General features: G+C 42.5%; 3 protein-coding genes across 7 annotated transcripts; 2 read left to right on the plus strand and 1 right to left on the minus strand.

Annotated features, from left to right (window-relative positions):
• The first annotated feature begins 3,421 nt into the window (after window positions 1-3,421).
• LOC139391809 (protein tyrosine phosphatase type IVA 3-like) lies at window positions 3,422-73,762 on the plus strand. 4 transcript variants are annotated; one of them, XM_071139373.1, is made up of 7 exons: window positions 36,121-36,324; window positions 36,976-37,038; window positions 42,901-43,495; window positions 44,511-44,603; window positions 60,238-60,368; window positions 66,636-66,710; window positions 71,353-73,762. In XM_071139373.1, the coding sequence occupies exons 3-7, from the start codon at window positions 43,391-43,393 to the stop codon at window positions 71,468-71,470; spliced, it is 522 nt and encodes a 173-aa protein (XP_070995474.1). In that variant the 5' UTR covers window positions 36,121-36,324; window positions 36,976-37,038; window positions 42,901-43,390; the 3' UTR covers window positions 71,471-73,762. The 4 variants fall into 4 exon arrangements, with proteins under 4 accessions (XP_070995473.1, XP_070995472.1, XP_070995474.1 ...); XM_071139372.1 differs by lacking the exons at window positions 36,121-36,324; window positions 36,976-37,038 and adding an exon at window positions 3,422-3,704; XM_071139371.1 differs by lacking the exon at window positions 36,976-37,038 and having other exon boundaries at window positions 36,106-36,324.
• A 4,800-nt stretch (window positions 73,763-78,562) lies between these two features.
• On the minus strand, window positions 78,563-98,418 carry LOC139392146 (casein kinase II subunit alpha). Of its 2 annotated transcripts, none has more exons than XM_071139878.1 (13): window positions 98,313-98,418; window positions 89,006-89,137; window positions 88,390-88,501; window positions 86,263-86,364; window positions 86,022-86,072; window positions 85,867-85,926; window positions 82,079-82,162; window positions 81,371-81,481; window positions 81,178-81,279; window positions 80,824-80,924; window positions 80,408-80,556; window positions 79,970-80,059; window positions 78,563-79,779 (listed from the first exon to the last, which is right to left on the minus strand). In XM_071139878.1, the coding sequence occupies exons 2-13, from the start codon at window positions 89,104-89,106 to the stop codon at window positions 79,664-79,666; spliced, it is 1,179 nt and encodes a 392-aa protein (XP_070995979.1). In that variant the 5' UTR covers window positions 89,107-89,137; window positions 98,313-98,418; the 3' UTR covers window positions 78,563-79,663. The 2 variants fall into 2 exon arrangements, with proteins under 2 accessions (XP_070995979.1, XP_070995980.1); XM_071139879.1 differs by having other exon boundaries at window positions 79,056-79,779; window positions 98,119-98,371.
• A 27,994-nt stretch (window positions 98,419-126,412) lies between these two features.
• Window positions 126,413-137,777, plus strand: LOC139392012 (otolith matrix protein OMM-64). Its single transcript, XM_071139652.1, has 23 exons — window positions 126,413-126,467; window positions 127,234-127,295; window positions 127,857-127,880; window positions 128,041-128,073; window positions 128,327-128,377; window positions 128,486-128,527; window positions 128,764-128,802; window positions 129,590-129,625; window positions 129,717-129,770; window positions 130,288-130,332; window positions 130,880-130,927; window positions 131,288-131,347; window positions 131,575-131,736; window positions 131,899-131,934; window positions 132,059-132,136; window positions 134,053-134,760; window positions 134,938-135,213; window positions 135,303-135,359; window positions 135,784-135,831; window positions 136,020-136,067; window positions 136,478-136,540; window positions 136,798-136,891; window positions 136,996-137,777. Exons 1-22 carry the CDS (start codon window positions 126,457-126,459, stop codon window positions 136,836-136,838), a joined length of 2,022 nt encoding a protein of 673 aa, XP_070995753.1. The 5' UTR covers window positions 126,413-126,456; the 3' UTR covers window positions 136,839-136,891; window positions 136,996-137,777.
• Window positions 137,778-144,179: the final 6,402 nt, after the last annotated feature.

Here is a 144,179-nt window from a genome sequence, read left to right on the forward strand (position 1 = left end):
TGTAGAAAGTAGTAGTCTAGCCACATTAGATAATCCCTTGGATAAATATTTAGTAGACTGGATACTTAGGTACGTTTACAATTTATTCAGTATAGGCTTACAAAACCAAAATTACATATTAAATTAACTTCAAATGTATATTATTTTCAAACGAGTTAGACTACTGGCTATATGTAGAAGGAAGGTTTTAAAAAACAGCGTTGTTTATCTCATGTAAGGCTTATCTATTACAGTCTAATACAGTTATTTGAGTAGAATGAAAGAAATAAATAGTCTATTTGAGCCAACAATATTGAAAGCCTACTCGATGATTACAAAACAACGTGGACTGCACTGACTGTTTTATCAAATGACATGTGAATTATAAGACGTGCTTACGAAGATGTCCTGAACTTCAGGGATAGATCTTGCATTGATCATTTCAACCATTATTGTTTTAAAATAACCATATAATGAATCAATGAAACCAAGTTAAGTCTGAGGGACATTTCCTCAGGGCCCCGCCCCGCTGTTTACCACCTTATCCTGGTATGAAAAGGTCCTATAGGTCTAGTTAACCTGGAATGCACACCTGTACGTGTAGTAGTACCCTGTGCCTACATATGCTTATGATGATCACCATTTTACATGGAGAAAAAAACGTTTTTCACTTCACATTATGCACTTTTAAGTCGTTTTTGCCTCATTAAAGTTTATAACAACTTAATAAGCTACTTTTACGCATTCATATGCTCCCATCCCTGATTAAATTGGTAACATTTCTGTATACATTGTTAATCTATAACCTAGACAATGTCAATGTATGCGTTTATAAATGTCTGTGTATACAGTTGGAACCTCTCATTTAAAGAAAACATTTAAGAAAAACTTGGACTTTTGTAGCCAGCTGGTGTTTTTTTTATTACAGGTTGATGCTATATTTCGTAGACATAGAAATCAGATTCGTACTTTGTTCAAATCTAATTCGCAATAAAAGTAGGATGGTCCTAATCTAATTATATGATAATTTGGGTATCTATACAAAAACGAAGTTCAATGTAAGACCTAAGTTTCAATGGCTGCAATATCAAGGAAAGGGCAGATTTAAAAACGTTTGATTCATCACCTCATGTCTTGTTGTAGTCATTATGTTTTGTATTCTTTAAGAATGTATTTTTATAAATTATATTATAACATGTGTTTTCTTTCTTCCATTCTACCTAAATAACTGGAAATGTTTATCAAATGGATGATTTAAATTGGTTGGTCAGCTATTTTCCACAACCTTTTTTGGGGTATTTAAATTTCGTTATATACAAAGGGCCTGACCTCTTTGAAATTATGTTCACCTCACTCATCTCTTCCATTGTCCCAGCTAATGTGTTCTGTATAACAAGGGATTCTGTGGCATTTGCATCCACTAAATATGTATTAGACATTCACAGGACTATAACATTCGGAATGCTGTGAAGTGCTGCCTTGCCACTCACAGTTTTAGCCTATAATTGAAAAGCAGATAAACAGGGGACTGTTTTCTAAATGCTTTTTTTCTAGCCTGTGTATAGTTTAGGCAATCCTGCTTTGTATAGCGTTCTCCATCCTAACATTCGATTGAATGTGATTCAACAATTCTTCACTAGATGGAAATGTTGGACAGGAAATGAACTACTGTTCAGCGAAAAGTAACCTCAATTCTAGGACTACACTGAGATATTTTGTAGGCTGATTGATAGGCCAGGCCTGCCAATGCAGTTTCAATACAGCATGCTACTTTAGGTTAACCCTGCAGTGATGTCCAGTCTATAAATAATTAAGGGTGCGTTCTGAGCCCTCTCCTGTACTCCCTGTTCACCCACGACTGTGTGGCCACGCACGCCTCCAACTCAATCATCAAGTTTGCGGACGACACAACAGTGGTAGGCTTGATTACCAACAACGACGAGACGGCCTACAGGGAGGAGGTGAGGGCCCTCGGATTGTGGTGTCAGGAAAATAACCTCACACTCAACGTCAACAAAACTAAGGAGATGATTGTGGACTTCAGGAAACAGCAGAGGGAACACCCCCCTATCCACATCGATGGAACAGTAGTGGAGAGGGTAGTAAGTTTTAAGTTCCTCGGCGTACAAACCACAGACAAACTGAATTGGTCCACCCACACAGACAGCATCGTGAAGAAGGCGCAGCAGCGCCTCTTCAACCTCAGGAGGCTGAAGAAATTCGGCTTGTCACCAAAAGCACTCACAAACTTCTACAGATGCACAATCGAGAGAATCCTGTCGGGCTGTATCACCGCCTGGTACGGCAACTGCTCCGCCCACAACCGTAAGGCTCTCCAGAGGGTAGTGAGGTCTGCACAACGCATCACCGGGGGCAAACTACCTGCCCTCCAGGACACCTACACCACCCGATGTCACAGGAAGGCCATAAAGATCATCAAGGACAACAACCACCCGAGCCACTGCCTGTTCACCCCGCTATCATCCAGAAGGCGAGGTCAGTACAGGTGCATCAAAGCTGGGACCGAGAGACTGAAAAACAGCTTCTATCTCAAGGCCATCAGACTGTTAAACAGCCACCACTAACATTGAGTGGCTGCTGCCAACACACTGACTCAACTCCAGCCACTTTAATAATGGGAATTGATGGGAAATGATGTAAAATATATCACTAGCCACTTTAAACAATGCTACCTAATATAATGTTTACATACCCTACATTATTCATCTCATATGTATACGTATATACTGTACTCTATATCATCTACTGCATCTTTATGTAATACATGTATCACTAGCCACTTTAACTATGCCACTTTGTTTACATACTCATCTCATATGTATATACTGCACTCAATACCATCTACTGTATCTTGCCTATGCCGCTCTGTACCATCACTCATTCATATATCTTTATGTACATATTCTTTATCCCCTTACATTTGTGTCTATAAGGTAGTAGTTTTGGAATTGTTAGCTAGATTACTTTTTGGTTATTACTGCATTGTCGGAACTAGAAGCACAAGCATTTCGCTACACTCGCATTAACATCTGCTAACCATGTGTTTGTGACAAATAAAATTTGATTTGATTTAAATAATTAACATAATTTTTTTATTCGTTTTTTCACGACTATGAAGATTGTGTTTTTGGAAAGCTCTAGGTAATATTAAATGGACTAGGCCTACATGGGCTTGAACCGGCTTGAACTCATCACATTAGTAGGCTATAATAGGGCAGCAGAGAAATATCCATTGTCATCTCCAAGTCCTGTGCATTTTACATTTTTTAAATATTTATTTAAGTAAGCAAGTCAGTTAAGAACTAATTCTTATTTACCTACCCCATCCAAACCTTAGCTATGCTGGGCCAATTGTGCGCCACCCTATGGGACTCCCAATCACGCCGGTTGTGATACAGCCTGGAATCTAACCAGGGTCTGTAGTGACGCCTCTAGCGCTGAGATTCAGTGCCTTAGACCGATGCGCCACTCGGGAGCCCATCTGGTGGTCCACAGCATAGAGTTTGTGTAGCCCAGTCGAGCCGGCGATTCGAATTCCCGCTATACCGACTTCATGGTTTTCCCATTTGTCCCGAAATCATGCATTCAGAATCTTGACTGACGCACGTAGCTAGTGGGATGAACGTCAGTGCACATGAACCCAATACTCCACCTTGGACCTACCGGTAGTTTCAGCCCAGATTTTATCAGCAAGAAAACGACTGGTGAGTAAACTACTAATCACAAACCTACACCAGTAGGCTAATAATTTGTTTAGACACTACTCTATCTATTGACGGCCAGACTGCTGCACATAGCTCGAAATATAACGTTATGACAATTTACAACAGCCATGCACTGAGATCGCTATGCAATGCATGCGTTCTGCCTGCGACAGTGCTGGGTGTCTTCCTGCTTCTTGGTCAGGGTAGCTTGGCAACATTAGCTATAGCCAACTAAGTTCGTGGCAAGCAAGTTTGAAATGATAACGATTGATTAGATGGCGACTGAATTTGAGATTGTATAGAGTTCTCAATCTCGACTAATCGAATGCGGCCGATGCAGACAGTCTAAACATGATTCCACGTCTCTTGTTCTGTTATCTCTTTTTTGTCGAAGTAGCAACAATGCGATACAATGTAACATTTGAGTGGAAGGATCGTGTAATGTCTTGCTACTTTGTAACCACCATGTAGACTACATTATGTCACAATGTATAGTGGGCTATGGACATTTGCAGCATTGTTGCATCATTGAAGGCAGAAGTAGGGCAGGTTATTATTTTCTTCAACCATGAAACTAACGTCGATAGTAAGTAAGGTCATTCCATTTGATTTCAATCACTTTCTGACTGCATCCCTTTTGACTTGAACGAAACCTTCCCTAGGCCTACATGTTTGCCCCGTAGTAGAAGTGGTCACAAATGTACTTTTTGGACCTGAATGCCAAAACATTCCTGAGATAGAGGTGCTCAAATTGACCCATTTTCAATATGTCTTCATCACTGAAAAATATAAACGGTTGATATCATTTGAACGCTGACAAACAGGCTTGTTAAACTGTTTTATGATTTATATATATTTTTTAAATTGTCATTTTAATTATTTTTTTAACAGCAATTATCAAAAATAAGTATACATAACATTTTTAAAAGCCTGCTCTTTCCATCACATAAATTGACCAGGTGAAAGGTATGACCCCTTATTGATTCCACTGATTAAATCCACTTCAAACAGTGTAGATGAAGGGGAGGAGACGGGTTAAAAATATATATAGTTTTATGTCTTGAGACAATTGAGACATGGATTGTGTGCGTGCGCCATTCAAAGGGTGAATGGGCAAGACAAAATATTTGAGTTTGTGTCAAGACCTGCGACGCTGCTGGGTTTTTCATGCTAAACAGTTTTCCGTGTGTATCAAGAATGGTCCACCACCCAAGGGACATCCTGCCAACTTGACACAACTGTGGGAAGCCTTGGAGTGAACATGGGCCAGCATCCCTGTGGAATGCTTTCGACACCTTGGACTATTCCCTGATTTATTGAGGCTATTCTGAGGGTAAAGGGGGGGGGGGGGTGTATGTTGTAACTTGGACCCTATTTTACATAAATTGAGGTGTTTGTTGTGCCTGCCATCAGTTGAGACATGGCATACTCTTGAATACAGGGTGGGTGTCATGTTTGGCAAATAAATGTACTAACATTTTAAATGGTACCACAAAGATGTTTTTAGGTCCACACATCAGAGAATGTTGACTTGAGTGGGGATATCCATTGTTATAAATTCAACTGTCAATCTTCCATAGGAAACTGATTGAAATAATAGCATTATAGACAATAGAATAAACATTCCCATGCAAATTGACACCAGCCGCCATCTTTCTGGTAGTAATTGGAAGTTAGTTTCAATTCAATTTAAATGTCAATGGTTTACCAGCTAAATTTCAGGGTTCTCAAACGATAGGCCAATTCTATGAATTGGATGTATATGATTTAACTGACAACCACCTTGTATTCAGCAGTATACTGTGTCTCAACCGATGATGGATGGGCACCACACAAACATTTCAGATGATGTCAAATAGGGTATAAGCTACAATATTTGTGAAAATGAGAGGTGACCATAACACTTCTAACCATTTCCCCTGTTATGATCCAATATGACTTATCATCTTGAGTATAGGTTATACAGCTGGAGACTACAATTGACCATTTGGTTGACTTGGGTGTTGAGAGTTCGTACCACTGCGTAAGAGGAGTTTGTGGTGCAATTTGTCCTCCAATACAAATTCCGGTGAATCAAGAGTTGGGCTGTTTCTATGTGCTCTTAAATGGTTTACACTTTTATATTGAAATGTGATCTCTACATATACACATTGCTGCATTTCTTTGGGATTCCAGTGAGAATTGCTTGGCCACAAAGCTCTTCTACACATCCACCACGAGAGGGACCTCACAAGGAAGCTATACCCAGTGCTTTGGTCCTACCTGTACAGCCACTGAGAATTCCCTCTCTTTCGAAAGGGTCCACATGACCCCCTGTCCCCATGCCAGAGAAAGGAGCGGTGGTTTTCTCCACTCAGTCTAAATGACATTCGAGATGCTTCCAGACGTCTAGTTGTGGTTGTTTTTGAGGTCTGGTCTTGGCCAGATGCCTGCTGCTCCGTTTAGGACTGGGTCGTATTCAGTAGACACATAATGGTATAAAATAATGTGAAACAGGGAGATACTACCTGAAACTTTACAATGAGAAACACTTGTTTTTGTTTTCTCTTGTGCCCTAATGGAGGGTTTCCCAAACTCGGTCCTCGAACTTGATGATGAGTTGGCTATTTGAATCAGCTGTGTAGTGCTAGGGCAAAAAACAAACTGTGCGGGAGGCCCCAGGACCGAGTTTGGGAAACCCTGCCCTAATGAACACAACCCTGTTATTTTAGCCTGTTTCTGCATTTGTACTCTACATTCAGCTCTGTACCTTTCCAATGAGAAACACTTGTTTTCTTTCTCTTAGTCCCTAATGAACACAACCCTGTATTTAGCCCAGTTGTGAAGTTGCTGCTCTACATCTGGTCTTTCAGAAAATAAACAGCGACTTCCACAAAATCAGTGGGTCGTTCCACCTCAAAAAGCACCGGAGGATTTCGACTGTCAGATTGTGTTGGAATTGATTTGTTAGTCAGAAACAAATAAGATTAGTGTTCCTGAAACATTATTTTGTAGAAATATAATTTGATCGGGGAGATTAAGCTAGTGATTGCACCCAAATTAGTTATTTTAACTTATAGGATTCATATAGTATTAATTAAATATAGTACCCAATATCTAAATCGGACCAAACTTCTTCCTATCATTAAGTACGACATGGGGAATTCAATAAACTGATCAAAAGCCACCCACAGACCTCCATGCTAACCCAACCCAAACAACTAGTATATCGGATCAGTTCTCTATGTCTGACAAGTAGTATGTAGCTGTGGCTTGGAGTATTGCTTCTTCATACTATGTCATGTATTCCCTGTGAATCTGGTCGTTCACCCCCCCCCCCCCCCCCCCCCTGTTTACCCCCCCCCCCCCTCCCCGTTCAGAGATTTTAGCCATTAAAGCCACTTGCATTATTTACCATAGTAAATGAGTTTGAAATTAACAGAATGTGCCCACTAGATGCTGCTGTACCTGCCACACCCTTTTATCGATGTTGTCTTTTGTGTTTATTATATAGATCACAACATTTTCTTTGCAACTTTGGGTAGAAAACCAATAGGTTTTTCTCATGATGACAATAAATTGTGTGGTCAACCTCACAATTTAAGCCAGTCCTCCATGAAAGCAACGCGTGGAAATCTAATTAGCATTTAAAAAAAATACCCATCAAAATCCATCTGTTTAATTAATTGTAAATGCCAGTGATGTTCTAATAATTTGCCTGCCTGCGTCTCTGTCTCTGAGTCTCTCACCAGTTTACCCGTTGCAGCATATCTTTTCCCATTGAATGTCATTTATTGACTTAGGCATGTACATCAATTTGCGAACTGAATTCCTTTCATGGAGGACTGGCTTGACCTGTGTGGTTGACCCCAACATTTATTTTTAAGATGAGCAAAAGCTATTTGTTTTCTACCCAAAGTTTCAAAGAAAATGTTGTAATCCATTAAATAAACACAAGAAACCAGCAAAACAGATGAAATGGCATCTAGTGGGCAAAACATGGTACTTTCTCCAACCCCAGCCTAGCGCCACTGATTCTAATAAAAACAGTTTGTCCCCAGCGGTGTTAGTGGTACTCTCTGTGCGTATAACCAGGCATAACAGGACACTAGGGAGGACCTCCTTTAGGGCTGTGTGGTGTTGGGTGTGTATAAAGCAGGCTGGTATGGTGGTGACGATGATGATGATGAAGCAATGTCTTAACTAGGCTCTCGTTAGGTGAAGCCAGTTTTTGGGCCCCATTTATAAAATGTTCTTAATTTTTATAGGACATTTCAGTGCATTCATTTTGTAAAATATGAGAACATTTTGTTTATATAATGTTACATGCAGAGGATGGGTGGCTGGGTTAACCCCTTGTGCACCACCATTGGGTTGTTTGTGAGACTGTTTTACACTACTGAGTCCATGTCTCTCCTTCCTCCCAAAGTGCACGCTTATTCACTTCCCTTCACTGATTTGAAATGACTGATATAAGAAAAATAGTAGAAACTCCCACCAGCCCATGCCTCCACCAATCTAATGCTTTTAGGTTTGTGGGAATTAGTGAACGAGTGCACACTTCAGGAGAAAGGACATATTATTGGGACAACTCTTTGCTTGCTGGAAAGGATGTGGAAGTTGAAAAGATTGGATGAAGATGACAAGAAGTTGCCATAGTGAAAAGTTCCACGGTGGGGTCAGACCTCCCTGCTGTCATCTCACCAGGATTCATTCAAATTGGCCAGATTGCTGTTATCCAATGTATCAGATTCAGACCTTGGTTCAAAATCAAATACTATTTGAAATCTTTCAAATATGTTGAGCGTTTGATCTAGTAAGTCTGGAATGGAAGATGAGCAGGGTTTTGGGACTATTCTATTGGTCCATTAAGTGAGGCAAGCTCAACCAAGTCACATTGAGTAATATGAAAAACAGCGCAGGCTTTTCTAGATAGGTAGGTGGTAACAGGATGGGGTGGTGGAATGGACTTGGTTCTGTAAGTTTTTTGACAACGCTATGGTTTCAGCATGTACACAGCACATGTACACAACACATGTTGCTTCCTGCAACACTAACTCAAAAAAGTTCTGGGACACTGTAAAGTCCATCGAGAATAAGAACACCTCCTCCCAGCTGCACACTGCACTGAAGATAGGAAACACTGTCACCACTGATAAATCCACCATAATTGAGAATTTCAATAAGCATTTTTCTACGGCTGGCCATGCTTTCCACCTGGCTACTCCTACCCCGGTCAACAGCACTGCACCCCCCAAAGCAACTCGCCCAAGCCTTCCCCATTTCTCCTTCTCCCAAATCCGTTCAGCTGATGTTCTGAAAGAGCTGAAAAATCTGGACCCCTACAAATCAGCCGGGCTAGACAATCTGGAACCTTTCTTTCTAAAATGATCTGCCGAAATTGTTGCCACCCCTATTACTAGCCTGTTCAACCTCTCTTTCGTGTCGTCTGAGATTCCCAAACATTGGAAAGCATCTGCGGTCATCCCCCTCTTCAAAGGGGTGGACATTCTTGACCCAAACTGCTACAGACCTATATCTATCCTACCATGCCTTTCTAAGGTCTTCGAAAGCTAAGTCAAGAAACAGATTACCGACCATTTCGAATCTCACCATACCTTCTCTGCTATGCAATCTGGTTTCAGAGCTGGTCATGGGTGCACCTCAGCCACGCTCAAGGTCCTAAACGATATCTTAACCGCCATCGATAAGAAACATTACTGTGCAGCCGTATTCATTGATCTGGCCAAGGCTTTCGACTCTGTCAATCACCACATCCTCATCGGCAGACTCGACAGCCTTGGTTTCTCAAATGATTGCCTCGCCTGTTCACCAACTACTTCTCTGATAGAGTTCAGTGTGTCAAATCGGAGGGTCTGCTGTCCGGACCTCTGGCAGTCTCTATCGGGGTGCCACAGGGTTCAATTCTTGGACCGACTCTCTTCTCTGTATACATCAATGCAGCTCTTGCTGCTGGTGAGTCTCTGATCCACCTCTACGCAGACGACACCATTATGTATACTTCTGGCCCTTCTTTGGACACTGTGTTAACAATCCTCCAGGCAAGCTTCAATGCCATACAACTCTCCTTCCGTGGCCTCCAATTGCTCTTAAATACAAGTAAAACTAAATGCATGCTCTTCAACCGATCGCTACCTGCACCTGCCCGCCTGTCCAACATCACTACTCTGGACGGCTCTGACTTAGAATACGTGGACAACTACAAATACTTAGGTGTCTGGTTAGACTGTAAATTCTCCTTCCAGACCCATATCAAACATCTCCAATCCAAAGTTAAATCTAGAATTGGCTTCCTATTTCGCAACAAAGCATCCTTCACTCATGCTGCCAAACATACCCTTGTAAAACTGACCATCCTACCAATCCTCGACTTTGGCGATGTCATTTACAAAATAGCCTCCAATACCCTACTCAACAAATTGGATGCAGTCTATCACAGTGCAATCCGTTTTGTCACCAAAGCCCCATATACTACCCACCATTGCGACCTGTACGCTCTCGTTGGCTGGCCCTCGCTTCATACTCGTCGCCAAACCCACTGGCTCCATGTCATCTACAAGACCCTGCTAGGTAAAGTCCCCCCTTATCTCAGCTCGCTGGTCACCATAGCATCTCCCACCTGTAGCACACGCTCCAGCAAGTATATCTCTTTAGTCACCCCCAAAACCAATTCTTTCTTTGGCCGCCTCTCCTTCCAGTTCTCTGCTGCCAATGACTGGAACGAACTACAAAAATCTCAAACTGGAAACACTTATCTCCCTCACTAGCTTTAAGCACCAACTGTCAGAGCAGCTCACAGATTACTGCACCTGTACATAGCCCACCTATAATTTAGCCCAAACAGCTACCTCTTTCCCTACTGTATTTAATTAATTAATTAATTTTGCTCCTTTGCACCCCATTATTTTTATTTCTACTTTGCACATTCTTCCATTGCAAATCTACCATTCCAGTGTTTCACTTGCTATATTGTATTTACTTTGCCTCCATGGCCTTTTTTTGCCTTTACCTCCCTTATCTCACCTCATTTGCTCACATCGTATATAGACTTGTTTATACTGTATTATTGACTGTATGTTTGTGTTACTCCATGTGTAACTCTGTGTCATTGTATGTGTCGAACTGCTTTGCTTTATCTTGGCCAGGTCGCAATTGTAAATGAGAACTTGTTCTCAACTTGCCTACCTGGTTAAATAAAGGTGAAATTAATTAATTAATAAAAAAAAATATGTACACAACACATGCTCCAGGGCATTTTGGCTGTTCATGTTTTCTCTGCTTTTCACCACAGTCTAATGTCTGACGTCATGCTGTGCAAAGGGTCATTTCCATGTAAAAGCCCCATGAGCACTAATGTGAAGTTCAAATGAAAGCAGACTATTTTTTAAATATATTAATTACATATAATTATTTAAACCATTTCCCATCATATAAAGGAATAAGCGTAGGCTTTGATTTCTGGTTTAACAGATGGAAAAGGGGTCTTTATAAAACATCTAGCAGAAAAAGTCTTAAAAGGTATTAGAAATTCATCAAAACACAAAAATGTGACGCAATGACCCCTGCCAGTGCCAAGTAATTACAATATTTAGATTTAGTTTTGCAGAAACTTTTTGATTCTGTAAGTTTAAGTTCATGAGGAGGGAGGATAATGAAAGGTCACAGAAGTAACAAGTACATTTAAACCTACCAATTACTTAGTTTTTACTGTTAATAATTTGGTTTGGGATTTATTAAGTGATTAACCTTTTACTACAGTGGGCTAAATCAGGGTCACACAGAGAATTTCTTGGTAGTCTTAAACAAATCTACTTTAAAACAAAATTATACACCTCTCACACATGGTTATGAGCTTAATTTGAGAAGACACATGTACCATGTCAGATATAGAGTTGAAATGTATTACATTTTGAGTTTGCATCCCAATATTTCACTTTTTATACATCACAGAAGATCAATATATATAACAAAACCATTTGACATATAAACACCAGATTTTGGCGTGTTTTTATATATAGAAATATGTAACATTCCACCCATGCAACTAGGAATACATAGTAGTCACACACCACAGTTGGGTCACCTGCCACTTTACTCCCTTCCACTGGCATACTGTTATGTTAACCTCAATGTTTTCTTTCTCTTTCTGTCGCATGGTGGTCAATGCAAGAGTGTGAAAACAGTCTGGACAACCCACTCACCTCTCTTTCCTTTGTCTCCCTCTCCTCTCTCCCCTGTCTCTTCTCTCTCTCTCTCTCTCTCTCTCTCCCCCTGTCTCTTCCCTCTCTCTCTTCCCTCTCTCTCTCTCTCTCTCTCTCTCTCCCCCTGTCTCTTCGCTCTCTCTCTCTCTCTCCCCCCTGTCTCTTCGCTCTCTCTCTCTCTCTCCCCCCTGTCTCTTCGCTCTCTCTCTCTCTCTCCCCCCTGTCTCTTCGCTCTCTCTCTCTCTCTCCCCCCCTGTCTCTTCGCTCTCTCTCTCTCTCCCCCTGTCTCTTCGCTCTCTCTCTCTCCCCCCCTGTCTCTTCGCTCTCTCTCTCTCTCCCCCTGTCTCTTCGCTCTCTCTCTCTCCCCCCTGTCTCTTCGCTCTCTCTCTCTCCCCCCTGTCTCTTCGCTCTCTCTCTCTCTCTCCCCCGTCTCTTCGCTCTCTCTCTCTCTCTCTCCCCCCTGTCTCTTCGCTCTCTCTCTCTCTCTCGCTCCCCCCTGTCTCTTCGCTCTCTCTCTCTCTCTCTCCCCCGTCTCTTCGCTCTCTCTCCCCCTCTCCCCCCTGTCTCTTCGCTCTCTCTCCCCCCTGTCTCTTCGCTCTCTCTCCCCCCTGTCTCTTCGCTCTCTCTCTTTCCCCGTCTCTTCTCTCTCTCTCTTTCCCCGTCTCTTCTCTCTCTCTTTCCCCGTCTCTTCTGTCGCTCTGTCCCCCCTCTCTCTCTCTCTCTCTCTCTCTCTCTCTCTCTCTCTCTCTCTCTCTCTCTCTCTCTCTCTCTCTCTCTCTCTCTCTCCCCCTGTCTCTTCTCTCTCTCGCCCCCTGTCTAGCTCTCTCCATTTTCTGAAACCAGTCCTCTTACCCACTGAGCACTGACTGACAACGGATGTCCATGGGTGTTGAAAAGTAGTTCAAATTTGGTCAGTACAAATCTAAACTTATCATAGAAGTTTGGATAGTACAGTAGAGCACAGTAAAGTAGAGTATAAGTCAGTACAATACAGTACTGTAGAGTTTAGTACAGTAATGAACACTAGAGTTGAGTACAGTATAATTTGCTGTGTTGTACTTTACCTTACTGTACCTAACTGTACTTTAATGTACTGCACTGAACTCCAACTTTAAGGAAGCAGAATACATACATATTTGTATGGCAGAGAAGTGGGGTGAGGACGGGGGTAGGTTTACTCTGCCTGGTCTTTCCTCTCTCTCATGTTGCACATCCCATATGCCACCCTATTCCCTATATAGTGCACTACATTTAACCAGTGCCCTATGAGCCCTCGTATGGAATAGTGTTACATTTGTAATGCAGATTGGGGCACCGGCTGTGACTCTCTGAGACAGGAAGCTCCGTGACATTAGCCTAGCTTTGTGTGTGTCATTTGAAATCATCCAGCTGCAGGGAATGGGAATATCCCTTTGAACACACAGCCAGAATGTGAGCCGCTTCCTTTGGTTTCTGAATCAAAGCTGTGGTGTTGCCCAAAGCCGGAGCAAGTGAGTGGAGTAGGACAATTTTGGTGTGTGACGAGGCGATCCCTCTGCGATGGTGTGTGACGAGGCGATCCCTCTGCGATGGTGTGTGACGAGGCGATCCCTCTGCGATGATGTGTGACGAGGCGATCCCTCTGCGATGGTGTGTGACGAGGCGATCCCTCTGCGATGATGTGTGACGAGGCGATCCCTCTGCGATGGTGTGTGACGAGGCGATCCCAGAGAAGCCTGAGCAGCTCTTAGTGTAGCTTGACCACTTGAGCCAAGTAGTTCAACTACCAGGACTTTCCTTAGCGCACAGTTGACCCATTACTGACAACATAGGGGGGGACTCACCAAAACCACGATGGGATAGTCCTGACCTACTGATAGCTGTGGGAATTCTGACTCCCAGAGCAACTAGGGGAAAAAGAGATTTTATAATGTCAAATAAAAATACATACAGAGAGAGAGAAATCTCTTGTTGCCAAATCCCCAGCCCTTTCATTCTAGCCTACATTTAGCTCATCTCTTTCACTGTCTTTCCTCTCTCTCTTGCTCCCTCTCAATTTCTTTCATATTCTGGAATGATCTCACTCCCAATCCATCTCTTTCTCCCTCTTCCTATAATCTATTTTCCATCCTCCTTGCTTTCAGTTCACCCATTATCTATCAATCTATCAATCAATCTTATCTAAAGCTAGGGGAAGTGGTGCTCTGCTGTTGTTGAGTATAGTGTGTGTGTCTGCCTGTAACTCTGGACCTGTTCTTCTGCATCAATAGCCTTGGCTTTGATACAGTTCACAGTCAAGTGAACACAAGGTTAAAAACAATCTTGATTCAAAACAATGACTGGAATCGGGTCAGAGTTATCTGTGGAGAACAACAAAGGTAGTGACTGTGATGGACGTTCACCATGTACACTACATGTAAATCTGCTCATTTAAAGGCCTATAGCCAGTGTTTACTTAACCAAAAGGCACGGCCAGGCTGGTAGGCACCTCTGTTCAAGTGTCGGCACTAATTTGCAAACCGATTCTATATGTAGAAACGGGCAAAAATGATGTCTGTTTCCCCCTGGCGGTCACTATAACACACCGCGCAGACAGCAAGCGAACAGACGGAAAACGGACTGACTTTTAATGTGGTGTGTTTTCTCCATAACATAGCACCTGCATTCAGTATGTTGTTGTGATGAATGAGTGGTCTTTAAACACCCATCCTCTAATTTTTAGTTTGATTTGAATTCCCTCTTCTCAGAGCCCTCAAGCAAAGTGATATGACTAGTGAGGAAGTGGCCCGTAGACGCTGATCTGGAGTCCGTTTAGCATTTTCTCCTCTAATGGTTTAGGTTACAATTGGAGGAGGGGAAGCTGATCCTAGATCTGTACATAGGGGAAACTTCAACAGAGTTGGTTCAGGCTTGTGGCTGTGATTGGACCCAGAGGAGCTGCTGTGAGTGTTGTCGTGAGCACTGTCAGAGAAATCTGTTTGCCGCTCTGCTTGCACACTGAGAGACAATTCTGTAATAGCTGACTAAATTACAATTCAGGGAAACAAGAGCGAGATTGGTAGAGGGAGGGAACGGGAGGGACTCCTGGTGTCTGTGTTTAGTCACGACTCAGCCTGACTGACCTGTTTTCCTCAGACTCTACGTAACGCAGGGATTACACACAGACACACACACACACACACAGAATGACTCACTGTGCCACCTAGACACCCAAAGCCCCCCTGCTTAACAGTAACACACACCTAGTCATTGTGGGGTGTTCTGTCTGAAAACGCCCGGCCGGCATTGGTGACAAGTGCCAAGTAGAGGTTTTAATATGTGGTCCTATGGCGTCTGAGGCACTTGGAAAAAACAGAAATCAGCCACTAGGCTATAGCTGCTAAGAAGATGGCGCTGACAGACATGGCAGCTCTGCTTCTAGCTCCTAAGCAACTTTGCCGTATTACATTATTAGCTCAGAATGTGTTTTATGTTATTACATAGACTACTGTTCAAAAGTTTTAGAACACCTACTCATTTAAGAGCTATCCCTCCCCCACCTCACTTTTTTTGGTTACTACATGATTCCATATGTGTGATTTCATAGTTTTGATGTCTAGTAAAAATAAAGAAAAACCCTTGAATGAGTAGGTGTTCTAAAACCTTTGACAAGTAGTGTACAGCCAAAAAGAACTTTTGGATATCACCAGCAGTAAGACCAGAAATACGACTTTCCCGAATTGGATCCTTTGTTCGTACCCCTCCAGGGCAATCAAACTTATCCCAGAGGCTGCTCCAAGATATGGAGAAGAGGTATTCGGAATGGATGTCACGTGTGCTCCCTCCCCGGCCTCTAGGTCACCAGGCTGCAGGTGTTATTGTTTCTGTTTCATGTCTGTGCGTTGTTCGTGTTTCTTGTTTTGTATTATGTTGCGTTTATTTATTAAAACACTCACTCTCTGAACTTGCTTCCCGACTCTCAGCGTACATCGTCACAGAATAACGCCTCTTGAATGTCGTCTTCCATGGCCTGGGTCTCAACCACAGACAGAGGGTAGATGCGTCTGCTCGGAGGTGTAGCACTGGAAAACAGGTCGATGGCACAGTCCCAGGGGCGATGAGGAGGGAGACCGGTAGCGCGGGTCTTGGAGAATACCTCCCTTAGATATTCCTCCGGGATGTTGGGCTGGAGGGCAACCACAGGACTCTCAACCAACGTGGAACCACAGAGGACAGGAAAGCAGGTCTTCCGGCATTCAGGTGACCAGTCAGTGATTCTCATCCTCGACCATGAGATGGTAGGGTCATGCCGCTGAAACCAAGGTAGGCTGAGGATGATCTTGTGAACGGGTGTACTGGAGATGAAGAAGGGGATATTTTCCTGGTGATTTGGCTCCACGGTGAGGGTCAGTGGTTGGGTGATGTGTGATGGTTCTGGATCCTAGAGGCCAACAGTCGAGACCTTGAACTGGAAAAGGAGAGGAGAGCGGGTAGGTAGTAATATTGAGAGAGGAGGCAAGGGTCTGTTCCCCACAACGTCGTAATCCACTAAATCTGTGGACACAGGGCATGAGGGACAGTCAGTCAGAGTGATTGGCACTAAAGAGTCTAACTGGAAGAGTAGTAGAGGGAATACTCACTCCTGGTCCAGGTCATATAACATCACGTGACCGTCCCTCTGCTCTAGTGGACCCCTGATTCTGAAGTAACGGACACGGCTGGCGCTTGTGCCCTCCCTGGCCACAGTACAGATAACGCCCCAGCTGTATCCGTCTGCGTCGTTCCGCTGCGGGAAGGCGCGTAACCCCTACACCCATGGGTTCAGGCTCTGATCCCGAACACCCGCCGAAGGAGGGAGAAGTTATGTAGATGCCGACGCTCCCGGAGGAGGTTATCCAGACGGAGGGCCACCCCAATGAGTGCGTCCAGGGTGAGGTTGTCATCCCAATGAGTGCGTCCAGGGTGAGGTTGTCATCCCAACGAGTGCGTCCAGGGTGAGGTTGTCATCCCAACGAGTGCGTCCAGGGTTCATCTCGGCAGGCCAGTTCCATCTGGACCTCCTCGCGCAGACCTCTTCTAAATAACGTACTGAATGCCGGCTCATTCCATCCAATGGAAGCTGATACTGTCCAGAAGGTAAGCACATACTCAGCAGCCGTCTGATTCCGCTGCTAGAGCTGAAGCAGACGCTCACCTCCAACTCTGCCCTCCGAAGGATGATCAAAAATCCATTTAAACAGAGCCACGAACCCCTCATAAGACTCGAGCTCCTCCTCTCCTCTCTTCCAGACGGCCGTAGCCCATTCCAATGCCTGCCCAGTCAGCAGAGAAAAAGCCACGGCAACCTTAGACCTCTCGGTGGTGGGAGCTCCCATCTGATGTGCGAAATAGAGGGAGCACTGATGGAGGAAGCCACGGCATTTGGATGGTGCCCCGTCATATTTCTCCGGGAGGGATAAACCGGCATCGCCGACCTGAGCAGGTTGCTTAATGGGCCGGTGTGCTGACTCGTTGGGTAGACTGGCTCTAGAATATCCTCCGCTGTTGAGACGTTGTAGACTGTGGAGAACCTCTTTCATGGCCGTCCCCAGTTGAGCCAGCTGATCATGGTGTTGACGAAGAAGGTCACCTTGTTCATTGATCGTCTGGGAGATGTCCGGTTGTCCTCCCCATGCAGACCTCTTCTAAATAACGTGCTGAGCGCCAGCTCATTCCATCCACTGGAAGGTAAGCGCATACTCAGCAGCCGCCTGGTTCCCAGGGATCGTCCCTTAGGTTGGCGTCCTGCGGCTGGAGCCGAATGCGCCGGGGAGGGGGTAACGTCAGGTATGCTCTGTCTCCGGCACTCTAGGTCGCCATGCTCCTGCGTCTCAGCCAGATTGACAGGTTTCCCGCGCCTCTGCAGAGGTGTCTGCTCCTGATCCCCGGGATCGTCATTTTGGTCCGAGTCCTGCGGCTGGAGCTGCGTGTCGGGGAGGGGGTACTGTCACTTGTGCTCCCTCTCTGGCCTTTTGGTCACCAGGCTGCTCATTATGGCACACACTTGTCATCATCGTTACGCGCACCTGCGCGTCATCAGACTCACCTGGACTCCATCCCTTCCCTGATTACCTTCCTTATATATGTCACTCCTTTTGGTTCCTTCCCCAGGCGTTACTGTTGCTGTTTCATGTCTGTTCGTGTTTCTTGTTTTGTATTATGTTGCGTTTTATTTATTAAAACACTTACTCCCTGAACTTGCTTCCCGACTCTCAGCGCACATCGTCACAGTGGACTTCTAGTCCAACTCGAGGCGTGCACACCATCCACTGCTTCAGAGTATCTTACTCGCTAATGTTCCATTTTTAAACATTTATTTTTAACCTACATTTAACTAGGCAAGTCAGTTAAGAACAAAATCTTATTTACAATGACAGCCTACCGAGGAACAGTAGTTTAACTGCCTTGTTCAGGGGCATAACGACAGATTTTTACCTTGTCGGCTCGGGGATTCGATCCAGCAACCTTTCGGTTACTGGCCCAACGCTCTAACCACTAGGCCAGTGGTCACCAACCTTTTCTGAGGCAAGATCACTTTCTGAGTCAAAATGCATGCCGAGATCTACTGCTCAGATGTTTTATTAATATGACTTAAAAAATGTAAGCCTATGCAACATTAACCAATGAATACATATACATGGTATTTACCAGAAAAAGTTCAATATTTTATTTTCCCTTGCCAACCACCAGAATGATGAACAACTCAGGGATACCACAGTAGGCAACCAAGTTGAGCCAGCCCAGACACACTGGTCCTAGGGCCTGTCTCCTGTCCTTTCTCCCTTCCTCATGTGTGTGTGTCACAGTAGACCCAGGGTCTGGTTCATTGATTGTGAGAATGGGGGAGGATGGAAATCATGATGAATCCATTTCCTCCCAATAATACAGAGCTGATCAGAGAGCGAAGCAGAGCATTGAACCCCAGACACTAGCAGTCTATCATTAGGTTGGGGTAGAGATTATCTTATTTATGCACAGAGTTTACCCCTCATATCAACCAGCAACAGGTTCCTTAACACAGAAGGACAATAAAATGGCCTACCAACTAATATTGTCTGTGTCTTGTGAAGTATGTCCTGTACACTGAGTATACCAGACATTAGGAATACCTTCCTAATATTGAGTTGCACACCCACTTTTGCCCTCAGAACTGCTTCAATTTGGACTCTACAAGGTGTCGAAACTGTTCAACAGGGATGCTGGCCCATGTTGACTCCAATGCTTTCCACAGTTGTCAAGTTGGCTGGATGTCCTTTGGGTGGTGGCACATTCTTGAATAAAAAGAAAATGTGTCTTGCCCATTCACCCTCTGAATGGCACACACACAATTTGTGTCTCAGGGCTTAAAAATCCTTCTTTAACCTGTCTCCTCCCCTTTATCTACACTGATTGAAGTGGATTTAACAAGTGACATCAATAAAGGATCATAGCTTCACCTGGATTCACCTGGTCAGTCTATGTTATGGAAAGAGCAGGTGTTCCTAATGTTTTGTACATTTGGTGTATGTTGTGTATAGGCTAAGTGAAGTGTCTTGTGATTCATTTTATTTTGATTTATTGGGATCAGGTGCCAATAACGCCAATGGCGACAGCTAGTCTTACTGGGGTCCGATGTGATATGTATGTCTGGAACAAATGCATGTAAGGTTGCTAAGCAAATTTACCTATGGGACGATAAAGGATTCATTCATTAAAATCCCATACTTTGTGAAATCACGATGTAATGCAGCAGATGACATTGGTATTGAGAATTCCAAAACCATATGGAATTAAATGACAAAAGCAGCTTCATTTTGATTGGATGTTGCATGCCATTGAAATAGTGCTTCAGTTCCTTCATGTATCAGCACAGTTGCTTGAGATGTCACTTGCAACCTGCAACTGCAACAAAAGTTGTGTGAAAGTTGCTTTGTTGCCTAACCATAACCATTAGGTGGGTGAATGCAAAACTGACTGAAGATCAGTGTTTGGAGCCATCATTACTTTGATCATGTATTCAGTCATGATGGCTAATGTTTTTCACCGTGGGTTGCTTGCTGACCTACTCAGTTTCGCATGGAGGAAAGGTTGTGTTCATGTGTTCAGGACATGGACATACCATGCCTGGAGTTTTGCTCCAGTTCTGTGTGCTGTTGATCGATGGCAGATGTCTCTTTTGTTGCCCTGGTGATGACAGTCAGTGGAGGCCCAGCCTCGGTCGGGAAAGGTTCCACTCAAAGGTCAGGGATCAAGTTATGTAAATGTCGCACGAGGGACTTCAGGAGCCATGTTGAGGCAATGAAAATCAAAGCTTCCGCACTCCCCCAACTGGTAAATACGACTCAAAATGCTAACCCCTAATATGTGACTGGCTGCATAAAGAGTTTTATGGTGTAGTTCACCTCAGTTCAGGGTCGTGTTCAGCAGGGCACACCGTAGCGGAACATTTTGCAACAGAAAGGGAAAATGTGTGTGTTCATAATGGATAAATTCAGGTAGTCTACCTCCAGTTTCAAAACGTTCTCTCCCCTCTGGACACGACCCAAACAAGTCACACACTGTACATGGAGCTCCCAGGTCGGTTGTAAACCTTCACACGTATGCTGACGTTTCAGGCCTATAGACGTGACGCTGGTTTGAAATGGTTTAGAGGCCACCTGCATTCCTCTAGGTGGATGTGTGAAATATTGCTGCTAATGACATCTGGGAGGTGGCATTGACACCTTCTGAAGCACTGACTTCTGGGTAAGGGCTCTCAGCTGCTGCTCTACTGCTTCTTCTGTTTGGGCACCTCCGGTTGCGACCTTTAACCCTTAGTGGAATGGTGCTGCTTTGAAGTTGGCGGCTACATCTTCATGAATGTATAGGATATTCTCACCCCATTGCTGTGTTGTGTGTTACCCTGCTACCATGACAACAGTGTTACAATGTGAAGCTTGTTGTAGCAGACCTATTTCATGCATTTGAAGTTTGATTGTTACTCTTATTGGAACGATTGATGTGCTGTGATTCTTGTTTTGGTAGTCTGTGTTGAAAGGTTACTGTAGGACATTAGTTAGGTATGTTGATAAATCGATTTGTTGCAACTAATTTAATTTCCCCCTCCCCCTGCCTTCTTAATTTTCAAATGGCAGTGGTCAGTGGATGGCCCAAAATTCATGAAGCACGTCTTTGATTTCAACACACACACACACACACACACACACACACACACACACACACACACACACACAGCCTCCCTCCCCAACTCTCCCATGTTATGTCATACTGTGCAGCCCTCGGTTCTCTGTACCCACTGGCCTAAATGCATCAGAAAGCAGCTGCCAGGTTTATTTTTAGTTCAGTTTCAGTCGAGAGAGCATCAGGTCCCCACTCAGGGAAATCGCTTCACTGAAGTGCCTGGTGTCAAAACAGCCCTGTTGGACATGGAGGTTACACACTGAGACACATACACGGACAAAACTCCCACATAAACACACACACAGGCCACATTCAGTCACAACCATCACCCCGCTGCATGATGCTACACTCACTTCACCTCTCAAATTGTGTCTCCACAACGATTAAACCATGGGAGCAGGATGTCTTGCTCCCAGGCAGACTAAATAACTAAATAACTTTTTTGCCCGCTTTGAGGACAATACAGTGCCACTGACACGGCCTGCAACGAAAACATGCGGTCTCTCCTTCACTGCAGCCGAGGTGAGTAAGACATTTAAACGTGTTAACCCTCGCAAGGCTGCAGGCCCAGACAGCATCCCCAGCCGCGCCCTCAGAGCATGCGCAGACCAGCTGGCCGGTGTGTTTACGGACATATTCAATCAATCCCTATACCAGTCTGCTGTTCCCACATGCTTCAAGAGGGCCACCATTGTTCCTGTTCCCAAGAAAGCTAAGGTAACTGAGCTAAACGACTACCGCCCCGTAGCACTCACATCCGTCATCATAAAGTGCTTTGAGAGACTAGTCAAGGACCATATCACCTCCACCCTACCTGACACCCTAGACCCACTCCAATTTGCTTACCGCCCAAATAGGTCCACAGACGATGCAATCTCAACCACACTGCACACTGCCCTAACCCATCTGGACAATAGGAATACCTATGTGAGAATGCTGTTCATCGACTACAGCTCGGCATTCAACACCATAGTACCCTCCAAGCTCGTCATCAAGCTCGAGACCCTGGGTCTCGACCCCGCCCTGTGCAACTGGGTACTGGACTTCCTGACGGGCCGCCCCCAGGTGGTGAGGGTAGGCAACAACATCTCCTCCCCGCTGATCCTCAACACTGGGGCCCCACAAGGGTGCGTTCTGAGCCCTCTCCTGTACTCCCTGTTCACCCACGACTGCGTGGCCACGCACGCCTCCAACTCAATCATCAAGTTTGCGGACGACACAACAGTGGTAGGCTTGATTACCAACAACGACGAGACGGCCTACAGGGAGGAGGTGAGGGCCCTCGGAGTGTGGTGTCAGGAAAATAACCTCACACTCAACGTCAACAAAACTAAGGAGATGATTGTGGACTTCAGGAAACAGCAGAGGGAACACCCCCCTATCCACATCGATGGAACAGTAGTGGAGAGGGTAGCAAGTTTTAAGTTCCTCGGCATACACATCACAGACAAACTGAATTGGTCCACTCACACAGACAGCATTGTGAAGAAGGCGCAGCAGCGCCTCTTCAACCTCAGGAGGCTGAAGAAATTTGGTTTGTCACCAAAAGCACTCACAAACTTCTACAGATGCACAATCGAGAGCATCCTGGCGGGCTGTATCACCGCCTGGTACGGCAACTGCTCCGCCCACAACCGTAAGGCTCTCCAGAGGGTAGTGAGGTCTGCACAACGCATCACCGGGGGCAAACTACCTGCCCTCCAGGACACCTACACCACCCGATGTTACAGGAAGGCCATAAAGATCATCAAGGACATCAACCACCCGAGCCACTGCCTGTTCACCCCGCTATCATCCAGAAGGCGAGGTCAGTACAGGTGCATCAAAGCTGGGACCGAGAGACTGAAAAACAGCTTCTATCTCAAGGCCATCAGACTGTTAAACAGCCACCACTAACACTGAGTGGCTGCTGCCAACACACTGACACTGACTCAACTCCAGCCACTTTAATAATGGGAATTGATGGGAAATGATGTAAATATATCACTAGCCACTTTAAACAATGCTACCTTATATAATGTTACTTACCCTACATTATTCATCTCATATGCATACGTATATACTGTACTCTATATCATCGACTGTATCCTTATGTAATACATATATCACTAGCCACTTTAAACTATGCCACTTTGTTTACATACTCATCTCATTTGTACATACTGTACTTGATACCATCTACTGTATCTTGCCTATGCTGCTCTGTACCATCACTCATTCATATATCCTTATGTACATATTCTTTATCCCCTTACACTGTGTACAAGACAGTAGTTTTGGAATTGTTAGTTAGATTACTTGTTATTACTGCATTGTCGGAACTAGAAGCACAAGCATTTCGCTACACTCGCATTAACATCTGCTAACCATGTGTATGTGACAAATAAAATTTGATTTGATTTGATTTGAATTCTTTGAAGAGGTCACCGCCATAATAATAAATGCCAGAATTTTAAGGAGGCCACCATCTTGGCACAGTGAAATGCCTTGGCATTTCCCCGAGTGGCTCAGCGGTCTAAGGCACTGCTAGCGGCATCACTACAGACCCTGGTTTGATCTGGGCTGTATCACAACAGACCATGATCGGGAGTCCCAAAGGGCGGCGCACAATTGGCCCAGCGCCGTCTGGGTTAGGGGAGGGTTTGGCCAGGGTAGGCCGTCATTGTAAATAAGAATTTGTTCTTAACTGTCATGCCTAGTTAAATAAAGGTTAAATATTTTTGTACATTTTTTTTCTTCTTCTTCAAAATAGCAACTCGACCTACTTGATCATCCATGCACCAAGTCTGAGTCTCCTCAAACATCTGAGAACCAGGCCTGAACCGAGGCCTCCAGGCAGGCCCCTCTATGACCGCCGCCAAGGTGCAGAAATAAATATCTCCAAATTCCAAGGGGACACGTTGCAACAACGTGACATGGGTGCTGAGTGCACGGCCACTAGGGATGTATCTGCACATGAAACCCCCAATGTTGATCCGGGTTGGACTGTTGGGCCCGGTGGGGGTGGCTGTGGCATCTTGAGGATGGATAGCAAATGGGCTCTCATCCCAAACCTTGTTGGTCCTGAAAGGTGTGCAGTCGACCCTCCACTCCCTGGTTTCCAGTTTATTTTTAAGTGCCATCATACCCAGGCCCCAGATGCCCACAGCTGCTCGAAAAATTGTCAGTGTAAAAAAGAGCTGGGTAATTGTTCTAAAGAGACAGCCACTCCATATTATAATGGCATAGAGACATCCACTGGGCACAGATGTTAATTCAACATCTATTCCATTGAATGATGTGGGAACAAAGTTGATTCAACCAGTGTGTGCCCAGTGGGAGCTCAATGGCATTTCCGTCAAAAAGTACCCATGAGAACCAACATGTACCAACAAAAACTAGTTCATAAGAGCATTTCAAATTGGGTGTCAAATTAAAGGCTATTTGAAAAACAAAAAAATTATGTTTTAAGTGAGAAGTAGGCATTGGTCTGAAGCTGAAAAAGAAAGGAAGAATTAACAAGTAATGATAGACCTGACAAGTAGTAAGTGATTTTACTGATATACATTTTGTGATTTAAAATTTGAATTGGTAGCGGAATTATCAAACTCAAACTGAATTACTGCAACTGAAAAGGCTATAATGGGAAATCATAATAGTCACAAGCCACAATTGGGTCACCTGCTACTGTCCTCCCTTCCACTCGCATACTGTTATGTTCAGCAATCTCTCTCTCTCTCTCGCAGTACAGTACATTGTAATGCACTGTACTGCACTCTACACTACTGCACTGTATGGAACTCTACTCTACTGCACTGTACTCTACATTACTGCACTGTACTGAACTATACCCTACTCTACTACACTGTACTGTACTCTACCCTACTTTACTGTACTGAACTATACTCTACTCTACTGTACTGTACTGAACTCTACCCTACTGTGCTGTACTGAACTCTACCCTACTGTGCTGTACTGAACTCTACCCTACTGTGCTGTACTGAACTCTACCCTACTGTGCTGTACTGAACTCTACCCTACTGTGCTGTACTGAACTCTACCCTACTGTGCTGTACTGAACTATACTCTACTGCACTGTACTGAACTCTACTGTACTGAACTCTACCCTACTGTGCTGTACTGAACTCTACCCTACTTTACTGTACTGAACTACACTCTACTGCACTGTACCGAACTCTACCCTACTGTGCTGTACTGAACTCTACCCTACTTTACTGTACTGAACTACACTCTACTGCACTGTACCGAACTCTACTCTACTGTGCTGTACTGAACTCTACTCTACTGTGCTGTGCTGAACTCTACCCTACTTTACTGTACTGAACTACACTCTACTGCACTGAACTCTACCCTACTGTGCTGTACTGAACTCTACCCTACTGTGCTGTACTGAACTCTACCCTACTTTACTGTACTGAACTACACTCTACTGCACTGTACCGAACTCTACTCTACTGTGCTGTACTGAACTCTACTCTACTGTGCTGTGCTGAACTCTACCCTACTTTACTGTACTGAACTACACTCTACTGCACTGAACTCTACCCTACTGTGCTGTACTGAACTCTACCCTACTGTGCTGTACTGAACTATACTCTACTGCACTGTACTGAACTCTACTGTACTGAACTCTACCCTACTGTGCTGTACTGAACTCTACCCTACTTTACTGTACTGAACTCTACTGTACTGAACTCTACCCTACATTACTGTACTGAACTCTACCCTACTTTACTGTACTGAACTACACTCTACTGCACTGTACTGAACTCTACTCTACTGCACTGTACCGAACTCTACTCTACTGTGCTGTACTGAACTCTACCCTACTTTACTGTACTGAACTACACTCTACTGCACTGTACTGAACTCTACTCTACTGCACTGTACCGAACTCTACTCTACTGCACTGTACTGAACTCTACCCTACTTTACTGTACTGAACTACACTCTACTGCACTGAACTCTACTCTACTGTGCTGTACTGAACTCTACTCTACTGCACTGTACCGAACTCTACTCTACTGTGCTGTACTGAACTCTACCCTACTTTACTGTACTGAACTACACTCTACTGCACTGAACTCTACTCTACTGTGCTGTACTGAACTCTACCCTACTTTACTGTACTAAACTATACTGTGCTGTACTGAACTCTACCTTACTTTACTGTACTAAACTATACTCTACTGTACTGAACTCTACCCTATTTTACTGTACTGAACTGTACCCTACTCTACTGCACTGTACTGAACTCGACTGCACTGAACTCTACCCTACTGTACTGAACTCTACCCTACTTTACTATACTGAACAATACTCTACTGCACTGTACTGAACTCTACCCTAATGTACTGAACTCTACCCTACTGCGCTGTACTGAACTCTACCCTACTGTGCTGTACTGTACTGTACCCTACTGTGCTGTACTGAACTCTACCCTACTGTGCTGTACTGAACTCTACCCTACTCTACTACACTGTACTGAACTCTACCCTACTCTACTGCACTATACTGAACTCTACCCTACTCAGTTGCACTGTACTAAACTCTACCCTACTCTACTGCACTATACTGAACTCTACCCTACTGTGCTGTACTGTACTGAACTCTACTCTACTGTACTGTACTGAACTCTACCCTACTCTACTGCACTCTGCTGAACTCTACTGCACTATACTGAACTCTACCCTACTGTGCTGTACTGTACTGAACTCTACCCTACTCTACTGCACTATACTGAACTCTACCCTACTCAGTTGCACTATACTGAACTCTACCCTACTCTACTGCACTATACTGAACTCTACTCTACTCTGCTGAACTCTACTGCACTGTACTGAACTCTACCCTACTGTGCTGTACTGTACTGAACTCTACTCTACTGCACTGTACTGAACTCTACCCTAATCTACTGTTCTGTGCTGTATTTTACTGCACTGTACTTTACTGTGTCTGCTGTGATGTCCAAACTTGTGAAATTTGGAATTGCCCTTGGTGTGTCAACCATAGTAATAGAATGAAAACAAACTCATTCTAGTTTAGCGGTGTCAAAAGTCCTTGATCCATTCGATCGGATCCTTACATTTTTCCAGTCAGTTCACGTGTTGTGTAGGTGTGCATCCATCAACCTTGTACCTCCTGAGATTTACTGATCTCAACATCCCTGCCTCTCACTTTCTCTCCTGTTGATTGCATGTGACCCTTGAGTCTAACCGGCACAAACACACAGTACAGCACCACACAATTACGCTCCACCATAGCTCCCACTTGTACTGACTTCTGGGAATTGGACCCTCAGGGACCTCAGCCTGTAATTGTGTGTTTCTGTTTAACTGCTGAGTCAATGCCCTGTGCTGCTCACCCACCTAGAATCTGTTTGTCACTTCACTTTAAGATTATGGGGTTGGACTTTACTGTTTTGATTGTCAGGGTGGTATAGAATAGGTTTGCAATTTACTTGCCATTTAGCTTGTTTTTTTTTTAGATAAAAAAAAAATCTGTATTTAACCAGGAAGGGCTCATTGAGATTAAAATCTCTTTTTCAAGAGCGCCCTGGCCAAGATAAGCAGCACCAAGTCATTACAAAAAAAAATATAGACAGACAACATGAAAAACTACAAGTAATCTAGTAAAAACCATTGAATTCAGAAGAGTATATAACAGCAAATTAAAAACATTGACAGGTCAGGGAATCAGCCACAAAATCCTTCATCAGTGATTTAAAAACACCAATCGGGACAAGTTCTTCCAGTTTAAAGTACATAAAATCCCTTTTACCAAATTCAGTTCGGACATTTGGAACAGTTAGCAGGATGAAGTCCAGCGAACGAAGAGAGTACCCACCACATTTCTGAACAATAAAAATGCACAAATAAAAAGGTAGTAAACCCAAAATGGCTTTGTAAATAAAAGTATACCAGTGATTGAGCTTACGAGTAACTATACCAGTAACTGATATACAAAGTGCAGTGGTGCGTAAGGGTTTTGCAGTTTAAAATAAATCTCAAAGTGCCATGGTAAAGAGTGTCAATTGATCTCAAACACTGAGCGGAAGCATTCATATATAAAATATCCCCATAGAGTCTAGGCATAAATGTAGCTGATACTAGCCTCCTTCTGGCTTCAAAAGAAAAACAGGCCTTATTCCTAAAATAAAATCCCAATTTCAGCTTCAATTTTTTTGCAAGTTGTTGAATATGCAATTTAAAAGAGAGGCCGTCATCAATTAAAATTCCAAGATATTTATATGAGGTTACAACCTCAATATCCTTGCCCTGACAGGTAGTAATAGGTGAAAGGTTCAGATTTCTTAGATTAGAAAACTTCATTAGTTTAGTTTTGTCAGTATTGAGGATAAGCTTCAATTGACACAAGGTATGTTGAACTGTATAAAAAGCAGTTTGCATGTTCTGGAAAGCTTTTGTAAGAGATGCGAGACAACAGTAAATAACAGTAGCATCAGCATAAAAATGAAGTTGTGCATTTTGGACATTTTTGTCTAAATCAATTATATAAATAGTGTGTAAGAGAGGACCAAGTACAGAGCCTTGGGGCACACCATTCAAGACAGATTATTTAACAGACATAAGCCCATCAAATTGAGTGCATTGAGTTCTATCAGACAGATAGTTAGCAAACCATGCAACTGCATGCTCCGAAAGACCTACACTCTACAATCTCTGCCTTAGTATAGCATGATCAACTGTATCAAAAGCCTTAGAGAGATCAATAAAAAGTGAGACACGGTGCTGTTTTTTTGTCAATGGCTTCAGTGATATCATTTAAAACCTTCATGGCTGCTGTAATTGTGCTATGATTCTTCCTGAAGCCCGATTTGGTACATTGATAAAATAGAGTTAGTAAATAAAAACACTCTTAGCTGTTCACTTACAAGGGTTTCAAGTATTTTCACCAGGGGTGACAGCTTTGAGATTGTCTTATAATTATTTAAAAGAGTTGGATCTCCCCCTTTTAAAAGTGGTAGGACAAATGCTGATTTCCAGATCTTTGGAATTTCATTACATTCCAGGGTTAGATTGAACAGAGATGTAAGTGGTTCAGCTATGAAATCAGCTGCCAGATTTAAAAAGCAGGGATCCAAAAGATCAGGACCTGCAGGCTTTCTCTGATCTAAGGATTTCAGGGTTTTGTGTACCACCTGCACTGAGAATGGCAAAAAGCTAAAAGTAGTTGCCTGGGCATGCAAGGCAGGGAAAGGCTAAACCTAAGAGCTGTATGGCTATTGTTTAGAAAGGGGGGCTCAGGGGAAAGGGAGACCTGCTGGACAGACAAGGTAATGAACGGCGGCAATGTTTTTCAATGTATTACATTATTAACTACAGCCGGAAATAACTTTTGGATATTAGATCGGCGGTCACTGAACAGCATTTCCACCAGAAATTCAACTTCCCTGAGTTGGATCCTTTGTTTGAACTCTAGGCCCATTACAATTTGCGTACAGCCCCAACAGATCCACGGAGGAATCGATCGCTATCACACTTCCCTCTCCCATCTGGACAAGATAAATCCCCAGTCCACCTGGCCGTGCTGCTGCTCCAGTTTCAACTGTTCTGTCTTATTATTATTGGACCATGCTGGTCATTTATGAACATTTGAACATCATGGCCATGTTCTGTTATAATCTCCACCCGGCACAGCCAGAAGAGGACTGGCCACCCCACATAGCCTAGTTCCTCTCTAGGTTTCTTCCTAGATTTTGGCCTTTCTAGGGAGTTTTTCCTAGCCACTGTGCTTCTACACCTGCATTGCTTGCTGTTTGGGGTTTTAGGCTGGGTTTCTGTACAGCACTTTGAGATATCAGCTGATGTACGAAGGGCTATATAAATATATTTGATTTAAATACATACAATGCCCTCTCCCATCTGGACAAGAGAAATACACACACTGCCCTCTCCCATCTGGACAAGAGAAATACACACACTGCCCTCTCCCATCTGGACAAGAGAAATACATACAGTGAGCTCCAATAGTATTGGGACAGTGAAATTTTGTTTGTCTCTTTACTCCAGCACTTTGGATTTGAAATTATACAATGACTATGAGGTTAATAAAATGCAGACTGTCAGCTTTAATTTGAAGGTATTATTTGAGGGTATTCGTCCATATTGGTTGAACCGTTTAGACATTATATAACTTTTTGTACATAGTCCCCCCATTTTAGGGGACCAAAAGTATTGGGACAAATTGACTTGTATGTGAATTAAAGTGGAACAGACAGTGTTTTAACTGCTTTGCAAATGTGAAACAAACAATCAAATTCCCAGTTTATGCTACAAAACCAACTTTATAAAAACGTTATAAAAATTGGTTCTATTTGACTCAACATTCCATGACGTACACTAAGGCATTTTGGCAGAATAGATGCAGTTCAATGCATGATTAATATAATTCACCAATACATTTCTTGGTAGTCTGCTAAATATTGATATCAGGTTGTAAATCACTGCTGGCATGGTACATTGTTTGCTACCGCCATTCAGGATGCACTGTTTGTTTCAATTATAGTTTTTGGGGGACAAAAACTGACAAATGTAACTAAGGCTGGGAATGTCAATACAATCAAACTAGTAAGGACAATGATCACAAGTCAGTCATAACGTGGTTAATATGCTACCGTATCTATTTATGTAGCAAGATAAAAACACAGCGCCTAACACTAGCTAGCTAGCTAACTAGATTGCTGCTAGGAGGACGTTATGTCATTGGAGGAGTGGGTGAGTGACTGACTTTTCCCCGTATCGTTTTTTGGCGGTTACACAGCTAGAGTTTGGGGTGTAATTTGTTTAGCTAGCAATAAATGTGAATCGCTTCGTTAGCTAGCTATCTAGGCAAAAAAGTAATTGTTGTTCACGAACGCTCTGTAAAACATGTAAACAGCCTAACCAGCTCTGCTAAGGCGAGTAAAATGGTCAGAATGAGATGTTCTCTCATGTGTTTCTGGAAGTAGCAAGCTAGCCAACTTTAGCCAGTTAGCTTGGGTGCTTGATTGGGACAACACATGCTGCAGAGGACGAGCAGGCTAGTCCACATCATTTATCAGTGCAATTTTTTGCTGTTGTTGATCCAATTGGTAGTTACAGTCTTGTCCCATCGCTGCAACTCCCATACGGACTCTGGAGAGGCAAAGGTCGAGAGCCATGAGTCCTCTGAAACACGACCCGCCAAGCTGCATTGCTTCTTGACACACTGCTTGCTTAACCCGGAAGCCAACCGCACCAATGTGTCTGAGGAAACACTGTACAGCTGTTGACCGTACAACTGGCGCCCAAGCGCCCAGCCAACACAAGGAGTCGCTAGAGCGCAATGGGAAAAGGACATCCCAGCCGGCCAAACTTTCCCCTAACCCTGACGATGCTGGGCCAATTGTGCGCCACCTCATGGGTCTCCTGGTCGCGGCCGGCTGCAACACAGCCGGGAACAATCCCAGATCTGTAGTGATGCCTCCAGCACTGCAATGCAGTGGCGTAGACCGCTGCGCCACCCTATCAGTGAAATTTTGACGGTCAACTAGCTGAGAAAGTTTGAGAGGGTTTATCTAATGTTCCTTCATTAGATTTGAGCTATTCTTGCTCTGGCTGGCATTAGTTGTTGATCTTGTTGTTGTTGATGTGCATATAGGGAAAGAGAGCTGGACTCCCATGGTATTTGGCTACAAATCTGCAGAAATCCATTCAAGTGTATTTTGTGGCTTTTGGCAAATGCGTTCTAATGATCTAAAGTCACGCTGTTGCAACTGCCTGTAAACACACAGTCCAGTTCAAAGTGATTGATGGCAGGCCTGTGTGGCAAATGGCTTGTTTGCATAAAGGCCTACTGTAGCTCTGATTGGCTATGGTGCAGCGGTCTGAGAAGACTCCAGTCCTGGACGAGACAGATGTTTTTATTCGGTTTTATTTACTGCAGTGTCTATTAATTGTCCAAATGCACGGCCGCTTTCCCACTCTGTATTGCTATAGAAGTTTTACAAATGCCTTAGTATACGCAATTCCAAAACATTCTAAGACTTTATGAAAATGTGAAAATGACCATATCTTAGTGCTCACTTGTCAGAAAATATAATGTAAAGTGTCGTTCTTCCTGGGGGTGTATATGAACAGATTTTAATAAGATAAAATGTTGCTAAAATGCTGGCAGTTCAATTTTAAAAGTAGTAATAAGTTAAGTAGCAAAAAGCAAATGCATCCAACAAATGTTTTGCCTTGCGTGCTATGAATATGGGACCGAAATGTAACTTTTTACTACTTTAATACACATATAAGTGAATTGGTCCCAATACTTTTGATCGGCAAAAATTGGGCGACTATGCACTTTCTAAACAGTTCATGAATAAAAAATGTCCCTTAAAACAAAGCTGACAGTCTCCACTTTAAACTTGTTTTCATTGTATCATTTCAAATCCAAAGTGATGGAGTACAGAGCCAAAAAAACAAAAAATGTGCCACTGTCCCAATACTTTTGGAGCTCACTGTATGTAAGAATGTTGTTCATCGACTACAGCTCAGCCTTCAACACCATAGAGCCCCCCAAGCTCATCACTAAGCTCTGGACCCTGGGTCTGAACCCCGCCTTGTGCAACTGGGTCCTGGACTTCTTGATGGGTCGACCCCAGGTGGTGAAGGTGGGCAGCATGCCAATTGGTAAACTTGATGATTGAGTTGGAGATGGGTGTGGCCACGCATGGGTGAACAGGGAGTACAGGAGGAGGCTGAGCACACACCCCTGTGAAGCCTCCAGGTTGAGGATCAGTGTAATACGTTACACTGATCTTCAACCTGGAGGCTTCACAGGGGTGTGTTCTCAGCCCTCCTCCTGTACTCCCTGTTCGCCCATGCGTGGCCACACCCATCTCCAACTCAATCATCAAGTTTGACAACAACACAACAGTGGTAGGTCTGATTACCAACAACAACGAGACCGCCTACAGGAAAGGAGGTGAGGGCCCTGGCGGAGTCATGCCAGGAAAATAACTTCTCCCTCAATGTTAACAAAACAAAGGAGCTGATCATGAACTTCAGGAGACAGCTGAGGGCGCATGCCCCCATCCACATTGACGGGGTCACAGTGGAGAGGGTGAAAAGCTTCAAGATCCTTGGCGTGCAAATCACTGACAACCTTAAATGGTCCATCAACACAGACGGTGTGGTGAAGATGGTGCAACAGTGCCTATTCAACCTCAGGAGACTGAAAACATTTGGCCACCCGAGCCACGGCCTGTTCACTCCACTACCATCTAGAAGGCGGAGACTGTACAGGTGCATCAACGCTGGGACTGCAAGACAGAAGCTGTTTCTCAATCTTCAGGCCTTCAGACTGATAAATAGCCACCGCCAGGTGGCGTCTGCCCAGTACCATCTGTTGGTCACAGATACCTTAAATATAAAATGAGCCTCACAATAGGCCCCAGGATCTCGTCACAGTATTTCTGTGTATTGAAATTGACATTGATAAAATGCAATTGTGTTCGTTGTCCATAGTTTATGCCTGCCCATACCATAACCCCACCACCACCATGGGGCACTTTGTCCACAATGACAATCGCAAACCGCTCACCCACACGACACCATACACGTCGTCTACGGTTGTGAGGCCAGTTGGACGTACTTCCACATTCTCTAAAACAACGTTGGAGGCGGCTTATGGTAGAGAAATTAACATCTAATTATCTGGCAACAGCTCTGGTGGACATTCCTGCAGTCAGCATGCCAATTGCACGGCTCCCTCAACTAGAATAATCTGTGGCATTGTTGTGTGACAAAACTGCACATTTTAGGGTGGCCTTTTATTGTTCCCAGCTCAAGGTGAACCTGTGTAATGATCATGCTGTTTAATCAGCTTCTTGATATGCCACCCCTGTCAGGTCGATGGGTTATCTTGGCAATGTTGAAATGCCCACTAACGGATGCAAACAAATTTGTGCACGACATTTGAGGTATACAGTGGGGCAAAAAAAGTATTTAGTCAGGCACCAATTGTGCAAGTTCTCCCACTTAAAAAGATGAGAGGCCTGTAATTTTCATCATAGGTACACTTCAACTATGACAGACAAAAAGAGAGAAAAAAAATCCAGAAAATCACATTGTAGGATTTTTAATGAATTTATTTGCAAATTATGGTGGAAAATAAGTATTTGGTCAATAACAAAAGCTTATCTCAATACTTTGTTATATACCCTTTGTTGGCAATGACAGAGGTCAAACGTTTTCTGTAAGTCTTCACAAGGTTTTCACACACTCTTGCTGGTATTTTGGCCCATTCCTCCATGCAGATCTCCTCTAGAGCAATGATGTTTTGGGGCTGTTGCTGGGCAACACTGTTGCTGGGCAACAGGCCTCTCTCATCTTTTTAACTGGGAGAACTTGCACAATTGGTGGCTGACTAAATCCTTTTTTGCCCCACTGTATAAGCTTTTTTATTTCAGCTCATGAAACATTGGATCAACACTTAACATGTGTTGTTTATATTTTTCTTCATTGTATATTTATATTCTAGACTGACATTGCTCGTTCTGACATTTCTTTCTTTTTTTTATTTTTTTTTGCCATCTATGTGTATTGTTTTGTATTGTTCTGTATTACTGCACTGTTGGAGCCAGAAACATAAGCATTTCGCTGCACCTGCGATAAATATCTGCAAAATGTGTGTACATGACCAATAAAATGTGATTTGATTTGAAAACAACAAATGGGAACATTAGATCACTTTACTCTCATTTGTTTATTTAGAGTGAAAATGACTGGCCAAACTTCATGGATTTACATGGTGCACTTTAAAAAGTAAAGGTTCCTTTAGGAGTTCTTCAAATTGAAGTGTGGGGAACCCCTATAAATTCTTCGAAGAAGAACCACTTTTAATGGATCCTCAAACCTCTTGAAGAACCTTTTGGGGTTAATTTTTATGATTATTATTAATAATAATACACATAACAATACCACTATTTTAGTTGTTAGTGTTTATTATGATTTATTGTGGCAAAGCAGAATACAAAAATCTAATTAGCAGAGCCCCAAGTCCAATGGGTATATCCTTGATGTAAATGTGTTGATGTTCTCCGTATCCATAGCCAGAATGATTTTTCAGTGCATGGTGATCGAACAGGTTTCCTGTTATACTCATCAGAGGTGTAGGAATGGTCAGTGAATCTAAAAATAAAATATGTACAGATGATTAAGAACATGCACATGAGAGTATTTATACCCTAGTCCTTGTGGTAAATGTGAATGAAAAAACAGTTGATAATGGTTTTCATACACATGCCTTGTCCATAATGTAGAGGTCTATGGGATTTTCATTGAAGAGGTGAGGGAGGAGGATAATACAAGTGGTCTGCATAACACACCAATACCAATTGGCATACCTTTGTATACCTCCTCGTCTGTATCTGCACCCAATACAGCTAGCCTTCCACATATTCTTATAGCATACATATTCTTACCTCTTTGTTGATTGATATCCAATGAATTGTGTACATTTCCTGTTTGAGAAAGATTTTCACAAATATTAAAAGATAGATGGTATCATCATAAAACAATATATATTTAGATCATACAAGGGACAAACCTTCTCTTAACTCTTCAACTGCATTGTTGTTTAAGGGCTTGTAAGTAAGCATTTCACGGTACTTATTGTATCCAGAGCATGTGACAAATACAATTTGATTTGAACCCCTAATTTTTAGACTGTGGGGGACCTGAGCCTTTATTCATTTTAATAAATTAATAAACTTTCAAAAATCTCTACACAAAATATAAAAAATGTATGGAACATTGGCACAAATATTTCCATTGCTTTGGAGTAAGGGGAGCAATTCTCCTCAATTTCACTCTCCTAATCTCAATTACATTGATTATCCTACATTGGGGATAAATGAAAGATTTAGTGGTTGACGGTTGTACACTTCCCTGACCATGTTTATTTCTTCCTGCAAGTGAGAGACACTTTTGGTGGGTTCAGCAGCATTTACTGAGATGAGAACTGAAGAATGAAGATGGGTGGGATAGACCGTTGTGGGCGGCTCTCTCTCCACTCTTATGAGCAGAGGCTCTGTCTGCTTTGCTATGATATGAGCGGCAGACCCGACCTAGTGTAGCCGAGTAGGCTACGTGCCATAAATAAATAAAGTCTGAACTGTCTCAACCGAGTCAGAGAAAATTGTATTTGGTGTCGGCTGTTAACCTCCAGTGATTCTCTTGGGAATAACAGAACAGGCTGAATTATTCCGAGCAGGGAGCTATCTGCGTAAGGTAGGCTAAAGCAGCACAGGGAGGGGCAAGAGAGCGGTAGAGACGGGCGCACAAACTAATTTGGCCACGTCTGTTCTCTCATAACCAGCGCTCTACAAGCTGAAAGCCGTTCTGCAAGAGATGTTTGGTCTGTCTTTGTCGTAGGGTTTACTCAAAATTCCGAGGAGCGGTAAGAGGATTCGATGTACGTGGACCAGTGCCATACATTTAGATAAATATATGGATCTGATGTGGATTGAATGTGTTTTTTACACCGGCAGTTTTAAATCGTCGGAGTGAACCGAGGTGCGTCTTTGCGCGGCTGGGGGGGGGGTCTACCGTCGGTCAGTGTCTGTCAAACAGCGGCTCACTGGGGGCAGTCTTATTGGCTTTTTTATGGCACTGATTGAATTGGATTTTGAGGTTATAAAGTTTACCTGTATTAGTGTGTGTGTCAGTGTAATGCTCCACAGTTATTCAATATTGTAGACTAGGCTAATAATGATATAATTGAATCTGGAGCAGAACTAATATGGGCAATTGTAAACAATTCCTGAAATCGTATTTTTTTATTGAACACATATAGTATGTAGGTTGTAAAGCAGATAAATTCTGTTCTCTGTGAAAATGTTCTCATAAATGTAATGTTTTTATTGTTGTTTTGACCCTTAGAGAATCTTTTCCAGCATATCTAATGTGGAAAATTGGTTGGGGAAATGAAAACAGCGAGTGAAGGTGAATTGAATGGCTTTTTGTTGCTCATTTAATAAACAAACCATTATTTTATGTTGCACACCATCTTGAATCATAATTTACATACAGGGCTGGCCCTAGCCTTTTGGAGGCCCTAAGCGAGATTTGGTTGCAGTCCCCACCCACCCACCTCACAGGCAAAACATTTTAGTGGCCCCCCTCTTGATGATGAGGAGAAAAATGTCAGTTTTAAAGTGAATTTCCTTTTTTACACATTTTGCCTAGGGGAGTCGAGAAAATGTTGTAGATTTAAAGCAAGCTTTCTGCAATTCTACACATTTTGCCATTGGATGGAGAGACATTTGCATTTTTTAAAGCTAATTTCCTGCAATTCTACAAATTTTGTCAAGACTTATGCCATCCCACTGGGCAAAACCTGGTTGAATCAACGCTGTTCCATGTCATTTCAACAACAACAAAGTCAATATGATGAATTTGAATCATCACGAAAAACTGATTGGATTTGCAAAAAGTCATCAATGTAAAGGAAGAGTTCCCCCCCCCCCCCCCCCCCCCCCCAACTTTTAACCTAAATTCAATTATGTGATTTTTGTTGTTGAATTCACATTAGTTGACAACTCAACCAAATGTAAATAAAGAATAGACGTTGAACTGACGTCTGTGCCCAGTGGGATGTTAATGATATCTGAGTGAGAGTGGTTGAAACAAAATTAATTGGCAAACAAAATTAATTGGTGCCCCTGGGGACATATCCTGCATGCCCGGTCGGTATTCACCCATGATTACTACAAGTGTAGATATCTGGCTAGAGTAATTTACCAATCTCAGAATTGTTAGCTGACATGGTTAATTGAGTGACTGTCAGTAGCTATGAAATATGTGCATTTTCCCACCAGTGGTGTGTTCCCACCAAACTGACTTGTTGCGGAACTCTACAGATAGTTGGTAACAAACTGTTGCATGAAATAGCGAATGTGGTCTTGGCACGTGTGTTCTAGCCAACAGCGAGGCTACATGATGAGATAATTATGGATAAGGACAAGAATATATTTTTTTGTCAAACGGCAGTCAAGCATTGCTCATCATGTCACCAGAATAAGATCACTCTACATTTATTGGAAAGGAGCGTCAAGCTCATCCCTGTGCACTTTCAGGACCCTGGGAAGTTCATCACAATTCATTTAATCTGTAGCTCAACAAACTGCATGGTTTTACAGTCACAAAAAGATCCCACCATGTCAAATGAACAAATTATCTGTTGGCATTTATAAAATGATGCCGAAACTTCCTGTGTCCCTCACAGCTGTCGTAATATATTTTTTTTTTACACGTTTAGACTTTACTTGCATTAAAACTGTGGATGGGAACTGACTGACATAAAAAGAGAAACTGCTGATAACACAACCACATTTTGAAATTGCACGTTGCGTAGTCTACTATTCTAACTCTCAACATTAAGTTGAGACCTCTACTGAGTCCGCCCCCACCACAAGAAAGTCTGTGTATATACAGTCGTGGCCAAAAGTTTTGAGAATGACACAAATATTCATTTCCACAAAGTTTGTTGCTTCAGTGTCTTTAGATATTTTTGTCAGATGTTACTATGGAATACTAAAGTATAATTACAAGCATTTCATAAGTGTCAAAGGCTTTTATTGACAATTACATGAAGTTGATGCAGAGAGTCAATATTTGCAGTGTTGACCCTTCTTTTTCAAGACCTCTGCAATCTGCCCTGGCATGCTGTCAATTAACTTCTGGGCCACATCCTGACTGATGGCAGCCCATTCTTGCATAATCAATGTTTGGAGTTTGTCAGAATTTGTGGGTTTTTGTTTGTCCACCTGCCTCTTGAGAATTGACCACAAGTTCTCAATGGGATTAAGGTCTGGGGAGTTTCCTGGCCATGGACCCAAAAATATCAATGTTTTGTTCCCCGAGCCACTTAGTTATCACTTTTGCCTAATGGCAAGGTGCTCCATCATGCTGGAAAAGGTATTGTTCGTCACCAAACTGTTCCTGTATGGTTGGGAGAAGTTGCTCTCGGAGGGTGTGTTGGTACCATTCTTTATTCATGGCTGTGTTCTTAGGTAAAATTGTGAGTGAGCCCACTCCCTTGGCTGAGAATCAACCCCACACATGAATGGTCTCAGGATGCTTTACTGTTGGCATGACACAGGACTGATGGTAGCGCTCACCTTGTCTTCTCTGGACAAGCTTTTTTCCGGAGGACCCCAGTCCTCAGCATTCTAATCCCTGTACCTTTTGCAGAATATCAGTCTGTCCCTAATGTTTTTCCTGGAGAGAAGTGGCTTCTTTGCTGCCCTTTTTGACACCAGGCCATCCTCCAAAAGTCTTCGCCTCACTGTGTGTGCAGATGCACTCACACCTGCCTGCTGCCATTCCTGAGCAAGCTCTGTACTGGTGGTTCCCCGATCCCGCAGCTGAATCAACTTTAGGAGACGGTTCTGGCGCTTGCTGGACTTTCTTGGGTGCCCTGAAGTCTTCTTCACAACAATTGAACCGCTCTCTTTGAAGTTCTCGATGATCCGATAAATGGTTGATTTAGGTGCAATCTTACTGGCAGCAATATCCTTGCCTGTGAAGCCCTTTTTGTGCAAAGCAATGAAGACGGCACGTGTTTCCTTCCAGGTAACCATGATTGACAGAGGAAGAACTGATTCCAAGCACAACCCTCCTTTTTGAGGCTTCCAGTCTGTTATTGGAACTCAATCAGCATGACAGAGTGATCTCCAGCCTTGTCCTCGTCAACACTCACACCTGTGTTAACGAGAGAATCACTGACATGTCAGCTGGTCCTTTTGTGGCAGGGCTAAGATGCAGTGGAAATATTTGGGGGGGATTCAGTTAATTTGCATGGCAAAGAGGGACTTTGCAATTAATTGCAATTCATCTGATCACTCTTCATAACATTCTGGAGTATATTCAAATTGCCATCATACAAACTGAGGCAGCAGACTTTGTGAAAATTAATATTTGTGTCATTTCTCAAAACTTTTGGCCACGGCTGTACAGTGCCTTGGGAAAATATTTTGACCCCTTTTTCCACATTTTGTTAGGTTACAGCCTTATTCTAAAATGTATTAAATTTACTTTTTTCTGTGTCAATCTACACACAATACCCCATAATGACAAAGCAATGTATTCAGACCCTTTACTCAGTACTTTGTAGGAGCACCTTACAGCAATTACAGCCTTGAGTCTTCTTGGGTATGACACTACAAGCTTGGCACACCTCTTTGGTGAGTTTCTCCCATTCTTCTCTGCAGATCCTTAAGCTCTGTCAGGTTGGATGGGGAGCGTTGCTGCACAACTATTTTCAGATCTCTCCAGAAATGTTCGATCAGGTTGAAGTCCAGGCTCTGGCTGTGCCACTCAAGGACATTCAGAGACTTGTCCTGAAGCCACTCCTGTGTTGTCTTGGCTGTGTGCTTAGGGTTGTTGTCCTTGTTGGAAGGGGAACCTTTGCCCCAGTCTGAGGTCCTAACCTGCTCCAGAGCGCTTTTCATAAAGGATCTCTCTGTACTATGGTGCCAGGTTTCCTCCAGACGTGATGCTTGGCATTTAGGCCAAAGAGTTCAATCTTGGTTTCATCAGACGAGGGAATCAATCGGGGGAGAAGGGCCTTGGTCAAAGAGGTGACCAAGAACCCGATGGTCACTCTGACAGAGCTCCAGAGTTCCTCTGTGGAGATGGGACAATCTTCCAGAAGGACAACCATCTCTGTAGCACCACCAATCAGGCCTTTATGGAAGAGTGGCCAGACAGAAGCCACTCTTCAGTAAAAGGCACATGCTAGCCTGCTTGGAGTTTGCCAAAAGGGACCTAAAGACTCTCAGACCACGAGAGACAAGATTCTCTGGTCTGATGAAACCAATGCCAAGCGTCACTTTTGGAAGAAACCTGGCACCATCCCTACGGTGAAGCATGGTCGAGGCAGCATCATGCTGTGGGGATGTTCTTCAGCGGCAGGGACTGGGAGACGAGTCAGGATTGAGAGAAGATGAACGGCGCAAAGTACAGAAAGATATTTGATGAAAACCTACTCCAGACCTCTCAGGACCTCAGACTGGGGCGAAGGTTTTCCTTCCAACAGGACAACGACCCTAAGCACACGGCCAAGACAACGCAGGAATGCCTAAGGGACAAGTCTCAATGTCCTTGAGTAACCCGGACTTGAACCCGATCGAACATCTCTGGAGAGACCTGAAAATGACTGTGCAGTGATGCTCCCCATTAACTTGACAGAGCTTGAGAGGATATTTCCATTTTTTTTTAAATGAAGGCCTGATTCACACAGTCTCCTCTGAACAGTTGATGTTGAGATGTGTCTGTTACTTTAGCATTTATTTGGGCTGCAATTTCTGAGGCAGGCAACTCGAAGGAACTTTTCCTTTTCTGTGGCGGTCCGATTGAGAGACAGTTTCATCATAGCACCTGAGTAAAGTGTCTGGATATTTACGTAAATGTGATATTTCCAATTATTTTTTTTTTTTTATAAATTTGACCAAAATTCTTAACCTGTTTTTGCTTTGTCATTATAGGGTATTGTGTGTAAATTGATGAGGCAATAAAAATAAAATAAAAAACATTTTAGAATAAGGATGTAACGTAACAAAATGTGGGAAAAGTCAAGAGGTCTGAATAATTACAGAATTGTGTGTGTGTGTGTGTGTGTGTGTGTGTGTGTGAACAAAAAGGTTATTTCAGCTCTTGAAACATGGGACCAACACTTTACATGTTGCATTTATATTTTTGTTCAGTGTGTGTGTATATATACCAATCAAAAGTTTGGACACAACTACTCATTCCATGGTTTTTCTTAAATTGTACTATTTTTACATTATAGAATAATAGTGAAGAACTTCAAGAACTTTGAAGTTTCTTCAAGTGCAGTCGCAAAAACTTTCAAGAGCTATGATGAAACTGCCTCTCATGAGGACCACCACAGGAAAGGAAGACCCAGAGTTGCAGAGGACAAGTTCATTAGAGTTACCAGCCTCAGAAATTGCAGCCCAAATAAAAGCTTCACAGAGTTCAAGTAGCAGACACATCTCAACATCAACTGTTCAGAGGAGACTGCGTGAATCAGGCCTTCATGGTCAAACTGCTGCAAAGAAACCACTACTAAAGGACACTAATAATAAGAAGAGACTTGTTTGGGCCAAGAAACACAAGTAATGGAAGCTAGACCAGCGGAAATCTCTCCTTTGTTCTGATGAATCCAAATGTTAGATTTTTAGTTCCAACCGCCGTGGCTTTGTGAGAAGCAGAGTAGGTGAACGGATGATCTCCACACATGTGGTTCCCACTGTGAAGCATGGAGGAGGTGTGATGGTGCTGTGCTGGTGACATTGTTGGTGATTTATTTAGAATTCAAGGCACACTTAGCCAGCATGGCTACGCAGCATTCTGCAGCGGTACGCCATCCCAACTGGTTTGCGCTTAGTGAGACTATCATTTGTTTTTCAACAGGACAATGACCCAACACACCTCCAGACTGTATATATCCAGCTATTCATCTATTTCTATCGCTCTCTCCTAACTATTTATCTATTAATGAATTATTATTATTAAAAAAAAATTCTCCATTATTTTTGGGTTCGGGGGCCCCCTAGCGGCCCCCTGATGTCACTTATGCTTGGAGCCGACCCTGTTTACATAGTGCCAGTCATGTGGGAGGGGAGAGACGAGAGGGGGAGAGTGAAAGAGAGGGAAATATCATTAATCTGTTCTCCAGTCAGCTCTTCCAGAGGATGCAGCCAGTGTTTCGTGTTTGTTTCTCAGATTTATCTTGCTTGTGGTTAACTCTCTTCTGTCTTTCTTTGCCTCCCCCCTTTCCTCCCTGTTGGCGCCGCACAGTTTTACACCCTTGGCGCTGTGCTTTTGATGGCGTTCTTGCAGAGGACTGGAGACTACTGCCACGCTCAACATCCCAGAGCATAGGCTGATCCAGGGGAGGATGCCCACTGCTCTGCCTTCTCCGCCTAATACCCTGCACTGATCCCTGGGTACCAACGCATCCCTGCCTCCCAGGACTCTCCACACCCTAGGTCTGTCACTCTAAGACCCTCTCTCAGGAACCCTAATGGGATGATTGGACTAACTATTCCACGACTCTTCAGTGAAAGCCCAAGACCTCATCTAAACCAACCACAGTGACCCTCCCAAGGATCGACCAACCCGAGGACAGACTTGTATTTTTTATGGTTTAAAGGAGGGACAGGACTGAGAACATCTGCAGGAGTTTAGCCCACCAGCGACCGTGGCCACCGTGGACGACCAGTTTGTGTTCCCCTTGCGTCCCTGTCCGTGTTGCGTTCGCCCCCCCAGCTGGGTAAGGGTTGTCAACATGGCCCGTATCAACCGTCCGGCGCCGGCCGAGGTGTGCTACAAGAACATGCGCCTGCTCATCACGCACAACCCCACCAACTCCACCCTCAACAGCTTCATCGAGGTGAGGACCGCTCTATCCCCGCTCGTTTAGACCTGCTAATATTTTTTTCTCATGATTCTCTCTCCATACATCCCTCTCTTTCTCTCTAGTTCTTTTCTCCCATTTCTCTTTCCCTCTCATCCTCCCTATTTTTTCCCTCTCTTCATGTCGTTATTCTCTCTCTCTCCTTCCTTGTCTTTCTGTCTTTCTCCTTGGCTTTGTTTCCACTGACACATCTTCTTGACACTGCTCCAAGGCCCTATCTTAAGAAAAGTGTTTCTATGACACAGAAAAAAGCACAGACTATAGAGAGGGTCTGATGATGACAACGGTGCGCTGGCTGCTTCCTCTTCAGCAATGCCTCAGTTTCCATGGCGATGTGTCCCACTGCCACGTCGGTCTCATGGCACAGGCAGTGAGAGGAGCGTGCCGCGCAGTCAGACAATAGCAGAACTAAGGCTGCCCTTCTCAGGGCACATAGCCCACATGTGGTTATATCTTAAAGAGTGCCACAATGCCACGGGCAGGCAGGCAGACAAACAAACAGTCAAACCGGCAGACAGACTGTCCCAGGCAGGCAGACAGACTGTCCCAGGCAGGCAGACAGACTGTCCCAGGCAGGCAGACAGACTGTCCCAGGCAGGCAGACAGACCGTCCCAGGCAGGCAGGCAGACAGACCGTCCCAGGCAGGCAGGCAGACAGACCGTCCCAGGCAGGCAGGCAGGCAGGCAGACCGTCCCAGGCAGGCAGGCAGACCGTCCCAGGCAGGCAGGCAGACCGTCCCAGGCAGGCAGGCAGACCGTCCCAGGCAGACAGGCAGACCGTCCCAGGCAGACCGTCCCAGGCAGACAGACAGAACACTTAAAGTAACTAAATCAGCCTGCTGTACTACTATGAGCATAGGTCCATGCACGTGTATAGGCTATATATTTGTACACGCATGTCCCCGCCCCCCAAAACACACACACACACACACACACACACAGTATTGAGTTATTTTTCAATGGAACTCCTTCCCTCCTTCCTCCACCGTAGGACCTTAAGAAGTACGGAGCCACGACAGTAGTGAGAGTTTGTGAGATCACCTATGATAAGGCTCCATTGGAGAAGGATGGCATCACCGTGGTGGTGAGTACAGACCAGTGTCACGTCCCTCACACTTCATTGTGAAGTGGACACACAAACACACACGCACTGTGAAGAGAAGAGCAGGGTAGAGCGGAGTGTTTCGGTCTTGGACAGGACTTCCAGTACTGATTCCAGGGGTTTCAGTTGGTTATGGTAGGGTATTGTCATTGGTTGCACTGATTGCGCTATTTGTCTACATACCCTGGTTAAAGCATTCATGACATTACCCTGAAGAAGACACAGTGAGGTGTTTTACCCAATAAATGACTGGGAGTTTACACACATGGAGTGTGTGACTCTCTTTGTTTCATGGTAGGGTAGTTGCCATACCCTAGCTCAAAACCCCACATTTTAAGTAGTCACATTTTTTTTGTTGGGGGGGGGGGGGGGGGGGGGGTGAATTTAAAATTCAACTGCTGTTTATAGTATTAAATTGCTCACTTTAAAACCATGCCAGCCTGCATACCTTTTTCTGTCACTTTTAGAAGGCAGGGAGCAGAGATGGGGCCATCTGCTTTGCTGGTCAGCTGTTTAGCTAGACCGCTCCGCCACTCGGGCTCCTGAGTGGTGCAGTGGTCTACAGCACTGCATCTCAGTGCACGAGGTGTCACTGCAGTGGCCCTGGTTTGAATCCAGGCTGCATCACATCCGGCTGTGATTGGGGGTCCCATAGGGCAGCACACAATTGGCCCAGCATCGTCTGGGTCTGGCCGGGGTAGGCCGTCATTGTAAATAAGAATAAGAATAAATGACTGGCCGAGTTAAATAAAGGCTACATTATGTAGTGCGCCGATTGCTTTGAATTTGATTTGGGCATTTAAACTCAACAATGCCTCAATATTCGCAGAATGTTTCCCTTCCCTGGCAAATAATGCAGACAGGCAAATGCAGAAATTAGCTGGTATTCATATCTGGATGCAACGCAATGAGACAGTGTTGGTGGGAAGCGCAGGAGAGCAGTTCCACAAGGATGGCTTCATATAGCCTATAGCAGGGGGTCAGCAACCTTTTTTCATGTGAAGTGCCAATTTACCATTTCTAAAGATCTGTGTGCCAGTTCTGATTTTCATATACACATTGTAGGCTACCTAACTGTGACCCAAAAAATGTGTAACCGCACACAAATGGAATAATGTTATAGCTGGCTACTATACGGAGGTGCTGTCCATTCAGTGCCATGCCACAGAGCTCCAGTATAGACGGGTTAGCTGAGAACGCCTTGAAAATGATTTGAACGCTTCAATGGGGCAGAAGGCAGTGTGTTGTTGTGACTCTGGATGGCCAGATAGCTAGCAACAATGACAATAAACTGCCATGTGAGGAATCGTAGGTGGCTCGTTTCAGTTAGTTTTATCTTGTTCTTGATACCATGTCTTGTTTTGAGGTGTTTTGACTGATGTCATCTCAATGCCAATATGGCAGAAACTAATGTATGGTAGTAGGGTTGCAAAGGGTCGGAAACGTTCCGGTAAATATCCAGAATTTTTCCGGAAATTTTTCATGGGAAGTTAAGCCCGGGAATTTGGGGAATTCTGCCGAAATTCATCAAAAAAGTTAGTTTATAACAGTGAACCTTTTTTGTGGGATACACATAATGTAATTTTAGGGCTTGTGGGATATTTTGGTGAAACTATCACCAATTCAATGGAATTGCAACCTTCTGCATGCACTGTGCATTCTTCCATCACATGTGCAGTTGCACTCTTCCATCAGAATCACAGCTGATTCTCAAGATCTTGCACACTAATGAGATGCTATCGAGCTCACTCTACTACACTGTCTTAGCCAAGGGCTACATGCTTTCTGGTAAGTTTTGATTACAATACTGAGTGGGGTGAATATATTTTATGACATACATGATTTTTTGTTAACTAGTAAATAGTAGCCTACAGCAAAGTGTGTTTGACCTCTCTGCTCACCGAACCCGTTAGCGGGATTAAATTCGACAACATACGGTGATCGCTACATAAATAGTCGTATTAAACATTCATGACAATACAAGTGTCTCACATGGTTCGAAAGCCTAGAATCTTGCTAATCCAACTGCGTTGTCAGATTTAAAAAATGATTTATTGCGAAAGAATACGCTGCGATTATCTGAGCACACACCCCCATATCAAACTACTTATTCAGCCAGCACTTGCGTAACGAAATCACAGATTGCATTGAAATAAATCGTTTACCTTTGAAGACCTTGCTCTGGTTGCAATCCCAAGGCTCATTGTTACACAATGAATGGTCTTTTGTTCGGTTAAATCCATTTTTTATAGCCTAACACGAAACATTTTGTGAACGCTTATCTCGTTGAATTTCGTGTCATTTAATTTTCGACGTAACAGCCAACGTAAAATAGACAGGCTTTCCCTGACTTTATCCAGTCATGTTCGGTTTCCTTGCAATCAACAGTTTGTTTGTAACACAACCAAACATGATGGGCCATTTTGACCCGGAAAAAACTATTAGAAGACAACAAGTGACGAGCCCATTGTGCACCAATTATATGACCACTGTCTCGTTGATTGACTGTCTTTTAACCCAATGACCACTGATCGTCTTGAAATCTAGCTGGGTAGATAGCCAATGACCATAGGTAAACGGCAATATCCCATGATTCTTTGTTGTAAAAAAAAACTTTCCATTGACCGCTGGCGTAAGGACCGTTCTTTCGCCATTGCCAATTCTACCGCGAAGGAGCAAAGCTTATTACGCACGCAGTATTTCAGTGACTTGAACCTTCAGCTGTTTATTTATCCAACATCATGGCGAATAAGTCAAGGAAAGCTAATTCTAAGAGTAGATATACGAATGTAGAAACAATTTTAGAGGAAAATCATCGTGAAAGTGAGACAGATCTGCTTTTTTGAAGACTCCATTTTGAAGACTGAAACTGAGGCATATTTTTTGAAAGGAGAGGACGTTGTTTTGGACTGGTAAGTTGCTCTCATGCCAATGCCGTTGTTTGAAATGAACATTAAAATATTATTTGTGATTGTTTTTACATTTTATTTGCAATATATAAAGATGTAATGAAATGGGTAAAGTACACGTTAGCTAATCATTGTGAGTGAGGGTCTGTTTGTTTGTATGAGAACGACCATAGCCTATGTCTGTGTGTGTGTATACAGTGGGGCAAAAAAGTATTTAGTCAGCAACCAATTGTGCAAGTTCTCCCACTTAAAAAGATGAGAGGCCTGTAATTTTCATCATAGGTACACTTCAACTATGATAGACAAAATGAGAGAAAAAAATCCAGAAAATCTCATTGTAGGATTTTTAAAGAATTTATTTGCATATTATGGTGGAAAATAAGTATTTGGTCACCTACAAACAAGCAAGATTTCTGTCTCTCACAGACCTGTAACTTCTTCTTTAAGAGGCTCCTCTCTCCTCCACTCGTTACCTGTATTAATGGCACCTATTTGAACTTGTTATCAGTATAAAAGATACCTGTTCACAACCTCAAACAGTCACACTCCAAACTCCACTATGGCCAAGACCAAAGAGCTGTCAAAGGACACCAGAAACAAAATTGTAGACCTGCACCAGGCTGGGAAGACTGAATCTGCAATAGGTAAGCAGCTTGGTTTGAATAAATCAACTGTGGGAGCAATTATTAGGAAATGGAAGACATTCAAGACCACTGATAATCTCCCTCGACCTGGGGCTCCACGCAAGATCTCACCCCGTGGGGTCAAAATGATCACAAGAACGGTGAGCAAAAATCCCAGAACCACACGGGGGGACCTAGTGAATGACCTGCAGAGAGCTGGGACCAAAGTAACAAAGCCTACCATCAGTAACACACTACGCCGCCCGGGACTCAAATCCTGCAGTGCCAGACGTGTCCCTCTGCTTAAGCCAGTACATGTCCAGACCCGTCTGATGTTTGCTAGAGAGTATTTGGATGATCCAGAAGAAGATTGGGAGAATGTCATATGGTCAGATGAAACCAAAATATCACTTTTTTGGTAAAAACTCAACTCGTCGTGTTTGGAGGACAAAGAATGCTGAGTTGCATCCAAAGAACACCATACCTACTGTCAAGCATGGGGGTGGAAACATCATGCTTGGGGCTATTTTTCTGCAAAGGGACCAGGACGGCTGATCCATTTTAAAGGAAAGAATGAATGGGGCCATGTATCGTGAGATTTTGAGTGAAAACCTCCTTCCATCATTGAAGATGAAACGTGGCTTTGTCTTTCAGCATGACAATGCTGAAAGACAACACACCGCCCGGGCAACGAAGGAGTGGCTTCATAAGAAGCATTTCAAGGTCCTGGAGTGGCCTAGCCAGTCTCCAGAGCTCAACCCCATAGAAAATCTTTGGAGGGAGTTGAAAGTCCGTGTTCCCCAGCAACAGCCCCAAAACATCACTGCTCTAGAGGAGATCTGCATGGAGGAATGGGCCAAAATACCAGCAACAGTGTGTGAAAACCTTGTGAAGACTTACAGAAATCGTTTGACGTCTGTCATTGCCAACAAAGTGTACATAACAACGTATTTAGATAAGCTTTTGTTATTGACCAAATACTTATTTTCCACCATAATTTGCAAATAAATTCATTAAAAGTCCTACAATGTGATTTTCTGGATTTATTTTCTCATTTTGTCTGTCATAGTTGAAGTGTACCTATGATAAAAATTACAGGCCTCTCTCATCTTTTTAAGTGGGAGAACTTGCACAATTGGTGGCTGACTATATACTTTTTTGCCCCACTGTGTGTGTGTATGTGTGTGTATGTGTGTGTATATATATATATATACATACATACAGTGCCTTGCGAAAGTATTCGGCCCCCTTGAACTTTGCGACCTTTTGCCACATTTCAGGCTTCAAACATAAAGATATAAAACTGTATTTTTTTTGTGAAGAATCAACAACAAGTGGGACACAATCATGAAGTGGAACGACATTTATTGGATATTTCAAACTTTTTTAACAAATCAAAAACTTAAAAATTGGGCGTGCAAAATTATTCAGCCCCCTTAAGTTAATACTTTGCAGCGCCACCTTTTGCTGCGATTACAGCTGTAAGTCGCTTGGGGTATGTCTCTATCAGTTTTGCACATCGAGAGACTGACATTTTTTCCCATTCCTCCTTGCAAAACAGCTCGAGCTTAGTGAGGTTGGATGGAGAGCATTTGTGAACAGCAGTTTTCAGTTCTTTCCACAGATTCTCGATTGGATTCAGGTCTGGACTTTGACTTGGCCATTCTAACACCTGGATATGTTTATTTTTGAACCATTCCATTGTAGATTTTGCTTTATGTTTTGGATCATTGTCTTGTTGGAAGACAAATCTCCGTCCCAGTCTCAGGTCTTTTGCAGACTCCATCAGGTTTTCTTCCAGAATGGTCCTGTATTTGGCTCCATCCATCTTCCCATCAATTTTAACCATCTGCCCTGTCCCTGCTGAAGAAAAGCAGGCCCAAACCATGATGCTGCCACCACCATGTTTGACAGTGGGGATGGTGTGTTCAGCTGTGTTGCTTTTACGCCAAACATAACGTTTTGCATTGTTGCCAAAAAGTTCAATTTTGGTTTCATCTGACCAGAGCACCTTCTTCCACATGTTTGGTGTGTCTCCCAGGTGGCTTGTGGCAAACTTTAAACAACACTTTTTATGGATATCTTTAAGAAATGGCTTTCTTCTTGCCACTCTTCCATAAAGGCCAGATTTGTGCAATATACGACTGATTGTTGTCCTATGGACAGAGTCTCCCACCTCAGCTGTAGATCTCTGCAGTTCATCCAGAGTGATCATGGGCCTCTTGGCTGCATCTCTGATCAGTCTTCTCCTTGTATGAGCTGAAAGTTTAGAGGGACGGCCAGGTCTTGGTAGATTTGCAGTGGTCTGATACTCCTTCCATTTCAATATTATCGCTTGCACAGTGCTCCTTGGGATGTTTAAAGCTTGGGAAATCTTTTTGTATCCAAATCCGGCTTTAAACTTCTTCACAACAGTATCTCGGACCTGCCTGGTGTGTTCCTTGTTCTTCATGATGCTCTCTGCGCTTTTAACGGACCTCTGAGACTATCACAGTGCAGGTGCATTTATACGGAGACTTGATTACACACAGGTGGATTGTATTTATCATCATTAGTCATTTAGGTCAACATTGGATCATTCAGAGATCCTCACTGAACTTCTGGAGAGAGTTTGCTGCACTGAAAGTAAAGGGGCTGAATAATTTTGCACGCCCAATTTTTCAGTTTTTGATTTGTTAAAAAAGTTTGAAATATCCAATAAATGTCGTTCCACTTCACAATTCTTCACAAAAAAATACAGTTTTATATCTTTATGTTTGAAGCCTGAAATGTGGCAAAAGGTCGCAAAGTTCAAGGGGGCCGAATACTTTCGCAAGGCACTGTATATATACACACACACTTTTGGCCCTTTGGCACATCCATGCCTGCACAAATATATTTGGGCAATGAACACTTGTGGCAGAAGGGACAGGGCTTGGTGCAGTGGTGCTGTAGCCAGCAAACTCTTTGATGCTCCCTCTAATGTAGACTGATTGGAGGAAGCATGCTGGCTGTGTTGAGATGTATGGGTTTGAGATGTATGGGTTTATATAAAATGGTATTTTGTAGAATGAAAACCCATTTTATATAAAACGGTATTGTGTAGAATGCAAACCCATACATCTCAACACAGCCAGCATGCTTCCTCCAATCAGTCTACATTAGAGGGAGCATCAAGGAGTTTGCTGGCTACAGCACCACTACACAAAGCCCTGTTCATCTGCCCAAATATATTTGTGCAGGCATGGATGTGCCTAAGGGCCAAAAGGGCACACCATGGAGGCGTTGCTGTGTTTGCAAGATTAAGTCTCCCGTCACATGCACCACATGCTCAGTGACCCTCTGCTTTACATCAGAAAGAGACTGCTATGGCATCTGGCATCAGCAGCAGAATATTGTCTAGAGTTTTGGCAAAGTTGGTGGGGTTATATGGCAAAGTGGGTGGGGGCTAAGGTCAGTATGTTATATCTGGAGTACTTTTCCTGTCTCATCCGGTGTCTTGTGTGAATTTAAGTCTGCTCTCTCTTTCTCTCCTTTCTCTCGGAGGACCTGAGCCCTTGGACCATGCTTCAGGACTACCTGCCATGATTGATGACTCCTTGCTGTCCCCAGTCCACCCAGCCTTGCTGCTGTTCCAGTTTCAACTGTTCTGCCTGCGGCTATGGAACCCTAAACTGTTCATTTTTACTCTTGAGGTGCTGTCCTTTTGCACCCTCTACAACCACTGTGATCTCCACCCGGCACAGCCAGAAGAGGACTGGCCACCCCTCATAGTCTGGTTCCTCTCTAGGTTTCTTCCTAGGTTTTTGCATTTCTATGGAGTTTTTCCCTAGCCACCGTGCTTCTACACCTGCATTGCTTGCTGTTTGGGGTTTTAGGCTGGGGCTATATAAATTGATTTGATTTGATAGAGGACTGAGGGTCTTCCAAATATTGAACGTGTGTAAATAGTTACCCATGTTATTTTGTAAATGTATATATTTTTTTTTAATCAATACTTATTTTTTTCAAAAAAAATTCTCCATTTTTTTTTGGGGGGGGGGGTGTGTTAGACTACCATTTTGGTATTTTGTATATAGTTATTTGTTTCAAAATGTATACCTTCACCAATTTGGCCACTTGGGTACATTTGGGCTACTTGTGTGGGACACCTGGGTGACTTCATGATAAATTTCATGTAGCACACTCATTTTGGAAGTTATCATTCTGAAACGTTGCACAAGTACTGTTGCCCTCTTATATTTTTCACTGAAATTGTCCCCATCATCCTATCTGAATGTTTGTTTTATCTTGTTCATTTTAAAGATGATGATATAAAAAACGTATGTTTTCTTTCCATTGTTTTATCTAAACCAGATCTATTGTGTTACATTCTCTTACATTCCATTCATATGTACACAAACTTCAGAGTGTTTTCTTTCAAATGGTACCAAGAATATGCATATCCTTGGTTCTGAGCTTGAGCTACAGGCTGTTAGATTTGGGTATGTCTTCAGGCGGAAATTGCACAGTAGGGGGAGCTGTGAGAGGTTAAATCATTTCTGACTTGTTAATTAACATTTTCTGCTAGTTAGTTTTTGCTACCATGTGGGTTTTAGCTTGCTTGAGCATGCTTACTGAAGAGTGTTAATTCACCTGTTTCCATACGTTTCATTTAACCTCTTGAATAAAGGAGGCACTATTTTCATTTTTGGAAAAATAACATTCCCTAAGTAAACAGGCTATTTTGTCAGGACAAGATGCTGGAATATGCATATAATTGACAGTTTAGGATAGAAAACACTCTACAGTTTCCAAAACTGTAAAAATATTGTCTGTGAGTATAACAGAACTGATATTGCAGGCGAAAGCCTGAGAAAAATCCAATCAGGAAGTGACTCTTATTTAGAAACCTCTGCGTTCCTATGCGTCCCTATTGAGCAGTGAAAGAGATATCAACCAGATTATTTTTTCTATGGCTTCCCTAATGTGTCTAGTGTCACAATACATAGTTTCAGGCTTTTATTTTGAAAAATTAGCCTGAACGTCAACATTGCGTCAGTGGTCAGCTGAAGTCTCTGAGTGTTTTGTGCGTAAAGGACAAATGCGGCCATTGTTTCTCTCTTTCCTACTAAGAAGCCATCTGTCCCGGTTGATATATTATCTAATAGATATTTGAAAAACACCTTGAGGATTGATTATAAACAACGTTTGCCATGTTTCTGTCGATATTATGGAGCTAATTTGGAATATTTTTCGGCGTTGTCGTGACCGCAATTTCCGGTCGATTTTCGTGACCAGGTTGCCTGCTGCTAGCTAGGCATAATGCTATGCTATGCTATCAATAAACGTACACAAATGCTTGTCTTGCTTTGGCTGTAAAGCATATTTTACAAATCGGAGATGACAGGGTGATTAACAAAAGGCTAAGCTGTGTTTCAATATATTTAACTTATTTTCTAGTAATATTTATGTCCGTTGCGTTATGCTAATTAGTGTCAGTTGATGACAACGCTCCCGGATCCAGGATGGGTAGTACCAAGAGGTTAAAACATTTATCTTTACAAAGGAGTTGTTTAATCTAACTGCTTAACTCGTTATCTGTACATAGAATTGTATTTGTTGTTTTTTTACTATTGTTTTCCTAATCTTTACAGGAAAATGCCACAGGAACGATCTGATGTGTGGAGACATTTCACTGCAACTAATGTAGAAGGAAAAGCTGTGTACATTTTGCAAATACTGTGCCAAATCATATGTGATGAACAAAGATGCAGAATCATCTGGCCAAGTGCATAAAGTTCCCTCAGCGCTTACAACAAGCAACCTCTGACAAAAGTCCCTCTACTTCTATTTGAGGTGAAAATGATGAATCAGACACCTTATCGATAGCAACAGCTCATAGTCCTCCTGGAATCAGACGTTTTTTTGACTCAATGGAGGAACGTAGTCAGAGAAATGCTGATGAATGTCTTGCTCGAGCTGTGTATGCAACTGGTTCACCTTTGATGCTCACAGGCAATATATATTGGAAGCATACACCCCTCCAACCAGACATGCTTTATCTACTCATTTGCTGGATGCAGAGTTCAACAGAGTTCAAGTGAAGGTCAAGAAAATCATAGAGAAAGCAGACTGTATTGCAATCACATCTGATGGGTGGTCTAATGTTTGTGGGCAAGGAATAATTAACTACATCTCCACCCCTCAACTAGTATTCTACAAGATCACAGACAAGGGGCAACAGACACACCAGTCTCTACATTGCAGATGAGCTGAAGGCAGTCATCAATGACCTTGGAACACAGAAGATATTTGCACTGGTGACAGACAATGCTGCGAACATGAAGGCTGCTTGGTCTAAAGTGAAGGAGTCCTACCCTCACATCACACCCATTGGCTGTGCTGCTCATGGATTGAATTTTCTCCTCAAGGACATCATGGCACTGAAAACAATGGATACGTGTATGTATGTGAAAAGTCATCAAGTTATGGCAGCAATCTACCTCACCAAGGAAATTGAAAAGAATAAGAGCACCACATTGAAGCTGCCCAGCAACACCTGTTGGGGTGGTGTTGTCATCATGTTTCACAGTCTTCTGGAGGGGAAGGAGTCTCCAAGAAATGGCCATATCACAGTCTGCCGAAATGGACAGCCCCATCAAGAGGATCCTCCTGGATGATGTATTTTGGGAGAGAGTGGTAAACAGCCTGAAACAACCTGAAATCTATAGCAGTAGCCATTGCACGGATTGACTGAGACAATGCCATCCTGTCTGATGTTCAGACTCTGCTTGCAGATGTAAGACAAGAAATCCGTACTGCCCTGCCCACTTCACTGTTGTTCTAACAGAGGAAACTGCAGTTCTGAAATACATCAAAAAGCATGAAGACTTATGCCTGAAGCCCAAACACGCCGCAGCGTACATGTTGGACCCCAAGTATGCTGGCAAGAGCATCCTGTCTGGTGCAGAGATCAACAAGGCCTATGGTGTCATTACTACCATGTCTCGACACATTGGCCTGGATGAGGGCAAGGTTCTTGGCAGTCTGGCGAAGTACACTTCCAAGCAAGGGCTTTGGATTGGAGATGCAATATGGCAGTTGTGCCAACATATCTCATCAACCAGCTGTTGGAAGGGACTTTGTGGATCTGAGGCTCTTTCCCCTGTTGCCTCCATCATCCTCCAAATCCCACCAACATCAGCCTCCTCAGAGCGCAACTGGTCCTTGTTTGGGATCACACACACCAAAGCACGCAACAGGCTGAAAAAGAAAAAAAATTGGTGGCAATCAGGGAAAATTTGAGGCTTTTTGAGCCTGATAACGAGCCATCCTCAACAAGGTTGGAAAGTGACATTGAAGATGAGGCCTCAGAGTCTGATGTTCAAGAGGTGGGCATTGAGGAGGTCCAGGGAGAAGACATGGAAGCCTGAGAGGAAGACAACCAAAGCTTTAGTTTCTAGACTATCATTTTATGTATGTTGTAAACGTTTTTGGGAGATGTGATGGATCATTGGGGATCATTCAATATCCCCTTTGTTGTTCAGTGAAATCATCCCATGTGAAGAGTCAACTCATTTAATTACAGTTCAATTCGTAACTAAATTATTATACATATTTTTTTTATTGAAGGATTTAATCATTTGCAATTATGTCTACTTATGAGAAGGTAAAAGGTTTATATTTATGTCTCCATATATGGTAAATATATCCAATGCAGAAAACATCTACATTTAAATTGTGTTAATATTCATTTGCATATATTTCCGTTAATTCCCATATATTCCCGTTAATTTCCACAGAAAGTTTCCACCTGAATATTCCCCAAAATGTGCAACCCTATATGTTAGACAAGAAGTGCTCATTGTGCAAATGTATTCATGTTTTCAATAAACATTGAAAACACTGTTGTCTGTGCCCAATAATGTTTGTACCATGTTGTGTCGCTACCATGTTGTTGTCATGTGTTGCTGCCTTGCTATGTTGTTGTCTAGGTCTCTCTTTATGTGGTGTTGTCGCTCTTGTCATGTGTGTTTTGTCCTATATTTATATTTATTTAATTGTTTATTTTAAATCCCAGCCCCTGTCCCAGCAGGAGGCCTTTTGGTAGGCCGTCATTGTAAATAAGAATTTGTTCTGAACTGACTTGCCTAGTTAAATAAATCAAATTAAATATAGTTTACATGTTGTCAACATTCTAAACCACCAGTCTGTTTTGCCCCATAGTTGGACACGTGTCGGTTTTGTTGCTAAACAACCTACCTGTGCAAAGACGCTGTCCATTTAGCAGTGCTGAATCTTCGGCGCTGCCATAATGTGTACGTTTTCCTTTCATATTTCATGATTTTCGTCATTCTTTGGTCGAGTTTGTTTGACGCCACTGACTATTTCCACTAAGGCCATGACCGCGTAGGGAAGGAGGAGGCAGAGTGTTATCAAACAGACTGTTCTGTGTTCAGAGGAGGGCAATGGGGTTGGGGCCCAGTTCCTGGAAGAGCATGCTCCGTCCTTATATGCTCGTAAACAAACACACATACACACATCAATACTGATGTACACCCAACAACCTGGAAGCAGCCAAAACCCTTTCAAAGACTCATCTGGGTCACTCCTAAACAAACACACACACACACACGCACATAACTCAGACCAGTATCTGTAACTGAACTTGAAGACACGTGTTTCTGATTACCAGGACATCAACGTTCCTTTGTTGCCATGGCAGCTGCAGAGCCTGGTTACCCCGCGTGGCCTCCTCTATTAAATTTGTTCCTTTTTCTATTTTCTCTCTCTCACTCTCTCTTTAAGCTCTCTCTGTCTTTCTCTCCCTCTTTCTCTCAGTGCATAGTGTGGATATGAAAGGAGAGATTTACAGGGTATGCTGTTACGTAAGCACAACACCATGGACTGCTATTTATGTGAAGGCTGTACTTCGCTTTCTGCCAGAGCACTGGAAAACATTGAGGATCATGGCAATTGGTACTCGCTCTCCAGAGTCTTGAAAAACAGTGCATGGGAGGGAGTTGCCTACCTCTCCCCTCCCCTTCCTCTGTCTCCGTAGTGATATAGGGGAAATCTGGAGAGATCTAGTTAAAGGCTTGTACACGATCAAGCCATCAGCTTGGGGTCAATTCCATTTAAATTCCAGTCAATTCAGAAAAGTAAACCCAATTCCACATTTTCCTTATTGAAAATAATTTAGGATAATTGGAATTTTAGCATACTTATTGAATTTACTGGAATTAAATTGGAATTGACCCCAATCCTGCTGTCCAGTGACATAAAATATCAACAACCAGGAAGCTATAGGACCAGACAGACAGATAGCGCTGTACTCTGTTATCATAGCCCTGGGAGGATGGCTGTTATTACTAATGGCTGCTTCAATTGTTGAGTAACTGTTGTCATGTAAAATGGGGGATGTTCGTGGCGCTTTTCAGCTGAAGACATGTAAACTGGATGGGGATATCACTGTTAACTAGGAATTGATTGGAAATCTGTAGTGATTTGTTTATCCGGTGTCTCCTCTCCACTGTCGCTCTGATGCAGTGAGTTGCTTTGGCTACAGGCTTTCAAAGCTAGGGCCTCATACTGGTATAGCTAATGAGTGAACAGTGTTGTATATTGTGTGTGTTCAGGGCATGGAATTGTCGCAGGTCATCTTGACATTCTAAAAAGCATTCCAAGGTCACGTTGAATGGAACTGTGTGTGAGCGTGCGAGGAAAACGTGTATGTGTGTGCCCATACCTCATCCCCAAAGTAGGCCAGTGCTGCTGTGGTTCCTGCCCTGTTGACATATCCCACATTACCTCAGCCAACATCATGCAGTAGCTTACAACATGTAATACACTGCAAATATTGAACTTTCAGGAGCTTATGCTAATACCCCAGGAAAACAGTGTAAGACACAGCTCAGGCAAATAAATAGTCTAACCCTCAAATGAGAACTGGTCTGTTGTGGTGGTGCTTGATTCTGTGTCTGTGTTTGTGCGTGCGTCCATCTGTGTGCCTGTATGTATTTGTGGGCTTTCCTGAGTCCAGTCGTGTGATGAGGCTATCTCCTCTTTCAGAAGGTTTTACTGTGGTAATTCCACACTGTTTACTGTAAACGACAGACACCAGCTGAAACCAAATTGTGTGTGTGTGTGTGTACTGTTTTGTTCTAATACCTGTTTGTTCTTCTACATGGCTCTGTTTGTGTGTGTGTGTACTGTTTTGTTCTAATACCTGTTTGTTCTTCTACGTGTGTGTGTGTGTGTGTGTGTGTGTGTGTGTGTGTGTGTGTGTGCATGTAATACTACCCTGCACGTGTGTCTGTGTGTGGTTGCATTGTGTATTTGTTGTAGCTATGTGGGACTATTGTTAAGATGTATGAGTCAGTGGTGCATTATAAAATCTCCCCAGACAGCCAGGTGTGTCCCTCCCTCCCTGGAGATACTGTGTGGTCGACAGGCCCTGGGTCCAGACCGCTATGGCTGATACTGTGTGGCCGGAGATCAACAGGCCCTGGGTCCAGACCGCTATGGCTGATACTGTGTGGCCGGAGATCGACAGGCCCTGGGTCCAGACCGCTATGGCTGATACTGTGTGGCCGGAGATCAACAGGCCCTGGGTCCAGACCGCTATGGCTGATACTGTGTGGCCGGAGATCAACAGGCCCTGGGTCCAGACCGCTATGGCTGATACTGTGTGGCCGGAGATCAACAGGCCCTGGGTCCAGACCGCTATGGCTGATACTGTGTGGCCGGAGATCAACAGGCCCTGGGTCCAGACCGCTATGGCTGATACTGTGTGGCCGACAGGCCCTGGGTCCAGACCGCTATGGCTGATACTGTGTGGCCAAAGATCAACAGGCCCTGGGTCCAGACCGCTATGGCTGATACTGTGTGGCCGGAGATCAACAGGCCCTGGGTCCAGACCGCTATGGCTGATACTGTGTGGCCGGAGATCAACAGGCCCTGGGTCCAGACCGCTATGGCTGATACTGTGTGGCCGGAGATCAACAGGCCCTGGGCCAGACCGCTATGGCTGATACTGTGTGGCCGGAGATCAACTGGCCCTGGGTCCAGACCGCTATGGCTGAGACTGTGTGGCCAAAGATCAACAGGCCCTGGGTCCAGACCTCTATGGCTGATACTGTGTGGCCGGAGATCAACAGGCCCTGGGTCCAGACCTCTATGGCTGATACTGTGTGGCCGGAGATCAACAGGCCCTGGGTCCAGACCGCTATGGCTGATACTGTGTGGCCGGAGATCAACAGGCCCTGGGTCCAGACCACGATGGCTGATCAGTATCTATGGTTCATCCCTGGGCTGCTGTGAGTAAGCCTCTAACCACTGACTGACTGGCACTCACCTATCTCGTCACTACCCTCCTGACTCCTGCGTCATGTCTGTCTGTCTGTGTGTGTTTCTATCTGCTTTGTATCTGCGTCTGTATTGTACACCTCTGTCCCCAGGCAGCTGTGCTAAATCAAATTTGTACCATAAACCATGTGTGTCTTAGACTGGAAGCTGCTGATAGGGTGAACTGTATCTAACATATAGATATCTATAGAGGGGCTATGGCTCACTCGCACAACCTCAAAATGAGGTCACCCTACCCTGTGTTGAATCAAAAGATGGAAGGATGCCTGCTCCTTCTGTTTACTGATAGGTGTGCTGTGCTTGGCATTGCAGTGGAATACAAACCAATGTTTCCACCACTGTGGTCATCGGTCATTTCATTTCAAATGACTTTATTCGTATATGAAGCTTTGAAAATTACAACAAAGAACACTTACAGTGCAGTCAACACAACATTACAAAACAATGTGCATAAGATTCCAAAACATGCTAGTTCCCAGGAACATCATTTTACATGTTTTTTTTTTTTAACTTAACCTTTATTTAACTAGCCAAGTTAGTTAAGAACAAATTCTTACTTACAATGATGGCCTACCCCGGCCAAACCCTAACGACGCTGGGCCAATTGTGCACCACACTATGGGACTCCCAATCATAGCCGGCTGTGATACAGCCTGGAATCGAACCAGGGTCTGCAGTGCCTTAGACCTCTGCGCCACTCGTGCGTTGTTGAAACCTAAGGTCTCAGTCTAACACTATTTCTCCATCTCTCCCCAGGACTGGCAGTTTGACGACGGTGCGCCCCCTCCCTCTAAGGTGGTGGAGGACTGGCTGAGTCTGCTACGGTCTCGTTTCCTGGAAGACCCGGGCTGCTGCGTGGCCGTGCACTGTGTGGCTGGACTGGGCAGGTGAGGGGACCAGCTCAGTTGGTAGAGCATGGTGCTTGCAACGCCAGGATATTGGGTTTCCCGGGACGACCATACGTAAAAATGTATGCACGCATGACTGTAAATCGCTTTGGATTAAAAAAAAGGCATATTCACATTACAGATACTCTGTAGGGGACCAGTAGGATACTTTGTAGGGGTCCGGATAGGATACTTTGTAGGGGTCCAGTAGGATGCTCTGTAGGGGTCCAGCAGGATGCTCTGTAGGGGTCCAGCAGGATGCTCTGTAGGGGTCCAGCAGGATGCTCTGTAGAGGTCCAGTAGGATGCTCTGTAGGGGTCCAGCAGGATGCTCTGTAGGGGTCCAGCAGGATGCTCTGTAGGGGTCCAGCAGGATGCTCTGTAGGGGTCCAGCAGGATGCTCTGTAGGGGTCCAGCAGGATGCTCTGTAGGGGTCCAGCCGGATGCTCTGTAGGGGTCCAGCCGGATGCTCTGTAGGGGTCCAGCCGGATGCTCTGTAGGGGTCCAGCCGGATGCTCTGTAGGGGTCCAGCCGGATGCTCTGTAGGGGTCCAGCAGGATGCTCTGTAGGGGTCCAGCAGGATGCTCTGTAGGGGTCCAGCAGGATGCTCTGTAGGGGTCCAGCAGGATGCTCTGTAGGGGTCCAGCAGGATGCTCTGTAGGGGTCCAGCAGGATGCTCTGTAGGGGTCCAGCAGGATGCTCTGTAGAGGTCCAGCAGGATGCTCTGTAGAGGTCCAGCAGGATGCTCTGTAGAGGTCCAGCAGGATGCTCTGTAGAGGTCCAGCAGGATGCTCTGTAGGGGTCCAGCCGGATGCTCTGTAGGGATCCAGTAGGATGCTCTGTAAGGGTCCAGCAGGATGCTCTGTAGGGGTCCAGCAGGATGCTCTGTAGGGTCCAGCAGGATGCTCTGTAGGGGTCCAGCAGGATGCTCTGTAGGGGTCCAGCAGGATGCTCTGTAGGGGTCCAGCAGGATGCTCTGTAGGGGTCCGGCAGGATGCTCTTTAGGGGTCCAGTAGGATGCACCGTGTGGCTGGACTGGGCATGTAAGGGATACTTTGTTTACTTACATCTGAAAATGAGTACTGAACACATTCACAAATCCATAGACTGTACTTTTACGCCTGGGACATATAGGGTAGACAATCAGTGAAAAATAAAGTAGTTCATTTAGTTTGATGTGAATAGACAACAGTGTTTGAGTCATCATGCCTGTCATTGCTTATAATCAGATCATGGGGGCATTGTTGACCAAGGTATCACAGGGAACAGGACCCAAGAGGTTGTGTTGACTGTCACTGCAAAGACTGAGCTTTGCACAGTGTTTACCATGTTAATCTGACAGTCAGTTGGTTAAACCTGGGTTAACTGTACCCAACACCCAGTGGCAGTCGGTGCTGTTTAAGATCATGGAGGATTATTATTTATGTTTTATGAGCACGTCCTTATTTCTATTAGAGCATATTGGAGGACTGTCATTCATATTCCATTCACCCAGTTCAATGTAACATAGATAGGTTAAGCTACTACATTATACTCAAATTTTCCCTATACCCATCATGAGGTTGTTACAACCTAGTCTACGAATGAAAGTTTACAACATACAGTGGGGAGAACAAGTATCTGATACACTGCCGATTTTGCAGGTTTTCCTACTTTCAAAGCGTGTAGAGGTCTAATTTTTTATCATAGGTACACTTCAACTGTGAGAGACGGAATCTAAAACAAAAAAACAGAAAATCACATTGTATGATTTTTAAGTAATTAATTTGCATTTTTTGCATGACATCAGTATTTGATCACCTACCAACCAGTTAGAATTCTGGCTCTCACAGACCTGTTAGTTTTTCTTTAAGAATCCCTCCTGTTCTCCACTCATTACCTGTATTAACTGCATCTGTTTGAACTCGTTACCTGTATAAAAGACACCTGTCCACACACTCAATCAAACAGACTCCAACCTTTCCACAATGGCCAAGACCAGAGAGCTGTGTAAGGACATCAGGGCTAAAATTGTAGACCTGCACAAGGCTGGGATTGGCTACAGGACAATAGGCAAGCAGCTTGGTGAGAAGGCAACAACTGTTGGTGCAATTATTAGAAAATGGAAGAAGTTCAAGATGGCGGTCAATCACTCTCGGTCTGGGGCTCCATGCAAGATCTCACCTCGTGGGGCATCAATGATCATGAGGAAGGTGAGGGATCAGCCCAGAACTACACGGCAGGACTTGGTCAATGACCTGAAGAGAGCTGGGACCACAGTCTCAAAGAAAACCATTAGTAACACACTACGTCGTCATGGATTAAAATCCTGCAGCGCACGCAAGGTCCCCCTGCTCAAGCCAGCGCATGTCCAGGCCCGTCTGAAGTTTGCTAATGACCATCTGGATGATCCAGAGGAAGAATGGGAGGAGGTCATGTGGTCTGATTAGACCAAAAAGCTATATTTTTGTCTCAAATCCACGTGCTGTGTTTGGAGGAAGAAGAAGGATGAGTACAACCCCAAGAACACCATCCCAACTGTGAAGCATGGAGGTGGAAACATCATTATTTGGGGATGCTTTTCTGCAAAGGGGACAGGACAACTGCACCGTATTGAGGGGAGGATGGATGGGGCCATGTATCGCGAGATCTTGGCCACCAACCTCCTTCCCTCAGTAAGAGCATTGAAGATGGGTCGTGGCTGGGTCTTCCAGCATGACAACGACCCGAAACACACAGCCAGGGCAACTAAGGAGTGGCGCCGTAAGAAGCATCTCAAGGTCCTGGAGTGGCCTAGTCAGTCTCCAGACCTGAACCCAATAGAAAATCTTTGGAGGGAGCTGAAAGTCCGTATTGCCCAGCGACAGCCCCGAAACCTGAAGTATCTGGAGAAGGTCTGTATGGAGGAGTGGGCCAAAATCCCTGCTGCAGTGTGTACAAACCTGGTCAAGAACTACAGGAAACGTATGATCTCTGTAATTGCAAATAAAGGTTTCTGTACCAAATATTAAGTTCTGCTTTTCTGATGTATCAAATACTTATGTCATGCAATAAAATGCAAATTAATTACTTAAAAATCATACAATGTGATTTTCTGGATTTTTGTTTTAGATTCCGTCTCTCACAGTTGAAGTGTACCTATGATAAAAAATTACAGACCTCTACATGCTTTGTAAGTAGGAAAACCTGCAAAATCGGCAGTGTATCAAATACTTGTTCTCCCCACTGTAGGTGCACAAGTCGAGAGAAATTAGAGTAATCAAGGTGACACATTAAATACCACCTTGCAAACTCTTGCCTGCATCTATCTGAACTAGGCTGTAATCATCAGTCCAAACAGTTGCAAAAGAGTTTCTGTTGGAGAAATGCAGATAGGTTTATCCCTGTTTCGTTCTGTTTGCTTCCATTTAAGAAATGTTTTTCACTAGAAGAATCGGCAGAATGAATACACCCCTGATCACCTGCACACAAGTTGACTTTCATAGCAGTCACATACGAACAGCATCATCACTTTGCTCGTTGTATAATTCCTTCTCGCAGCTACACGCTGTCCTCCTCTCACCTTTTCCCTTCAGTTGTGCACAACACTACAGCTGTCTGTGACCAGGCGAAAAAACCTTTCCAAGCCTTCATACCATAACCGCTACACACACCCTACATCGTTGTCACCATATTAGCTAATGTCATAGCCAACATAGTTACTATATCTAACACATTAGTAATCCCGCTACAATCCCGCAGTACAGTGTACAGCAAGCAGTTTAGCAGTTACACCGGCATGCCCCAGTGGCAATACATTTATAAAACCGAAAGCTTACCTTGACTTGGAGGAGTTCCAGTGTTGAATAACCTTAGCCAGCTTGCTAAAATAAATACAATTCCTCTCTGTTTGAGCTGTAGGTTGAATATGCTAAATTAGCTACAATAGCTGCAAGTAAGTGAAAAAAATTGAATGAAGTATAGCTAGTTCGCTTTCTCTCTGCTGCTTCTTAATTTTTGAAGAAATTAATTTGTTCAAAACTGTTCAACTCTCGTCTTTCTCTCTCTTTTATGCACTGCAGTGCTAGCTATCTGTCGCTTATGCTTTCAGTACTAGATTCATTCTCTGATCCTTTGATTGGGTAGACATGTCAGTTCATGCTGCAATTACATTAATCACTGTGTAAGTCTATAGAAAGGGGTGAGAACTATGAGCCTCCTACTTATTATACTAAAGTAAATGTAACCAGAAAAGGACGGAAAATAGCTGTCCTTCGGCTTACACCATGGTGCTACACCAGAGAGTGCTGTTGAGGTTACTGTAGACCTTTGTTTCAAAGCAGTGTATTTTAATCAGTTATTTGGTGATGTGAATATATTTAGTATAGTCTTATCTAAAAAAGTATGTTTCACAAAAACAAAACAAAAATTTACTGAGTAGGAGTGTCCTCCCCTTCCTCTTCTGAGGACCCTCTGCTGACACACCTACCGGTTCAAGAATAGGATGGGCACCTCTTTGGTTGCATCTCAAATGGCCCTCTATTCCCTGTACACTATATATGGAATAGAGTGCCATTGGGGACACACACATCTCCAGGGAAAGGAGAGTTGCCTTCTGAGAAAGCCAGATAATAGAATAGAAAGTATCCTTCTAGCTCATAACTTCCCTCTACACAGCCACAGTGAGGTAGCCTGGTCCCAGATCTGTTTGTGCTGATGTAACATGTCCAAAGGAGTGGACAAGAGATCACAAACAGGTCTGGGACCAGGCGAACCATGAGGTGCCCACCACATCAAACTGAACCCTCTTTCTAGACCCATGTCTGTAGACCCAGCCCCCCCCCCCCCCTCTAGCCTAGCACTGGGCCAAAGTCAACACCAACCGTCCCCTTGGTGCCGCAGTAAGGCAGTAATCCCACAGTATTATTAGAGGCACCGGGAGAGTCTGAAGACGAAACAGGAAGGAAGCTTTTCGGAGGCATTTGTTTTTACGGTTCCCGCTATAACATGCAAACGCTGGGCTCTTTCCATTACCTTTTTGCTGGGATCAGGCCCGGCCCCAGTCGGAGAGGAGCGGGGGCTAATACCCTATAATTGAATCTGCTGTTCCTTTGAGTGATTTATATCAGGCCCCAGCCCAGCTCTGAGCGAAGGGATAACTAGAGATGACCCTGGATCCACCCCTCAGTGTCTGCAGCAGGGATAGGCTAACTTTCCCTCCATTCTCTCAGAAGCTGTGAAGGGAGAAAGTGACTTGTAGCTAACAACCGCCCAACTGGGACACGTTTTTGAACAATACGACAGTATTATACTGATCAGTCTTTCTATAAACAAATACACACTGTGTGGCTGCTGCCATCCTTCATCTTTGAGTGTGTGGCGCGCATGTACACACACATATACACTCATAGTGTAGCTGCTTGAAGTGTATACTGTAGGGGACACACACCCGAACAACAGAAACAAACGGCTCAACAGAATGTAGTGGGGGGTAAAGTCATAAAACACAGTGACGTGGGGGGGGAGGGGCCACCGGCCCTGGCGGTCTGGTTTGGGGGCGGTGAATCCCCATCTCTGACGCACGTCTCTTCCTCCCCAAGGAGCTAGCCTCGGCATTTGAAAGGGTGCCAATGTTTTCTTGGACCAACTTTTTTTTTCATGTGTTTCAGATGAGGAAACACTTTTTCAGCACTTGTACCCTTTTTCTATGAGGGGAGGCTCACTAAAAGGGGGTTGCAGGCTTCAGTTTAGGTAAAGTCTTTTGGATTTGTGTGTCTAACAGTAAAAACCTTGATGGCCGCAGATTGATCTGTTAGTCTGCCCCTTGTTATGCTGAGAACTGAACTGCCATGTTTTTGTGGCGACTTAGAAATCTCTATCCTCCCTCGTCATTAAAAAGAACACAACATTCAGAGTTTATAGCGGACGAGCCCCCTTCCCTTCACCTTATTAGGAAGCAGTGTTGAGCTGAAGCTTTTGTGGATTAAACTGGAAGTGGAAGATTGTCTGGGTTAAAGCATGTGGCGCTGTCCGTGCCTTGCAAGGATTGTGCTGTTTGAAAAGGTTGTGAATGGGACAGTGTACACACACACAGCCAACTACAGGCACATACGTATTGTTTCAAACATGGAGTAGCCTTTCTATGTCCCACCCTCAGCACCCCCTACTTCCCAAGGATATGCTTAGGGACCCTTTGCGTCCCATCTGGAACGTAATCAAAGAAAGAGAGATATTTTTCTATCAGTTTGTGCAGGTAATCAGCAAGTGGTAGTTTCTGACTGGGACTGCTGTGCTTGTTCCGTCTTGGCAGAGCCCCGGTGCTGGTGGCGTTGGCACTGATCGAGAGTGGGATGAAGTATGAGGATGCCATCCAGTTCATCAGACAGTGAGTATCCCCCTCTCTTCCTTCTTTCCCTCCCTCCCTTCTTCCTTCCCTACAGTTGTACAACAGACTAGATATCCTTCCCTCCCTCCCTCCCTCACTCATTTCCTTCCCCTTCCTTCCTTCCTTTCTCCCTCTCTCCCTCCTTCCCTCCAGTTGTACACCTGACTAGGTCTCGGTCTCTCGGTCTCTCTCTCTCTCTCTCTCTCTTCTTTTGTTCTATCAAACCATTGCTTGATCATCATCTACTGCAGTAATGTTATGCAACTTCCCAATGGGCACACACTGGTTGAATCAAAGCTGTTCCCACATCATTTAAATTACGTTGAACCAGAGGTTGGGACTAAGTCACTATTATTCGAGTCACAAGCAAGTTACAAGTTCCTATTGTTCTGGCAAAGAGAAAATAAAACAATTGCTTTCTGGTCGCTAATCTATATATGAGCACGCCTTTGCTCGCCAATGTTGATCATTGGTCAACAGTCGAGATGCCCAACTTTTTGGTTCTGAGGCACAGATTGTTTTTGAAACAAGAATTTAGTGCAATGCCATAAGCCTATGTTAGTGACCAGATCGAAGAAGCAAAGGTAAAGATATAAAATACAAATGGTAGGCTATATGTATTTTTCACATTCAGTTTCACACCCCCCCCCCCAAAAATCTTCTCACTGTGCAAGCTCACCCGACCTGTGTTGATTGACAGTTTACTTGTCGAATCAGTGTCCCGAGTGTGCGTTTCACTAGCCAATTAGGTTTTTTGCCAGTGCGATACAGTTTCTGGCTGCATGGAGTAGCTTCATCCACAGAGACTGTGCCACAAAAATGAGCGACAAAACGTTACAGAACCTGGCCATAGAATTTCAAAATATCAGTCTAAAGTCGAGTCCCGAGTCTTGAGGCTCCAAATCAAGTCTCAGCTATTTTATTTTCTACCAAGTCGAGTCTCAAGTCCATGTCATGGGACTCAAATCCACACCTTTGCGTTGAACCAATGTGGAATAGACATTGAATTGACGTCAGTGCCCAGTGGGTTGTTGCTCTTGAGTAATATTACATTCATTGTCATGGCCGTCAGACAAACTATTCTTTGACTATGATTAAATGACTTATGTATCTGTATTTGTTTAATTAAATGGCCCTATTATGAGAGGATTTCAACCTCTTCAGAATCAGATTAGGTATTTTTATCTAGGGCTGGGCAATATGGCCTAAAAATCATATCTTGATTTTTTTTTCTTCAAATTTATGGGCAATTCATGATATTTATCAATTCAAGGGGCTTCATTGGCATGGGAAACATATGTTTACATTGCCAAAGCAAGTGAAATGGATAAACAAATGTGAAATAAATGATAAAAAAATTACTTGATTTTCTCAAATTAAGCTTTGTTGCACAAATAAAGGTCGATACACATTTCCAACAGTCAGGAATAATATAACATTATACCTAGGCTAAATATACTGAACAAAAATATAAAATGCAACAATTTCGCTCTCGCTCTCTTTTTATACACGGTTAAAGTCGGAAGTTTACATACACTTAGGTTGGAGTCATTAAAACTTGTTTTTCAACCACTCCACAAATGTCTTGTTAACAAACTATAGTTTTGGCAAGTCGGTTAGGACATCTACTTTGTGCATGACACAAGTCATTTTTCCAACAATTGTTTACAAACAGATTATTTCACTTATAATTCACTGTATCACAATTCCAGTGGATCAGAAGTTTACATACACTAAGTTGACTGTGCCTTTAAACAGCTTGAAAAATTCCAGAAAAGTATGTCATGGCTTTAGAAGCTTCTGATAGGCTAATTGACATCATTTGAGTCAATTGAAGGTGTATCTGGTGATGTATTTCAAGGCCTACCTTCAAACTCAGTGCCTCTTTGCTTGACATCATGGGACAATCTAAAGAAATCAGCCAAGACCTCAGAAAAAAAAATTGTAGACCTCCACAAGTCTGGTTCATCCTTGGGAGCAATTTCCAAAATGCCTGAAGGTACCATGTTCATCTGTACAAACAATAGTACGCAAGTATAAACACCATGGGACCGCACAGCCGTCATACCGCTCAGGAAGGAGACGTGTTCTGTCTCCTAGAGATGAACGTACTTTGGTGCGAAAAGTACATATCAATCCCAGAACAAAAGCAAAGGACCTTGTGAAGATGCTGGAGAAAACGGGAACAAAAGTATCTATATCCACAGTAAAACGAGTCCTATATCGACATAACCTGAAAGGCCTCTCAGCGAGGAAGAAGCCACTGCTCCAAAACCGCCATAAAAAAGCCAGACTACAGTTTGCAACTGCACATGGGGACAAAGATTGTACTTTTTGGAGAAATGTCCTCTGGTCTGATGAAACAAAAATTGAATTGTTTGGCCATAATGACCATCGTTATGTTTGGAGGAAAAAGGGGCAGGCTTGCAAGCCGAAGAACACCATCCCAACCGTGAAGCAAGCGGGTGGCAGTATCATGTTGTGGGGGTGCTTTGCTGCAGGAGGGAGTGGTGCACTTCACAAAATAGATGGCATCATGAGGTAGGAAAATTATGTAGATATATTGAAGCAACATCTCAAGAAATCAGTTAAAGCTTGGTTGCAAATGGGTCTTCCAAATGGACAATGATCCCAAGCATATTTCCAAAGTTGTGGCAAAATGGCTTAAGGACAACAAAGTCAAGGTATTGGAGTGGCCATCATAAAGCCCTGACCTCAGTCCTATAGGCAACTTGTGGGCAGAACTGGAAAAGTCGTGTGCGAGCGAGGAGGCCTACAAACCTGACTCAGTTACACCAGCTCTGTCAAGAGGAATGGGCCAAAATTCACCCAAATTATTGTGGGAAGCTTGTGGAAGGCTACCCGAAACATTTGACCTAAGTTAAACAATTTAAAGGCAATGCTACCAAATACTAATTGAGTGTATGTAAACATCTGACCCACTGGGAATGTGATGGAAGAAATAAAAGCTGAAATAAATAATTATCTCTACTATTATTCTGACATTTCACATTCTTAAAATAAAGTGATGATCCTGACTGACCTAAGACAGCTAATTGTTTGCTAGAATTAAATGTCAGGAATTGTGAAAATCTGAGTTTAAATGTATTTGGCTAAGGTGTATGTAAACTTCCGACTTCAACTGTATACTCAACAAAAATAGAAACGCAACATGTAGCATTTTCAAAGAGGTTACAGTTCATATAAGGAAATCAGTCAATTGAAATAAATTCATTAGGACCTAATCTATGGATTTCACATGACTGGAAATATAGATATGCATCTGTTGTTCACAGATATTAAAAATAAAAAATGTAGGGCCGTGGATCAGAAAATCTGTCAGTATCGGGTGTGACCACCATTTGCCTCATGCAGCACGACATCTCCTTCGCATAGAAATGATCAGGCTGTTGATAGTGGCCTGTGGAATGTTGTCACACTCCTCTTCAAAGTTGCTGAATATTGACGGAAACTGGGACACTTTGACGTACACGTTGATCGGTCGGTCTATGAAAATGCAATTTTTCTTACACATTTTACCAGAACCATGCACATCCACTAATACTGACAAACTTCTGGTAGCAGGCATTATAGAAAATTAACACAGGTCTCATAAACAATCTATCAAGCACAAGCCCACATGCTAGTGAGTAGCCAGCTAATCTGTATATTTAAAGTCTATCCAACTTGGATGTAGGTAGAACCTTTGAACTGTATAGACGGGTTGGTTGTTTAGCAACAAAACCAATGTGTGCGCAACTGTGGGGCAAAACAGGCGGGTTGGCTTAGAATGTTGACAACATACAAACTATATTTTGTCTCCAATATTTATTGAAACAAAAAAATACATTTGCACAATGAGCACTTGTCTCTCATGTGCATCCTTACAGTTGTTGGTTAGCTAGCGAATTTCTGCCATATTAGCATTGACATGACATCAGTCAAAACACCTCAAAACAAGACATCGTATTAAGAACAAGATGAAACTAGCTGAAATCAGCCACTTATGATTCCCCACATGGAAGTTTCCTGCCGTTGTTGCCAGCCATCTGACCATCCAGAATCACAACAATTCATGGACTTCCACCACATTGAAGTGTGCACATTGTTTTTGTGATGTTACCAGCTAACCAATGTATGTACACACCCTCCTGTCCATCACCAACTGTTTGTGATGTTACCAGCTAACCCATGTATGTACACACCCTCCTGTCCATCACCAACTGTTTGTGATGTTACCAGCTAACGCATGTATGTACACACCCTCCTGTCCATCACCAACTGTTTGTGATGTTACCAGCTAACCCATGTATGTACACACCCTCCTGTCCATCACCAACTGTTTGTGATGTTACCAGCTAACCCATGTATGTACACACCCTCCTGTCCATCACCAACTGTTTGTGATGTTACCAGCTAACCCATGTATGTACACACCCTCCTGTCCATCACCAACTGTTTGTGATGTTACCAGCTAACCCATGTATGTACACACCCTCCTGTCCATCACCAACTGTTTGAACAACATAGCCTGCTCACTATGTTTAGATGTTGAACTCAAGTGGCCTACCTGGATAGAAGATTTCTCAGAATGAGAACAGGTTGCCATTTCCTTATATAAATGTGACAGGAATTTTTACAGGAAGCGCAGAGGGGCGATCAACAGCAAGCAGCTGACCTACCTGGAGAAGTACCGCCCCAAACAGAGACTGCGCTACAAAGACCCACACATCTTCAAGAACAAGTGCTGCATCATGTGACCCCCATTTCCACCCTCAGCCAATCAACCGCCTGCCACCTGATCGATCTGACCCGAATGGATAACGACGATGGACAAGTCCACAGCCAATGCACTTTGTGACTGAACTATGAGAACTATGAATCATGGAGTGAGCTAAGCAGCTCCACCAGGGGAAGGGTGTGATGAGTCTCCCTGGTGCCTAAAGATGGCTCTTACTGAGGGGGCCGATGGATCAAGCCCTCCTTGAATCTGACTTTTTATCCAAGAGCCAGCCGGAGGTAGCTTGGAATGGATGGTGGATGTGGCACAGGACGTTGACACTCGCCACATTGAACTCTGTCATCACCATGGGGTTGTGCCTTGCTGCAAATTATTTGACTTGCAGTTGACTTTGTCATTGTACCTCCAACGCCCCCTTGCTACCAAATGGTGGTAACGCCTCAAATCATTGTCTGAAAGAGAGACAGCTTTAGCTGTATGAATATGAAACCAATGTGAATCATGGGGGAGGGGGAATGTTTGTGCCTGGTTGCCCTTTCTCTCGCTGCCTACAGTAGGGGGACTGAGCTGTTTTCTGTTCACTCCTTGTTCCAAGGTTAATGCTATCCGGAATCCTTGGGCCATCCTTAACCCTTACCTTACCCCAACCATAACCCTTACCTAACCCCAACCATAACCCTTACCTAACCCCAACCATAACCCTTACCTAACCCCAACCCCAACACCATCCTTAACCCTTACCTAACCCCAACCATAACCCTTACCTAACCCCAACCATAACCCTTACCTAACCCCAACCATAACCCTTACCTAACCCCAACCATAACCCTTACCTAACCCCAACACCATCCTTAACCCTTACCTAACCCCAACCCCAACACCATCCTTAACCCTTACCTAACCCCAACCATAACCCTTACCTAACCCCAACCATAACCCTTACCTAACCCCAACACCATCCTTAACCCTTACCTAACCCCAACCCCAACACCATCCTTAACCCTTACCTAACCCCAACCCCAACACCATCCTTAACCCTTACCTAACCCCAACCATAACCCTTAGCATTTTAAATTTAAACTTGAATCGAGAGAGATAGTAATGGCGTCTTTTTGTAGCCACTAACTCTGCCGTGGTTCGTTGGACAAAGCCTATGGGGAAATTAATGCCATTTTGTTGGCTTTTTGGATTTGGATTTTGAAGCATTTATGTAATCAAAAATGCGCATAAAGGCTTCATCTATAAAGGTCATGTTGACTGACTGATATTATCTCATAGAACAAAACATAAAATCTCCTAAACCTGTGTTAACCTTGACCTTATTTTAGACTTTTATCTCAACCTTATTCTTTCCCCATTTTATTTTCCACATAGGCTATGGCTGAACGAACCTAAGGTAGCTCATTTCCATTTTTTAGGACTACAACCTGGCGAGCTCTATGGGGTGATGTCGGAGTTGGACGTCCCAAGGATACCGGATAGCAAAGACCCTTGTTCCAATGCCCTGATAATGTGTTTACTCTAATATATTTTTGTCATGATGCTTCTTTCTAGCTTTAATATTCAGTGGTCTTGCAGATGAGAACAGGTGGGAAGGTTATAGAAATAAGGTGGGGTGCACTTGGATAATAACCAACAGGTTTATTTGTACTGTACCTACACTATGTAATTGATGTTAGGACAGGTAGGACTATTCACTTACACTGGCTCATGTGGCAAATGGGTGTATGGGACAAAGTAGGGTGACGTTGCCCCTAGACGTTGATCTTGGGTCAGTTTAGCATTTTCCCCACTAATGGTTAAGGTTAGGATTGGTTGAGGGTAAGCTGATCCCAGATCTGTACCTAAGGGACACACCACCCCAGAGCGTATGGGACACTGTGAGTGGAGCACACTTGGGTGGCTCTATGTTCATATCCTGTACTGAAACGTGGCCCTCTCTTTCTCTCTCTGCACCATGCTTTTTGTTACATGGAGGCTGTATGCTGAATCTACCCACATGGAGTAAAATGCTGTTGAAGTTTAGGGTCACAGTGGCCTTTCGAGGGCCCTTTGATTTAACCCACCCGCCCCCATCTGCATAGCTGGTTAGGTCTACACAAAATGAATGCACATCATGAATTGTTGTTTTCTAGTTACTAGTCCAGTTTCTCTGATATCAGGTCAACTCTTGTACAGGTGTAGTTAGTTTACACCTCACCAGACAGACACACAGCCTTGTCTCTGTTCTCCGCATTGAAAGTCGCCTTCTTCTGTCAGCCTTTGAGGAAACCACCTTCAGTTGTATAGAAATAATAAAATATTTCAGTCATCCACTGTCCATTCCTGGTGCTGTCTGGTGTGATGAGTAGAGCTGAGTGGGAGTATTGTGTGAGAGATCCGCCAGTAGCAGCCATCCACTGTGTTTTAGTGACTCACTACTTTCATTACTCTCTCTTGAAGCAATGCTACCACCGGCTGGACGCAGTGTGAATTTCAAACTGTTCTTGGACTCAATCCATAATACTTTTATATTATTAATAAATCAGAGTATGACAAAAGTCTTAATTGTTATGTAATTGTAATTAGTTCTCTGAGCAGTAAAAATACCTGTTTTGCCAAGTCGATAGAAAGATAGAAATGTGATTAGTTAAATGTGTTGGGTAAGATTGGAAAACAGCCACATTGGGATTCGAACTTGCAACCTTGTGTCAGCCTACGTTTAACACCCTCCCTCCATTCATCTCCCTTTTCCAAAGACAGTACAGTATGGCTTCATTTAGCCTGTAAAAACATTTCAAAAATTGAGGCGCATGCTTCGTAAACTGGTGTGGACTAACAGTGAAATGCTTACTTATGGGCCCTTACCAACAATACAGACAAAAAGAAGTGTAAAATGCGTAATAAGATACACATTGAGTAACGATAAGTTGGCTATATACAAAGGGTACAAGTACAGAGTCTGTGCAAAGGTATGAGGTAATTGATATAGATGTGTAGTCAAGTCAAGTGACACGTGTCAAGTGACACATGGTAAACAGTAGCAGCAGTGTGAAAAAGTTGGCCCAAAAAGGGTCAATGCAGACAGTCAGCATAGCTATTTGTTAACTAACTACAGTACCAGTCAAAAGTTTAGACACCTACTCATTCAAGAGTTTCTTTATTTGTGACTATTTTCTACATTGTAGAATAAAAAATATGAAATAACACACATGGAATCATGCAGAAACTCAGAAAAGTCAAAAATCTAAATATATTTATATTTGAGACTCTTCAAAGTAGTCCCCCCTTTTCTTGATGACAGCTTTGCGCATGCTTGGCATTCTCTCAACCAGCTTCATGAGGTAGTAACCTGGAATGCATGTCAATTAACAGGTGTGCCTTGTTAAAAGTTCATTTGTATAATTGTTTTCCTTCTTAATGTGTTTGACCCAATCAATGTGACAAGGTAGGGGTATACAGAAGATAGCCCTATTTGAAAAATACCAAGTCCATATTATGGCAAGAACAGCTCAAATAATCAAAGTGAAACGACAGTCCATCGTTACTTTGACATGTAGGTCAGTCAATACGGAAAATTTCAAGAACTTTGAAAGTTACTTAAAGTGCAGTTGCAAAAACCAAGTGCTATGATGAAACTGGCTCTCATGAGGACTGCCACAGGAAAAGAAGACCCAGAGTTACCCCTGCTGCAGAGGATAAGTTAATTAGATACCAGCCTCAGAATTTCAGCCCAAATAAATGCTTCAGAGTTCAAATTAAAGTCACATCTCAACATCAACTGTTCAGAAGAGACTGTGTGAATCAGGCATTCATGGTTGAATTGCTGCAAAGAAACCACTACTAAAGCACACCAATAAAAATACTTACTCGGGCCAAGACACAGCAATGAAAATTAGACCGGTAGAAATCTGTCCTTTGGTCTGATGAGTCCAAATGTGAGATCTTTGGTGCCAACCAGTGTCTTTGTGAGACTCAGAGTACAGTCGTGGCCAAAAGTTTTGAGAATGACACAAATGTTAATTTTCAAAGTCTGCTGCCTCAGTTTGTATGATGGCAATTTGCATATACTCCAGAATGTTATGAAGAGTGATCAGATTAATTGCAAAGTCCCTCTTTTCCATGCAAGTGAACTGAATCCCAAAAAAACATTTCCACTGCATTTCAGCCCTGCCACAAAAGGACCAGCTGACATGTCAGTGATTCTCTCGTTAATACAGGTGTGTGTGTTGACGTGTACAAGGCTGGAGATCACTCTGTCATGCTGACTGAATTCGGATAAGACTGGAAGCTTCAAAAGGAGGGTGGTGCTTGGAATCCTTGTTCTTCCTCTGTCATCCATGATTACCTGCAAGGAAACATTTGCCATCATCATTGCTTTGCACAAAAAGGGCTTCACAGGCAAGGATATTGCTGCCAGTAAGATTGCACCTAAATCAACCATTTATCGGATCTTCAAGGAGAGTGGTTCAATTGTTGTGAAGAAGGAGAAGAGCAACTTCTCCCAACCATACAGGAACAGTTTGGTGACGAACAATGCCTTTTCCAGCATGATGGAGCACCTTGCCATAAGGCAAAAGTGATAACTAAGTGGCTCGGGGAACAAAATGTCGATATTTTGGGTCCATGGCCATTGAGAACTTGTGGTCAATTCTCAAGAGGCGGGTGGACAAACAAAAACCCACAAATTCTGACAAACTCCAAGCATTGATTATGCAAGAATGGGCTGCCTTCAGTCAGGATGTGGCCCAGAAGTTAATTGACAGCATGCCAGGGCGGAGTGCAGAGGTCTTGTAAAATAAGGGTCAACACTGCAAATATTTACTCTCTGCATCAACTTCATGTAATTGTCAATGAAATGCTTGTAATCATACTTCAGTATTCCATAGTAACATCTGACAAAAATATCTAGACACTGAGGCAGCAGACTTTTTGAAAATTAATGTGTCAATCTCAACTTTTGGCCACGACTGTAGGTGAACGGATGATCTCCGCATGTGTGGTTTCCACCAAGACGCATAGAGGAGGTGGTGTGGGGTGCTTTGCTGGTGACACTGATGTATTTTGAATTCAAGCCACACTTGACCAGCATGGCTACCACAGCATTCTGCAGCGATACGCCATCCCATCTGGTTTACGTTTAGTAGTTACTATCATTTGTTTTTTAACAGGACAATGACCCAACACACCTCCAGGCTGTGTAGGGGCTATTTGACTAAGGACAGTGATGGAGTGCTGCATTGGATGACATGACCTCCACAATCACCTGACATAAACCCAATTGAGATTATTTGGGATGAGTTTGACCACAAAGCTAAGAACAAGCAGCCAACAAGTCCTTAGCATATGTGAGAACTCCTTCAAGAATGTTTGAAAAGCATTCCAGGTGAAGCTGGTTGAGAGAATGCCAAGAGTGTGCAAAGCTGTCAAGGCGAAGGGTGGCTACTTTGAAGAATCTCAAATATATTTTGATTTAACACTTTCTTGCTTATTTCATAGTTTGTCTTCACTATTATTCCATGTAGAACACAGTAAAAGTAAGAAAAACCCTTGAATGAGTGGGTGTGTCCAAACTTTTGACTGGTTCTGTATTTCGCAGTCTTATGGCTTCGGGGTAGAAGCTGTTCAGGGTCCTGTTGGTTCCAGACTTGCTGCATCGGTACTGCTTGCCGTGCAGTAGCAGACATAAGTCTATGATTTGGGTGGCTGGAGTCTGACAATTTTTAGGGTCTTCCTTTGTGTCACCGCCTGGTATAGAGTTCCTAGTTGGCAGGGAGTGCGATTTCTTATAAGCGTCCGGGTTGGTGTCCCGCTCCTTGAAAGCGGCAGCCGTAGCCTATAGCTCAGTGCTGATGTTGCCTGTAATCCATGACTTCTGGTAGGGATATGTACGTACCGTACTGTGGGGACTACGTCGTCGATGCACTTATTAATGAAGCCGGTGACTAATGTGTTAAGCTCTTCAATGCCATCGCATGAGTCCCAGAACATATTCAAGTCTGTGCTAGCGAAACGGTCCAGTATGTAGCATCCGAGTCATCAGACCACTTCCCTATTGAGTGCGTCACTGGTATTTCCTGTTTGATTGTAAGCAGGAATCAGGAGGATAGAATTATGGTCAGATTCTCCAAAATGGAGGGCGAGCTTTGTATGAGTGTGTGGAGTAAAGGTTCAAGTTTTTTTGCGCCTCTAGTTCCACAGGTGACATCCTGTAAACTGCTCCCACAGACCTTTCACCCAATCAATCAATTTGTCACTAGTTACCACAGCCACAAAGTCAAATCCAGCCTATTTCTACAGTTTCTTAAAATTAGATTTTTATTCACACTGGTAAACTTATGCCTAACCCTCTTAAGGTGTTAGAATTTTTACAATGGCCAATTGATTGTGGCTACGCTATTTAGTGGAAATTCATTAGTTATTTTGCTCAAAAATGTGGGCAATTTGAACGTGGATAGATGAGACGTTAACACCAGGTATAAACAGAGCTCTTGAAAGGCCGTTACCTCAGGTCAACCCCCATAAAAGTCTACTACGAGGTCAACACACAAGTCCCCCCCAAAACACTTGTCTGTGTAGGGGCTCACACATTTCAGCCCTCCATGTCACCCCCATGGTTCCTGTGCTGTTTTTCCCTTCCTAACCTTCCCCAGATAGTAGGGAGCCTCTGGTCTAGCATGGGAAGACTACTTTGGATTTAGATTGCCAGGCTGTGTCCCAAATGCCAACTTGATCCCCCCTATAGGCCATGGTCAATTGTAGAACACTATATAGGTAATTAGGTCACAGCTACCCGTGGACCCAGTACTGACCCAGGACTCCATGAGATCTTGGTTGGGTGCTCTGCTCCAGTAAAGGTTGCCTGTATCAAATTAACCAGAAGACTGACTTTGTAACACGATCCTCCTTGTGACTCACTCACAGCAGGGAAAACCCGGTCAGCAGTACTCAATCTAATAGATAAGATGTACTGCCGTTGAATGTACCCACTGTTAGGGAGACTGCATTGCATGAGGGCTGGGTCTTTTCCACTTGACATTAACAAATCTACAGGTGTCCACCTCTAATGTTCAGTAGGGCACACAAAGCACATTCTTAGTCCTACCTGACAGATACTGAACTGCGGCCATTGTTTACAGTAAGGGCTTTATTCAACGTGGATCGCTGAAGTGTTAACAATATAAATTAAGGTAATTTCCGATTGAGACGATATTTGTAATCTCAGGAAGGTTGCATAATCACATTAACAGATTTAATAGAGCCCTGACTCACCTGGTTCTGAATCTATTAAACCAAATTGAATCTCAGAATACCCCTTTTAGCTACAGAGTTAGAGATTCCATTCCTGGTTTCATTGAAGTATCTACTTACATGGTTGTTTAATTATTCAATTGTACAAAACAAAAAAAAAAAACATTCATTCTGGGTGCTCTCCTTGCCTGAGTTTTCTGTAAGGTAACAAACTCAGCAAGCAGATTTAGAGAAAAAGTAAGCCTCTAATCAAGCCAACTGGACTTTCTCCATGGTCTCAGCTTCAAAACAAGTGAACAAAACAGGTCAGTGAAGTCTCTTAAACTACTAGGAACTACACACTGAGCACTGGATGTAGTAAAAACAACATGGGCTTATTGAATACATTTTATAAACACAGTCATATGTCAGCGTAACTCAAGTACAAAAAGTTAGTTCAATGAGCCTGAAATAGCCACAACCAAATAACAAGCATAATCATTGTGACACTGCCTCGTGATAAAAACATTAGGGACGACACTGAAATAACTAAATCAGGGGTGCCGTTCTATTGAGAGAAATTCAATGACGAAAATATGACCAACAGAAAACGTAATTAACTAAGTGTTACAAGCAGCCCATGAGTCATTTGATGTGAAAAAAAGAACTAGAAAATCAACAACCTCCGACCCATAGAAAACAAACATGTACTTTAGGGACATATAAAATCATTTTTATTGTCCATTTTGCTTACTTTCTACGTAGTTGCATTTCTAGACACCGTCATCATGAAAGAACGCAGCTACGGTTTTTATCCAGACAGACGCAGGTAATGTTTGTTCTCTTCTCTCTCCCCCGGATCTCAATATAGAATTATTGTATGAAAAAGAAAACCTAATATCTTTTCCTTTGTCTCTGTTATACTCAACATAAAAATGGTGGTTGGCTGGGTAGGCCAGGCCAGACAGAGGGTCCATCCCAGGCCCCAGGCTGAGGGCACCGTTCAGGGCTGGGCCCCGGCAGCGACTGGGACCTGAGTGGCCAGAGCACTGGGGGAGGAGATCACAGGAGAGCCCGCCACATTAGCCAGGGGCTGCGACGAGGACATGGAGGTGATGCCTGGAGAAGAGAAATTAAAAGATGAAGACGAAAACCGTGCAGTAGCAGACAGAAGATGAAAACCGCAGAGGAAGTGGCTGAGGACTTCCTCCATTAGCAAATTATCACACAAGAACTGATTCTGTTTTTGATCAATAACCAAATAACCATCCTCCTTTGCAGACATATCATCAGACCCTGTGTTTCTTACCTGTCATCATACTGGAGGAGCTGACTGGGGTAGAACCAGTCGACAGCCCTGATGTAGAGCCCATCCTCGCCTGGTCTTTCACAATGGGGTCTGACAGAGAGAAACTCAATTACAATCACACAAGCAAACATAGCACATCATTGAATACACAAATGGCGTGCAGAGATGCATGACAGTCCAGTATATTCCAGTGTAGACTGGAAAAACTGACATGGAAACTATGGATAACAGGGAGGTAACATTAAAGCTCACAGAAGTAGGGCTGGTCCAAGGTGAGTGGGTGTGAGAGAGACGGATAATGAGGTGCAGCTCACAGAAGTAGGGCTGGTCCATGGTGAGTGTGTGTGAGAGAGATGGATAATGAGGTGCAGCTCACAGAAGTAGGGCTGGTCCACGGTGAGTGTGTGTGAGAGAGATGGATAATGAGGTGCAGCTCACAGAAGTAGGGCTGGTCCATGGCCTCCCGGGCTGTGAGGCGGGCGTGGTGGTCGTAGCGCAGCAGCTTGTCCAGGAAGTCCAGAGCCTCGGTGCTCACCAGGTGCTGATTCTCACTGTGCACAAACCTCTCCCACCGTTTACGGGAATGTCTGGGTAACAAAAAGAGACTAAACGATCAGCAACAATACAACATGGACACAGCCTCTCCTCAAACCTCTCCCACCACTCGACAGAGCAAGTGGTCACACGGTAAGTGTTAGTGTGTTGCAGTTGGGTATGTGCTGAATCGCTGATCGACAAATCACCTTCCATCCCACATAACTACTCATGTGATTCTATGCCTCGCCTTGCTCAAACTGACAGATAGACCGATAGACGCAACACTAACACAACATCGAGATTTGAGATCAACCTACCTGCCCAGAATGTCGTTGAACCGTGGGTCTAGCTCGATGTTGTATTTATCGATGTAGTCATAAAGATCTTCTGTGCCCAGGACTTTTGCGATTCGTACAAGCTGCAAAACAAACGAGACTGACATGCATTAAACACTGGGGGGCAGCACCTGCTGTCTGAACATCAATAGATATATAGAGGGGTTAGGATAAAGCAGTACACACATTAACATTGGACATGTGTGTGCATCTCTTTGGGGGTTAAGGCCAGGTTACTATTTAAACACTGACACTTTAGTTAAAAGCACTATACAGATACAATGTAATTGATTGATATATAATTTGGTTGATTTGACATGGTGGCTGAGCTCTCACCTGGTCGTAGTTGTCGTGTCCGTGGAAGAAAGGCTCCTTCCTGAAGATCATACTGGCCAGCATGCAGCCCAAGCTCCACATGTCTAAACTGTAGTCGTACATCTATATAGGGGCACAGTCAACAGGGAACGGCATCAGGGCACAGTCAACAGCACCGGGATAAATGTTCTAAAAAGCCAGAGAACTGCCTGACCTGGTAGTCGACTAGCAGCTCTGGACCCTTGAAGTATCGGGACGCCACTCGTACGTTGTACTCCTGAGCAGGGTGGTAGAACTCTGCCAAACCCCAGTCTATAAGGCGAAGCTAGAAACAACCAATCAACAGCTACATCACTAGAACCAAACAGCCAGGACTTTATAGTCAAATAAAGATCAAACCAACACTCAGGACATTTGTTCGAAACTTAACAGATATGCATGTGGGTGGAATACATGAATGGTTAATTGTGTATACAGTATCAGATGTCTACACTTTCAAGTCGCAATGGAGGACAAAACCTTAAATAAAAATTATATATTACAAAAATAAACCAAAGACTATCTCTGAAATGTGTCTTACCTCAGGAGGTGACATGAAATATTCTACCAACTGAATGAAAAGGTAAAAAAAGGTGTATTGTCTCACACACCGGATAGGTGCAGTGATGGGTTGTTTTACAGGGTCAGGGAAAGTAGTACGGCACCTCTGGAGCAAATTAGGGTTAAGTGCCTTGATCAACAAATTGGCTAAATGCCTTGTATGTCACAATTGGACCAATCACAGATGAGACCGGGTGCTTTGTGAACCAACTAAACAAGTTGCACACTGTGGGGCAATACTCCACCCATGCGTTGGTCTTTGGTGGAGTAAGTTAGCCAATCGGGGAAAGAAGGGAGGGAAAAGGGAGAAATAGGCCAGTACCTTTCTGTGTTCGTGGTCAATCATGACGTTGTGTGGCTTGACGTCTCGGTGCATGATGCCCATACTGTGACAGTAGTCCAGGGCCTGTGGGTGGGAACAGAGAGGAGAGATGAAAGCAGAAACAGCTGGGAACTGGCTCAGGTGAACTAGGACAGAGGCAGAAAGTTGTGTAACGGGAAAAAAATGCCACGGCATTCAGGTGAATAACAGGTCTCTCTCACGTATTCCAGCCAATTAAGCAGGGACAGTGGCCTTGTCAGTCATCTTTATGGCTGCATTAAGTCCTACTGATGTAAACATAATGGAAAATACTTGGCCAACTTCAGTATCATCGGTGGTGATGGTGTAATTATTAATTTGCTTTCTCACTGTCAGCATATAGCCCTACACAGCACTTAAACGGATTTAATAACTCCGTTTTAAATACAATAATCATATTGAAAAGCACAGATGACACTATAGGCCACTGATCCTCATAAACCCTTCTCCCGGGGAGCTGCAGGTTTTTGTCCCATGATCTGAGATCACTACTAATCTATAGGCTAACAACCATGGATAGGGATTCCTATCCTTAATTCCGGATCTCTGACAGCTACTTTAGCTGATGTTTCACCAGCATCAGTGAGGCCAGGGAGAGAGCATCAGATATGCGAGAAGGCCAAGTCTGTGGGATAAGAACAGGAGCAGATGCTTTACCATGCTTGTGGGCTGGGGAGAGCTTTCCGTGATCCAGCTTAGCACACCTTAGCTTGGCAGCACGTATCAACAAGGCTGCTACCACTGAGACAGAGCTGCCATAGAGCAGAAAACCCTGATGAACCCTGTGACAGACCATTGTACTGTAATCCACCACCAGCCATTTATAGAGAAAAAGATGAAGACAAAAGTACAGTATCTTCCCATTGTCCTCAGTCATATTTGGTATATGCTTAATTTTGATTAAAATAAATATAAACCAGCAGGTTTTCATCCATCCATACAGGCTACATAATAAATTGATGAAGTCTCAGGCATAGTAGTTTTCCTGTAGCACCAGCGTGAGGAGCAACTGTGGTAGAAATAGTCCTAGCTGAGCAGGGGTTGGGCTGCGAGTACAGAAAGGCACAATGTGTCAGGCCTGTCCACTCATAAATCCTCATGCTTTTAACACGTCTCCTACATATGGGTTGCCTCTTCCTCGCCTGCTCAGAGTTTCTGCTTGCCACAGTAAAGAGATTCCCTCAGCAGCGGCAGAACTACAACGAAATACACTTGTCAACTACCTATTTTTCCTGACAAAAACAAATCACTATAACAAGACGCCCTGGGGAAAAAACGATTTACTAAATTACTTTTCATTTTAGTTCACGAAAACGCCACAAATCTCCTTTTCAACCGTTTTGTCCAATCATAAGCATGCATGGCTTCTCAGAATATTTAATGCAATCCTCTCAATGGCTGATAACTTTTCAGTTGCGCGGGCTGCTTGAGAAAAGCAGGCTCTTCCACACACAGTTCCAGGGAGGTCATTCAATCACACGCCTCTTGAACTGCCACAAAGCCAGGGCACTTCAATTGCAACTTCCCTCAATTAGAAACAATGTCTTTGATTATCTTTGCTTTCGTATAGGCAATTTTTGTTCTGATCACATGAGAAGATCTATTTTGCCACATACGCCGTTATTCATCTGTTTTGCCACTCTCGAGGTCTGCAAATGAGAGTTGTGGTTCCCTTTATCCAATTGGAAAAACAAAATGCTATTTGCCTTATTTTAAGAGTACAGTAATACTTTTAGCATTGTTGGAAAGCTCAGATTCTACACCTTAATGAAATCACAGTTATTTACCCCCCTCAAACAGTTATGTAAATTGTTTAGCCTGTAGCCAAGGCTTTATAGCCTGTATGGTTATTATGGCTGGCATTGGTTACAATCTGCCACAATATCAATGTTGCCAGTTAAGGTATAAGAGTGGACAGTAGGCCTAGTTGGACAAGGCTATCTGATTATGCCAATGATGAACATTAAGGGCAAATATTAATTATTTAAATGGGAACAAAATGCACTGTGACTAAAACTAGACAAATTGTCCAGCGTTTTAGTCGAACTAAAAACTAATGAAGGATAACATTGCTAAAACATGACCAAGACTAAAACAATCTAACACAGCTGCCAAAATTAACACTGTAGCAGCTAGGGTAAATCCCCTCCCCCATGGGAGAGAGACTGACTAGATGCTCCCCACCCTAGTCCTCCCTAAAGCTCTATAACATGTCCTAAATACAGTACAGGAACCGTGCATCAGAATGTAGGCTAATCTCAGAGGTGAATGCAAGGTACTGGCCTATTCCTACCGATGTCAGGCCATAATGTTATTGATGCAGCATGACTCAACATAACAGTCCAGTACCAGGTGGATAATATGCTTGTGACATTTAATGTAAGTGGCAGGTGTCGTTTACATCCCTGTTAGTGAGCATTTCTCCTTTGCCAAGATAATCCATCCACCTGACCGGAAGCTGATTAAACGGCATGATCATTACACAGGGCCACCTTGTGCTGGGGACAATATAAGGCCACTAAAATGTGCAGTTGTGTCACAACACAGTGCCACAGTTTTGCCAAATCTCAAATCCAATATTGGTGGCCAATATTGAGATGTATCGTGAGGCTACCCTGACGTATCTGAAATGACATGATCAATTGATTTTAACTGATCGTGAAACACATGCAGTTACTTGCTGTAGAACTATAGAAATGTCCTTGTTTTTGAAAGAAAAGCACATTTTTTTGTCCATTAAAATAATTAGTGTCTAGTTTGAGAAACAGACGCCTCAAGTCCTCAACTGGCAGCTTCATTAAATAGTACCCACAAAACACCCGTCTAAACGTCAACAGTGAAGAGGCGACTCCGGGATGCTGGCCTTCTAGGCAGAGTTCCTCTGTCCAGTGTCTGTGTTATTTTGCCCATCTAAATCTTCTCTTTTTATTGGCCAGTCTGAGATATGGCTTTTTCATTGCAACTCTGCCTAGAAGGCCAGCATCCCAGAGTCACCTCTTCGATGTTGACATTGAAACTGGTGTTTTACACATACTATTTAATGAAGCTGCTAGTTGAGGACTTGTGAGGCGTCTGTTTCTCAAATTAGACATTCTAATGTGCGGCTCCTCTTGCTCAGTTGTGCATCGGGGCCTCCCACTCTTTCTATTCTGGTTAGTGACAGTTTGCGCTGTTCTGGCAAGGGAGTAGTACACAGTGTTGTACGAGATCTTCAGTTTCTTGGCAATTTCTCACATGGAATAGCCTTCATTTCTCAGAACAAGAATAGACTGACGAGTGACTGACGAGAGTGAAAGGTCATTTTGAGCCTGTAATTGAACCCACAAATGCTAATGCTCCAGATACTAAACTAGTCAAAAGAAGGCCAGTTATATTGCTTCTTTAATCAGTACAACAGTTTTCAGCTTTGCTAACATAATTGCAAAAGCGTTTTCTAATGATAAACTTGGATTAGCTAACACAACGTGCCACTGGAACACAGGAGTGATGGTTGCTGATAATGGGCCTCTTAATGGAATATCTACATAGGCATACAAAGTCAGCCATTACCAGCTGCATTAGTCATTTACAACATGAACAATGTCTACACTGTATTTCTGATACATTTTAAATTGACAATTTTTTTTTTTACTTCTCTTTCAAAAATAAGGACATTCCTAAGTGACCAAACTTTTGAACGGTAGTGTATATATAGACACACTTTTAAATGGACAGCCGTTCGCTGTCTACCCCCCATAATTAGGTCTTACCTTTAAGATCTCGTACATGTAGAACCGTATGTCGTAGTCTGATAGCGTTTGATATAATTGCTACAAGAAAAGAAAAAAAACAGTTCACTAGAATGACACACAGTTCAAGCGAAGGCCTCCATTCTGAATGGAAACAAATGAGTGATGCTACTTACCTTGAAGTCTGTGTTGTTAACATGTTCAAAAACCAGGGCTGGAGTCCGGGACTGCAATCATAAGACAAAATGTATTTTTGAAATGTTCATAAACACAGACCAAATATGTTGAGTAAAATCATTACAAAGCGGATGCATACCAGAGTCTGCTGGATTTTCAGCGAGAGTGGTGCCCAAAATGTCATATGATATGTACCGGGCAGCACGACGGCATGCATTATTAGTAGGTGGAGAAACTGACCACTGGATCTTTGACGATGTCTAGAAGTGTGATGATGTTTGGTCCACCTCGCAGGTTTTCTAGAATCTTGATTTCTCGCTTGATTTTCTTCTTCTTTACTGGCTGTTAGGCACAAGAGAAGAACATGCAGGAGATTGGAAGGAAAATAAAGTTGGACAGTGCTTCTGAGAAATACCATGCTGTGAGCAGTATCTAGAAAGCCTTACCCAGAACATGTACTTTATTTGTATTTAATTGGGTAAGTCAGTTAAGAACAAATTCTTATTTACGACGGCCTACCCCGGGCCAAAACCTAACGATGCTGGGCCAATTATGTGCCGCCCTATGGGACTCCCAATCACGGCCGGCTGTGATACAGCCTGGAATCGAACCAGGGTCTGTAGTGACACCTCTAGCACATATGCAGTGCAATAGGCTGCTGCGCCACTCGGGAGCCCATTGTACAGTCTATAGGCCAAATGATAAACAAAAGGCTAGCTGCCAGGCCCTTACTAAAGCCCATCCACAGCGTGAGGAACTTTGGGTCTGAGGTGCAGAGCCCGTAGTCTAGTGGTAACAATGTCTCGCTCAACTGGAGACCGGGGTTCAATACCAGTCTCCACCGTTCCTACGGTTATTCCCGCTTGCCTGTCTCCTACTGTTTCCAACTGTCTAAATAACACGAAAAGAAACTCAGCAAAAAAATAAACATCCTCTCACTGTCAACTGCGTTCATTTTCAGCAAATTTAACATGCGTAAATATTTGTATGAACATAAGATTCAACAACAGACAAACTGAACAAGTTCCACAGAAATGAGGGGGGGACAAAAGTAACCGTCAGTATCTGATGTGGCCACCAGCTGCATTAAGTACTGGAGTGCATCTCCTCCTCATGGACTGCACCAGATTTGACAGTTCTTGCTGTGAGATGTTACAACACTCTTCCAACAAGGCACCTGCAAGTTCCCAGACATTTCTGTGGGGGGGGGGGGCCCTAGCCCTCACCTTGAGATCCAGATTATTCGCTGGCCATGGCAGAACACTGACATTCCTGTCTTGCAGGAAATCACACACAGAACAAGCAGTATGGCTGGTGGCATTGTCATGCTGGAGGGTCATGTCAGGATGAGCCTGCAGGAAGGGTCCCACATGAGGGAGGAGGATGTCTCCCCTGTAACACACAGCTTTGAGATTGCCTGCAATGATAACAAGCTCAGTCCGATGATGCTGTGACACAACGCCCCAGACTATGACCCTCCACCTCCAAATCGATCCCGCTCCAGAGTACAGGCCTCGGTGTAACACTCATTCCTTCGCCGATAAATGCGAATCCGACCATCACCCCCGGTGAGACACTCGTTAGCGAAGTGCACTTTTTGCCAGTCCTGTCTGGTCCAGCGACGGTGGGTTTGTGCCCATAGGTGAAGTTGTCGAGGCCTATAGGCATACAAGCCCTCAGTCCAGCCTTTCTCAGCCTATTGCAGACAGTCTGAGCACTGATGGATGGATTGTGCATTCCTAGTGTAACTCAAGCAGTTGTTGTTGCCATCCTGTACCTGTCCCACAGGTGTGATGTTCAGATGTACCGATCCTGTGCCGGTGTTACACGTGGTCTGCCACTGTGAGGATGATCAGCTGTATGTCCTGTCTCCCTGTAGTGCTGTCTTACAGTCTCACAGTACAGACATTGCAATTTATTGCCCTGGCCACATCTGCAGTCCTCATGCCTCCTTGCTGCATGCCTAAGGCACGTTCACGCAGATGAGCAAGGACCCTTGGCATCTTTCTTTTGGTGTTTTTCAGAGTCTCTTCAGTGAGAGCCTCTTCAGTGTCCTAAGTTTTCAGAACTGTGACTTTAATTGCCTACCGTCTGTAAGCTGTTAGTGTCTTAACGACTGTTCCACAGGTGCATGTTAACTAATTGTTTATGGTTCATTGAACAGGCATGGGAAACGGTGTTTAAACCCTTTACAGTGAAGATCTGTGGAGTTATTTGGATTTTTACAATTGATCTTTGAAAGACACGGCCCTGAAAAAAGGACATTTATTTTTATTTGCTCTTTATATATATATATATATATATTTGAAAGAAACACTGGTCTCAGTAACTGTTCAACGGAGTGAAATAGAAGTCCAGAGCCAGTACCTTGAGTATTTTGACTACTACTTTCTCGTTGTTTGTGATGTTGATGGCTTCAAACACTTCGCTGTATTTGCCTCGGCCGAGCTTTCGCACCAGCTGGTAGTCATCTTGATTCCTGGGGGTCAGACAGAGAAAAAAAACAATGAGTAATATTCACAACAATGTTAAGACGGATAAGCCCACGATTTCCCCAACAGAGTTAACACTGATACGGGATGATAAAGCTGGCACATTCCAAGTTCTTAATTAGAGTTGCAACGCACCAGGGCCATGTTGTAGGTGGAATGTGATGAATAGAGCCGATGCGAGTCCTTACTCTACATAAGGCATGTTTGCTCTATTTCATATATTTCTATGTGAACGCTCCATTTCCACACTGTTGTGCTGTGCTCTGCTGAACATGGCCCAGATAGGGGAGCACGCCATAGATAAAACTCATAGGGAGAATCTAAATTGCATACTCCTCACGTCCTTTCTCCTTTCTCCTAAAACCCATTGCATGAGAAAGCCAGAAGGAAGAGAGGATGTGAGTAGTACGTCAGTATGTCGGACACTGAAATGGGTAAGGGTGTGGTGCTGCCGTGGACAATCACATGGCTTGATGGCTAGCTCAGCTCACCCCCACTCCACAACGTGTGACTCGTAGTCCCAGTACTCCCGGGGTCTCTGTGTGTTCACGTCGGGGTAAACCCGGGATCGACTGGTGACCGGGCCAGACATGTTCAGGTGGACGCAAAGGATGCCTCAGGACCTGTGGGTCAAGGCAGAGAAGAAGACCATAGAAATGCATTAAACAGAGAGAGAAACACACACACGGATGGACCGGAGCTGTGAAGCCACTGTGCATTTTTAATTTTACCTTTATTTAACTAGGCAAGTCAGTTAAGAACAAATTATTGTTTTCAATGACGGCCTAGGAACTGCCTTGTTCAGGGGCAGAATGACAGATCTTTACCTTGTCAGCTCGAGGATTCTTGCAACCTTTCGGTTACTAGTCCAATGCTCTAACCACTAGGCTTCCTGCCATCCCATTTGAAAGAAACACTGGTCTCAGTAACTGTTCAATGGAGTGAAAGAGAAGTCCAGAGCCAGTACCTTGAGTATTTTGACTACTACTTTCTCGTTGTTTGTGATGTTGATGGCATCAGACACGTCGCTGTATTTTGAATCCTATGGCCTAATTTGAGTCCAGACACCTTTATCAACTATAGGTTGAGCTATATGAAACGGGTGTTTTTGTCATCACGGCCCATCGTAGAATCTTAGCCTATCCATTCCAAATGGTCATCATGTGGGCGCTGATTTTTTATTTATTTAGCAGGATAACTTCATTCATTTGGTGCAAATTGGATTTCTGCTACTGAATCAATGAACAGGGAAAAACATGGCCTCTAGCTAAATGTAAAAAGGTAAATGTAAAAAGGCCAAATAAGTTTGGTTAATTCAAGATGTTTTTCAAGATGTTTTTCCACCAACTTTAGCATTTCACCAAATTTTCTTTATATATGAAAAGGTATTGCCAGCGCCAATCCTCTACTTTTATTTCCGGCTACCAACCTATGCGAAAAAATTCACGTGGTGCATTGGCAGCACTACTTTCTTAAGCCCTTGATGGTTGCTAAGCAGCACCCGTTACTACTATCCTCCTGGCAGTTTTAAACTTTGCGAGCCATGTCACTTCACCCATCTCTTCACATAGCCCACCACATGCACAATGTTCTTAACCACAACTGGACAAATGCATAACAAATTACTGTGGGAATAAATAATAACCAAATTACTAAAATATTGGAATAAAGTAGACCAGTGCAATGAAGGCATCAACTTGTTGCTTACTCATCCAATTGTTATAGAACATTTAAAAACACTAGCCTACCCACGTGTGGTCAACTATTTCAGCACCGTTTGGCTCTGCTTTGAGAGAAGTGTGGGGTCTTGATAAAAATCAATAAAAAAGGTCAAATTTTCCTTCTCACTGAATCAACATATTGGTTAGTTTACAACTAGGCTCTGGAAATGTTAGTTAAATTGACCTGAATGGGGTCACCAGAGTGGCGAAGTGGTCTAAGTAGCTGTGCCACTAGAGGACATAGTTCGAGTCCAGGCTCTGTCGCAGCCTGCCGCGGCCAGGAGACCCATGGGGCGGCGCACAATTGGCCCAGTGCCGTCCAGGTTACGCGAGGGTTTGGTCGGCAGGGATGTTCCTGTACCATCGCGCACTTGCGACTCCTGTGGCGGGCCGAGCGTAACGCACGCTGACTCAGTCGCCAGGAGTACGGTGTTTCCTCCAACACTTTGGTGCAGCTGGCTTCCGGTTAAGCGGGAGTTGTGTCAAGAAACAGTGCGGCTTGGCTGGGTTGTTTCGGGGGACGCACAGCTCTCGACCTTCGCCTCTCCCGAGTACTACGGGAGTTGCAGTGATGGGACAGGTCTGTAACTACCAATTGGATACCATGAAATTGGGGAGAAAAGGGGGTTAAAAAATTATTTTTAATTTGACCTTGTCTAGTTGGCTCATTTATTAGGACTGACATTTTGTCAGCATGTTATGTAGTTTAACAAGGGGATTATTTTACTCTTCACTCGTAGTCGCTCAGTAGCCTAGGCCTATTCACAACCAAAAAGCCTGTGACTCGTCTTAATGTGATTTTGTTGTTTCACTGAATCTCCATCTGTTTATTTGGTTAATTCTCTGGCTGGGCAGATAATCTAGTAATTTCCTCATCTACCACTGATCCGAAACATTCAGCACGCAATAATGGAGCCCATTATTTTGCATATAGGCAACTCCAAAAGTATGGAACCAAATACGCACGTTCAACCTTTTTGGCAGGTATCATTTGGACCATGAGAAAAGCCACGCGGGAATCAAGAAACGTTAAACTAGCTGTGTAAACGTACCAACCGTGTTACGACTATGAATGAACAGTTACACCTTCAAAACCTACTTAACGGTTAGATCTGTTTTATACAAACTTGTTAGTAACGTGGCATCTGCAAAGGACATGAACCGAAGTCAGCTTGTCAAACAAGCAACTCTAACCCAGATGTTAGAGTTGCTTTGCAGCTTCCGAGTTCATCTCCAAAATAAAAGTCTGTTTTAGAACTGCATTCAATAAGGACATTATACCAGTAAATGAAGTAGTATAGGCTTGGGCCTTCTGCAAATTACTTGTGTGAGAATGATAAAGACACAAACAAGCCTCATTTAGAATAACTGCCTGGGCTGCAAAATAGAAAGTAATTATGATTTAGGTTAGGCCTATTCCACTATCTAAATATGCCATGCTGTTGTGTTATTTAAATGGCTATATAATTTCATAATTTATTTTCATAGCCGCATGGGGCTACTGTGGTGAGTAATGAATCACACTTTTTCCAGTATTTGGGAGCACAGACTTATTGGTCTTATATTAGGCATTTTGACTGTTGTATTAGTGAATTCCATTCCGTATGTAGGCTTGTTATAGCCATTTGCATTGCACAACCCCATCCCACAGAGGCTATAGCCATATAAATCAATGAGAAAACAAAATATTGATCGTCTTGCGCTATAACCTGTCCTGATTGAAATAACCAAGGGGTCCCAAATGGTCAAGACTATCTATAGACTATTCTTATGGCCAGATCTGTTTTCCCCATCAGCCACTGCACGTGCTTCAACAACTTTGTTGAAAATGTATTTAGAGGCGTGTGAGCTAGGGTTTCTTTTTAAACACAAATAGAGTACTACAATTATTACACAAAACAGTACCCAAAATGTTCCTAAATTACAATGCCTACAAGTTGAAATACATGTTTTTTTGTAAGTTATCTAAATTCTCAAGTTCTTTAGCCTAATTTTGAATACACACATGGATTTCAATAAACATATGGATAAGAGTTATATTCTCTTTGATGTAGTTCCTATTGCAACTCAGACAAATGACAATGGATGACATAATGACTGAACTGAATGAAGGATTAATTGAAATGTTAAAATATGTTGCACGCATCATGCATGCCCTCCACTTAATTTGGCTAGTAGGCAAATAGACCTACAGTGGGGTATAATGAATGGTTTCATTCCTCCAGAAGGGCCTCTGAGGCCGAGGTGTGCTTTTCCCAAGGCGCTGCATGGAGATCACAAGCTCTTCAACTAGGCAGCAGTGTCGCGATGGAGAGAATATCCTACACGGAGACTACCTAAGACCACTGCAACAGAGATATTGTAAAGAGTGGGAATAAGCTTATAACAGACTTAACCTACATTTAACCTCTACATTGTTCATTTCACAGTACATATGTTCATGACCAATTCATATAAATCATGTCAAATTATTTCAAATTCATATTAACCCTTCCTACAGAATATGCATTGGCAAGAATGAGAGATTAAATAAATAATCAAAATATTGAGTTGCAAAGACTCCAGTGGTCATACATATTTCATAGATTCACCAAACATCTACTATTCTGTTTAATTATTCCTGGTAGATACTACTGGTTGTGATTGCAGACAGAGCCCAGAGAATGGGAGGGTGCAATATTAAATTACTCATATTTTGATAAGGTGCATGAATGACAATGTTCACGTCACCCAGAGATATGGCCATGCTGTAGAGGTACACCTAGCGGACTCAAACTTCACTGTTGTAGGCATAACACAGCTAATGCTATCTAGACTTGGGCAGGCAAACAAATCCATGACAGTAGCCACCTTATTGTGAAGTCAACTCAACTGAGTAATTGAGACTTAACTTTAAAACATGCAGGATAACTCATTCCAGTTTCCATATTATATATATATAAAATAACTCAGCAAAAAAAGAAACGTCCCTTTTTCAGGACCCTGTCTTTCAAAGATGATTCGTAAAAATCCAAATAACTTCACAGAACCATAAACAATTATTGAACATGCACCTGTGGAACAGTCGTTAAGACACTAACAGCTTACAGACGGTAGGCAATTAAAGTCACAGTTCTGAAAACTTAGGACACTGAAGAGGCCTTTCTACTGACTCTGAAAAACACCAAAAGAAAGATGCCAAAGATCCCTGCTCATCTGCATGAACTTGCCTTAAGCATGCAGCAAGGAGGCATGAGGACTGCAGATGTGGCCAGGGCAATAAATTGCAATGTCCGTACTGTGAGACGCCTGAGACAGCACTACAGGGAGACAGGACAGACAGCTGATCGTCCTCGCAGTGGCAGACCACGTGTAACAACACGTGCACAGGATCGGTACATCTGAACATCACACCTGCAGGACAGGGACAGGATGGCAACAACAACAACAACTGCACGAGTTACACCAGGAATACACAATCCCTCCATCAGTGCTCCGACTGTTCGCTACAGGCTGAGAGGCTGGACTGAGGGCTTGTAGGCCTGTTGTAAGGCAGATCCTCACCAGACAGCAACATCGCCTACGGGCACAAACCCACCGTCGCTGGACCAGACGGACTGGCAAAAAGTTCTCTTCACTAACGAGTCGCGGTTTTGTCTCACCAGGGGTGATGGTCGGATTCGCATTTATCGTCGAAGGAATATGGGTTACACCGAGGCCTGTATTCTGGAGCGGGATCGATTTGGAGGTGGAGGGTCTGTCATGGTCTGGGGCGGTGTGTCACAGCATCATCGGACTGAGCCTGTTATCATTGCAGGCAATCTCAAAGCTGTGCGTTACAGGGGAGACATCCTCCTCCCTCATGTGGGACCCTTCCTGCAGGCTCATCCTGACATGACCCTCCAACATGACAATGCCACCAGCCATACTGCTCGTTCTCTGCGTGATTTCCTGCAAGACAGGAATGTCAGTGTTCTGCCATGGCCAGCAAAGAGCCCGGATCTCAATCCCATTGAGTACGTCTGGGACCTGTTGGATCGGAGGGTTCGGGCTAGGGCCATTACCCCAGAAATGTCCGGGAACTTGCATGTGCCTTGGTGGAAGAGTGGGGTAACATCTCACAGCAAGATCTGGTGCAGTCCATGAGGAGGAGATGCACTGCAGTACTTAATGCAGCTGGTGGCCACACTAGTTACTGATTGTTACTTTTGACCCCCACCCCCCTTTGTTCAGGGACACATTATTCCATTTCTGTTAGTCACATGTCTGTGGAACTTGTTCACTTTATGTCTCAGTTGTTGAATCTTATGTTCATTCAAATATTTACACATGTTAAGTTTGCTGAAAATAAACGCAGTTGACAGTGAGAGGACATTTATTTTTTTGCTGACACACACACAGTGTTACACATGTTCGGGGTAGTACTCCTCACAGGCCATTTGGTGTATGTTTATTTTGTTGGGGAGATGAAACTGCCAAAACTCTGAAAGGTACTATTGTATGTTAGAATTTCAACAAGACTAAATATTTTGTCTGTAATCGTAACATGGTGTTTGTATGTTCACAGATTAAATTTCACAGTCATGTTTCACGCAAGGATTTTCTTACAGTCCTAACGATACGTACGTTCAACCTTTTGGCAGGTATCTGGCCCCATACAAAAGCATGCATAGGTTGTGAAATATGAACACATGCTTTAGAAAATAATATCAATCTATATTTTCAATGTATCATGAAGTTACTCAATGTAAGACCCTACGCCTGCTCCCTAACAAAGCAGAGAGCTGGTAAGAAAAATATTAAACCTGGATCAATAAAGTATGGGCTTGCCTTCTTTTTGGTTTTATGACAATGGCTCCACACATTGCCATGACGCAAGTTGTGTGGGAAAAACGTCCTTTATATTTAATTCTGTTATATTTCATATTATTCTTAGCCTACTATAAAATATGTATTGACTATGATAAGGGTAGCCTAAGTGTGTCTTGTCTGTTTAATGAACAAAATAACTACTGAGTTCCTGTGCATGGCACAGCCACGTAGCATATAGACTGCACAGACCAGTAACATAATTAAACTCAAAATATGCCATTCTATTATTTGGAAAATAGATTAGTTTTGTTTCTTAGGACCTGCCCATAACCATTTAATAATTATTTGTGATGAGATATGTATATATACATACATACATACAGTGGACTTCCACCCACATGGACCAACGTCTACTCTCACTCCTAGTTGCCAGCATGTGCACAGAAGATAAAAGGCTTATCTAAGCAATGTGGTACAAACGGGACTGTATGAATTGAGCGCTAAATTGTTTATTTTTTTATTTTTCAGATAACATACGGTAAAGTCTGTCTGTAAAAGGTATATGGTAACTGTGTGCCATTGCAATTTTAAAAACAGCAACAGCACGGGAGGGGAGTATCACTGGCTAACTTCACAAAAACACGAGACAGCCCTCCTGTCCTGTGTGAAGAATGAATTCTGTGCAGCAGACCTAATGGTATAATACCTTCAGCACACTATAAGAACTGTAGGATTGGGAATTGTCAGGGACCTCACAATACAATATTATCAGGACACTTAGGTGCCGTTACCATATGCATTGTGATTCAGTGTCGCGATTCAATTTTCCAAAGCATACTGCTCACTATAGGCCTGTCAGCTGCAGAGAAATAACATTTTCTTGATCAGTCATGCAAATAAAAGTTCTGAAAACAAGTTCATTCATTATTTACAAAGGAGTTGACATAGGTACAGCAGACTAGTGCAACCCAGAAATAAATATATTTATAATCTCTTCAAATAATATTGCAATATTCAACTACACAGATTCCCCCACCACTAAAGAACAGACCCTTCTGTCCTTTCCTTCAGTGAATGTTGTTGACCCTTATTTCACCCTGTAGGCCTATACAAGCTAAAGATGAAGCATCACAAACATAATTGATTAACACGACGATAACAAAAGTCAGTAGTAGTATGCTACAGAAATAATTTAAGGAAACGTAGGTTAGGCTAGATCTTTAAAAACAATATATTATTCAGAATTGTTCCATTGTCATTTAACCTGTTGTTACTGCAACAAAGGGAAACACTCAAAGCTCACAAACCCATATTGCCTCACAACATGACAATGGCACATAGTATCACGATGGCTTCACATACCAAAACTTGAAACTAGACACATTCCACTCAAACCAAAACACCAAAGCCAACGCGCATAATAACAATGTAACAGACACTTGTGCATTGTAAGAGGTGAACAGAAAGAACCGCTATTGTGTTTTGCAGCATAACCTTTTGATTAGAATACCGTTCCAGAGAATCCAAGGACCCCTTCCCCAACACACTACCTTAAAGTGAGCTGTTTTGTTAAACAGTACCATAGCTAAACTAACTTCAGATCACATGCTTCTCTCAAAGTTAGAGCCAGTCACAAGGCCTGTGCCAGCACTTAAGGCAGATCTTTGTTCCCCTTAGATAAAAAAGTAGAAAATATAAAGATAGGGAGTCGAATCTAAAATACCAGAGACATTCTACGTAAAAATGTTTAAAAAACTATGCAAAGATATCTTGATCAGGCTTTCAACAATAACAAGGGCAGAGGGGCATTAGCCTAATGATCATGGGAGACATGATCCCTGAGAGTACACCTAGCCTATATTGCACCTGATAAATATAGATGCCCAGGTAACATGGATTCACCTTGAATGGTAGGTGGAGGAGCAACCATTGCAAACCAAGATGTGATAGATACATGGCCCAAAAACGTGATGGGGTCTGGGATACAGACATTTTAAAAATGTGGCTACATGAGTCATACCAACATATTACCTACTATTTTTGTGAACTCTGGTTCCACTCCCGTATTTCCCTATCAGAAGTTACTGTCTGTATAGTGCTGGACCTAATTGAACACAGAAAGGAAACAATGCAAAAGATAACTAGCTACCTTGTTAGAATTCCCCTGTAATTAGCTGACTAAACTCCATCAGAAACTTCTTTCACCATGGATTTGAGTTTAGTCAGCTACCCTGTAATAGGCTACACATAGCCAGAGCTTGAGTCAGGCTTGTGATCATTCAAGGAATTGATGAGCTGTTAATCATATGATGTAATTGCTTCTAGATAGAAACAAGTTGTATTATTTGAATTGAATATAAGTCAGACGAGATACATTGCACAAATTAGCTAGGTAGCTGGCTAGTTAGATATTTTGTTGGAAGACAAGTTGTCCTCTTTAGCTTCACACTCAACTTCAGAATGTCAGCTGTCAAAATGTAAACCCAACTATCTAGACGAGTTGGTCAAACACCTGTACAAGATACAACACACATTAAAAAAAGGTAATTCAATAGACCCATAAAGATAGCTTTCCAACTAATCTTGGCTAGAATTATAGCTAACGTTAGCTAGCTAGCTGTTGATATATTCATCTAACCGGCTAGCTAACGTTAAATATCTAGCTAACTAACAGTTAACTGGATATTCACTAACGCTTTGCTAGTTCCAGTAGTATCTAGTTTTACATTAAAAAAATATGTAAAAAGGTTCAAACTCATTTAAAAGCTATCACTAGCCCCATCAACATTGGTAGTTATACTTGTTACGAAAAGCAAATTTAATTGATTATCACACGGTCATCAGGCCACAAGCATGGTGTTTTCCTAGCTAGATAATCGAGGAGGCTAGCTTAAACCGGTGGTTCAGAATGGTAAAAAAAAAATGTCCACATTGAGATTTTATTCATGTTAAAGCTAGTGTGTGTATTAGCTACTTCAATATTCTTACGTGAGTACAGTGTCTTATTTCTATCTCGGTGCCTTGGTTTACGCCTTGCCACACAACCATAAGAGATAGTTAGCTATAATAGCTTGCTAACATTAGCCGCTCACCAGCAAGCCGTGTCCGGGGAAAAACTCCCAGTAGTTAGCAAGCTATGGTACAGCATTCATTCCACGAGATGATAACATGCGCGCGACAGAACAAGTGTTGAAGGCTACACTACAATCTAAACATTCAGGTTTTTCCTACGCAAAAAGGGTCAATTAAACGGGGGTAAACTAGATTAAAATATACAGTATATTACCTCTCAGAGCTTCGGAATGAAAATATAGCGACACCGAACTCAGGCAACCAGTTTGCGATAAAGGAAGGCAGTTCCTCAAGACTTCCACTCCTCGGGGTGGCGCTTGTCTGCATTTCATTTGATGGGCACTATTCCGGGTTTCCCAAACACGATCCTGGGGCCCCCCATGGATGAACGTTTTTGGCCCTAGCACTGCACAGCTGATTCAAATAATTCAAAGCTTGAAAATGAGTTAATTGAATCAGCTGTGTAGTCCTAGGGCAAAACAACTAAACGTTGTTTAGAACCGAGTTTGGGAAACCCTGATTGACAAGTAGGCTAGTAGTATCCAAGCATGTCAGAATAGAGCCAGGGACAAAGCAACATCACAACAAGCCCCACACTGTAATTTTTGGCAGTGAACAAAATGTTCCCACAAGACTGTGTTAGCTTGCCAAGCAAAGTATTCACTCATAAAGCTAATGCAAGTCTTCAGATATCAGGCAAGTACACATCATCCAATCATTGTTCACTGAACATCACTCTCTTTCTTGGTCAAATAGCCCTTACACAGCCTGGAGGTGTGTTGGGTCATTGTCCTGTTGAAAAACAAATGATAGTCTCACTAAGCGCAAACCAGATGGGATGGAGTATCGCTGCAGAATGCTGGTTAAATGTGCCTTGAATTCTAAATAAATCACAGACAGTGTCACCAGCAAAGCATTCCCACACCTCCTCCTCCATGCTTCACGGTGGTAACCACACATGTGGAGATCATCCATTCGCCTACTCTGCATCTCATAAAGACACAACGGTTGTAACCAAAAATGTACAATTTGGACCATCAAGACCGAAAGACATATTTCCACCGGTCTAATGTCCATTGCTCGTGTTTCTTGGCCCAAGCAAGTCTCTTCATCTTATTGGTGTCCTTTAGTAGTGGTTTCTTTGCAGCAATTCACGCAGTCTCCTCTGAACAGTTGATGTTGAGATGTGCCTGTTACTTGAACTCTATTTATTTATCAGCATTTATTTGAGTTGCAATTTCTGAGGTGCAGTTAACTCTAATGAACGTATCCTCTGCATCAGAGGTAACTCTAGGTCTTCCTTTCCTGTGGCGGGTCCTCAAGAGAGTCCGTTTCATCATAGTGCTTGATGGTTTTTGCGACTGCACTTGAAGTAACTTTCAAAGTTCTTGAAATTTTCTGGATCAACTGACCTACATGTCTTAAAGTAATGATGGACTGTCATTTGTCTTTGCTTATTTGAGCTGTTCTTGCTATGATATGGACTAGGTCTTTTACCAAATAGGGCTATCCTCTACCTTAACACAACTGATTGGCTGAAAAATGTTTAGAAGGAAAATTAACTTTTAACAAGGCACACCTGTTAATTGAAACACATTCCAAGTGACTACCTCATGAAGCTGGTTAAGAGAATTCCAAGAGTGTGCAAAGCTATCATCAAGGCAAAGGTTGGCTACTTTGAAGAATCTCAAATATGACATATATTTAGATTTGTTTAACACTTTTTTGATTACTATATGATTCCATGTGTGTTATTTCATAGTTTTGATGTCTTCACTATTATTCTACAATGTAAAAAATAGTACAAGTAATGAAAAACTCTTGAATGAGTAGGTGTGTACAAACTTTGACTGGTACTGTAAATCCAGTGCTGTTGTGCAACACAATTTACCAAAAACAAAGTGTTCTCTGTTTGTACCATAAAGGGGACATGAGTACTTTTTAGATAATCTATATAGATAGAAATTATTAACTAGTCTGGAGATATCATATGTTATAGGTGTTACCTTCATAAATGGGTGTTGAACATGTCCCTCAGCACAACCCAAAAGACAGGTAAATCTCGATACTGCTCATTAGAGTTGGTGAGTCCACAGATTATAGAGTCCAAAGATTATTCCCCATCACAATAAAGACAATGCATCGTGATTCAGGTTAATTCTAGGCCTATGTGTGACACTTTAGATATTCAATACCATCCCCAGTTGAATAAATCCTGTCTGGTATGTGCTGGTCGAAGGGTCTAATTTTTCATGGTGATGGAGAGCTCTGAAAATTGCGGCTGAATTTTTATAGGCAATTTCTAAAGTTGGCACCGAACGATCTTATTCAATAGTATTTGAGAGGACACTGGAGACCCGAGAGTGTTGTGCTCTTGTCTTCTGTCATCACATTGTCTTCAAAACAGATTTTTATTGTAAAAGTTAAGTAAATCAATATGTTGTCTTGAAAAATAATATTGTGGTTTGTAATTAATATCAAGAATATCGTAATTTCTTTCCCCCCACTTCTTTTGTGAGGTAAGACCTTACTAGAGCCCAGTGTATAAGGTTCATACTCAAGGATTTGTATGTTGTTTAATAAACAATATATCAAAAATAGTGAAGGTCATTGAGTTCCGTATAATGTGTTTACAATCTCATGAACTTTCCCTAAGAGGGGTTACTGCCACTGTCATTGATATACAGTACTGTAGTCTTCTTATTTTCTTACTGTATGACGATCCTTAATTAAAAGTGAAGTTGGGTCCCAGTCCTTTCAGTGCTTGGGATGGAACCCTAGTAGTCCATTGCACTCATAGGCTTCCTCCTCCCTATGCACATGTAAATCTGACCTTACCAGCTTTCAAAGGCTTTCCAGGCCAATGTTTGCCTTGAAAAGACAGCTCCCATCGGCCTGATCAGGGGATCCATAATGTGAGAGAGAGAGAAATAGCTAATTATCCTTTTACACTTAAAGAGAGAAATCCTTTTAGTGAGAGCAGACAGAGGACTCCTTTGATACCTGGGCCAGAGCAGGCCTAAATACCAAAGCAAGGGGACGTGTGAGATGTAACTGTACTACAGGGAGACTACTTTCTCCCATTATCAGTGCTCTAACCTCTGTTCTGCTCTGGAGAGGAGCCTTCCCATAGAAAGCCAGGAAAGGTAAAACCCAGATGGTTAGACTTCCTGTCTTGTCTGAGGACGGCCAATTCATTTCCATTGGCATTTGTTCCGTCTGATAAAAAGCAAATAACCCCGCAGATCGGATGACGGCGGTGGACGAGATGCGAATGGGGGGGGGGGGGGGCTTACAAGGGCATTAGTCTTAGCTGCATGAGCTTGTGAAATTGACCATGTCCGTGCAGGTAGTGCTGGATTTCTTTCTCATCTTTTTCAGGTTGTTTTGGATGCACATGGGGCAAACTTTACCGCAGTCTGGGGCTCAAATTTGCCTTTCATTCTCCAGAGAGCAATGTCAGTGTTGCCATTGTATTCCCAACTGGGGTAATGAGTTCACACGCAGCTTCTGTACTCGAATTACTCTTATTCTATACTTATGAAATTGCTATCTGCTGGAGATGGTTGTCATTCATTAATAGCTGGTTTTGTTGAAATAAGTTCCATAATATTTTCACACAACATTGGATTTGGCATTCGTGTATTAAAGGACTGCATATACTACACTCGTAGAAAAAAGGGTTCTTGAAGGAGGGATAGAGTTCTGCCAATAGCTGTTTTGATCAAAAGATGGGTTCTTTGTAAGTCAAAGGGTTCTACCTAGAACTTTTAACATTCTAAGAACTGTTTTTGGAATTAAGGGTTCTTTGATGATTCTTTGAAAGGCAGCATGCTTTATTACAGGGGGATTTCAGAATGGTTTGTTTTACTGTAATAAATGTGTTTTTGCATGCACATTGATTGGTTGATTCATTTTATGCTACACAAAGATACATACCATCTAAACTAATCCAATCTGATAGTAATTGGATTTATTGCACCCATTACTGAGATGGTTGTTCCAGTTTAGATGATTGAGTTAGTCTCAGTATTATAGCTTCCCTACCCTGGCAGTCATTCTGACTGAAGTCAGGATCCAGATGGTTAACAATTCCACTTGTTGGATATCCTAACTTTAGCTGGATTCCAAAAGGAATCACACATCGCTTTGCAACCCAGCACAATGTGACTTGCAGGCCTGATTTTGTATAATTATTTATTAGGAATCCCCATTAGCTGTTGCCAAGGCAGCACCTACTCTTCCTGGGGTCCAAACACATTAAAGCACTTACATTACATATAAAACAAAAGATTAAACAGTATCATATAACATTATCACACCACTACATATCTACAATACAAAATGTATAATACCACCATACAACAATATTACAATGTATGAGTATGTCTGTACCTTTGTGTGTGTCTCTTCACAGTCCCTGCTGTTCCATAATGTTTGTTTCTACAAAACTACAAAACTGATGTGGCCTGTAAACCAGGAGATTCCTAACACCAATGTGTTAGGGTATAACTAGGCCTTATGATACATGCAATGTATTGTCATAAAGAATGACATTTTAAAGGCTAATAAGGCTAGTCGAACCGTTCATAGAGGATTCTAGGAAGAACCTTTAGATGTTAAAATGGTTCTCAGTGGAACCCTTCATTGAATATTCTAGACAGAACCCTTCGTAGAGGGTTCTAGGTAGAACCATGTAGGTAACCATTCTAGGTAGGCCTTCTCCATAACTCTACATACAATAGTAACTATATGCTGTAGGCTACCCTGAGACCCCGAAGTCTGCATTGTAAGGCGAGATCCCACGTCCACGTCCACTGCACTTTAAAAGTGCACTCTTAGAAAAAAGGGTTCCAAAAGGGTTCTTCGGAATGTCCCATAGGAGAACCTTTTTTGGTTCCAAGTAAAACCCTTTTTGGTTCCAGATAGAACACTTTTGGGTTCCATGTAGACCTATCTGTGGAAAGGTTCTACATAGAAACCAAAACGGTTCTACTTGGAACCAAAAGATTTCTAACTGGAACCAAAAAGGGTTCTCCTATGGGGGCAGCCAAATAACCCTTTTCGATTCTAGATAGCACCTTTTTTTCTAAGAGTGTAGTATAAGCTACTGTACGTAGAGAGTTTGAAGTGGAATACCACAGGATAAGATCTGCCTGTGCCAAGCTAAGACTGTTGTTAAGTTTGATACAATCTTGGTTAAGTCTATCAAGCCCATCTCTAGAAACTAGGTCCTTGGGATTATGTTTGAATGAAACAGACCCTTGTAACCTTATTTCACCAACTTTTTGGACCAAAATCAGACTGTTCCTCCTGACCTTCACCTAGTCTGGGTTTGCCTTACTTAATTACTTACTTTCTTACTTAAATTTCAGTCTAGGATCCCTATTTGGGTCAGGGAATTCCCCTTATCGAGATGCTGCCGCCCACTAGCCTGAAATGCAGGAAGTACCCACATTTCTCAGGAGAAGCAGTGTGTGTAATCCTGGCCAGGTAGTCTGGTCTGGACAGAGGCTGTTCGAAGCTTCCCATCATCAGGGCTACGTCCCAAATGGCACCCTATTACCTATTAGTGCAATGCTTTTGACCAGAGCCCTATGGGCCCTAAGCCCATTCTGGTTTCCACCTTAACCTTGCTTCTTGGCACAGGTTCCCAACACCCCCTCAGACAGCCACTGTAGCGTAGAGGCTGAACTTTACAGAGACTGTAGTGCAACGTCTCCTTCAGATAAAAAAAACACACACAGAAAAGAGAGGGAAATATGATGTTAGAAACACCCTCATATAACAAAAGGTTTTCTGTGATATTTAGATGTGCCTTTTGGGGGAGTAAGATTCCTTTGAGAGAATACATGTAGGTAGGAAACATATGAATCTGTACATTAAGCCACGCAACTAATGAAATCTAATAGGTATGACACCGTTTTTTTCTTCTTTCACAGGTTTTCCACAATAAGCAGGCCACTCCTCCTTCCATCTCCAAGGGGCTTTGGGAAAGGTATAAAAACGCCACCACCATCCTCTGCGTCAGGACCAGTTGAAGTGCAATATTGAAGCCTGTACTGTACGATTCAGGATCCAGACTCTAACCTCAAGGCATGTTGACCAGGTAAGTGTATTATTGTTAATATGATTTTTTTTAAAGGTTAAGCGTATGATGCAGAATGTGACATGTCATCATAGACCCTAAGGCTGCATTTACACAGACAGCTCAATTATGATATTTTCTCCAATTATTGGCAAAAGATTTGTTCTGATTGGTCAAAAGATCAATGATTGGGCAAAATATCAGAATTGAGCAGACTTGGTGCTGTTTTTTTTAGTTTACATCTTTAATTTGAATGATTGTCACATAACAGCAGGTAGCAGGTAGCAGCAGGTAGCCTAGTGGTTAGATGGTTGGGCCAGTAACCGAAAGGTTGCTAGATCAAATCCCCGAGCGGACAAGGTAAATATGTGTTGTTCTGCCCCTGAACAAGGCCTAGGAACCCACTGTTACTATGCCTTCATTGTAAATAAGAATTTGTTCTTAACTGACTTGCCTAGTTAAATAATAAATAAATAACATTTTTTACACACTTTACCTCTTTTTGATACCACTATACCTTCACAATTTAGATGGTTTTTTTTTGGTTCCAGGGTTTTCAATAGAAAGTGGATTTAAAACACCACATTAGGATGACTTAGGTATTTTACAATGGTCATGCCATACACTGGTTAAAGAACACGTCTGCCATCAGGTCAATGGGAATACGTTGTGGATTTCAGAGATCCTTCGGTTGGCACCTTAACTAAAATATTCCCAAAGCAGCCTGTTGATTACAAGGATTTGGTGTGTGATTGGAAATTAGAATTCAGAATAACAGATGGTCATAAAATCACTGAGACAGGCATAAAGTCAAAGAGCCTGAAACAGAGAAGGCAGCTGTGTCGAGGCCATTGCTTCTTTAACTAGTCTGCAATTAGCATTGGTTTTTAAATTCCAATTTTGAATTTCTGTTTCCAGGAATTTTCTCATCTTCTGCTCTCTGGCAGTTCTGCTAGTACAAGCTGACTTCGATACTAATAAAGGTAAGTGTTGGCAATTATGTTTGAATACAGAAAAACAGATGCTGAATCAAACAGCATGTACAGTAACATCAGCATAAAGTAGTTATGAACTGTCATGAGTTACTAACAGTATCTGTGAATGGTGGTTACAATGTGTGTCTCTGTGTGACACTTTCAGATCACGCTGCCCAAGCCATGTCCACAGGTATTCTGAGAAATGTTCTGATTTTGCCTAACTCCTATGTTGACCTTTATGTGACTTTGAAAATCATTTTGATTCAGTCATTTGTATATTGAAATTGCACTGCACTTACCCAGCCAACTTGCTTGTAAATATCCATTGCTATTTTGATCTTGTTGTTTTTAAAATGTGACTTTGTCTGTATGTATCGTGATTGCTGCAAAATGAATTGCCTATTTAAGGACATTAAAGTTGTCTGGATCTAAATTCTATGAATAGACTATGTAAAGAAAGGCCCATTGCTGCCTGATTCTGAACCACACTCCCTTTTCTCACAAACAGATAAGGACTCAACCTCGGAGGAAGCTCCAACTGGTAAGAGCATCATAACCTCATTGGCTAACTCTTTACAACCAGTGCTCAATATGCCTGTAGTTTAATCCATAATCTGTGGTCTATATGGGTTCTATATACCCATTTGTAACGGTAATCAATCTGTGGTCTATATACCCGTTCATAATGGCAATCTCTGCTTTTTCCACAGAGAGCATAAATGCCATCTCCTCGGATCAGCCTAACGGTGAGCACAGCAGAAAGGGGGGGTTTATGATGTCCTACCTATGGGAGAGGGGAAGGTCTAGGCATGGGGCAAACTCTGGAAGGGAGATTGCGAGTGCACAGAGAGTGGATTACTGGTACGAAGCCTCTGATTCTCTCTAAATAAAAGTGGGTCTTGTAGTCTTGACCAACCCAGGTCAGATGGTTGTTTGTCTGCTGAACAAATTCTGAGATTATATATCAGATTGCACTTCAGAAAAGTCTGCAGAGCCCTTTCCGTGACTCATTAGAACCGCCCAAAACAGGAGAGATCCTGGAACCTTTTGTCCTGCATCGCCATCTAGTGGTACTTCTTGTATCCTGAAACATTTCCTCAGTATAGTGAAGCTTGATGGCAGACAATAACGCAATCCATAAATGTTGAATCCATATATGAGACAATATAGCTAGCTGGTGATACTGTTTTTTATGATGCAATTTTTCTGCAATTTCTTTATAGATAAGCCACAGTATTACAATGAGGTATTGCTGGTAGGGGCTTTTTTAATGATCTGATGCAGTATAATTATAGTTTGTCAAAAAGCACAAGATTAAACACAATAAAATATGGTGTATTTAAAAGAAACAAAACATTATTTAGACAGAAAATGTATGCCTTGCTCTGTAACATGTCAACATGTTTCATCTTAGATGTAAAGCAGCACAAGTGTAGAGGTTAGACAATATTATGAGTTTATGTCATTCTGTATTCACAATAAAACCATTGAAAGAATACTGGTATAATAACAATTATGAATTAAGAAATAAACATAATTGTGTGGATATCTAAAGTATCTGTTCATAATTTCTCTCCCTACAGCTCCTAAACCTAATGGGGTCACTGGACCTGGTAGGTATCCTTTTGTTATGTGTAGGAATATAACCCGTAGACCTATGGGTTCCATTTAGTCACAAATGTATTTGTATGTTTTATTTATCCGTTGTTTTACCAGGTAAGTTGACTGAGAACACGTTCTCATTTGCAGCAACGACCTGGGGAATAGTTACAGGGGAGAGGAGGGGGATGAATGAGCTAATTGTAAACTGGGGATTATTAGGTGACCGTGATGGTTCGAGGGCCAGATTGGGAATTTAGCCAGGACACCTGCCTGGGGGAGAGAAAAAAATAACATTTATATGAATGTGCTTTAATTCCTTATTGTAGGTGTTGCAGCAAACAGTGTTGAGGACCAGGAGGGTAAGAGACCATATACAAACAGGGAAGCGCCATGCACACACACATTTTTTAAATGGTTTATTTTAAGTCATTTAGCAGACGCTCTTATCCAGAGCAGTTAGTGCAGTTAGTGCATTCATCTTAAGATAGCTAGGTGGTCACAACCACTTATCACAGGCATAGTAAGTACACTTTTCCTCAATAAAGTAGTTATTAGCAAAGTCAGAGCTAGTAACTGGGAAAAAGTCAAGAGTGAGTCTTAGTGGGTTGGGCGCGAGGAGCGGGTGGGGGGGATGTGGTATTATTTAAAATACTATTTGAAGAGGGGTGAGAGGGCCAAAACACACACGTTTGATTTGTTATCCTTGTGGGGCTCAAATAATTGATTCCCATTCAAAATCCTAATTTCCCTAACCCATATAACCCCAAACCTAACCCTTACCCTAAACCTAACCCCTAAGTCTAAAATAGCCTTTTTCCATGTTTTACTATCCTTGTGGGGACGAGAAACACACTCACACTCACACCACACCTTTTCAACACAAATATTGAACCAATCAAATTTGTGTAATGTTCCACAATTAAGTTTAACATTTCCTTATCTTTCAGAGGATGAAAGCTCAGATGAAGGTCTGAAAAAAATAAATGTTCCTCCTCCTCCTCCTCCTCCTCCTGCTCCACAACAAAACTCAGGAAAGTTAGTTGGGCCAGCAGGTGGGAACCGGAGAAAGGCCCCAGCCCCACAACAAAAGAGGAGATCACGACCCTCCCGCCGTCAGCAGTGAAATGCCAAAAAGACACAGAGGCAAACATTTACTTTTAGTTAATTGCATAGAAGAAGAAACATATTGTATCCTATTACTGTATATGCCATAACATGAACGTGTACAGAACCGTACTCGCATGATGAAGCTGCTTTGATGTATCTTGAGCAGCAGAACAGTCAGCAAGACATGACATATTGTTTACTGTAACGTCTGTGGAAAACACTCAGTGGTATGTTCAATACAAACTCATGGGCATTTCTCTGTGAATAAAATGTAGGATTAAATTAACAATGTATTGTGATGACATAAAACCAGGCCAAATTATCATAACTGACCTTGACCTTAAGAGCCACTGAAACTGCTCTAAATTCACCAACCTGTTTCAAAATAGCAAGGACCTCACTCCCATGAAAATACCTCCATTTCTAAATGAGCGCACACACCGCACTAAATGTCGCTGTTCATTCGGCGTGGTGTGCTTTATGGACCACTTGCCTGTGGGCGTCTGACTGCCAACATTTTCGCGTGGTTTGCACTCGGTTTGCAAATTACAGCTGGCACTCTGTTCAGAGGTGCTAAGTACTCTCGGCTGGCAAACGCTACCGGTGTGTCAGTGCCTTTAGAGAGACTCTTGCTATTTTGATCATGAGCCAGTTGGTGGAAATATGGAGTTACGAACTAGCAATACAAACTGTTGTTAGCTAAAGTGAAAAGACTAGATATTCTTTACAGAAAAAGGCTAAAGAAATCCCATAATTTCTCTCAGTTGATGAGGATACCTTTGACTGTTGCTGCCTACCCAAAGACTGTTATACTGTCCTCAGTCAGCATATCTTTTAGTGCATAATCTTTCAAAACAACCCTGCTCTCGAACACAAAACCAGTGTTTCAATCAAAAATGTTTCTTTCTTTTTTCTAATCATCATTTTTATACCCACAGTATTCAACACATTATGTATGAAACATGTTTGATGAATATCAATTTCAAAACATGTGTAAGTATCTTACATCGTATCTTTCTAAATAAACTTATTTGAGCAAAGTGATATTTCTGACTGTTTTCCATCCTTGAACCCTGCCGGATTGTTAAAAATGAATAATAATAATAATAATAATGAATTGACAATACATTCCTAAATAACAAAAGGATTTTTAAAAAATTGTCCTTTGTTTAGAATGAATGGCCTTGATTTGCTGGCATTTCAAAATGTATTATTCTGGTTAACTTGTAAAAACCTAGATACCTGTGTTCTACTTTAAATCATTTCTAACTGTTTCAAGAAAGGTTATCTGGAATTGTAATTCGACATGCAAATATGAGGATGAAAGAAGACCTAAGTACAAAACAAATAATAGGTTATTAGTGTTATTACCATTTTCCATGTAACATCTTAGTATATACAGTAAGTAGTACTATTGGTGTTTACAATGGGGCTGTGCACACTGCTCTCTGTTTCTGACCTGAAGCTCCCTGTGTTCTGAATACCAATCCTGGAGTCTTGGTGCCAACATGAGCCTTGTGCTTCTCTCCAGCATAGTATTTCTGGAGCATGCACTTTTTTCAAGGTAACCACTAATGAATACATTTGACAATTTCTTATTTTATTAGGATCCCCATCAGGTACTGCTAAAGCAGGAGCTACTCTTCTTGGGGTCCACACAAAACATAAAACATGACATAATGCATAACATGAATAGACAAGTACCGCACAAGGACAGAACTACATACATGTTTAATAAGAATACACACTTTCATACATATATGCATTAGCATTCCATGCATCATGTACTCATTATAACAGCAATACTGCAGCCATTCATTTTCCCATATATTGCAATTCCTTTGCTCTGCTGTTACAATTGCTTTGTCTAAGCAGGTTCTGATATCCTAATCTCACAGCACCAGCTGTTCTGTAAACACCAGAAAGAATCTCACAACATCAGAAACCATCCGTGTCCTTGGTTCTTCCGTTTGACGTCAATACTGTGCATAAACATGTGATTCATAGATGCTACTGAATGCAAGTGCAACACACCAATGAAAATGGAAATGCAATAATCATGTGTAGTTTCACTGAAGTCTTTAACTCCTGCTCCGGTCCACTGGCGTGAACATAACCACATACACTACATGAGTAAAAGTATGTGGACACCTGCTCGTCGAACATCCCATTCCAAAATCATGGGTTTTAATATTGAGTTGGTCCCCTTTTGCTGTTATAACAGCCACCATTCTTCTGGGAAAGCTTTCCACTAGATGTTAAAACATTGCTGCGGGGACTTGCTTCCATTCAGCCTCAAGAGCATTCGTGAGGTCGGGTACTAATGTTGGGCCTGGCTCACAGTCGGCGTTCCAATTCATTCCAAAGGTGTTCGATGGGGTTGAGGTCAGTGCTATATGCAGGCCAGTCAAGTTCTTCCACACCGATCTTGACAAACCATTTATGTATGGACCTCGCTTTGTGCACAGGGGCACTGTCATGCTGAAACGGGAAAGGGCCTTCCCAAAACTGTTGCAACAAAGTTGGAAGCACAGAATCGTCTAGAATGTCATTCATTGTTTGATGTAGCATTAAGATTTCCCTTCACTGGAACTAAGCGGCCTAGCCCGAACCATGAAAAACAGTCCCAGACCATTATTCCTCCTACACCAAACTGTACAGTTGGTACTATGCATTTGGGCAGGTAGCATTATCCTGGCATCCGCCAAACCCAGATTCGTCCATCGGACTGCCAGATGGTGAAGCGTGAATCATCACTCCAGAGAACAAGTTTCCACTGCTCCAGAGTCCAATGGCAGTAAGCTTTACATCACTTCAGCCGACACTTGGTATTGCGCATGGTGATCTTAGGCGTGTGTGCGGCTGTTCGGCCATGGAACCCATTTCATTAAGCTCCCGACGAACAGTTATTGTGCTGACGTTGCTTCCAGGGGTAGTTTTTGAACTCAGTAGTGACTGTTGCAACCGAGGACATATTTTTACACGTTACGTGTTTCAGTACTCGGCAGTCCCGTTCTGTGAGCTTGTGTGGCCTACCACTTCATGGCTGAGCCGTTGTTGCTCCTAGACATTTCCACTTCACAATAACAGCACTTACAGATGGCCGGTGCAGCTCTAGTAGGGCAGACATTTGACGAACTGACTTGTTGGAAGGTGGCATCCTACGACAGTGCCACAATGAAAGTCAATGAGCTCTTCAGTATGCCCATTCCACTGCCAATGTTTGTCTATGGAGATTGCATGGCTGTGTGCTCGATTTTATACACCTGTCAGCAATGGGTGTGGCTGAAATAGTCGCATCTACAAATTTGAATGGGTGTCCACATACTTTTGTATACAGTTGAAGTCGGACGTTTACATACACTTAGGTTGGAGTCATTAAAATTTGTTTTTCAACCAATCCACACATTTCTTGTTAACAAAATATAGTTTTGGCAAGTCGGTTAGGACATCTACTTTGAGCATGACACAAGTCATTTTTCCAACAATTGTTTACAGACAGGTTATTTCACTTATAATTCACTGTACCACAATTCCAGTGGGTCAGAAGTTTACATACACTAAGTTGACTGTGCCTTTAAACAGCTTGGAAAATTCCAGAATATTATGTCATGGTTTTAGAAGCTTCTGATAGGCTAATTGACATAATTTGAGTCAATTGGAGGTGTACCTGTGGATGTATTTCAAGGTCTACCTTCAAATTCAGTGTCTCTTTGCTTGACATCATGGGACAATCTAAATAAATCAGCCAAGACCTTACAAAAATAATTGTAGACCTCCACAAGTCTGGTTCATCCTTGGGAGCAATTTCCAAACGCCTGAAGGTACCACGTTCATCTGTACAAACAATAGTACGCAAGTATAAACACCATGGGACCACGCAACCGTCATACCACTCAGGAAGGAGACGTGTTCTGTCTCCTAGAGATGAACGTACTTTGGTGTGAAAAGTGCAAATCAATCCCAGAACAAAAGCAAATGACCTTGTGAAGATGCTGGAGGAATCTGGTACAAAAGTATATATATCCACAGTAAAACGAGTCCTATGTTGACTTAACCTGAAAGGCCGCTCAGCAAGGAAGAAGCCACTGCTCTAAAACCGCCATAAAAAAGCCAGACTACGGTTTGCAACTGCACATGGGGACAAAGATCGTACTTTTTAGAGAAATGTTCTCTGGTCTGATGAAACAAAAATAGAACTGTTTGGCCATAATGACCATCGTTATGTTTGGAGGAAAAAGGGGGATGCTTGCAAGCCAAAGAACACCATCCCAACCATGAAGCACGGGGTTGGCAGCATCATGTTGTGGGGGGGCTTTGCTGCAGGAGGTGCACTTCACAAAATAGATGGCATCATGAGGCAGGAAAATTACGTGGATATATTGAAGCAACATCTCAAGAAATCAGTCAGGAAGTTAAAGCTTGGTCGCAAATGTGTCTTCCAAATGGACAATGACCCCAAGCATACTTCCAAAGTTGTGGCAAAATGGCTTGAGGACAACAAAGTCAAGGCATTGTTGGAGTGGCCACCACAAAGCTCTGACCTCAGTCCTATAGAAAATGTGTGTGCAGAACCGAAAAAGCGTGTGTGAGCAAGGAGGCCTACAAACCTGACTCAGTTACACCAGCTCTGTCAGGAGGAATAGGCCAAAATTCACCCAACTTATTGTGGGAAACTTGTGGAAGGCTACCCAAAACGTTTGACCCAAGTTAAACAATTTAAAGGCAATGCTACCAAATACTAATTGAGTGTATGTTAACTTCTGACACACTGGGAATATGATGAAATAAAAGCTGAAATAAATAATTATCTCTACTATTCTTCTGACATTTCACATTCTTAAAATAAAGTGGTGATCCTAAGTGACCTAAGACAGGGAATTTTTACTAGGATTAAATGTCAGGAATTGTGAAAAATTTAGTTAAAATGTATTTGGCTAAGGTGTATGTACATTTCCGACTTCAACTGTATATAGTGTATCATATAGTATGGAGTTGCAACTAAGTTTCACTCCTGCTATGTTCCCCTGATATGAACCCAGCAACCTTGAATCATATGGGCTGTATATACAAATGAAATCCATTATTATAACTGTTAAGACTCATAATCATAAATCAAAGAGATTATTACACATATCAATTAACCATCCCATTGAGGAGGATAAGGACAGAACATACGGTATGTCCTAATATACACTTAGTGTACAAAACATTAGGAACACCTTTCTTATATTGAGTTGCACCACCTTTTGCCCTCAGAACAGCCTCAATACTTTGGGGCATGGACTCTACAAGGTGTCAAAAGCTTTCCACAGGGATCCTGGGCCATGTGTACTCCAATGCTTCCCACAGTTTTGTCAAGATGGCTGGATGTCCTTTGGGTGGTGGACCATTCTTGATACACACAGGAAACTGTTGAGCGTGGAAAACCCAGCAGTGTTGCAGTTCTTGACACACTCAAACCAGTTCGCCTGGCACCTACTACCATATCCTGTTCAAAGGCACTTACATATTTTGTCTTGCCCATTCAACCTCTGAATGGCGGACATACACAATTGCGGACATAAACCTTGTCGCAACTGTCTCAAGGCATACAACCCGACCTCTTACCTTCATCGACACTGATTGAAGTGGATTTAACAAGTGACATCAATAAGGGCTCATAGCTTTTACCTGGATTCACCTGGTCAGTCTATGTTATGGAAAGAGCAGGTGTTCCTAAAGTTTGTACACTCAGTGTACATCAGAATAACATTTCCCAAATTACCCTCTTGGTGTATACTTGACTTTAGTAACCCCATTACCTGTGTGAATGCACAGACAGAGGGTAACCCTGCTCAAGGTCCCTTCTAGTGTAAAAGGGTTTTTCAGCAACATGAAATATTGTCCCACTTCCAATCCCCACACTAATCAGAGTTATGAACCATCAATACAACAACAGCATTACCTGTTCTATTCCCCCATAATGGTCAGACCACTCTTAGTCTTACACTGAAGTGGATACCCACCAGGTTACTGGACACCCCTGCAGCCCGATACATTCAACTTCTGGGGCCTGCAAGAGCCCTTATCGGATGGATAAGCCCCTGGATCCGGCCCGGCCCCAGGCAGCCGTCCTCAGAGAGAGGCAACCAGGGTCTATTTTCTCTCTCAGCTGAATCCCACACCACCATGCAAGAAGGTTATAGAGCTCAACCCTCCAAGCCTATCCTATGAGGCATTAAGGCTACCTCCCCTCTCCATAATCCTCCACTCCATCCTCCCTCTTATATTTTCTGTGAGGGGTTTGACTTCTAGAGTGACACCCACACACCGGCAAGACAAAACAACACTCAGCCCAGTTCCTCTAGATTCTATCGACCTTTTATGGTTCACTGGTCTCCGGTGTCACCTTCCTTTGCTGGGTTCCCCCCCACTTCCCTGCAACCACAAAACGCCCTCTGTTGCAGGTATAACTCAGTGAAGCGAAAGCTCTATGTTAATCATGCTGTACTACCTCAGTGTTTTCTCAGTTGTGTTTTAATGTTTCATGAACTGTTGTAAAGGTTTGCAATATTTGAAAGATGTTAACGACAAACCTAGCATATACTGCCTAATGTCAATATAGGGAACAATTCAACGTACTTTGTATCTTTGAACGCATCTTTGCTACGACTTGGATTGGCTGCATCCTGAAATGGCTTTAAAGGTGAACCGACTAGCTAAAGTTACAGCAGCATCACTTAAACTCAGTACAGACTCTGAACACAACCACTTTAAAGCAGTTTAAGGTCTGTCTGTTGTCTCTGATGTGCTGCGTCATTCAAAGGCCTCCCTCACAGACACTAGGTGCCAGAAAGACAAAGACGCTCGGTTGCTCACAGCAACAGTCTTTCACATCACTTACATGAAAAAGGATCACGTGAACATGCTCTCTAAAATATCAGTCACATGTCAAACTGACACAGGACCATCTCCTGCATGTTGTATTGTCCAGGTTTTTGTAGGGACCCAATTCTGAACTGAATTTAGAAAAGGATGTGGCTACTATAAAGTTCTGCTAGGGTTACATCCTGTCTATGAGCTAGTGCACAGTTCATCGGGTGGAGGCATCAGTGCTGCTCCCTGCTGCTCCTGAGAAGGATTGCAGACAAGTGAGATATTACCAGAGTGATTTTTTTCCACTCATGTTAGTAAGACGGTGTCTGTTGTGCTTACGTTTCACCAGACTAAACACAGTGAATCCAAATGAAACAAGGATGAAGAACTAAAATCATAATCACACACATAATAAATCAGATTTTCTTTTGTATTAGGCCTGTTTAAAAAAAAAAGTGTAACCTTTATCTAGGCAAGTTAGTTAAGAACAAATTCTTATTTACAATGACGTCCTAGCAAAATGCAAAAGGCCTCCTGTGGGGACAGGGGCCTGGGATTAAGAATAAAAAAAAAAATACAATATAATTATAGGACAAAACACACATCACAACAAGAGAGACACCATAACACGACATAAAGAGAGACCTAAGACAACAACATAGCAAGGCAGCAACCCATGACAACACAGCATGGTAGCAACACAACATGACAACAACAACAACTGTTTGATAGCCTTTTAGAGACCAGGCCAAACACAAACTTCAGAAAGGTCTATCACTCACTGAGGACCTTAAAATATAAATAGGCTAACCAGTTGCTCTCTGTGTGACTTCACCATCATTAAACACAGACACTGAGGTAAGTACAATTAGGCCTAGTGCTTGGGAGAAGAGGAGGGCATTAGTCAGAAAACCGGCACCTTATTTTCTCTCAGGCTAGAGGCATGCTTCAACCACCCAACACGGTTGCTATTGACACTCAACAACACAGACAGTGGTAAGAAGTTGTAGTAGAGTAGTGGGTTCTCCACCATCACCTAGTCAGCTAAGTGTATTAGTTAGGCCTATAAAGATGTGGGATTCTTGTTAACCAATACTATGTACAGTATATTAGGGGAACTGTAGCCTGTATATTCTGTCAATTATATACAGGGTTTGGGTTTTACCAAGTTCTGAGTAATCTCTCGCTCTCTCTTTCTCTTTCTCTCTCATTAAGAGCAGTTTGTATGCATACCACCAGCTTCCAACTGTGAATAAAAAAGTTGAAGAAACACAGAGCAATGGAAAGAGTTTGGCTGGTTACCATGCTTGCACTTTCACTGAATGGCCTCCATCTTTTAACAGAGGTGTCTGTCTTCAAGATTTACCTTTCTCTTTTGTTGGATCCATCAACCCCAGTTTCATGAGACCTCACTTTGTCCTCTGTTTTCCGTCCAGGCCTGTTGTGACTGCAGCTGTAGAGAGCATGGCTACTGAAGGGCAGTCTTTCCTTACGAAGCTACACATTCACAGGTAAGTAGTCTGTTTACAAAGAGGAACTAGCTCTACATGACTTGAGTTGAAAAGAGGGATTTGTACTTCCCACATATACGCACATGTATCATTTGTTCCTGATATCAGCCATAACCAAATGAAGAGCCATGACGAATACATAATGATCTTCCATAAAAACAACTCCATCCTCCATAGGCCACGATGTTCTTTTTAAATGTGATGAAAAATACATATGGCCTTTCCCACTGGGCACAAACTGGCTGATTCAACGTTGTTTCATGTTTGACAAGTGAATGAAATGTAAATCAAAACTAGACGTTGAACTGACATCTAGGTCTCCCAATATGGTATCATTGTTAATACAAAGAAAGACCATGACGCATAAGTCAATACATTACGGTGAAGAAGGCGCAACCGCACCACTTCAACCTCAGGAGGCTGAAGGAATTCGGCAAGGCCCCTAAGACCCTTACAAACTTCTATAGATGTACCATTGAGAGCATTCTGTCGTGCTGCATCACCACATGGTACGGACACTGTACCACCCTCAACAACATGGCTCTCCAGAGGGTGGTGCGGTCAGCCCAAAGCATCACAGGGACAGGCTGCCTGCCCTCCAGGACATCTACAGCACCACGTGTCAAGGCGAAGAAGATCATGAAGGACCTCAGGCACCCGAGCCAGGGCCTGTTCACCCTGCTACCATCTAGAAGGCAGAGACTGTACAGGTGCATCAAAGCTGGGACCGAAAGACTGAGAAACGACTTCTATCTTAATGCAATCAGACTGTTGAACAGCCATCAGTAGTGGGCTACCTGCCCAGTACTCAGCCCTGCACCTTGAGACTAATGCCCCATATATATATATATATACAGTGCCTTGCGAAAGTATTCGGCCCCCTTGAACTTTGCGACCTTTTGCCACATTTCAGGCTTCAAACATAAAGATATAAAACTGTATTTTTTTGTGAAGAATCAACAACAAGTGGGACACAATCATGAAGTGGAACGACATTTATTGGATATTTCAAACTTTTTTAACAAATCAAAAACTGAAAAATTGGGTGTGCAAAATTATTCAGCCCCCTTAAGTTAATACTTTGTAGCGCCACCTTTTGCTGCGATTACAGCTGTAAGTCGCTTGGGGTATGTCTCTATCAGTTTTGCACATCGAGAGACTGAAATTTTTTCCCATTCCTCCTTGCAAAACAGCTCAATCTCAGTGAGGTTGGATGGAGAGCATTTGTGAACAGCAGTTTTCAGTTCTTTCCACAGATTCTCGATTGGATTCAGGTCTGGACTTTGACTTGGCCATTCTAACACCTGGATATGTTTATTTTTGAACCATTCCATTGTAGATTTTGCTTTATGTTTTGGATCATTGTCTTGTTGGAAGACAAATCTCTGTCCCAGTCTCAGGTCTTTTGCAGACTCCATCAGGTTTTCTTCCAGAATGGTCCTGTATTTGGCTCCATCCATCTTCCCATCAATTTTAACCATCTTCCCTGTCCCTGCTGAAGAAAAGCAGGCCCAAACCATGATGCTGCCACCACCATGTTTGACAGTGGGGATGGTGTGTTCAGGGTGATGAGCTGTGTTGCTTTTACGCCAAACATAACGTTTTGCATTGTTGCCAAAAAGTTCAATTTTGGTTTCGTCTGACCAGAGCACCTTCTTCCACATGTTTGGTGTGCCTCCCAGGTGGCTTGTGGCAAACTTTAAACAACACTTTTTATGGATATCTTTAAGAAATGGCTTTCTTCTTGCCACTCTTCCATAAAGGCCAGATTTGTGCAATATACGACTGATTGTTGTCCTATGGACAGAGTCTCCCACCTCAGCTGTAGATCTCTGCAGTTCATCCAGAGTGATCATGGGCCTCTTGGCTGCATCTCTGATCAGTCTTCTCCTTGTATGAGCTGAAAGTTTAGAGGGACGGCCAGGTCTTGGTAGATTTGCAGTGGTCTGATACTCCTTCCATTTCAATATTATCGCTTGCACAGTGCTCCTTGGGATGTTTAAAGCTTGGGAAATCTTTTTGTATCCAAATCCGGCTTTAAACTTCTTCACAACAGTATCTCGGACCTGCCTGGTGTGTTCCTTGTTCTTCATGATGCTCTCTGCTCTTTTAACGAACCTCTGAGACTATCACAGTGCAGGTGCATTTATACGGAGACTTGATTACACACAGGTGGATTGTATTTATCATCATTAGTCATTTAGGTCAACATTGGATCATTCAGAGATCCTCACTGAACATCTGGAGAGAGTTTGCTGCACTGAAAGTAAAGGGGCTGAATACTTTTGCACACCCAATTTTTCAGTTTTTGATTTGTTAAAAAAGTTTGAAATATCCAATAAATGTCGTTCCACTTCATGATTGTGTCCCACTTGTTGTTGATTCTTCACAAAAAAATACAGTTTTATATCTTTATGTTTGAAGCCTGAAATGTGGCAAAAGGTCGCAAAGTTCAAGGGGGCCGAATACTTTTGCAAGGCACTGTATATCTCTTTGCATATATATATATATATATAGACTCATTGAATGCTGGTCACCTCATATTCGGTTTCTGTTGTTTACTCACTGTGTATGTACGTACTGTATTCTTGACATTTCTGATCCTCATCCTAATGTACGTACCAATTTCCTTCCAAATCATATCCTATCTATACACACCACATATTTATATTCTGGATTCTGAGACATGCTCACTCTAACATATCTACTTTTGTTAATTGGACTCGTTCTGTCATATCTTGATTTCTTGTTTTGATTTCTGTATTTGTATTGTATTGGGAGACACACTGTTGCCACTAGTAACATAAGCATTTCACTGCACCTGCTATAATACCTTCAAATCTGTGTACCCAACTAATAAACTTTGATTGGATTTGAAAAGATATGCATCAACAGTATTGACACATAAGTCAATACGTTGCATTCAATGCAAAGAGATAAGCGTCAAGAGTGTTGACGCATAAATCAATACATTGCATTCATTGCAAAGAACTTGTCGATAAAGCTGCAATGAGTAAAATTGATTTCCTTCTCTCCTTTGGCTGTGATGACATTACAATGTCATATTTGAAAATGTCATAAAAGCTCCCTTTGGAAAAAAAGGAGACAACATCTGGAACGTTCCCCTATCTTTTTAATCAACCTTTACCTAACCATGAAGTTCCTTGACATAAGGAATTTATTTTCTGACAAAGACGTGGCCAACAGCAGCTTACAATAAATGCATTTCCTTAGCATGGTCTTTTTTAAAGATGGCACAGTTGAGGAATTAAGTCTATTGCTTTTCACAATGTACACTACAGTATAGGGTAATTAATGCAGAGGGGATGGGTTGGGATTGAGCTAGAAAACAGGTGCTTGCTTCTAAATAAGTGTTAGGCTAAAAATAACAGGCCTCTCATTTTGTGTTACAGAGCTAACATCCAGGTAAAAGGAGAAGACAAGAGCCACCCTACCAAAAGCTCTCATCGGAGGAATGAGGAGGTGTTCCCTGTTAATACTGAGTGGGTATACAAGCGGGCATAGGTGCGCCAGCTCAAACACCACTGACTGAAGACTTCACTTTCAGAGCATTGATATGACTGGTCAGTTGTACTACTGCTGTACATCCGTTATGATACAATAAACTACCCAACTCTGAATAAAGGGAGAAGGAGAGAGATAATACCATTTTAATTTCAGTCCATTCAGTAATAACACTGGACAGATAGATTTGGAATCTTATCATATCAATTGGCAGAAATTGTGATAGAAGTGACCTCAGTCCAGGTGTTTAGCGTGCCCAGGACCAGAAACAGTGTTCTAGAACGTGCCATAGGAGTGATACGGTTGGAGCAAGATACATCAGTATACTAGAAAGGACAACAGCAGGCAGGGGGAAAGACCAGGCACTGATCTCTAACTCTCTATCCCTAAAACCTTGGACTTGAATCTGTATTAACTAAAGGGTCAGTAGGTTTCAGTTGGCAGGTTGTTAAAAACTTGTAAGGTCATGCCTCACACTTGATAGTCCACAGCCATGTTGGGAAGGAAGTGAGCTATTTTTTAATACTGTAGTGTTGAGGCCAACTAGTGAACCACTGAATATGGCAAATATGGCAAAAGATGTGATTTGAGACCATTGACACTGAAACCCAATTGAATCCATTATACCACACTATCTTCATTGTTCAATCACAAGACTCATCATTACACAACCGTATACCTCCTCAACAGACTTCAGGAACTATTTTCATTCAAAAACTGCACAGTAAACAGAGACGTTTCACCAGTGGTCAGCATTTGGCACTGAAATCTCCCCTTATTTACATTAATGCCTTTTTCCGAGAGATTTCAATAGATTTAAATCTGATACGATGCAGTTAGTTTTGATAATGCCAAGCTAGCAACCAGGTCAGCAAAAACCTGAGTTCACTCACAGGTTCATCCACTGAAATGTTGTGTAACTTAAAAAGAACAAGGAAAGACTATCAAGGTGTTCCGGAAATCTACCGGGGGTTAGACATCAGAGTCAGGAAGAAGCTAAGACGAAAGAGAAAGATATCAAATGCTTATCTGTTGCACAGGCTGACTGATTGTTGCTCTGATGAATGGTCTAAAGCTTAGTCCTACTTCTATTATAGGGTGGGAAGCCTGTTCTGAAGTTAGCATCTGTACCAAATGTATTAATGGTACCGAGTCATTTCAATTAGCCTCTACCATCTGACTAAATCAAATCAAAGGTTGCATACACAGTTTAGCTGATGTTATAGCGGGTACAGCGAAATGCTTATGTTACTAGCTCCTAACATGGTCTGCAGTTTAGTCCCGCTAGTCGAGGGTGGAAAGCCCCTTAGTTCTATGTAAACTATGGGGGGCTGATGGTGGCCCTCTACCACTACAATGCTAAAATGACGACCCAACGAAGTTAGCAATAGGGAGTTAATAGGAGTAGAAACTAGCTAATGATCTTCTATTCTGTTATACAAACCAGCTATTGGCTTTCGTCAGTGATCACCTATTCACCTATTTACCATACAAGCAGTTAGCATTAGCATCAGATTAACATCTGAAACAGTCAATCCCCAGCAGTTGAATCTGACCTATAAGAAACAGAGCAGACAAAGACCCATTATAATCCTGCCAGTGGGGTATCTTGTATGTGAAAATGTCTTAATGAATGTTTTCATCAGGTTAGTAGAAGAGTTACAGTGGGGCAAAAAAGTATTTAGTCAGCCACCAATTGTGCATGTTCTCCCACTTAAAAAGATGAGAGAGGCCTGTAATTTTCATCATAGGTACACTTCAACTATGACAGACAAAATGAGAAAAAAAAATCCAGAAAATCACATTGTAGGATTTCTAATGAATTTATTTGCAAATTATGGTGGAAAATAAGTATTTGATCAATAACAAAAGTTTATCTCAATACTTTGTTATATACCTTTTGTTGGCAATGACAGAGGTCAAACGTCTTCTGTAAGTCTTCACAAGGTTTTCACACACTGTTGCTGGTATTTTGGCCCATTCCTCCATGCAGATCTCCTCTAGAGCAGTGATGTTTTGGGGCTGTTGCTGGGCAACACAGACTTTCAACTGCCTCCAAAGATTTTCTATGGGTTTGAGCTCTGGAGACTGGCTAGGCCACTCCAGGACCTTGAAATGCTTCTTATGAAGCCACTCCTTCGTTGCCCGGGCGGTGTGTTTGGGATCATTGTCATGCTGAAAGACAAAGCCACGTTTCATTTTCAATGATGGAAGGAGGTTTTCACTCAAAATATCACGATACATGGCCCCATTCATTCTTTCCTTTACATGGATCAGTCGTCCTGGTCCCTTTGCAGAAAAACAGCCCCAAAGCATGATGTTTCCACCCCCATGCTTCACAGTAGGTATGGTGTTCTTTGGATGCAACTCAGCATTCTTTGTCCTCCAAACACGACGAGTTGAGTTTTTACCAAAAAGTTATATTTTGGTTTCATCTGACCATATGACATTCTCCCAATCTTCTTCTGGATTATCCAAATGCTCTCTAGCAAACTTCAGACGGGCCTGGACATGTACTGGCTTAAGCAGGGGGACACGTCTGGCACTGCAGGATTTGAGTCCTTGGCGGCGTAGTGTGTTACTGATGGTAGGCTTTGTTACTTTGGTCCCAGCTCTCTGTAGGTCATTCACTAGGTCACCCCGTGTGGTGCTGGGATTTTTGCTCACCGTTCTTGTGATCATTTTGATCCCACGATGTGAGATCTTGCGTGGAGCCCCAGATCGAGGGAGATTATCAGTGGTCTTGTATGTCTTCCATTTCCTAATAATTGCTCCCACAGTTGATTTCTTCAAACCAAGCTGCTTACCTATTGCAGATTCAGTCTACCCAGCCTGGTGCAGGTCTACAATTTTGTTTCTGGTGTCCTTTGACAGCTCTTTGGTCTTGGCCATAGTGGAGTTTGGAGAGTGACTGTTTGAGGTTGTGGACGGGTGTCTTTTATACTGATAACAAGTTCAAACAGGTGCCATTAATACAGGTAACGAGTGGAGGACAGAGGAGCCTCTTAAAGAAGAAGTTACAGGTCTGTGAGAGCCAGAAATCTTGCTTGTTTGTAGGTGACCAAATCCTTATTTTCCACCATAATTTACAAATAAATTCATTAAAAATCCTACAATGTGATTTTCTGGATTTATTTTTCTCATTTTGTCTGACATAGTTGAAGTGTACATATGATGAAAATTACAGACCTCTCTCATCTTTTTAATTGGGAGAACTTGCACAATTGGTGGCTGACTAAATACTTTTTTGCCCCACTGTATTTGACAAGCATGCAAGTAGAGTTTCAGTTGAAATTAAGAAACAAAAATTCTCCTTTCTCTTCAACACTGGCTTTAAAAGTTTCCTCAGAGTGGGAGTGTAAGTCTGTGATGCAACTCGTGAGGAGTGAAATGATAAGGGTGATAATGTAGGAGCTGTTTTTCCATAGAGATGATACTAAAGTTATCCTTTTTATTTTTTGTAAAATGTTTTTGAATCTTTTATAGACAATACAAAACATACACATACAAACAACAGCATCGAACAAACATCAATTACATCACAACTGCCCAGACACACTAGCACACTAGCACACCCACCCCAATCTATATATAGCCTATATAGTTTTCAGTATACGTTGTTTCAAGATGAGTGATGAGAAGAGCATCATCCAACCCATTGGGTATCTCACGACATCCCTATATGTCATGTCTTGAAATATGCAGACAGACGGATTAGAAGTAAGTTTACATTGTAATATCAACTTTCTAGCTCCGCCCACAACTTCCGGAGACTATAGCATTCCCAGAGAGCATGGATTATTGAGTCATTAATAGTTTTACACTTAAGACATGACTCTGACGTTGTGCTGTAGCATTTGTGAATTTTGTCTCTTGTATAATTAACATTGGTTTATACTGAATTAAGGGTACATTGTTGTTAAATGTAATTTTGTTAGTTATGCTCCAACTCTCCCTCCATCTTGTGCCAACATCAGTTCTCCTGAAGTCTTGGTTCCAGTATTTTATATTTCTAAGAGATTGTCAGTTGGATATGCTCTCTGCAAGGTTTTGTCTATTTTCCCTATCAAATTAACATCCTTTTCTGATTCAAATAAGATTCCCTCAAGGTTGTCCAAAACATTTCTAATCCAAATTTTGTGATATATAACTTGTATGTGGCATGTATCTGATACTATCTACATTGGTCTGTCCAAAATTACTTTTTAATTCTGTCATGGGAATGAATGTATTTCCTGTTACCATGTCATTTACAATTGCTATGCCTTTAGTTTTCCATGTGGACCAATTTATCAGTGAATTCTGAAAAGATATCCAAGGAATGTTCCATAGGGTTGTGTTTTTAGGAAGTCACATTGGTTCTTGTAGAATACGTTTCATTTTCTTCCATGTTGTTACAGTGTTTTTAACTATGAAGTTGTTAATGTTCTTAGCTTTATCCTTTGAAAATAGACATGTAAAAATATTCTGGGGATGAGCATCCACATCTTCAATATGTACCCATTGTTCCTTTTTAGTGCGTTTAAGATGCACTATGCAGAAATCGCTCCACCATTTCCTGGTTGCTATTATTCTAATAGTTTGCCTAATTACAGTTTATGTGACTAAACAAGCAAGTATAGTGTAGAGAATCACTGGACCATCTAAACTGCTTTCCATAACCAAAAATATTGAATTTTCATCTGTTTGAAGCTGGTGTACAAAACCGAAAGGTAAAAGAGCCAAAACTAACGGGAAGCAGAGAAATAGCACACATAAAACAGATATACCCCTTCATAGTCTTGCTTCCAATAAGAATGACAGCTCTATAACACACATTTCTATGTGAATTTGGTCAGATCGCCCAAAAAGTTACATATTGCAGCTTTAACTATATGCCACAAGTATAAGCCTTGGGTAGTAAGTTGATACAATTCCAAGTCTGGAAGGTTAAAACCACCCTCAGACTTAGGAAGATGTAAAACGTTCCTTTTTGTTCTATGAATATTATTTGACCATTTAAAGTATTATATGACCGAGTATACTATGTGTGGGGGAATTGGTATTACCAAAAATAAATACAAAAACTTCTAAATAGGTATATAAAATAAAGTTAACAACAGGGAGTTAATATGATTGGAAGCTAGCTAGTCATCTTCTATTCTGTTACAGTAACTATCTATTGGCTTTTCGTCAGTGATCACCTATTCGCCTAATTACCATACAAACGTTAACATTAGCATCAGATTAGCATCTGAAACAGTCAATCCCCAATCCTCAAGAGAGTTAAATCTGACCTATAAGAAAAAGTCCAGACCCATTATAATCCTGCCAGTGGGGTATCTTGCATGTGAAAATGTCTTAATGAATGTTTTCATCAGGTTAGTAGAAGAGTTATTTGACAAGCATGCAAGAAGAGTTTGGGTTGGAACTACGAAACAAAAACTATCCTTTCTCTTCAACACTGGCTTTAAAAGTTTCCTCAGAGTGAGAGTGTAAGTCTGTGATGCAACTTGTGAGGAGTGAAATGATAAGGGTGATAATGTAGCAACTTTTTTTTTTTCCATAGAGATGATACTAAAGTTATCCATGTTGGTCCAGGTTTATCTTTATGTCAAAGTCTCAAAACGTAACATGCTAAATCCTAATCCTCACTAATGAAGTCACTGAAAGTTGATTGGGTGGGACAAAGTCCTAGACTATCACAGAGGTTCCCAACACTGCTAGAAAACGTCATCAAAAAGTTATAAAGCTTTAAATATGTTACAACATTCTTAAAAATGGTAATATCAAGGCACACTATTTGCCTTGATGTTTGCTTCACTGTTTCAACCATACTGAACCTTGTAAGAAGGTTCTCTACTGCCTAATGTAAAACAAAGAAAGACTGAAGGTCTCTCAACAATCTCCTCCGCTCCGGCTGGCATTCAGCTCTGACAAGGATGTAAAGATTTTAGGGACAGATTTGATGAAGCTTACATTTTTTTGACAACTTGTTCAACATCCTGTGTCGGTGAGCATTCCATAACTTTCATAAATAGCATTGTAGAACCCACTCCTCTACTGCCATTTACTCTCAGTTCACACCATAAAAACATCACAACATACCTACTTTATATCTGGCTACATCATACCCTTACCACTAGATAACTTCTAGGCAGGTAGTCTACGAGTAGCCTGCTATGCCAAGAAAAAAGCACAGAGTAAGCACGTGGTTAAAATCCAAGAACATTTCCTGCCTAAACACACATCTGTGTTTTGTTCCCCAGAAGAGCACACCAATCAGAGCTCACTTGAGAAACACAATTAAAATCTCACGGGCAAACAAAATAAATAAAACAACAAAACGATCTACACACCTAAGTGATATGTTTGGGTACTTTGAGAGGGGGGCGGGGTGAGTGTATGCTATGAGTATGTGTGAGGGGCCGAATGTTTAGGGGAGAGATATGGGGGATTGATTCAGATCACTGTTTGGAAACACAAACAAAGTTGTCAGAGCCTCTCTCAACCTTATTTTAAAGGAGTGCAATGATGTTCCTCTGCAAGCCCCCTGTGTCTCTCTGTGTGTCTCACAGGCTCTGCCCCCTAGGAGCGGAGGGAGTGGTGAAAGTATAAAACCCCTTGGGTTCCCTCCAGCCAGACTGTAGACCTACTGGAAACTATAGAGACACCTGAGTGTTGCCCCACTGGCTAAACTATCCCATCACAATGTTGTCACGGTAAGTGAATACTAACACAAGGATGGCTAGCTTTTGGTATTTATTTTGAACTTACATGTGTGTACGGGTATTTATACAATTACTCAATCTATTTGGACATATATCTGTATTCTTGGGGGAAGTTTTATTTGTCACTCTACATGTAGAATGAAACCTGAGAAGTTTACACCTGCTTTGGGTATTTCAATGATGGCAAGAGGGGATAGTTGAATGAATTGTTTTTGTGTGGATCGCAATATGTTGGAGATGTAGTTCTTTTTCTTATTTAAGATTTCCTTGTTCATTTCTAAACTCCAATAACAATAGGATAAAAACCCAATAATGATTGTGGTACGAGATAAAATGATGGGACTCTGGACAGTCTTTAAAAAGCTTTTGAGAAGTGAGAATTTGAGAAAGTCAAAATGTTTAATAAACACCCTGTGTTTGACTTTTCATTATATTACAAAGATAAAGTACATAATCTAACAACTTTTCATTGATGAACTTTTAATTGATTTTAGTGATCAGTAATTATCCATAAGATATGTTGAACATAAGAACCTTTCCCTGCTGCAAGGTACATATATTCACATGCGTTATAATGCTATGAGCAGGGCAAACACATTTCCTGCAACCTTCCAATCTCAAATAGTGGTTTTAAAATGTTCCACTGCCACTAAAAATCCTAAAATGGCTTCTAGGAGAACACAGACTATCTGTTTGACTAAATTATTGTTTAAAAAGTGAAGTGACCAGTTATATCTCTGTGTTCTTATTCTAACAGACTGTTGATTGTTCCTTTGATCTTTGCTTTGGCTGGTCTTGCTATCTCAGCCCCTGTTAATGGTAAGAAAACATTCAAGTAAACATTCTTCTAAATCATATAAATGTGGGTGAATTTAGAATTCTTCCATCAGTAACCACAGTTTAATAATAATGACAATTTTATAGTTATGTGCACAAGATGTTGTCTAGACGATGGTTTTTATTTCAGTTTAATTTCATTCATCACTGTGACAAAACAATGGGTTACGCATTTCATGCTTCACCTGTCCAGTTATCCAGTTTAAGCTACTCTAAGCTACACTGCAAACATAAAGTGAGCAAATATATAAACCGAAATGACCATTACATAATGTTTAAGTGAGGAGGCTTTTCCAATGTATACTGCCACCTCCATCCATCTCATTGAATCACAATGGGAGACCTCTGCCTCTCCACAATGGCAGTGTAATCAGAACCCTGGTCTCTCTGTGGAGACACAAAAGAGGTCTGTTGTCCTTTGCCTGATGTGGGGTAGAGAGAGGAGTAGGGTGGGCCTCATATATGACCCATTCAAATAGAGCTAGTTCCCCAAACCACTAATCATGCTCCCCTAATGCTATCTAATGCATATTTATTTGACAGATGGAACCGAGGCAGACAATGATGGTAATGTTTAATTTGTGTTTTATCATGACATTCATAATCACCACAACAGTTAGAAAAGTACATGCTAATCAGCTTTGCTAATTAGAAGTGGTTTTCTATTCAGTATGAACTAGTGTTTATGCTGGTGTAATGACACCATTCCTTGTGCTGTGTGTTTCAGAGAGAGCTGCCTCCTTGCTAGTGCACCTTAAAGGTAAGCACACGGACAACCCCTCCAGTCAAAGCCTACACATACAGGTTATGTATGGATCGCTTCCGATATGTGCTTTGTCGTTTTATTTCATTTCCATTTTAAAACAATGAACTGAAACCTCAACAGTGCTAAAAGTCAAACCATTTGACTGTTGCATAATTGGATACATTAAGATACTGAGTTTTCTAGTTTGGTATTGGCTTAGCTGGGTGATCATTGGCAAGGGGTGCTATGATACTTTTTTTTGTCTCAGGTGACAAAGATGGCGGAGGCCTCACAGGGAGCCCGGATGGAGTCTCCGCAGGTTTGTACTGACGCCAATGTATCTCCTACCTAATACCTTCTTAACCACTCAAGGTATGCACCATTTTATACAGACGGGAACTAATAAGAAATCCTCTGTTGTTCACAGGGACCACAGATGGGACTGATTCCAGTAAAGAACTAGCAGGAGGTATGAGGGTCTGGGTCTGGGGATCTTTCCATCAAGGAAGAAGTTAATGTCATCTTGAGTGAATGATGTTGAACCAACTCAACTAGACTTTCAAGGAAACTAACTCTGTAGATTAGAGAACAAGAATGAATATGCCGATTCCCTAAGAAAGTAAAACATTTCCCCTCACAGTACCAGTGAAGAAAGTTCAACATGAGAGAAGGAACGCTGAGCTGTTGATCATGATTTGTTTTTAGGTGCAGTGGATTCCTCACCTGATACAACAGACACCCCAGGTCAGTGTGTGTGTGTGTGTGTGTGTGTGTGTGTGTGTGTGTGTGTGTGTGTGTGTGTGTGTGTGTGTGTGTGTGTGTGTGTGTGTGTGTGTGTGTGTGTGTGTGTGGGTGTGGGTGTGGGTGTGGGTGTGGGTGTGTGTGTGGGTGTGGGTGTGGGTGGGGGTGTGGGTGGGGGGGTGGGTGTGTGTGGGTGTGTGTGGGTCTGTTGACGACACATGTTGAGCCGCTCAGACTATAATGTAAGAAACACACACCTCATTCATTAGCCACAATTATCAAAATTACAGCAAATAATTAGTGAGCATACAAAATGGACCTGCTATAAGACTATAAAAAAAACACTTAACTATCCCCTATAGAGGATCTGCAATGGGGGATACTCACATACAGTATAACAACATCCCCCCCGAAACAGAGCTAAACAAATGCCTTCTAGACCAGACAGTAAATGTCCAGACAGTAAACCAAAGGGGTCTCAAATCCAAGCCGAAGGTATATCAAGGCTCGCCAAAAACCATGTTTCCCACTTCCCCAAACCTCCTCAAGACATAACACATTGTTTACTTACTGTCATTCTTTAACACCCACTATAAACTACATCAGATGTCTTAGAGGAATACATTATCTGAAAGACAGTAAACCCAATCAAAACCAGTTACCAAGGAAACATGTCATGGTAATATTAATCTTACCCAGACAGATTTTAGTACTGACGAATCCATGGCTAAAACTTCTGATGCCAAACGTCTAATTCCAACTCACCTGATGTTTGTTCTTCATTTATCAGATGCCAGTAGCAGTGATATATTCCCAGACACAAACAGTGAGAAACCAATTAATTTGAATTCAATGAAAAACACTCTATACTAGGGATTTCACAGAGAGCATCATACTCACCCTTCCTTGTCCTACAGACAGAGATACCAGCGTGGAAATTACAGGCAATCCTGATGACTCCGATGCCCCAGGTGAGACCTAGGAGCAAAATACACACAGGTCAATGATAAGGGTTAATGGAAAAGGTCGAAATCATTTGATAACAATGCAGGATGTACAGATGCATTCTTCTATCGTGTGTCACAGCACTGCGTGCCACACATTAGCCTGAGTGAAAATCTGTGAGAGAAAGTCAGACACACCCTAAAATTATTTCCATGGTGATGATGAGAATGCATGGCATTTGTTATTTCCCCAGGCCACACTGGCCTGTGCTGTGCTGTAATGTGCTTTAAAAAAAACAACATTTTTTACAATAGTAACTGCATCTGTCTGTCTACTTTCAAGTGCGAATTGGACAAACCTGGGGGAAGACATACTGCATCTATTGTCAAGCATTAATCAAATAAACCATTTTAGTGGCAGTTAACATCAGCAGCAAATAGATGGCCAAACTACTGTATGGTTATGTAATCATGTTCAATAACAAGGTAGGAAATTCTACAGTATTTTCATACCTTCCAATAACATTTATGTCATTATGTTAAGATGCAGCTGAAGCAGCAGGCAGCCAAGATACAACGGATGCAGCTGGTGAGTGAAACAATATGTTTTGAGAGATGTTCTTGCTAACCAATGTCAAAGTTGTCTCATTCTTTTGGACACAACAGTTACTTTAGTCAAAACAAAGATACAAAATGAAAGGCACATTCTTCTAGACTAGAGTTATCATACCTAGAAATATAATAAAGTACAAAATGATAGTTAATCTGATACATAGTAGTATAATAAAGTACAAAATGATAGTTCATCTGATACATAGTAATATAGTAAAGTACAAAATGATAGTTCATCTGATACATAGTATTATAATGATACAGAAATACTGTTACATTACTAGCACCTTGAGTGGAGTTGCCAACAACCGGATGCATCCTGTTTTCAGGGATACAGCTATCTTCAACCTAGCTTCCTTTTCTGCAGAAAAGTGGATGTGGGAACTCCACTCAGGCGTTTATTTTACTCCTTCTACATTAGGTTACATTATTAGCTGAGTCCACATGGCTACGTTAATGTAGGGATGTAGGGTAGAGCTGATGATGACTGTCAGTACATGATCAAATATGATCTGTTTTTTCAGATGCCTCTGAGGCTGTGGCAGAGACCGTAGACACTTATGATATACCAGGTGAGAGCACATCTTGCAGTACAGAAAGCAATGGCAGTCTTCACAACCACTGAGCCTAAATCTTCAAGTCCTTCATCACTGTGAATGATAATTTTGACTTGACATACGTCAATCAATAGATAGACAGATCAACAATAAGTATTGGAATTGTGATACACCCAGTTATTGGAATCGGGACACTGACCCAGGACTGTTTAGTATAGGTCAAATATAGTGCACTGTATAGGTAATAGGGTGCCATTTGGGATGTACCCTAAAACAATTAACTCATTCTAGACTAGGGCCACAATAACACTCACCCATGACAAAACGGCCATAAATTGTTTGAATTTTGACTCATTTAGTCTGTCTTCACCACAGATACAGATGGTGCTGATGACAGGGAGAAGGTGTCGACAGAGGTGTCAACAGAGGATTTGGGTAAGACCCATTCTCTCTGACTTACTTACACAATAACCAAACTCTAACTTCACAGATCATCAGAACACACTAACATTATCATTCTAACAAACATTATCATTGTAACAAGCATTATCATTATAATAAACATAATCCGTGTAACAAACATTGCTGTAAAAATCAACAGGTCTATGTTGTTAATTAATAAATATAATACATTTATGTTGCTAATTAAATTATGATTTCAGACTCAGCAGGTGTGGATAAGTCTCCAGAAAGTGACTCCACAGAGTCTCCAGGAAGTGACTCCGCAGAGTCTCCAGGAAGTGACTCCGCAGAGTCTCCAGGAAGTGACTCCACAGAGTCTCCAGGAAGTGACTCCACAGAGTCCCCAAGAAGTGACTCCACAGGTAAAATGTGTTTAAAGCAGACATTGTGACAGTCCTGACACACATACACTGATCCCCCATTCAAAGCATTGATAAGTAGACAATACATTATCCTGTCTAATGAAAATATGATTAGGTACTCATATAATAAAACACACAACCAACTTTTTGTTTATTTTCAAGATGAAGTGCTGACAGACGTGCAAGCTGACTCTGCTGGTAAGTATGAAGAACAACATCAAGGTTTTATTGTAATGTTGTACTAGACAGGTTCATTGGCAATTCAAAGACATCAAATAATAGGTTACGGCAGTTTGATGACATAAATCATGTGTTATTGTAGATGTGACCAGTGATGACATGGATGAGGCCACAGAGACGGACAAAGATGATGACAAGAGTGACGACAAGAGTGATGCAGGTGTGTTTAGTTGACATTTTTGAACTGGACATTGATTGTCTGGGAAACTGTAATTTTGAGCTGTTCTATCCTTCAGTTGGTCATAAACCTGTTTTGGACTTCCTTCTCATCTGCATCCTCTTGGTGCAGATGAAAAGGATGCCGCAGATGAAGAAAAAACGTTAGATAACGACTCTGCAGGGGAGTGTGCTCATTGAAGGTTACGTTAGTCTCTCACCCAAGGGTCATGATAGGGTAGGTCTTACCACTGGCCTCCCAAAAGGCTCAATACTAGGATCTCTCTTGTTCTCACTTGGTTCTACATATTCTACTTCATATAGCCTAACACAGTAGTTCCCAAACTTTTTATAGTCCCGTACCCCTTCAAACATTCAACCTCCAGCTCCAGCTAGCACCAGGGTCAACGAACTCTCAAATTTGTTTTTTGCCATCATTGTAAGCCTGCCACACACACATTATACGATACATTTATTAAACATAAGAATGGGTGTGAGTTTTTGTCACAACCTGGCTCGTGGGATGTGACAAAGAGCTCTTATAGGACCAGGGCACAAATAATTATATAATAATAATCAATAATTATGATCTTAATTTAACCACCTTACATACAAAACCTTATTTGTTAATCGAAAATTGTGTATAACGCACGACAGGTTAATGAGAAGGGTGTGCTTGAAAGGATGCACATACGTCTGCCTGTATTTCGTTTTCATGCTCGTGAGGGCCGAGAATCCACTCTCACATAGGTACGTGGTTGCAAAGGGCATCAGTGTCTTAACAGCACGATTTGCCAAGACAGGATACTCTGAGCGCAGCCCAATCCAGAAATCTGGAAGTGGCTTGTGATTAAATTACATTTTCACAGAATCACTTGTTGGAATTTCGATGAGGCTCTCTTGTTCAGATATTGGACTGGAAGCAGGGCATGAAAGGGATAATGAATACAGTTGTTTGTGTCATCTGTTTCGGGAAAGTACCAGCGTTATTGCGCACCCGACTCACTCAGGTGCTTCGCTATTTCACATTTGACATTGTCCGAAGGCTTGAGTTCATTTGCACACAAAAAAATCATACAATGATGGAAAGACCTGTGTGTTGTCCTTGTTAATGCAGACAGAGAAGAGCTCCAACTTCTTAATCATAGCCTCAATTTTGTCCCGCACATTGAATATAGTTGCAGAGAGTCCCTGTAATCCTAGATTCAGTCTTGTGAGAAACTTGTCATCATGCAAGTGGTCAGACAAGTGAAAATGACGGTCAGTAAAGAAAACTTTAAGCTTGTCTCTGAATTTTAAAAAAACTTGTCAATACTTTGCACCTTGATAACCAGCGCATTTCTGTATGTTGTAAAAGCGTTACATGGTCACTGCCCATATCATTGCATAGTGCAGAAAATACACGAGAGTTCAGGGGCCTTGCTTTAAAGTTAACCATTTTAACTTTTAGTTTCCAAAACGTTTTTCAAGCTGTCGTTTTTCAAGGCATTCCCTTGGCAGCAAGAGCCTCTCAGTGGATGCTGCAGTGTACCCAAGTGGTGTCGGGAGCAACTGCTTGCACGCGCGTTACCACTCCACTATGTCTCCCTGTCATGGCTTTTGCGCCATCAGTACAGATTACAACATGAGCAGCAGCTACGTTTGGCTACGTTTGGTTAGTGTAATTCCAGCGAGCGAGTAACGGTTAATGTGATTGGATGTTAATTATTTGACTAGGCTAACTGTATTTGACTTTGTTGTTATTTCGCTGAACACTAGATGGTTAAATTTTATTTTTGGCAGTGAAACGAGGCAACTCAATCACATTTTTATTTGGCATACCCCCGACGGCATTGTGCGTATCCCTGGGGGTTTGGGAATACCTGCCCTAACAGAACCCTATTCATACCAGGATGTCTTAACACTCTCACTTGTCTGCAGATGCTGCCACAGACAAAGATGACAGTGATGAGGATAAGGACACTGAACTAGATGGTAAGGCCCATGCAGAAGACACACAGACAGAGGAAGCGGCAGACAGCGACAGCAAACAAGGCGCTGCAGACTCAGACTCTGACACAGACGATGACAGGCCAGAGAAAGACGTTAAGAACGACTCAGATGACAGCAAGGACACCACCGAAGACGACAAACCAGACAAAGATGATAAGAAAAACAGAGACAGCGCAGACAACAGCAATGATGACAGCGATGAGATGATCCAGGTCCCCAGGGAGGAACTAGAGCAGCAGGAAATGAACCTGGAGGAGGGAGGAGTGATTGGCAGCCAGGAGGAGACTGTAGCAGCAGACATGGAGGAGGGGAGTGATGTGGGGGACCAGAAGCCCGGCCCTGAAGACAGCATCGAGGAGGGAAGCCCTGTAGGGAGGCAAGATTTTAAGCATCCACAGGATTCTGAGGAGGAGGAGCTGGAGAAGGAGGCAAAGAAGGAGGAGGAGTTGGAGGAGGCAGAGGAGGAGAGGACACTAAAAGCAATAGAGTCCGACAGTCAGGAGGACAGTGTGGATGAAAGTGAGGATGAACCAGACTCCAACAGTAAAAAGGACATTGGGACCAACGATGCCCCTGAACCACAAGAGGATGACAGTGAAGAGGACACTGACGATAGCATGATGAAAGAGCCCAAAGGTGAGGTTACCACTACAAAACCATAGAAATGTAGCTAATAATTAGGCCAGGTCATGTGGTCAGGAAAATCAGCTAATAATGAAAAGTACATATGTGATTCCATGTAAAAGATGGTGTAGTATTGTTCGTGACAATGGTATTATATTGTGGTAACTGAAACAATTCTTTCTGATATAGATTCTGACGATGCTGAGTCTGACAAAGATGATAAGGACAAGAATGATATGGACAAAGAAGATATGGACAAGGATGATATGGACAAGGATGATATGGACAAAGAAGATATGGACAAGGATGATATGGACAAGGATGATATGGACAAAGATGATATGGACAAAGATGATATGGACAAAGATGATATGGACAAAGATGATATGGACAAAGATGATATGGACAAAGATGATATGGACAAAGATGATATGGACAAGGATGATATGGACAAGGATGCCTCTGGTAAGTCTCTCTATCTTGTGTGTCACGTAATCACCTTGCCTGTTTTTCAGCTGATCTATGTCAAACGGTCCATCATTTTATTTTCATAGACTCAGTGGATGACCAATCTGAATCGGATGCAGAGCCAGGCGCAGATTCACACACAGGTTTATTTCCTCTGATCCTGAATAATATCACTGGGGCTTTCAAATGGCTTGTTCTTTAGCTGTTGTAACATTCAAATTCATTATTGTGGCTCAACATAATATATATGAATCTGTTCTTTAGATGAGGATGAGACCAATGAGGATTATTATTATTTTTTGCATGTGAAATAAATGTGAAATAAAAAACAATGGCCATACAAATGTATGTATTCTAAATAATGTATGTATTCCAAATACATTTACAAATGTATATCATGGATTAAAATACATTACAAAATGCATAAAAAAATACATTATTTGGCCATTTATTTTATTTCACACATATATCCTAAAAAAATATATTTCAAATAATTTGTTTTTCTCGTATGTATGTAATATTAATTGAAATAGTAAAAACAAGGCTGATTCGTGTTTTTTTTCTCAGTTGTCGATGAGATAGATGAGGAAGAAACAATGACTCCAGATTCAGAAGGTAAGGCCCAAAACTGACTTACTTCTTGGGGTAGTTACCAATGAAAGGACCAAGCATTCCAAGGCTTCCTCACCAGGGGAAGAAACAGTGCATTTGTGTTCACCAGTCAACTCAGTCAACGAGCCACAAAATAAACACATCTTTTGTCCTTGTGACTTTTCTGATCAGATGTCTGTTTGTTTGAACAGAGATAATGAAGTCTGGTGAGATGGACTCGGTTGTCGAGGCAACTGAAGGTAAGAGAGGAGACAGGACTGCCCTGCCTTATGCCTCCCACAGCTCACATCAATAGACACTATGCAGACACAAACATGAATCCGCCCGTACGCACACACAAACACGCACACACACACACACACACACACGTACACAGGAATCCAGGGCACTTTGCTGTGGCTAGACCAGTTAGATAAACAACTCTAATGAACTCACCAGAGGTTTGGTGTGGAGTACTGGCTGTGTTTGTGCTAAATTGCTTTGTGCTAAATCCCCCCCCCCCCCCCCCCCCCCACACACACACACACACACACACACACACATTTATCCAAAGCACATGATGAGCTGGGAATGACAAGTATGAGGAAGTGACAGAGCAACTGACGACTGACAGTTATTGGAATAAATGTGGTTTTTTTTCTCTCGGCAGTTCCAGCTGACATTCTGGACCAACCAGACCAACAGGATGACATGACACAGGGCGCCTCGCAGGGTAATGTCAGCAAAACACTGCAACACACCAAACCATGTCAGCACTTTAATATCTAATAATATATGCAGTTTAGCAGGCACTTTTATCCAAAGGGACTTAGTCATGTGTGCATCCATTTTATGTGCGTACATTTTACATTTCCATTACATACATATTTGACCCGTCTCTCACTCTGACATACATTTATAGTACGGTATGATGCAGTCAGATGCTGTTGTATTCACTTCTATGTACTGTATATCTAATTTGATTTACAGCCGCTGATGCTGCTGCCACCGCCCTGGCAGCCCAGTCTTAGCCCTGTGGGTTGAGCCCACAGCACGCTGTGGATGGAATCAGACATTTTGATAGGTACCTAAAGCCCATTGATTTGTACTTACTAATGAGAGGAGAGGTATCCTGTACATTGAAATAATATATATAATCATTTCACATTCCGTCTCCTTTCATTGCAGACCCATCATGGTGAATCTCACAGAAAACTGACAACAAGCAATATCAACAAAAACTTTAGTCAAATGTTGCTCTTAAGTTCCTTAACCCTCTTTTGCCACTCAAAATGGTGAAGGTGTGTGCAGTGTCTATGAGGATAAAATTAAATTATTCTACTTTTTTTGGTGTACATTACATTTTTACCCACTTTTTGACTGTATTGTTTTTTTGGTAGTTGGACATTGAATCATGAAGAATGTTAACTTTGTTTTTTGTTAAAAACATTTTATGTAGTTACACTCCTGTCGTATCAACTAGCATATTGATAAAATGGTCACTATGTTCTCTTACAATGCCCTTGAGAATACCAGAAGTCTGTTTTTTAATTCAGTCATTGTAGGTTTGCTATGTTTCTGCAGGGTTCCTACTGGTTTCGTATGATGCATTGATGTCTCAGTCCTTGACAGAAAGCTCAATTGGCACGTTGTCCTTCTAACTGATAACAGCTGCTACATTTGAAAAATAACTCAGACTGACTCACAGCTCAACATTCGTTTTTTAAATTATGAAAAACATTAGGTCATTTATACAAAATGAAGTGTACATACGTTTAATGACGCAACAATGTCTTTGATAAGGTATACAAAACAAATCTAGAGAAAGTACTAAAAACGTGTGATCTACATTGGTCGAAAAGATTGTAAAATAACAATTGTATAGACATAATGAGAATGTCATTTGAATATGTACACAGGGGGGAAATCTAATAAAGACTGAGTTGTCAGGAAGTTTTTGGGGATAAAAAGCTGTATGTGTGTGTTTTTGTGAATCAGCTGATGAAACGAGTAGCCGGTAAGAAGCCTACTCACAGACTCCCAGGACTTTCAAATCATATGATATTTGTCCACATGCTTTGTAAAGAACAGGCGAAATGCATACTTTACAATAATATCAACTATAAATAATATGATAACATCAAATGTATACAATACAATATCATAATAATAATCAATAGAGTTACGAAAATTTGACACACATGTCAAGTTCAATAGCCATATTTTGAAGTTGCAAAGTCCTACATCTGGGGTCTGATAACATAGCACACTTGTAACCGACGCAGTAATAAAAGGGACCATGCCAATGACAATGATGACATGAAGAAGAAGCGTGAAGTGGCCTGGTAGCAATCACTGTTTAGCTACAGGTAAGGCAGGGCCAGTGGACACACATTTCTCCTAAACTGTATCTTGAGACATTCGATCAACTGTGTCGAGTAGTGTTCAACACTCCTATTCCTGACAAAGCTTTCTATCTAGATGGATAGCGCCACGCCCTACTTTCCTTTCAACCAAGTCAGTGCCACTGTGGCGTTTGTCTTCCAAGGAAGCAGCATGCCATTGGCATTGCTTATTTTAGCATTCCTTAACCTTGTCCTAAGAAATCTTTCTCAGAGCAAAAGCAGGGAATACAGCGCACACAAAATCAATGCATTCTGTTTTAAAATGTCTTACACACTGAGTTTAACACACATTAGGAACACCTTCCTAATATTGAGCCATTTTACATCCTGTATGTGGTGTGTTGGAGATGATGAATATGAAGTAGAAAAATGTAGAAATTTCCCTTTAAGATAAAACAACACTACACAGAAAGCCATCTGAGACATTACTATTTGCTGTTGAAGACATACTTTTTTTTACACATGAACACATTCTGACAAGGTATGACAACACGACGGTGGTAGACCTGATCACGGACGACAATGAGACAGCCTACAGGGAGGAGGTCAGTGACCTGACAGTGTGGTGCAAGGACAACAACCTCTCCTTCAACATGCAAGAGGAGCTGATCATGGACTACAGGAAATGGAGGGCTGAGCACACCTCCATCCACATCGACAGGGCTGTTGTGGAGCAGGTCGAGAGCTTCATGTTCCTCGGTTTCCACATAACTAAGGAACTATCATGGTCCACACACCAACAAAGTCGTGAAGAGGGCAAGACAATGCCTCTTCCCCCTCAGGAGGCTGAAAATATTTGGCATGAGCCCTCAGATCTTCAAAAAGTTCTACAGCTGCACCATTGAGAGCATCTTGATTGGCTGCATCACCGCTTGGTATGGAAACTTCTCTGCATCCGACCGCAAGGCGCTACACAGGGTAGTGTGTACGGCCCAGTACATCACTGGAGCAACACTCCCTGCCATCCAGGACCTCTATACCAGGAGGTGTCAAAGACTCCAGCCACCCAAGTCATAGACCTTTCTCTCTGATACCTCATGGCAAGCAGTACCGATGCAACAAGTCTGGGAACAACAGGACCCTGAACAGCTTCTACCCCCAAGCTATTAGACTGCTAAATAGTCAGTTAAATAGTTAACCAATGGCTACACGGAATATCTGCATTCACCCTTTTTGCTCTAACTTTTTGTCTCATCACATATGCTGCTGCTAATGTTTATGATCTATCCTGTTGCCTAGTCACTCTATTCCTGGTTATATTTGCATATCTATCTGTAATGATGTGCGCTGAGAGCTGGGAAGCAAGTTTAGGGAGTGAGTGTTTTAATAAATAAACACAATGTAATACAAAAACAAGAAACACTAACAGCACACAGACATGACACAGAAACAGAAACAATGACACCTGGGGAAGGAACCAAAGGGAGGGACATATATAGGGAAGGAACCAAAGGGAGCGACATATATAGGGAAGGAACCAAAGGGAGGGACATATATAGGGAAGGAACCAAAGGGAGTTACATATATAGGGAAGGAACCAAAGGGAGTGACAAATATAGGGAAGGAACCAAAGGGAGCGACATATATAGGGAAGGAACCAAAGGGAGCGACATATATAGGGAAGGAACCAAAGGGAGAGACATATATAGGGAAGGAACCAAAGGGAGAGACATATATAGGGAAGGAACCAAAGGGAGAGACATATATAGGGAAGGAACCAAAGGGAGTGACATATATAGGGAAGGAACCAAAGGGAGAGACATATATAGGGAAGGAACCAAAGGGAGAGACATATATAGGGAAGGAACCAAAGGGAGAGACATATATAGGGAAGGACCCAAAGGGAGTGACATATAGGGAAGGAACCAAAGGGAGTGACATATATAGGGAAGGAACCAAAGGGAGTGACATATATAGGGAAGGAACCAAAGGGAGTGACATATAGGGAAGGAACCAAAGGGAGTGACATATAGGGAAGGAACCAAAGGGAGTGACATATATAGGGAAGGAACCAAAGGGAGTGACATATATAGGGCAGGTAATTAGAGAAGTGATGGAGTCCAGGTGAGTCTGGTAATGCGCAGGTGCGCGTAACGATGGTGACAGGTGCGCGCCATAACGAGCAGCCTGGTGACCTAGAGGCCGGAGAGGGAGCACACGTGACACTATCTCAATTACCTCATACCCCTGCACATCGATTCGGTAGAGGTAACGTGTATGTAGCCAACTCATTGTGTAATTATTCGTTGTGTTATTATTTTTCTATTATTTCTCTTTTGCCTCGCTGCATTGTTGGGAAGGGCCCATAAGTAAGCATTTCACTATACCTGTTTTTTGCGAAGCGTGTGACAAATAAAGTTATTTGATATTTATATGATTGTGTGCTCTCTCTGACCCCCCTGTGGAGGATGGTTGAATGGGCTCAACCCTGACCCTTCATTCATCACACTCTCCCTAAAGTAGATTTCTATACGTCTCCTCTGAACTTTTAATGACACATTCCCAAACTTAAGGCCATAACAATTTATGATTTTGAGTCTCTCTTTAGCACAGTGCAACCAGGAAGAGCTTGACATCAAATGACACTTTCTGACAGCAGTTTGCAGCAGTTTGTGTCCCATTGGACTCCAGCATATTTCAAACAGATTTCATACAGAAATGGAATATCCCTTAACTGGGGTCGAACTGTAAGAGAAAGCAGACAGAGAGATATAGAGACATACCTGTAGAGACATAGAGACAGTGAGACAGAGAGAGAGACAGAGAGACAGACAGACAGACAGAGAGACAGAGACAGAGAGACAGAGAGACAGAGAGAGAGAGAGAGAGAGACAGAGAAAGAGACAGACAGAGAGACAGAGACAGAGAGACATAGAGACAGAGCGACATAGAGACAGAGAGACAAAGACAGAGAGACAGAGAGAGAGAGAGAGAGAGAGAGAGAGAGACAGAGAGAGAGAGAGAGACAGAGAGACAGAGAGACAGAGAGACAGAGAGAGAGAGAGAGAGAGAGAGAGAGAGAGAGAGAGAGAGAGAGAGAGAGAGAGAGAGAGACAGAGAGACAGAGAGGAGGGGATATTATGTTCTCAAAGTTTGGGTTTTGAAGTCATCCAGTGGACTAGATCGCTTGACCCAACCCCAAAAGAGCTGTTTAGAAGGGCTCAAGTTCCCACGTGGCTCCTCCAAAGGGCCCCTGAAGCCTGGAGGCCTTCTCACGTTACAAATAAACCAAACCTGGTGGTCCAGACCGGACGCAGCTTGCATGAGACGGAGGAAGAGGAGGAGAAAGAGGAGGAGATGGGAGGTGAACCAAAGACAAAAGTCTCCAAACAGCTCAGAACAAAGAGTCTGTGCCCCGCCAGACGACTAAATGGGGGTGGCCACTGAAGCTTGACCCCCCCCCCCCGCAACCCCCTTCAACCTACATTAGTAGCTAACTTCCCCCCATGCTACTTTCCCAAAGAATCGAGCGGGCGGAAGAGCCCCAGAAACCTGCAGTAATGTTATACTGGTACTTTAATTTGAGGTGTAAGAGGTTTTAAACACCTGCTACCTGATGGAAGGTATGATATCGGTGAGAAATGTGCTACCTTTTACCTGTAAAGTGGCATCCCCAGTAAATGGCTTACTTGCCTTACACTTCTGTCCGTGGGTAGGGTGCATTCAGAAGTAAAAGTGATCACATTTTAGGCACTGGAAGTCCCTCTCAGCAGAGAATGTCTTCAACAGTGTCTACATCAGGAACACTAGAAGCAGTATACAGTATCGTTCTTTAGCTAGTTGGGGCCTGTATTCAACCCTGAGGGCCAATCCTGAATTACTTTGACAAACCTTTTTCTCTGTCATTTAATAGGTGATAAAACTAAGGTGATTAAAGAGGGAGGGGGGATTGAGACCATATATTATGATCCGATGTTCACTCTATCTATAAGAAGAATGTTAGAGAGCCTGCAGCCTAGAGAGGTTACAGTCAGATTCAGATGTTTGTTGTTTGTTCCGTTTGTCCCTAGTGGTTCTTTATTTTCTTTTAGACAATTTTTTTGTTTGAGGTTCTTTTATTAATCTCTTTTATTACCTTGTGATGTTTTTTAATCTCCTTTAAGTTAATACTTTACTGCACTTTAAATAAAGTTTGATTTGATTACAATTTGATTCCTCCCATAGAGATGAATTACAAGCTGATATATGACCACTCCACTGCCAGTCATTTGAGAAATACCTCATAATACCACAAAGAATGACTCCTTCAGGAGGATCAGAGATGGCTCGTGACCACCCGGACAAAAAGCACTAACAGGATTTGAGATCAACCTGAGATGGCATGGTAACATGAGAAGGATGAAGTGTGTGTGTGTGTGTGTGCGCACGCATGTGTGTGTGTGTGTGTGTGTGTGTGTGTGTGTGTGTGTGTGTGTGTGTGTGTGTGTGTGTGTGTGTGTGTGTGTGTGTGTGTGTGTGTGTGTGTGTGTGTGTGTGTGTGTGTGTGTGTGTGTGTGTGTGTGTGTGTGTGTCTGTCTGTCTGTAAGCAATAATGTGTGTATGTGTATGGGTAGTTAACTGAAAATGAGCTATAAACAAGTTTTTAACTTCATTCACTATTAATCAAAATTACCCAAATGCCTTGTAGGTTAAAATGTTAAATGCACTGTAGGGCTACTACAAATGTAGAATGCAAACTTAGACTAAATGTTTCAAGGATGCTTTGCCAAATGAATAATTTGTCTCTGATATTTCACAGCCTACAATAAATTGTATTTCCCTTTCTTCTCCATCGCTCATACTTCACTACAAAGTCATTACACTGAAGATTCACTGTTGGTACAATCCAGTTTGTGCATGTGTATCACTCACTTGCTCTACCAACAAGCTTCAGTTAACCCAACCTCAATCCAGTCTAGAACCCATAGCTTCCGTCTGCCATATCCACTGGACCTGAGTCTGAGTGGTCTGAGTAGTAAGACATCAGTTACCCCCAGTAAAGACAGACTACATCTGCACTGGTTCCCCTTTGAGGATGATGCTGGATCGATCCATCAGCCAGTCAGGCCTCTAATCTCGTCCGTCACCCAAGCTTGGCTCCAAGGCCACTATGGTTTCAACCCACAACAGCAACCCATTGTCCCAGCTCAAGGAGCCTAGCAGTCACATGAGCTGGTGAGGGGGGGACATGGATCTAGCTAAGAGGAATCTTGGCAAAAGGCTGACAGGGTCTATCACACTATAATAAGGCAGCCTTTCTATATGTCCTCCTCATCAACCCTGTTATTTTGATATCCAAAAGGAGAAAGGGTTGCATCTCCTGCAGACACACTGCGAGTACCAGTCCCAAACCTTGTAAAGGAATTTAGGACATGGTGCTGGTTCTGTTCAGTTATTGTTGCTTGGCTACTGAACAACTAGAACATAAGAACTGGCTACTAGAACACAAGCACAATAACTTTTCGCTGTATTCTACACATGTACTACATTGAAAATGTCTCAAATGAACTTCAAATAGCCAAAGTCAAGACACGGTTGATGCTAAATGATCAAATCAAGTAACAGGGCAATTTACTTAAAAACATAGGTCCAAAATAACAAAAGAGATAAATCAATGCAAAAAATGTATATATAATGTATATATAATGTATATATAATGTATATATAATGTATATATAATGTGTATATATATATATATATATACATTTTTTCATTGATTTATCTCTTTTTTTATATATATATATTTATGTGTGTGTGTGTGTGTGTATGCGGTTTAAGTTTCTCAGTGCGACTAAAGTCTATAGAGTTAACAAAGTTATTGGGTTGATCAGGGGAACAGGCAGTCTTATATTTCAGTGGACAACAACGGGGGTCTGTTTTAATGGCAGAGGTAATTACTTTTGTTATGAAAGATATCCTTTTCCAGTTCATCAGGGAGAATTTATTAAACCAATAAGTCTCTGAGCTTCCAGATATTAATGACAGTGT

This window comes from Oncorhynchus clarkii, chromosome 32, assembly GCF_045791955.1.
Source record: "Oncorhynchus clarkii lewisi isolate Uvic-CL-2024 chromosome 32, UVic_Ocla_1.0, whole genome shotgun sequence".
NCBI lineage: Eukaryota > Metazoa > Chordata > Actinopteri > Salmoniformes > Salmonidae > Oncorhynchus > Oncorhynchus clarkii.

What these genes read in the sequence shown, in the direction of transcription:
- LOC139391809 (XM_071139372.1), top strand. Translation starts at nt 43,391, where the DNA reads ATGGCCCGTATCAACCGTCCGGCGCCGGCCGAGGTGTGCTACAAGAAC. An exon ending in CCCTCAACAGCTTCATCGAG is followed by an intron (nt 43,496 to 44,510) that starts GTGAGGACCGCT and finishes CCTCCACCGTAG; the next exon opens with GACCTTAAGAAGTACGGAGC. An exon ending in TGTGTGGCTGGACTGGGCAG is followed by an intron (nt 60,369 to 66,635) that starts GTGAGGGGACCA and finishes CCGTCTTGGCAG; the next exon opens with AGCCCCGGTGCTGGTGGCGT.
- LOC139392146 (XM_071139878.1), bottom strand. Translation starts at nt 89,106, where the DNA reads ATGTCTGGCCCGGTCACCAGTCGATCCCGGGTTTACCCCGACGTGAAC. An exon ending in TCACACGTTGTGGAGTGGGG is followed by an intron (nt 88,502 to 89,005) that starts GTGAGCTGAGCT and finishes TCTGACCCCCAG; the next exon opens with GAATCAAGATGACTACCAGC. An exon ending in ACATCGTCAAAGATCCAGTG is followed by an intron (nt 86,073 to 86,262) that starts GTCAGTTTCTCC and finishes TTATGATTGCAG; the next exon opens with TCCCGGACTCCAGCCCTGGT.
- LOC139392012 (XM_071139652.1), top strand. An exon ending in TGATACAACAGACACCCCAG is followed by an intron (nt 128,803 to 129,589) that starts GTCAGTGTGTGT and finishes TTCATTTATCAG; the next exon opens with ATGCCAGTAGCAGTGATATA. An exon ending in AGGCGCAGATTCACACACAG is followed by an intron (nt 135,360 to 135,783) that starts GTTTATTTCCTC and finishes TTTTTTTCTCAG; the next exon opens with TTGTCGATGAGATAGATGAG.